Source organism: Bos grunniens, chromosome 24 (genome assembly GCF_055505025.1).
Source record: "Bos grunniens cultivar Pamir isolate PY7600 chromosome 24, Bosgru_T2T1.0, whole genome shotgun sequence".
Lineage (NCBI taxonomy): Eukaryota > Metazoa > Chordata > Mammalia > Artiodactyla > Bovidae > Bos > Bos grunniens.
In genome coordinates, this window is record NC_141188.1 from 32,212,329 (window position 1) to 32,356,507 (window position 144,179).

The following is a 144,179-nucleotide window of genomic DNA, read 5'->3' on the forward strand; positions in this document are numbered from 1 at the left end:
CTCTTTGTGACTCCATGGACTGTAGCCCACCAGGCTCCTCTGTCCATGGGATTCTCTAGGCAAGAATACTGGAGGGGGTTGCCATTTCCTTCTCCAGGGCATCTTCCTGACCCAGAGATTGAACCCACGTCTCTTCCGTCTCCTGAATTGGGAGGTGGGTTCTTTACCACTAGCACCACCTGGGAAGCCCATAATACATAATCAGAATCTCTATTTTTACATGAAAATTGCTCAGTCGTGTCCGACTCTTTGCGACCCCATGGACTATAACAGTCCATGGAATTCTCCAGGCCAAAATACTAGAGTGGGTTGCCGTTCTCTTCTCCAGGGGATCTTCCCAGCCCAAGGATCAAACCCAGGTCTGCCACATTGCAGGTGGATTCTTTACCAGCAGAGCCACACGGGAAGCCCTTATCAATTATATCTCAATAAAATTGGAAGAAATAATAAAGTATACTGGAGGATGTGTAGGCTCACGCAGATGCTCCACCATTTTGTTGTACAAGGTCTTGAGCACTGGCAGGTTTCGGTGTTCACAAAGGGCCGGCACCAATGGATGACTGTACTGCAACGTGTAAGATCAATATGACAACACGTGCAGTTTGCTACAGTTCCATCCAGCTTTGCAACCCCATGGACTGTGGCCCACCAGGCTCCTCTGTCCATGGGATTCTCCAGGCAAGAATACTGGAGTGGGTTGCCGTGCCCTCCTCCAGGGGATCTTCCCAACCCAGGGACTGAACCCAGGTCTCTTTCATCTCCTGAATTCGCAGGCACGTTCTTTACCACTGCCTGGGAAGCTCACTTAAAAATAAGGCATTGACAAAATTTTGGCACTTCACCAACACAAAGATGTTTTTACCTAGAAATGCAACTCAATATTATATTCAGTTTATTTTGGAATAGTTATCTCTACCTGACAGTCAATGCTCGAATAGCACCAAATTATTTAATTAAAAAATTTTTAATTGAATTTGCATATATGAAAAAAGTAACATACTGAGAAAGTTATAAAATATAGTCTCAGGCTTATGTAAAGTCATGACTGCTTTCAACAATTACTGAACTCTTAAAAAAAATCTTCATAATCATGTTTGTTTGTCATAGATGAATGCCACAAGTATGACATTCTCAACACATGTAACTACTAAATGTAATGTTGCATATTAACTTATTTCCTTTAAAATTTCACTAAGCAATTCTGAGTACAAGGACATATTAAAATATCCCAGTCCTAAGAATTAGGTGGTCTTCTTTGATTTTTTCTTCTCTGCTTCTTCTTTTTCCTTTTCTATTTCATTTACTTGTAATTCAATTTCTTTGGCACTAAACATCTGAAAAGAAAAAATTTTAAAAAGCAAATTTCAATTATAGCAACAATTTCTAACTATAATGCCGATGGACCCAATTATATTTTATAATTTTATTTTTTATAGCTTTATATCTTATAACTTCAAGTACGTGATGAAATATTTCAGAAGTAGCTTAATTATAACAATTATGGACAAAATCAGAACTCTACAACATTTCCACTATCATTATGCTAAAATAAAAAGCCAGGAAATGCAATATTGGGTTCCATATCTTATTTATGGATATAATTCTGAACACATTTGAATGCAAAGCTTATTCTATTCATGAAAAAATAACTGATTACTGAATTCCCACCCCATCCCAATGTGATTCTCATGAGGGTTTGTTTATTTTATCAGCTCCTGGACTAGCCAAAGAGGTAGGAAAATGATTTTCATAGTGCTTTGTTTATAACTCCCAAACTAAGTAGAGAACATAAGAGTTTTGATTTTACTTAAATCAGTTTTATTTTATTTAAAATCAAAGATGGGAGCACCTTGCTCAAGATCATACTGTTGAACAAATGCATCTGCTGGGAATTAAACCCAGATCTATGTAATTCTGAAGCACAGGCTCTACTCACTACCCAGCCTATTGGGAAGTGTCACGTGGAGGGACAGTGTAACTCTGCTGCCAGGATGCATACCATCCTACCACTCAAAAATAAAGACACGTGTATCTGTGTGTGTGCACTTATCCAGGAAATGCAATATCGGGTTCCATATCTTATATATGGATATAATTCTGAACACATCTGAATGCAAAGCTTATTCTATTCATGAAAAAATAACTGATTAGTGAACTCCCACCCCATCCACTGTGACTCTCATGAGGGTTTGTTTATTTTATCAGCTCCTGGACTAGCCAAAGAGGTAGGAAAATGATGATTTTCATAGTGCTTTGTTTATAACTCCCAAACTAAGTAGAGAACATAACAACGTACATACATATGTATGTCGTGGGGCTGGAGAGCTGACTCTGGACTCAGTGGTTCTGTGTCCCTGTGGTTTTGGCACAGCTGTCCCTGAGTCCTGGAAGCAGAGGTGAAAACCTGCCCCATACCATCTCCATACTCTGCTGGGCACCCTGGTTGTTTATGTGGAGCCCCACAGAGGCAGCCCCAGCCCTCGTGTCCCCACTTCTCTTATTCACTGAAACTTGCTCCTGCCTTGTCCTTGCATCCCTACCCACTGGTGTCAAAATAACAACAAAACTCCGAAAACCAAAACCCCTGCTCCACACAGCACTGATTTTAACACTATTCCCCCTTGAAATAGTTTCCTTAACACAAAAGAAAGGGTATACGTAAAATACTGCTGTAGGGCACATTCTTCATATAGTTTCCCATGCAAGTGCTTTTTTACGCTCTCAGCTAAAGACCTAGCTGGCACACAGTGTGAAGCTCTACCTAATGAACAGTCAGTCACATTTCAAATGCTCTTTACCAATGAGTTCTCCATCACAATGTTTGGAACAATTTATTGCAGTGCTCTGGACAATTTACTTTGTGGTCCAGCAGTTTTAACACACAATGGCTGACTAAAGGTGTACAACTAATAATGCTAGACTTGATATAAAGAAATATGGAAAGATGATCACAATTGGATATTAAAATGCAAGTCTTACAGAAGCTTAAGGCACTCAGAAGTGAAAAGTAGAGAAAACAGATAAAAACCAGTAGGCAATCAAGAAAAGGTGGTTTTTTAACATAATGAAGGATAACATTATGTTAGAAGCCTAGAGGGCCAACAAATTATATAAATGGCAGCTGAATGACACTGGAAGCTAATCTTGATTTCAGATCTAAAAAGACAGCAAGAGGGACTGTTGCTATATGGTGCCAGGAATGAATCTCCACAGGGAATACAGTACGCTGACCCTATATGGGACGGACTCAGTAGGGATTCCTAATTATAAGAACATGTACTGACTGGGGTTCAGTTCAGTTCAGTTCAGTCGCTCAGTCGTGTCTGACTCTTTGCGACCCCATGAATCACAGCACGCCAGGCCTCCCTGTCCATCACCAACTCCCGGAGTTCACTCAGACTCACGTCCATCAGGTCGGTGATGCCATCCAGCCATCTCATCCTCTGTCGTCCCCTTCTCCTCCTGCCCCCAATCCCTCCCAGCATCAGAGTCTTTTCCAATGAGTCAACTCTTCGCATGAGGTGGCCAAAGTATTGGAGTTTCAGCTTTAGCATCATTCCTTCCAAAGAAATCCCAGGGCTGATCTCCTTCAGAATGGACTGGTTGGATCTCCTTGCAGTCCAAGGGACTCTCAAGAGTGGGGTAGCCTATACATAGATCTCAGCACCCCTAGGACTTCACAGAGGGCTAGGCAGAGATAACTGCTTGTGTAGTAAGCATGTACAGATTAGTGACAGCCCACAGAAACAAAACAGAATTCATCATAGTGTCAATGGACGCTAAGGGAGGTTTCAGGCTTGTAATAGATTCACAGGTGTCAGCAACATACTAAATTTTTTTTGTCAAAATGCCTTATACTATAGGTCTTTTTCCTCTTTGGTTAATGACTTACCTTCAAAGGTTGGTTTCTTCTTATTATAGCAAGTTCAATGTTTTTTCCACCAGACTGGACAACCTAATGTAAAACAAGTGCAAGTTTAGAATTACTCCAGGAAAGTCTGTGTTTTAATAAGCAACTGAATGAGGGGGGGGGGGGCGAAATCCCATGATTTTCTGTATATGCTTTATTAGATCACTTACTTCCAGCAAAGCTCTTATTGCTAATTTGATAGCTTCATTGTCATTTGCTATGGCATCTTCTGTGTAATTCTTTTCCAGAAATTCTCGGACAGTTTTGGCACTTCGACCTATTGCATTTGCCTTGAAAGACAGAAGATAATTATTAATACCACTGCAATATGAATGAATTTATGGTTACTAAGTAAAGTTTAGGGGTTTAGAGTTTATTCCACTATTACTTAGCATAATTACTAAGTGAAAATTGTAGTTCGAAGATTTAGGGAACATTTCAACAGCTCATTTGATTTACTATATGAATAATCTGAGACGATGGCATGACTTATTTTCAAATACACCAATGCCTTGTCCTGGCCAGTGATTTCTATTCCGTTAACGGTTCCCAAGTCCTTAGTAGTCAAAAAAGACTGAAAGAGTTGAAACTCAAAAAGATGTAAAGAGGAAAGGATATATAACTGCAATATGATGCAAAAAGAAAAATAAAAGGGCATCAGTGTGAAGAAGAAAAGTGTTTCTTTGAACAGGACTGTGCATCATTTTATCTCCTCTGACTGTAAGCAAGAAGGGCTGCTTCTGTTCCATTCCCCAGTTTTCTTTGTTCTTCAGAAATTTTCAGCAGATGAAAGGAAGTGGCAAAAGCATCTCCCTGGCTGCATGACTACAGGTAATATATAGCCTGTTCTTTCCATTCAGTGTAAATATCCAGATGAGTACTAGTGATGATAATGATAACAACAGTAATTTTTATTAACAGAACACTTAATGTGCCAGGCACTATGTTAAGCATTTTAAACAGATTATCTCATCTTAACCATCACAAAAACAATTAAAAAGATACTATTACTAACTTTAATTCATGAAGGAAGAAATGAAGGGTTGAAAAGGTTAAAAGAGCCGACAATTTGGACTGGATGACTTTGCTGTGGTGGGGGGGCTATTCTGAGTCTCTGTCCACTAGTTCAGTTCAGTCGCTCAGTCATGTCCAACTCTTTGCAACCCCATGGACTGCAGCACACTGGGCTTCCCTGTCCATCACCAACACCTGGAGCTTGCTCAAACTCATGTCCGTTGAGTTGGTGATGCTATCCAACCATCTCATCCTCTGTTGTCCCCTTCTTCTCCTTCCTTCAGTCTTTCCCAGCATCAGGGTCTTTTCCAGTGAGTCAGTTATTAGCATCAGGTGGCGCAAGTACTAGAGCTTCAGCTCCAGCGTCAGTCCTTCCAATGAATATTCAGGACTGATTTCCTTGAGGATTGACTGGTTTGATCTCCTCGCAGTCCAAGGGACTCTCCAGAGTCTTCAACACCACAGTTCAGAAGAATCATTCTTCAGCGCTCAGCTTTCTATTCACTAGATGCCAGTTGTATCCCCTACCTCAGTGATGACAACCAAATGTGCCTTGAGATATTGCCATATGTCCCTATGCTGGGACAGAATCACCCCTATTTGTGAACCGCTGGCTTAGGTAATCTTGCCCAAGATCATATAGTGGGTAAGCAGAAGATATGAGCTTTGAAACCAAGTAGACCAAATCATCAATCTGAGCTTTGAGCTCTATACAACTGTGCTGCCACATGCCCTTCTGCTGTGATGGCTCCAGAGAGTGAAAAGAACCAGCAGAAAAGCCCATCCTTTCACTGAAGGGTTCTGGCTGCAAATAGGCAATGTCCCAGTTCTAACTGGTATGTACTATGGTTACTGAAAAGAGATTGCAAAGGAGATTTTTAGGAAGTGAGTATGAAAACATACCTTTTGTACTACATGAACATATAGTTCTGCAGGAAATCAGTCCTGAATATTCATTCAAAAGACTGATGCTAAAGCTGAAACTCTAATACTTTGGCCACAAAATGCGAAGAACTGACTCTGATGCTGGGAAAGATTGAAAGCGGGAGGAGTAGGGGACAAAAGAGGATGAGATGGTTGGATGGCATCACCGACTCAGTGGACATGAGTTTGATTAAACTCTGGGAGTTGGTGATGGACAGGGAGGCCTGGTGTGCTGCAGTCCATGCGGTCACAAAGAGTCGTACATGACTGAGCAACTGAACTGAACTTCGCAGAACTTTTACCATACCTTTATATTTCAGAAGATTAAAATAAATAGCTATGAAATTTTAAATCGGAGTTTGTGGCCTTGAAATTTCATTAAGATCAAAGAGAAACCCTTCGGCCTGGTGTGACTTCGGAGTTTATTAGCTTGAAGTTTGTTTTGGTCAGCTAACTGGCTGCTTCCTGGAGAGGAAGTACATAAAGTAGTGGTTTATCCAGAAATCTCACTGAGCCTTTAAAAGTCACCTTGTAAATGCCTGGTGACTTTCCTGTCCACTGCTTCCAATAGCTGATGTCAAAATTCTTTACCCCCTAACCTATTTGACTGGTTTCCTAAAATCTAGCTGCTTCTTACCACACTTATAACTCCACCCTCCCTCCAACCCCATTACCCACTTGAGCTCATTTCAACAGACTCTTGATGGTTTTGCAATGTTTTTCCTGCCTGCCTGTCCAGATTAATGATGATTTTCTGTGGCAAAGAATATTAGCTGCCAACCCCAGTATTCATTCTTCCTCTGTGACAGAACTCCAGGCAATGTGCCTGCTGAAAAATGTCATGTCCTACCCTCTGTTACCAAAAGGAATATACAAGTGGAAGTAACTGGATGAACCTTCTAGGAATCTCTGCTGCCTATAATGCAGACATGTTGGCTGGAGGTCTAGTAACTACCTCGGGAGCATGAGAAAAGACTAAGATAATAAAAGAGACAAACACCAGTAACTGCCTACTTCAACCTTCTCATTATGCAGGAAAGATAAATCCTTACATGTTAAGGATCATCACGTCCCTGTGGTTAGGAGCTGAGAACAGTAATTCACAAATAGACCTCTGAGTGGATCCTGGGATGTGCTGCCCTACTCCCCTTCAGAAATGAAAGCCTTATTCCTCCAGCTGCTGGCAGTGCTAACGGCACATGGCCTTCACCTCTTAACTTTCTTTGAGAGGTGCCTTTATTAGCAAGAGCTATCTCGCTTAAGGTCTTGTACTGTCCAGAGGTGGACAAATCCAACGACTGACTGATGAAGAGCTATTAATGCCCAGATCCCCCATCCCAACTTGAAACAACTCTGAAGAGCTATCCCTGCCCCAGGGCTTCCCACAGGGTGATGAGGCCTTTACGGAGATTCCACTGCAGCCCCACTTTTCCCTCAGCCTCATCTGTTCCCTTCAACAAATGCTGGTCCCCAAAGCACTTACTAAAAATGATGGTTAAATGGCCTTTAATGATGGTTAAATGGTATTTTCCAAAGAATACCAGTGTGGAGAGAGGATCTATGATAAAAGGGTTCCAAATTAAAGTAATCTTGGGGACTACTTAAACTGTTTCTAGAATATTTACAATGCCTTTTAGAACATGCAGAACTTAAGAAAATTTATTAAATTTCTTTAGAAAAACATCTCCCCACATTAATTAGCCTTAAACAGCTTAACTTACATATATTAACATCCAAAGAAATACACTTTGAGAAACACTGTTCTGAAGTATACAACATACTAACTTTGTTCCTGTTTAAAGTATTACCAACACAGCAAAAAACTTGGCCTTATAAGCTTATCACCATCACTCTATCCAGGCTGTTCTTGCCAAGGTCACCAATGACCTGCATGTTGCCAAATTCAATCATAGCACAGCGGTTTTCTTATTTGATTTATCAGTGGTGCTGACTTGGCTGATCAACTCTTCTTGGAATCCTGTTTTCACTCGGGATCCAGGATATTACTCTCTGGGTTCTCCTCCTTTACAGAGTAGGCTGGATCTATCCCTACCTTTCACTGGCCGACACCCCTGATCTAAATCTGATTTCACTTATTATTAAGAGTCCCCTAAATCATGGCTCAGTAGGTAAAGAATCCACCTGCAATGTAGGAGACGCAGGTAGACGCAAGTTTGATCCCTGGGTAGGAAAGATTTCCCTGGAGGAGGGCATGGCAACAACCCACTCCAGTATTCTTGCCTGGAGAATCCCATGGACAGAGGAGCCTGGTGGGCTACAGTCCATGGGGTCGCACAGAGCTGGACAGGACTGAAGTGACTGAGCATGCATGCAACTTGCTTGCCTGCTTCCGCCCTACAATCTATTCTCAATGAGAGATACTTTTGAAATATAAATCAGATCATGTTACTCTAATGTGCAAAAATCTCTACTATCTATTTCACATGTCCTCTAACCATACCTTGTAAGACTACAACCTAGCACTGCAAAGTGTTGTCATTACACAGTGATGACACAGCCGTTCTCAGCAGTCCACAGTACCATCTTACCAGGATGTGTGGTGTACTAGGTCAGAGTAAGAAACAACAAAACACAGAAACAAACAAAGAAAACAGAGAAACTTGACCTTATGTTTAACAAAGTGCCAGAGGGCACACCCCTAAATAAAAATAAAACCACAAGAATTTACTCCACATTGAAAGGCTGGATATCAGAATGTATATACTATAGAGAGAATCATCTGGCTTGAGGGAAGTAGCATGAAGTAGAGGACAGAACCCTGCACTAAGAAGCAGGAGACCCTGAGTTCTAATTCCAGTCTTGCTATTAACTAGTGGTGAACACTTAAAAAGTCACTTAACTCCTGAGTATTACTTCAAACGTATAGAATAAAAAAGTTTCCAAGATTTTTTGTTATAGATGATTTTTTTAAGTTGCATAATGCTTCCTTCAACCAAAATCTTATAAGAAAGTGCAATACATAGAATCAGTGAAATGAGGATGACACGGTGTACATGTGTGCGCGCATGCTTGCGCTATTTACACCCTCCCACCTCCACCACCTGGCCTTACAACACCACAGCAAAGCAGTTTCAGACCCAGATGATAAATAAACTTGCCAACAATTAAGCAATCTCCATTATTTTCCTAACTGACTTTGAAATAAAAATGCTTCTCAGCAGTTGTTGTTCAGTCGCTAAGTTGTGTCCAACTCTGCGACCTGGACTGCAGCATGCCAGGCCTCCCTGTTCTTCACTATCTCCCAGAGTTTGCTCAAACTCATGTCCACTGAGCCGGTGATGCTATCCAACAAGTATAACCCTCAAATTCTAAAAGACATGAACAAATTCCTGACTCACCTTCCAAGCATGATAAGTACCAGAGGGATCAGTCTGGTATAATCTTGGGATACCATCATCATCAAAACCTACAATCAAGGCAGATATACCAAAAGGCCTTCGTCCATTGCTCTGAGTATATTTCTGAAAAATAAAATGTTTTCTTGACTACTCTCTGTATGAGGCCAAAGAAAGGACAACACTATTACTTAACAAATAACAATTTCTAATATAAAGTATTCCTGATAAAATTATCTTTTATTAATTTCTATTTTGTATAACTTCAAGATCCTCTTGCTGAACTTTTCTGTAGTAACCTCAATCCATGATGAAAATTTTAAAAAGTAAATACTGACAGTCTTGTAAAATGAAATCGTAAGTTTCTTATGTATGGTCTCAAATTTGTTTTCCTGTTGCCTTATGTAAGTTTGGTAGCATAACTAGACTGTAACCATTTTCCTATTGCAGAGAACTGTGCTTGTCAGGTCATTTCGGTTCTCAACAAAGTTGATTTCAGTGAGCTGTGCGAAGCACGGCCTTGGTTTCATTGTGAGGGACACTGTTGTTATTATCAAGTATTCTTACTTGATACTATTATTATCAAGTATATTCTGTTCAGTATGCTCTTATCTCTACATAAAAATCCAACTAAGACATTTCTTTCAGTCTCAAAACAAGAAACTTCTGTTGAAGACAAAGCATGTTTTTTCCTGACAATGGGGCACTGGAAACCAGTTTTATCTTTTTACTTTGGTGCTAGGAACTTTCTAAATTTGTGTCCTAGGGAGTGATTCTGAGACTGGCATCCACAGAAGTTGTACAGAGAGGCAGCCATGGTAGAAAACTCAGGACCACATTTGTAGGCAACTGTATGAAGTCTGGCCTGTATTTAGACTAGCTTTCTTCTTGGACTTGTCTACATAATTTTTTAAAAAATTTTAATGTTATTATATATATATTTACAAGCCACTTTAAATTTGGGGTTTTTTTGTTTGATTTTTCTTCAGCCATGCCATACAACTTGTGGGATCTTAGCTCAAAATACCTGCACCCCCAAGCAGTGGAAGCCTGAGTTGTAATCACTGGATTGCCAGGGAATTTCCAAAGCCACTTTAGATTTAGTTGCAACATAAACTCTGAAAGAATAGGGTTTGTCTTTTTTCTCTGTTATTCCCTAAAGTTCCTAGTTCACACGTAGGTATGAAGTAGATGTTTTGTAAACATACCTTAAAGGAAAGAAACTTTTACTTTGTTTGCTTAAGCAACCACTTTGTTTTGTTTTGGCCGTGCTGAGAGGCATGTGAGATCTTAGTTCCCCCACCAGGGATCGAAGCTGCATCCCCAGTGTGAAGAAGAAACACGTGCACAAGGGTAAAATCATTTAAAACAACAAAAGTTGTACATGAGGATAACTTCTGTTCCAGAGCCTCAGGCTTCTCGGTAGCAACGCCACTGTTACAGATTCACAATGCGTGTCTCTATAAATGTTCCATGCATAATAGTTTTTATATTTCCAAAACAAAACCTAAAAACCTTAACTGGGAACCTTGTGTACACAATCTTCTCTACCTTGGCTTTTGGTGAGTACCTTTTAACTTGGGAAAATCAAAGCAATGAAGAAAGAAAAACAGAACAATATAAAAATGTTGAACTTTGTTGAAACGAATTAAATTCTAAAAAAAAAAAAATAGGGCCATTTCTTGTAAGTATGAAATTTTAAAATGTAGTATCTAGAATATATAGAACCTATAAAAAAATCTCTATGTAAAAACAAATAGTAAAATTCATCCCAGGAAATATTCTAAATTCTTTAAGTGTACTATATATATTGCAACTCAACAAACATTGTAATGTTAATTTTATAAATAAGGAAATTGAGGCAAAACAGGCTAAATGATTTGCCCAGGGCATTAACTAGGAAGTAGCAAAGCCAGGACTTAAACCCCACATTTCTCGCTCCTGGGAGCAAATTCTTAACTGCCAGAGTGCCTGTCAAAAGAAAAGACAGTTTACACTAGGAGAAATGAAAATAGCAAACAAACATGTGGGGAAAAAATTGACCTCACTACTAATTATAAAATACAAATTAAAACAACTATTACAATGCTATGCTATACTTATTTGCAAAATAAAAGAAAAATGAAAAACCCAATGCTGATGATTCTTTAGGGAAATATTTAGGTACTGCTAGTTGTACGATAAAAATTTGTTCAATCTTTTTAGAAAGCAATTTAGCTACATATAACAAGAGTCTTAAAACTAATTACAACCTTTAATCTAGGAATCCCAGACTGAAAATTAATTTAACAATATAACTCAAAAAAGAAAAAACTGTGACCAAGATAGAATAATGTTATTAAAGTAGCAGATTGAAAGAGAAAGGCAGAAAGAGGGAGTGAGGGAGGGAAGGAGAAAAGGAAAGAAGAACCTGGAGCAACCTAAATCATCAGGAGACGGCAATTAGAAACAGTACTATATAGTTAGGATGGTGAGTGTAAGAACTATGCTGCTGTGGATAAATAGCAAAGAAAATGATAATAAATGAAGCAATATTTGTATGCATCATGATTATACTAAAGGTCAAATCATGTATCTACACATGGATTCAGAAGACATAATTTCTAAACCTGATCAGTTGTGTTTAGCTTTGTAGATGAAAGAATCAGGTATTTCTGTGGAAAACTTTAAAAATGGTGTCTTACTGCTACATCTCTGAACTACAGAAATCTCCTTAAAAGGTCACTCTTTTTTTTTTTTAATATTTAATTCTCAGAATTGATACTGATTGAGATTTCTAGTGATCAATCCACTCCACTGGAATAAGAATCTGAATATGAAATGAGAAATAATAAGGAATTTAGTACATTTTAACAGACTGAATGGTTGGAGTGACTAGTATTCCCATGATAGGACCCTTCATGGTGGAAAAAAGAACACTTGAAATCTGTTGGAATACTGGCTTACCTGCTTTAAGGTTGCTATGAAGCGAGTTATATATTCTACAGTGACTGGGTCCTCAACTGTAAGCTTATGACTCTGGCATTCCACACGAGCTTTGTTTATTACTACTCTTGCATCAGCAGTCAGGCCTATAAAAACAGTCAAAGAATAATGAAGTCTTCCTCATTAAAAGTGTTTTGGCCACCATGCTATTTTTCCTGTAACATTCTTTGTTTTTTCCAATATATGTCCATAATAAAGAATTTATGAAGTAGAGTATCACTCATCCTAAGTTGCTTTGTTTCCTTCATTTGATCCATTGTTATTTACTTTTTAAAGAAAATTGTTTTAAATAATATTTAAACAAGAAGGTTAAGTAACCTATTTCCCAAAGATCAGGATGGTTTAATTTACAGTAGCTGGTTTGATTATTAGGTTTTATTAAATTAAAAAAAAAACTCTGTAGTCAAATTTTAAAAGCTTTTTTGAGACAGTATCAGTGGCAGATTTGTTCAAAAGCTGACCATCTATCCTGATTCCAGAACCAAGCTACTTATTACCTAAACATAAACTAAGTTGGATTTCTTCTTATGAAAACAACGAAACTTCATTATCAAACATGAACTCAATCTGCTTTCAACATGACCGTGACATGCCGCTTGTCAGCTTTTTGTCTAAGATTAGGGGTTTGAAAACGAAGAACATTAAAACAGAAAAAGAAGGGCATTTGCTGGCAGTCGAATGGCGAGGACTCTGGCATGTCCATTGCTGAGGGCCTGGGTTCGACTCCTGGTCAGGAACTAGGATACCACAAGGTTAGAGCCAAAAACCAAGAAAGAAGGAAAGAAAAAACTTCATCTTGCCTTTATCGCATCAAAACATCATGTGATGAATTCTTAACACTTCTAAGAGGAGAGAGAAGATGTTTCTATCAAAATGACCAAAAACTTAAATGGATTCAAATGATTACAAACATTTCTATTGAAGACTTTATGGCATTTGACCTTTTCATCACCATTTACTTTCTTTCTCCACTCTCTTAATATCATATTGCTCAAAAAACTCATTCACAAAATCTCTGAAACAGCCGTTTCTCACATAACCAATCAGTCTTTGGCAGTCACAAACTCTTGTTTCCCTTCCACACCATTTCAAAATGTGTTTCTATAAACCTGGAAGAATGGTTAGTTCCTGAAGATAGTTAACAGTAACCAACAAAGCAGCAGCTGTCAGAACATGCCACTGTTGAGAACCACTCTAACACTCAGGAGTAGGGTATGAATTATAATCAGACACTCAGTTAAAGAGAAAAATTGATTCTTTTCTCTTTGCAAAGGTTATCTGAGAGAAAGAAATGGTGATAGATTGACTTAGCTTACCCTATAGGCTAAAAGCTTCACTCCATTTAAAAATATGATAGGAGATGTTGAAGTACAGTATTTCTTTACATTGTAAATATTGATATGATCCAAAACTATAGAAAAATAAAAGTATCATATGTAGAAAACTCATTGTCAGAAATCTTGGTTTATAGAGTTGTGACTTTCCCCAAAAATATAAGACATACTATTTATGTTTAATGAGAAATGGAGTGTAGTATATTTATGAAGTATGTATATTATGTAACAGCTACCGTGGGGCCAGCTGTGTTACATCAACATACTCTGCATCATTACTGTAGGCCCACAAGTACCTGCAAAAGCCATGCAGACATGGTCATCAAGGGCACAAATCTTCCTCACAGTTCTTTCATCTTGAAGCTTGGCAACGGATTTTTTTTCGACCCCGAGCACAACTATATTGGTACCTCGAATTCCAACCTGTTGAGTCATTATAAAAAAGAATGAGCTGGCCATTTTAACGCCTATAATCAAATTATTCTAACAAATGACTTACAGGAAAAGGCTTTTCTTTAAACCTTCAGTATAAAAGAGAAAAACAGACGTCTAAGAAAAATAAAACACACAAGTATAGGCTTACAGAAAGTCTATTTCCTAAACTCAAAGCAAATAGCTATAAACTAGAAGAACACACCACCAGTGCTGAAACTACACGACTGTCCTAATCTCAGACACCTAAGGGAGTACTATCTAAAAACAGGACAATGTTCACCCAAATGAAAGAAGATGCTGGGAACACATGACCATTTCTTGTAAAATGGGCAGTACCAGTACTGGTGGTAGTAGAAGCAGTCTAGAAGGTCAAGTAGATAAAATCCTGAAAGCCCTTTCATACATCTCACAGGAGGGATAAGGATTAGGGCCCAGAGCAGACAATTTGGCAGCTTTTTATAAAACAGGCAATTAACATACAATCTAGTAATTGTACACCTGGGAGATTTTATCAGAGAAATAAAAGCATGTTGACACAAAAGCCTGCTATGAATGTACCTTTATTCATAAAAACTCCAAACTGGAAACAAATGTTCTCCAATACATGAAGAGTTAATTAAACACTATGGTACATGCATACCATGGAACACTACTTGAAATAAAACAGATACATGCAACAACGTGGATGAAACTCAAGGGAAGAAAGCAAATCCCCAAAGTTTCATACTGTATGATGTCATTTCAATAACGTTTTGAAGTTACAAAATTTTACACATGAAGGACAGATGAATGCTGCCAGGGATTAGGGCCATCGATAGGTCAGTTTGGCAGGGAAGGTAAATAAAGAGTTGGGTGTGGTTAAATAAGAGCAACATATGGAATTGTGGAGCTGGAAATGGTTAGTATCTTGACTGTGGATACAGACAGGAATGTACACAGGCAAATGAGTCCAAGGCAAATTGGAGAATTTGGAATAAAATATCAACATCGATATCCTGGTTGTGACACTGTACCAGTTTACAAAATGTTAGTATTGGCAGAAAATGCAGAAAGTATACTAGGAACCCCTATGTTTTATTTCTTCCAACTGCATGTGAATCTACAATGATCTCAGTAGAAATTACATTTAAAATTACTCCACTGGAGACAGGAAAAAGTCAGGAAAGATTAAACAGACTGGAAAAATGTTGATAATTACTGGTGCTGCGTAATGGGTATACAGAAGTTAATTATACTGTTCCCTCTATGTCTTTGTAAATGTAAAATATTCCATAATAAAAAGTTTAAAATAAATCAAATAAAGCCAAAAACAAATAAACTTCAGCTTTCTCTCCAAGGTTTTTCTCACCAACATCTGAAGTGAGTGAAGTCGCTCAGTTGTGTCCGACTCTTTGCAATTCCATGAACTGGGGCCTACCAGGCTCCTCCATCCATGGGATTTTCAGGCAAGAATACTGGAGTGGGTTGCCATTTCCTTCTCCAGGAGATCTTTCCAACCCAGGGATCGAACCCAGGTCTCCTGCGTTGTAGGCAGACACTTTACCGTCTCAGCCACCAGGGAAGTCCGTTGTGGCTTCCCTTATGGGCTTCCCTAGTGGCTTAGCTGGTAAAGAATCCGCCTGCAATGAGGGAGACCTGGGTTTGACCCCTGGTTTGGGAAGATCCCCTGGAGAAGGAAAAGGCTACCCACTCCAGTATTCTGGCCTGGAGAATTCCATGGATTGTATAGTTCATGGGATTGCAAAGTCAGACAAAACTGAGCAACTTTCACCAACATTTGAACACATGGCTAAATCTCTCTTATTTTAAACAAAATATTAAAGACCACTTTATTTCAATTCTGCCTCTCTCTCTTAACCCTTTCAAGGCCAAATACTGTCATCAACTCTTAGTTTGTACAGCAACCTGCTTTCCACCCCACTCCTCCCAGTGTTTAGCCAAGGTGGACTACCCATAGGTCATTAAGGTCCCTTATGGCTTTAGTCTATCCTCTACACAGTCTGTAGTCTATATTTTGTTTTCTTGAGTGAAGAAGGGTACTTAAGAAAACTCATTTGCTTGACCTTCAACATAGGTTTTAAGCTGAGGAGAGAAAGGATACACTTTAAAATTAGTATTTCCGAGCCTAGATCAGTCTCTTGATTTCCAAACATGTATATTCAGCTGTAGGTCAGAAATCTGGACAATTTAGCTAAGTTCAGTCTCTCACAAGGCTGCAACCAAGCTGTCACCCAAGGCTGCACTCATCTCCTGGCTCATGGGGGAGAATCTTTACAAGCTTACTCACAAGGTTGTTAACAAGATTCAGTTCCTTGTGGATTGCTGGACTAAGGACCTCAGTTCCACACTGGGTTTTGCTCCATACCGGGTTTTTAACAAAAACGTTTCCCTCAGTTCCTTGCTATACAGAACCCTCCATACGACAAATCACAACATGCCAACTGGGCTTCACCAGGGTAAGCAAGCAAGAGGCTGAAGTAAGTCACCATCTGAAACCCAACGTGTGAAGTGACGTTCCATCACCTTTCCCATCCCATTCCTTAGAAGCCACCCACTAGGTTCAGCTCACATACAGGGAGAAGGTTACTTGAATGAATGAACACCAGAAGCTGGGGATCATTAAAGGCCATTTTGGAGGCTGCTTACTACAGATCCTACAATCATGTCAATTACTGCTTCGGATTGCCTTACAAAAAAAAAAAAAAAAGCAGTGCCATATACCAAGAGACTAAATCCAGAAACAGAGGCACCTTCTCTGACTCCTCCCTCTTCAATACCTTTTCTCCTTCCTCAACCCCCAAAACCATCCAAATAATCATCCAACGTATCAACAATACCATGGAATTTTCTCCAGAATCTGCTGTGTGTCCCTTTTTGCCCCAACCCTAGTAACACCTCCTATCGTCTTTCATCTGGGCTACTCCCATAGACTCCTATGAGGTTTCCCCACTTCCTTGATTTCATCTAATCCACTGACCATGATGCAGTCTGAGAAATCTTTGAAAAATAAAAATATGAAGAAAAAAAGAAAAGAAAATCGGAATGTTGCACTCCCCTACTTAAAACTTGTATTAGTAGGGAACATTTCTCACTAGGCAAACCAAGATAACACAGAAGTAAACTTGGGACAAAAGGATCTAGGGACTGTAATATTTACTTCTGTATTATCAGCTTTCTGCTCTCTTAATGCAGACATGCTTTATCTGTTCAGGAAAAAAAAAAAAAATGGGAACCCTGGACTCATATCCCAATAGTTCTCCCAGAGGAAAAAAGCTACCAGTATCTCTAGCTAGAAAAGTACTGCTCTATGGACTTATACTGGCTAGATTTCTGTCCCTTGCTTATTGCAGGAGGACAGAAACTACGAATGACATTTCTTGGGTCATGTGAGTACCTCTTTGGTGGGACAAATGGAGTCTGTTATTAGAAAGGCAGAACAATAATAGCCACATCAAAACCCTTCAAGCCTTCTTATTCCCTTAAAAGCATTTCACAGTCTGGCTCCTGTTTCTGGCTTCACCTCTTCCCATTTTTCCATTGCTTCAGCAATCCTGAATGTCTTTCAGTTTGTGAACCACAGTTGTATTCTCCTACTTGGTCTTGTCACGTTAGTTCTTTTTGTCTATAATACTCTCTTTCCCCTTCCACTTTTTCATCTGGCTAACTTCATCTTTCAGGTGTCTACATAAATATTACATACTTCCTCATGGGGACCATGGACCTAGGACCTAATACCTAGAGTTCCCACAATGCCTCATAGTCTCCCATTATAATACTTAGACAGGCCTTGTTAGGACTATAGACTCACCGTTATCCAACATCCCTGCTAGACAGCAAGCTCTCTGAGGCCAAAGACTGAGTCTCTTTTGTCCACTGTGAAACCAGTGGCCCTCGAACCACATCTGGCAGGTTTAAGTGTTAAACAAAAATGTCTTTAAATAGTAAATGGAAGTGCTGGAAGAACTACAGACAAAATTGAAGGATAAAGAGAAAACAAAGAGATAGTAAAGAAGAATAACTACCATTTACTAAGTACTTGCTGTGAATCAGACACTGCAAGATGGTGAACACATATTATTGCCTCAATTCAATTCTCAAATCAACTCTATGAAGCAGGCACTATTTTGATGCCTATTTTACTATTTAAAAAACTGAAGCTTAGAGAAGTTAATTGCTTTATATGATACATATCTAGCTTCCACATTTAAGATGTTGACATAATTAATATACCAACATTTATGGAATAAATCACATGGTGCAACACAAAGTGCAAAGGCTTTGGAAGCAGAGAAACTAAAGTGAGGGTATGGACTCTGACTTTCTGGCTGGGTACCCTTACCAAGTTATGGAAGCTTCTGAATCACAGCTCCCACATACATTAAAAAGGGGATTAAACACTGTTTTTAATGGTAGCTCAGTGGTAAAGAATCCACCTGCCAACACAGAAGATGCAGGAGATGCAGGTTCCATCCCTGGGTTGGGAAGACCCCCTAGAGTAGGAAATGGCAACCCATTCCAGTATTCTTGCTTGAAAAATTCCATGGACAGAGGAGGCTGGCGGGTTACAGTCGATGGGGTAGCAAAGAGTTGGACATGACTGATCAATTGAGCATGCGGTATAAGACAATGTACACGACATATGTGGGGGAAAATGAGTATTACTTAAAATGGTAGTTTACTTCTTTCTCAGCTCCTCCACTGTATATCCTGCAGTAGAAACACAAAAGGCATTACACCATTTAAATTCTCGAAAGTGAAAGTTGCTCAGTTGTGTCCGACTCTTTGCGACTCCACGGACTATACAATCCATGGAATTCTCCAGGCCAGAATACTGTTGTGGGTAGCCTTTTCTTTCTCCAGGGGGTCTTCCCAACCCAGGGATCGAATCCAGGTCTCCCACATTGCAGGCGGATTCTTTACCAGCTGAGCCACAAGGGAAGCCCAAGCATACTGGAGTGGGTAGTCTATCTTTTCTCCAGCAGATCTTCCCAACCCAGGAATCAAACCAGAGTCTCCTGCATTGCAGGTGGATTCTTTACCAAGGTCTTACTGTCCAGTTGAAGTGAGAAGACTATTAAGAATATCTGACATTAAAGAGAATATGAGGCCAAATGTTCTGTGCTTAGGCGCTCAGTTGTGTCTGACTCTTTACGACCCCATGGACTATAGCCCACTAGGTTCATCTGTTCATGGGGATTCTCCAGGCAAGAAAACTGGAGTGGGTTGCCATGCCCTCCTCCAGGGAATCTTCCCATCCCAGGGGTTGAAACCAGGTCTCCCACACTGCAGGAAAATTCTTCACCAACTGAGCCACCAGGGAAGCCCATGAGACCAAATAATAAATACTATACACTGTTCTGTAGTACAGATGATAAATTCAGAGAACCAAGAGATCCATGATGACTGGAGTGGATCAGAGATGGCTCCACAAAGGAGAGAAATATGCAGAGATTCTTAGAGAATAAGATGGAGAGTGACAGAGGTGTTTTCTGCTCTCCCCACCTACAAGGGCAGAAGCATATATTGGTAAAACCACAAAGCTGCACCCTTAATTAAAGTGGATCATGGAAGACTTTGATGGCCAGACTGTGGATCTGGGGTTTGATAAAGTAGGAAATATGGAGCCAATAACAGTTTGGGGTCAGAGAAAGGACAGAATGAAGAACGATAATAAATCCTATCATTTCCATGGGAATACTGTGAGGAGTTCATTTTTTTTCTTTCCTAAAAAGAAAGGTATTACCTCTCTAAAATGTTATTCAAACGTATTTTTCATTTATATAAAAAGGGAACTAAGGAAAAAGAAAACAGGCCTCTTGCCTCACTTCATTCTGTAAGATAATCATCAAGAAGAAAGCAGAACCCAGGGTCTCTAGTTGCAGCCCATATAACTTTTGTATTACTAAATAATATCACATCTTCATATTGGTCAAAACTGGCCAACCTTGGCTTATTTAAAACTCATCATATCAACTGTCATTTACAGACAGAATCTTCTGTGACATATCTTAATAAAAAGTGCCATTATAAACTTTACCCCCACATGACACGTCATAGCACCCTAAAGGAAACACAACGAATAACTCCATACAAAGATGCAAATTATAATCCAGAATCCTGAGACAAAACTGTCTCCTCCTTGCAATGTATCTTTAAAAATGCCCACTATAGGTATTTTTATATCCTTACCCTTTTACAGCTCATTACAAAGGAACTATCAATCAGTTCTATAGCATTCTTAAAACATTTTAAATAGCCAATGCGGTTTCTTATTACACCTCAGTCTTCTCCCATTACTCCCTTTATTTTAGGCTCTAAAACTGGGGCATTATTTTCTAACCATATGCTTCACGCCATGCTGGGGATTATATAACTTCTTGTTTTTATCAAAATGGTACCCCTTTGGTTTAAGCTACATCAGACTTTTCTTAAATTTACAATTCTAAAAGAATTACTTACAAAACAGAAGTAAAACTAGAGGGCCCAATTAAATAGAAAAATACTTTAAAAATGATGATAAGATTCCTTCTAGTGTTATTTTTTTTACCACTTCACATTTGATAGATTTATAATAAAAGTGAATTATTTCCTTCCATAACTAGGTTGGTATGGAAAGCGAGAGAAAATATAGACATTGCTAGACTTAGAAATGCACTGTGTATTCTCATAGCTGGTGTCTCCTTTTCCAAGATACACAACAAACATGCTCATGAAATTCGAAAGATTTTAAAACATCAAATCCTCCTGAACCCAATGGCTAGGATTTGGAAGATTTGGGGTAACAGATTTTTGGTCACCAGGCCATTTTTGTCCTTTTTAGTTTTTATAAATCACTAAGATTATTAAACGTAATTAAACCTTGGCAGGAGTACTACTGCTACCCTGTGTATTTGAAAGTTTTTCAGAAATGTGGATATATCAATTTAAAGGAGGGTATACTCCAAAATCACTGCAGATGGTGACTGCAGCCATGAAATTAAAAGACACTTACTCCTTGGAAGGAAAGTTATGACCAACCTAGATAGCATATTCAAAAGCAGAGACATCACTTTGCCAACAAAGGTCCGTCTAGTCAAGGCTATGGTTTTTCCTGTGATCATGTATGGATGTGAGAGTTGGACTGTGAAGAAGGCTGAGCACCGAAGAATTGATGCTTTTGAACTGTGGTGTTGGAGAAGACTCTTGAGAGTCCCTTGAACTGCAGGGAGATTCAACCAGTCCATTCTGAAGGAGATCAGCCCTGGGATTTCTTTGGAAGGAATGATGCTAAAGCTGAAACTCCAGTACTTTGGCCACCTCATGCGAAGAGTTGACTCATTGGAAAAGACTCTGATGCTGGGAGGGATTGGGGGCAGGAGGAGAAGGGGACGACAGAGGATGAGATGGCTGGATGGCATCACTGACTCGATCGACATGAGTCTGAGTGAACTCCGGGAGTTGGTGATGGACAGGGAGGCCTGGTGTGCTGCGATTCATGGGGTCGCAAAGAGTCGGACATGACTGAGCAACTGATCTGATCTGATCTGATATTCTCCTTTGTAACAACCAAACCAAAAGTGGGAAACGGCCAAAGAGTGGAGATTCTTGGGGGCTTAAAAATCTCTAGATGGCCGCTAAATACTCAGGAGTAAATTTTTGAACAAACATTTTTAACAGGTGAAAATGTTTGAGTAGGTTAGCCATTTCAACGGTTTTTCTCCACAAGATTTAATTTCACATCGATTTAGGCCACATTTCATTGACAGACATGTTCAATTTTTGATTTTTACTGTAATTGTTACTTTTCCACGTGTCTGCCAAATCCTGAGGAAGTGGGTAGTGTGCGTTCAGGTAGGATGCTACAGGCTGAAAGAAGTCTTTTCTTTCCTAACTGTCAGACACTGCATTAATCTCTCTTCCACAAGACAGACAGGCACCGAAGGAGAAATATGGTATGACATCCCTTATATGTGGAATCTAAAAAGAAATGATACAAATGAACTTACAGAACAGAAAGATACAGACTTAAAGAACGAATTAATGTTTGGCGGGGAAAGGAAAGGATAGTTAGGGAGTTTGGGAAGGTCACTGTACACACTGCTATTTGCAAAACGGATAACCAACAAGGACCTGTTATACACCACATGGAACTCAATGTTATGTGTCAGCCTCCATGGATGGTGGGGGCGGGGGCGGTTTAGGTGAGAGAGGATGCATGTATACGCATGACTGAGTCCCTCTGCTGTCCACCTGAAGATACCACAACATTGTTAATCCGCTATACCTCAATACAAAATAAAAAGCTGGAAGTTTGGGGGGAAAAAAAGTCTCTTCTACAGTCAAGGCTACAAAACACTCCCCCCCACCCCCACCCCAGCCCCGCTTCGCCCCAGGTACATGTCTACGGCGACTGTTAATGGCAGTTGCAACAACGGAAACCTAAGAAATCTACCAACTTTTAACTCCGCTGTTTCCAACCCTAGTTTCAGAAACAACACCTCCCTTGATACAGAAAGGAGGCAATTTTCACACGTAGGGGACTCTTTTCCGGTCCCCCCATATCCAGCGATGGGCTGGGATGGTGGAGTAATCAAGGCCTGACACAAGGCAGGGGCCGATGGCTAAGAAAAGTTGCTCTCTCACCGCGGTGGAGCCTTTCTTTACTGCTTCCTGGGCATATTCCACTTGAAATAGGTGTCCATCCGGGGAGAAGACAGTGATCGCCCGGTCATACCGAGACGCCATCGCACACCACTACCCCTATTCCAGCTGAGCCCCCCCACACACTATCACAGCTGAGGAGCGGCAGGGCCTGCGGCCACGTGCTATCCGGAAGTGCTTACGTGCTCCTCAAGACGCCGCCGGAAGTGTTTGCAACCGCGGGTGAGACGTGCTAAGTGCGAATCGACTGTGATCCTGTTCCAGTGCTACCCTTAGTTCCTGGTTCCTGAGTCCCGGTTTTCCCACTCTGGTATTGCTCCAGGATGGGGTTGTGAAAACTATCTCAAAGAGTAGGGCTTAATAGTGAGAATAGGTCTTTCTCAAGTGGTGCATTGGTAAAGAATCCTCTTGCCAATGCAGAAGACACAGGTTACACGGGTTCAATTCCTGGGTTGGGAAGATTTCCCTGGAGAAGGAAATGGCAACCCACTCCAGTTTTCTTGCCTGGGAAATCCCATGGACAGAGGGGCATGGTGGACTATAGTCCATGGGGTTGCAAAGAGTCAGACGTGACTGACCACACACACACACACACACATACATACACATACACACAGACACACATCCAGAATTTAGAAGATTAGGTATTTTTATTTTCCACAAACCTGTTAGAGAACCAGTGGTAATTAATTTTCAATCTCTTCTGTTTGGTTTCATATTCTAGAATTTCCTTCTCTCTCTTCCCCTTATTCCCTTGTTATATTATACAGTATGTAACTTTTTTAAAGACAATTATAGATTCACAGGAAGTTACAATGATAAAAGAGAGTGGGCTTTTGTACTCTTCATCTAGTTTGCCCAATATGTTACATCATACTAACGATAGTACAATATCAGAACCAGGAAATTGACATTGGTATAAAATAATTACATAGCTCTGACTGAAAGACATTTGAAAGTGTTACAGTGTGTTATAGCATACATTTAATAAATATAGCATTCAAATGTTGACAAGGATTAATCGACACATTCAGGGATTCATATTGACATTGCAACCAACAGGGTGGCTTTGGGCAAGTATATTTCTCGTCATTAACATAGTCTTTTAGTGATGGTGAAAAATAGTTTTCTGATCTGTAAAACAAGGATAACAATAGTTATTTCATAAGGTTGTTGTGAAGAGAAAATGAAATAATGTGTTACTGCCTGTAGAGCAGTGCCTAACACAGATAGTTCAGTTCAGTCGCTCAGTTGTGTCCGACTCTTGGCCACCCCATGGAATGCAGCACGCTGGGCTTCCCTGTCCATCACCAACTCCCAGAGCTTGCTCAAACTCACGTCCATCAAGTCAGTGTTGCCATCCAACCATCTCATCCTCTGTCCTCACCTTCTCCTCCCACCTTCAGTCTTTCCCAGCATCAGGGGCTTTTCCAGTGAGACAGTTCTTCACATCACGTGGTCAGAGTATTGGAGTTTGAGCTTCAGCATCAGTCCTTCCAGTGAATATTCAGGACTGATTTCCTTTAGGATGGACTGGTTGGATCTTCTTGTAGTCCAAGGGACTTTCAAGTCTTCTTCAACACCACAGTTCAAAAGCAGCAGTTCTTTGGCACTCAGCTTTCTTTATAGTCCAACTCTCACGTCCATACATGACTACTGGAAAAACTATAGCTTTGACTAGACGGAATTTGTTGGCAAAGTAATCTATCTGCTTTTTAATATGCTATCTAGGTTGGTCATAACTTTCTTTCCAAGGAGTAAGAGTCTTTTAATTTCATGGCTGCAGTTACCATCTGCAGTGATTTTGGAGCCCAAGAAAATAAAGTCTGTCACTGTTTCCATTGTTTCCCCATCTATTTGCCATGAAGTTATAGAACCGGATGCCATGATCTTTGTTTTCTGAATGTTGAGTTTTAAGCCAATGTTTTCACTCTCCTCTTTCACTTTCATCAAGAAGCTCTTTAGGTCTTCTTCACTTTCTGCCATAAGGGTGGTGTCATGTGCATATCTGAGGTTATTGATATTTCTCCCTGCAGTCTTGATTCCAGCTTGTGCTTCATCCAGCCTGGCATTTCTCATGATGTACTCTGCATATCAGTTAAATAAGCAGCGTGATAATATACAGCCTTGACGTACTCCTTTCCTGATTTGGAACCAGTCTTTTGCTCCATATTCAGTTCTTGACCTGCATACAGATTTCTCAGGATGCAGGTAAGGTGGTCTGGTATTCCCATATCTTTAAGAATTTTCCACAGTTAGCAAAAACAAGACCAGGAGCTGACTGTGGCTCAAATCATGAACACCTTATTGGGGAATTCAGACTTAAATTGAAGAAAGTAGAGAAAACCACTAGACCATTCAGGTATGATCTAAATCAAATCCCTTACAGTGGAAGTGACAAATAGATTCAAGGGTTTAGATCTGATAGAGTGCCTGAAGAACTATGGATGGAGGTTTGTGACATTGTACAGGAGGCAGTGATCAAGACCATCCCCAAGAAAAAGAAATGCAAAAAGGCAAAATTGTCTGAGGAGGCTTTACAAATAGCTGAGAAAAGAAGAGAAACTAAAGGCAAAGGAGAAAAGGAAAGATATACCCATTTGAATGCAGAGTTCCAAAGAATAGCAAGGAGAGATAAGAAATCCTTCCTTGGTGATCAATGCAAAGAAATAGAGGAAAACAATAGAATGGGAAAGACTAGAGATCTTGTCAAGAAAATTAGAGATACCAAGGGAACATTTCATGCGAAGATAGGCTCAATAAAGGACAGAAATTGTATGGACCTAACAGAAGCAGCGGAAAAGGCAATGGCACCCCACTCCAGTACTCTTGCCTGGAAAATCCCATGGATGGAGGAGCCTGGTGGGCTGCAGTCCATGGGGTCGCTAAGAATCGGACATAACTGAGCGACGTCACGTTCACTTTTCACTTTTCATGCATTGGAGAAGGAAATGGTAACCTACTCCAGTGTTCTTGCCTGGAGAATCCCAGGGACTGGGGAGCCTGGTGGGCTGCAGTCTATTGGGTCGCACAGAGTCGGACACGACTGAAGCGACTTAGCAGCAGCAGCAACAGAAGCAGAAGATATTAAGAAGAAGTGGCAAGAATACACAGAAGAACTATACAAAAAAGATCTTCATGACCCAGATAACCATGATGGTGTGATCACTCACCTAGAGCCAGACATCCTGGAATGTGAAGTCAAGTGGGCCTTAGGAAGCATCACTATGAACAAAGCTAGTGAGGTGATGGAGTTCTAGTTGAGCTATTTCAGATCCTAAAAGATGATGAGGTGAACGTGCTGCACTCAATATGCCAGCAAATTTGGAAAACTCAGCAGTGGCCACAGAACTGGAAAAGGTCAGTTTTCATTCCAATCCCAAAGAAGGGTGATGCAAAGAATGTTTAAACTACCTCACAATTGCACTCACCTCACACGCTAGCAAAGTAATGCTCAAAATCTTCCAAGCTAGGCTTCAACAGTATGTGAACCATGAACTTCCAGATGTTCAAGCTGGATTTAGAAAAGGCAGAGGAACCAGAGATCCAATTGCCAACATCCATTGGATCATCCAAAAATCAAAACAGTTTCAGAAAAAAAAATCTACTTCTGCTTTATTGACTACACCCAAACCTTTGGCTGTGTGGATCACAACAAACTGGAAAATTCTTAAAGAGATGGGAATACCAGTCCACCTTACCTAACACAGATAAGCACTTGAAAAATGATAACAATTGTTATTAATCATTGAGTTAAGCAAAAAGTTAAGATTTTTCTGTCAGAGAAAAATTAGGAAGTGTAAAAATTTAGCATGAGCTCATTTATATATTTTTAAATGTACATGTGTATACATATGTATTTCTAAATCTACAGAAAAAAGAGTGAAAGAATATACACCTTGTCAACCAAATGGTTTTCTTTGCAAAAGGCCAAGGATTGGAAGGAGAATGGGGAGACATGGTAATAAAAGAGAAGATATTGTTCCAAACTGTATATATATGTATGTATTATTTTAAATTTTTTACAGCAAACATAAAGTGAAAGTGAAGTCGCTCAGTCGTGTCCAACTCTTTGCAACCCCATGGACTGTAGCCCACCACGCTTCTCTGTCCATGGGATTTTCCAGGCAAGAGTACTGGAGTGGGTTGCCATTTCCTTCTCCAGAGGATCTCCCTGACCTAGGGATCGAACCCAGGTCTCCCACATTGTAAGCAAGATGCTTTACCATCTGAGCCACCAGGGAGGTGGCTCAGCTACAGCAAACATAATTTATACTTAAACAATAAAAGCAACATTAAACTTTATAGTTTAATGCCTAGAGATTTCCAACAATGACATCTTGATGGTTTGAGCCAAATATCTTACTGAACAATCAGAAATATTGGACAAAATATTAAAAAATATATGCATGCTTGCTAACTCCACCTAGGGTTTGTGGTGCCAGGATTCAGAAGAGAAGGAAAACTCATAGAGAGTAAGCCTAGCATCTTCTTCTTAAGGTATCTACCTATTCCTAGATTAGAAGCAAAGGAGACCTTTGATAAACAAAAATTGGAGTTCAAAGCCTTTCAGAGTACAGAGGTAATGAAAAACATCTAGGCTTTTGTTGGGATTCAGAGGGCCACAACCCGAAGTAAGAGTGAAACAAAAATAGACATGTTCTCACAGGGACCAATACCAAGCTTTGAATCATCTTGGTCCTACTGGAATAAAGCAATGTTTCTCAAACTGGAGTTCAGAGATCTTGGAGGGACCCAAAAACCTTTCAAGGGATTCACAATGTCAAGTCTATAGTGATAACACTGAAACGGTGTTTGTCCCACAACATTGTAAATCAATTATACTCCAATAAAAATTTTTTTAAAAAAACTGTATTTGCCCTTTCACTGTATGGATATTTATGCTGACAATGCAAAGAAATGGGTAAAACTGCTAGAGTTGTAGAATAAATCAAGGCAGTAGTACAAAATTGTACTAGTAAACATTATACTCTTTACCACTGAGCACCTGTGGGAAGAAATGCCAAATTCATTTTAGAATGTTATTGAATAAGCACTTAATAATGAATTTTATTAAATCTCTCTTGAGTACCTGCCGTTTTAATATTCAGAATGAGATAAGGGGCAGTACACATAGAACACCTCTTCTGCCTTCAAATTAAGATGTTAGCTTGAGAAAAAGCATTTTTTAAAATATTTGAGTTGTTTGCTGAACCACCCCCTTTCTTATGGAACATCATTTATTCTTGAAAGAATGATTGACATACTGTGGTTTTTCAGAGTTAGATATTTGGGCAAACATTTCTTGAATGACATTAACCTGTCATTTCAAAAGAACAACATATAGGGAGTTAGCTGGTGGTCCTGTGGTTAGAGGGCTTCCCAGGTGGCTCAGTGATAAAGAATCCACCTGCCAGTGCAGGAGATGCAGGAGACAGGTTCATCCCTGTGTCGGGAAGGAAATGGCAACCCGCTCCAGTATTCTTGCTTGGAAAATCCCATGGACATTGGAGCCCGGTGGGCTACAGTCCATGGTGTGGCAAAGAATCAAACACAGCTGAGCAACTGAGCAGGTACTCATGCCAGTGGTTAGGACTCTGTGCTTTCCCTGCTTAGGGCAGGTTCAGTCCCCGGTTGGGGAACGAAGATCCTACAACCCCCACTGCAAGGCCAAAACAACCCCCGCAAAACCAGATAGTGTGTGTTTCAAAAGATAAAATTCAAGCATTTAAGCAAAAATTAGAATTTTTGGAAGACCTGCATATATCACCATAAACTGGACAACCTCCCCATAAATTAAAACTTTGCTCTGTATTCTATAATAACCCATTTAGGAAAAAAAAATTGAAGAAGAATAGAAAAATGTATATGTAAAATATTTTTAAATTAAAATCTTAAATGGCAAAAAAAAAAAAACTTTTACTGATGAGACTAGTGGCAATGAAAAAGTCTAATTTTTTATGTAGTACTGAATTTGGAATTTATACATAATTCAGTGAACAAGTATTTTCCAATGACCAAAGCAAGACACACAATTATGTATAAATAAAAGACTACATAGACCAATGGATTTTAATGTAATAGAGTTGGAATAATAACAAACTTGCCTTCAAAATTACTGCAGACGGTGACTGCAGCCATGAAACAAAAAATGCTTGCTTAGAGGAAACACTATGACCAACTTAGTGTATTAAAAAGCAGAGACATTACTTTGCCGACAAAGGTCTGTACAGTCAAAGCTACGGTTTTTCCAGTAGTCATGTATGGATGTGAGAGTTGGACCGTAAAGAAGGCTGACTGCAAAAGAACTGATGATTTCGAACGGTGGTGCTGGAGAACTCTCGAGAGTCTCTTGGTCTACAAGGAGATCAAACTAGTCAATCCTAAAGGAAATCAGCCCTGAATATTCACTGGAGGGACTGATGCTGAAGCTGCAATACTTTGGCCACCTGATGCGAAGAACTGACTCATAGGAAAAGACCCTGATGCTGAGAAAGATTGAAGGCAAGAGGAGAAGGGGACAACAGAGGACGAGATGGTTGGATGGAGAGCATCACCGACTCAATGGACATAAGTTTGAGCAAGCTCTGGGAGAAAGTGAAAGACAGGGAAGCCTGGTGTGCTGCAGTCTGTGGGGTCACTAAGAGTCAGACACGACTGAGTGACTAAACAACAACAACAACAAGAGTAATAAAAATACATTGGTAAGAATCTGTAAGTTTCAACCATCTTTAAGAAACTATCACAGTAAACCTGCATTATGTATTGGCCGCTCCCACATCATTGTTGTAAGTGTCTTTAAATCTTTTGTCCATTTTTGTTAAGAGTTGTTTGTGTTTTTACTGATGAGGTCGCACAGAGTTGGACACAACTGAAGTGACTTAGCAGCAGCAAGTGTTCTTTAAATATTCTACATACAAATTCTCTGTTTTCATACATTTTCACCTGGAGTATAGCTTGCATTTTTACTTTCTTATAATCCTTTGAAGAGGATTGAAGAGACTTTTAAATTTAATTGAAATCCACTTTAGCAATCGTTCTTGGATGCTTCTTGATATTTGTTATATCTAAGAAATATTAACTCAAGGTCATGAAGATTTTATCCAATTTTTTGTTTCAGAATTTTATAGTTTTACTTTCTACATTAGGTCTACAGTATATTTCAAGTTAATTTTTGTGCCTATGTGAGGAAAGGGTCAAAGTTCATTTTTTAAAACATGAATTGTTGCAAAATAGTCTTCCCTCCACTGAATTATCTTGGCATCTGTATTAGTTTTCCTATGGCTGCTGTAATAAATTACCACAAATCTGGTGGCTTAAAATAACAGAAATGTATTCTCTCACAATTCTGGAGTCCAGAAGGCTGAAACTACAGTGTCTATAGGACTGCACTATAATATTTTCTTCAAAAGAAAATATATAATAAGTGTGATTAGGTTAGCTTAGTATATAATTAGGACAGCAGTTTGTAACATATTGAATAACATCCATATTTTAGTGCACATTGCATAATTCAACCATGAATGTTAGAGAAATTTCCTATAGATGCGTGAACAAATTATCCCTAACTGAACAGCTTAAAACAACACAAATTTATGACTTTACAGTTTTAGAGGTCAGATACCCAAAATGGGCCTCTCTGGGCTATAATTAAGTGTTAGTATGGTTTTATGTCTTCTGGAAGCTCTTGGGGAGAATCTCCTTCCTTGCCTTTTCAGCATCTGGAGGCCACCCACATTCAAAAGATACCATAAAGAACATGGAAAACTAGGAATAAAATAAATATAAAAAATAAAATTATATAAAATAAGATAAAAACCTTAAAAAACTAGGAATAAAGCCACAATATGACCCAGCAATCTCACTCCTAGGCATATACCCTGAGGAAACCAAAATAGAAAAAGACACATGCTATCCCATTGTTCATTGCAGCACTATTTACAATAGCTAGAACATGGAAGCAACCTAGATGTCCATCGACAGATGAATGGATAAAGAAGTTATGGTACATATACACAATGGAATATTACTCACCCATAAAAAGGAACACATTTGAGTCAGTTCTAATGAGGTGGATGAACCTGCTGCTGCTAAGTCACTTCAGTAGTGTCTGACTCTGTGTGACCCCATAGACGGCAGCCCACCAGGCTCCCCCTGTCCCTGGGATTCTCCAGGCAAGAACACTGGAGTGGGTTGCCATTTCCTTCTCCAATGCATGAAAGTGAAAAGTGAAAGTGAAGTCACTCAGTCGTGTCCGACTCCTAGCGACCCCATGGACTGCAGCCTACCAGGCTCCTCTGTCCATGGGATTTGCCAGGCAAGAGTACTGGAGTAGGGTGCTATTGCTGCACTTAGGCTCACTCAAATAAGGGCGTCCCTGGTGGCTCAGCTGGTAAAGAATCTGCTTGCAGTGCGGGAGATCTGGGTTCGATCCCTGGGTTGGGAAGATCCCCTGGAGGATCTTCCCAGGGGATCTTCCCAGTGGGAAAGGCTACCCACTCCAGTATTCTGGCCTGGAGAATTCCATGGACTGTATAGTCCGTGGGGTTGCAAAGAGTTGGACAGATGGAGAGACTTTAACTTTCAACCAAATAATCCAGGTTCATCTTTGCATTTTAAGGTCAGCTGATTAACCACCTCAATTCCAACTGGAACCTTAATACCATGTTTTCAAGTAAGTTATCATATTCACAGGTTCTGAGGATTGGGAAGTAGTCATCTTTGTGAGGATGAAATTACAGTGCCTATTGCATCCATTCATAGGGAACTTAGTTAACAACTCATAGGGAAATTAGTATGTCATCATCCTCTCCATAAATTGTGAAGTAGTTCAAGGACAGTTATTATATTCTTTTACTAAAGGTAAAGTAACTGCACATCATTTTCAAGGTCAGGAAACATGTTCAAGAGGAAAAAATATGATCTCTAAGTTATAAAATATCTTAGGAGGCTGCACTGTCAAGTATTTTGGACCATTTCTGGTCTTGAGGTATGTATTTCTCTCCTTATTAGATTATTAAGTACAAATCTTATCCTTATTTAGTAATTACAATATCACATTTTTTTTTTCTTTTTTTTTTAAATTTTTTAATTTCAGATACACACATGCTCCCCATCCTGAACCCTCCTCCCTCCCCCCTCCCCATACCATCCCCCTGGGCCTTCCCAGCGCACCAGCCCCAAGCATCCAGCATCGTGCACTGAACCTGGACTGGCATCTCGTTTCATACATGACATTTCACATGTTTCAATGCCATTCTCCCAAATCTTCCCACCCTCTCCCTCTCCCACAGAGTCGATAAGACTGTTCTATACATCAGTGTCTCTTTTGCTGTCTCGTATACAGGGTTATCGTTACCATCTTTCTAAATTCCATATATATGCGTTAGTATACTGTATTTATGTTTTTCCTTCTGGCTTACTTCACTCTGTATAATAGGCTCCAATTTCATCCACCTCATTAGAACTGCTTCAAATGTATTCTTTTTAATGGCTGAGTAATACTCCATTGTGTATATGTACCACAGCTTTCTTATCCATTCATCTGCTGATGGACATCTAGGTTGCTTCCATGTCCTGGCTATTATAAACAGTGCTGCGATGAACATTGGGGTACATGTGTCTCTTTCCCTTCTGGTTTCCTCAGTGTGTGATAAACACAATATCACATTTGTTTTTGCATATTTTACCAGTTAAGATTGACGACATCTTAAAGAATCACTCAGCATGGTGGCTGTGCATAATAAATACTAACTAAATAATTAAATACCTTATTATTCCTCGTGGTCTTTTAGACAGGGTGGCAAAAGGTGAATGAGATAGAGAGTGTCCTGTGCAGTACCATGGCACAGGTGGAAGAGCCCGGAACTCCAAACTTGTGCCCTCGTCACCGTGAGCTAGTTACAGCTGCACAGAGCTTCACAAAGAAACTAGTTTTTTGAAGCAATGCTTTCTAATAACATTAAACCCCCAAACATAATTGATTCAGCTCCTCCTTAATTCATTCAGTATTTGATAGTATTAGAACAAATGGAAATGTGCCAGAGAGGTTAAGTTATAGTCTACTTTGAACGAAATCTTCTGGAGTATTGAAAATAAAGTCTTTTACGAAGGATTGGGAAAGGTGATTTGTTCTTGCCTAGAATAATGATTTTATATATAGATGTCTGCTGTTCTCCTTATAGTCTTGAAAGCTGTGGAAGCCACAACTCAAAATGACTCATCAAATGCCATGGTGACAGTGAGCAGAAATATTTTGAAAGATATTACCTGAGGGGTTTTGCTCTGAGCCCAATTATAAGCAGACAGGCTTGGTCTGTGCGTTCCCAATGTATTATATGAATTGATGGCAGCACAGGGGCGTAAAATACCAGCTAATTTGGTAGTACAGAGAGTCTACTAATTATGAAACAGTAAGTACTAAAGAAACACTTGAATGAAAGTAATCTCAATTATCTGAAAATTCATGATGTATTTTGTGTGGATTAAGATAATTTTAATGCCATGATTTTATAGTTTTATAAAATATTGAACATATTCCTATAGCACTTGATTCAGTCGGTTCAGTTAAATACATTTAGGAATACAAATTCATGTAAAACAAATAGAGAATTTAAGCATATTTGAAAATCAAGCACAGATAATTTCCTCATTACTATTTTTGAAAAGTGTATCTACATTCATTAGTGTGAATAATCAAGATCAATTAATTGTTCATGTGGATAATTTTACTTATTCTGAGCTATTGTATATTCGCAAAAACCTCTCACCTCTTTGTTATGGGACTGAATTCCTTTTTCAGATGTCTCAATCCAAGAGCAGTTTAAATAATGGGACGGAGTTTTTTAGTTGGGGAGACGGCTGCCTGCGTAGCTCATTTTTAAGTTCCGAGTCATTTCTCAAACTTGGGCCAACTACCCATATTCATTCTCTGTTTTCTCCTTATCTAAATGCTGGGGACTCTTTATTCTTTTCCCTTCCAGTCCTGCTATCACTTTGTAGTTACCTTGGGATTCCTCTCTCTAAACTAATGGTAAAATGGGACTAGATGCTTCTATCTTTTCCCTAACTCAGGGATCTTATAGGTACAAAGACTCCAAAATTCCCAGAGAGTTCCTCCAGGTTACAGTCTTCCTTACCACTTGCTGAATTTTTTACTTGTCCAGGTCAAGCTGATTGATTGGATTTATACTGAAAGCTTAAAAGTAAGATTGTTGTAAGTATCTGTTTGCTAAGTTGTGTCCCTCTCTTGCGACCCTGTGGACTGTAGACCGCCTTGCTCCTCTGTCCATGGGATTTCCCAGGCAAGAATACTGGAGTGGGTTGTCATTTCCTTCTCCAGGGGATCTTCCCAACCCAGGGATAGAACCGGTGTTTCTTACAATTTGCATTTACATTTACATTCTTACAACTTACAACTGGCAGATTCTTTACCACTAGCGCCACCTGGAAGCCCAGGAGTAAGATAGGGCCCCTTTAAAAAAGTGAATTCTTCAGGGAGATCATTTGTATCTTTGGATGAACCATTACACCGTGCTTGCCCTCTGATTTCATGGGATGGACACAGAAAAAACCGGTATCTTTTTGGCATATATGTGTGCACGCTCAGTGGCGTCCAAGTTTGCAACCCCTGGGACAACAGAGCACCAGGCTCCTCTGTCCTTGGAATTTTGCAGGTGAGAATACTGGAGTGGGTAGCCATTTCCTACTCCAGGAGATCTTCTTGACCCAGGGATTGAACTCATGCCTCTGGTGTCTCTTGCACTGGCAGGCAGATTCTTTTCCACTCGCCACCTGGGAAGCCCTTGGTATCAGAGAAAACTGTGCTTATCCATGTCTAGAGGTAGTGGGTGCCCTAGGCCCTGCCCTGCTACTTTGAAGGAATAAACAACTTAAGCAGAGCTGTTATCTCTTTCCTTATCTACTGCTGGGAAGCTGTAATTTAGACAAAAGAGTTACCTGTCTCTGGGTACTACCTTGGCACCGCCCCTCACCCCTCCCCCCCGCCCCGGGGTTTTGGAATTCAGACAGTGTTGCTACTGGTTCATGTCATTCTTTTACAATTTCCATGCTATCTCCCTAGCAGATGGAAGTGGAGCAGTAAGAGTTTCATTTCTCTTACTGAGATATTCTCAACTACTAAGGCACATTTGTGTAAACATCAACACACCACCATGGAAGCCAGGCTTTTGGATAAGACTTAGTTTCTGTTCTGAATTCAATAGGTTTTCCAAATTGATGTGTTTGCATTATGTCCAAGTTTACTTGTCAACGCTGAGGGTAGTGAAAGACAATTCCTGAAAGAAACTACTATTTGCATAAGTACAAATCATCTTACTTTTATTCTGAGGATGTCTTGAGTGTCTTCATCCTTTAGGTCTCAGGTTAAATATAACCAAGGGGACTTCCCATCACAACCACCTGAGTGCCTCTGTCAGTCTCTCTCAGTCCCCAGTTTGCTTGCCTTCCTAAGTACTTTACATATGTACCTATTTGTTTACTTGTTTCTGGTCTCTGAACCCTATCAGAGTTTAAGTTCCTTGAGAACAGGTACTCGGTCCATCTTGTTCACAGCTGTATCCCAGGTGCCTAGAATAAAGGCGAGCACATAAAAAGAACCCAAATTTGCTGAATGAATGAAACTCATGACCTTTTTGTGAAGAGCATTTATTTGAAACTTATATTTTCAAATAAGGAAATTTTCCCTTTTTTTTCCCCCCGGTTTATTTTATATATTAACCGAGGGATTGATTTTTGAGCCTCATTAATGTTGGGTGACATTTTTATATAAACTTTTCCTTCGTGTTACATGAAAGTCTAATTTTACTGTGTATTAATAAACCCTGCACCAACATATTACGGACTTTTGCCCATGTCCCTTCCACAATTTGAAAACTTTGGGCTTTTCCCCTCACACTGATTAGCTTGGGCCTAATGTACAAGCAAGCCAGTAAATACATAATTGCAAAAGAAAAGCGCGAGGGTGCCCTATTTCAAAACCTAATTCCAAAGATGCAAGTCAGATGAAACTGACCCACATTTCCGTCAAGGGTTTATCCTAAGAGGCGAACTCTGGGCGCTGCAGCCAAGTTGGCCGACTGCCCCCGAAGTACAGGACATAGCCTTCGTTTCCCGATTTTGGGTCGCGCTTACTTTCTAATTGTTCGGCAGGGCTATGTGTGCGCACGAGACCGTGGACTCGGAGGTGCGCACTTCGGGGGCGTAGCCGAGCCATTCAAACCAGCGAATCGGCGCTCCCCTAGTCCGGCCACCCCTGCCCCGTCTCAGTAGATGCTCCACGGGTGCGCACGAAACTCTCGGGTTCTGACCTTCCTCCTCCCCTCTCCGGGTACCCGCACAGCTCGGGGCGGCCACTTCTACCCAGGAGGGGGTGAGGATGAAGTTGGCAAAACAGCTCGAGCTATAGAGCGGAGCGCCGAAACGCCGCCGAGGGACACCCGGGCGCGCGGAGAGAGGGGCAAGTGGCCCCGCGCGAAGAGGGCGGGCCGGCTCGGGCGCTCGCATTTCCTGTGACAGGGGCTGCCCTAGCCGCTCCCTCTCCCGCGGGCGGCGGGACCATTTCCTGAATCGCTGAAGCGGAGGGAGGGCTGGGGCGCGGCCCTACCACGAGCGCAGAGGGCCGGGGGTGGCTGGGAAGGACAGGCGGAGGAACCGGAAGGCGACCGAGAACAGGGACGTTCTGCTGGGGCCGCGGCTCCCAGGTACCCTGCAGAAACCGGACTAGTTCGCGCCCGAGCTTCTCCCGCAGGCGGGGCCGGCCGGCTGCCCGTCGGGCGCCGGAGCATCCCCCCTCCCCGCGAGCCCGACGTGGTTCGGCCCGAGAGGCCGGCGTCTCTCCCCCAGTTTGCCGTTCACCCGGAGCGCTCGGGACTTGCCCGTAGTGGTGACGGCGGCAACATGTCCGTGGCGTTCGCGGCCCCGAGGCAGCGCGGCAAGGGGGAGATCACTCCCGCCGCGATTCAGAAGGTGAAGCCGCGCGGCGTCGGGGATGCCAGGCCTGGCCCGCGTTGAGGAGGAGCCCGGGGGTTGGGCTCGGGCCGGGCTTGTCGGCCGCGCCGGGGGCGGAGGCGGGCCTGCTGGGCGGGCGGGCGGGCGGGTGTGGGAACCTGAGCCGTGGGGCTGCGCCCGAGTGGGTGGCGGAAGGGGCGAACTGCTCCCCTCGCGGAGCCCTGCGCGCCCCTTCGGGCTTCTTCCTACCGGCACAAAAGCTCGAGTAACCGCCGCCCGATTTCTCTGGGGATGGGGCGGCGTTCGCGCGGCGGGGCGCGTGCGCCCGGCGGCGGTGGCCGCGCGGGGCAGGGCTGTTTTCCGAGGCCCGCGCCCCCTGCGGTCCGCGCGTCGCTCCGGAGTTACTTTGGCGTCGCCCCGCCCCGCGCGGTGCGGCGGCCGCCCCGGGTCGACCCCACCGCGGGTCCCGGGAGTGGGCCTAGGAAGAAGTAGGAGCGCTGCTCGCTCTCGGCGCTCGGCCGCAAACTCCGGCCGAGTTGGGGAGCTCACAGCAGAACTTGGGGGATGCTGCGGGAAACCTCGGCCGAGGCTCCGAGGCGGACGAGGGAGCACCCTCTAGACTTCGGGGTTCTCTCGGACCCGCTTCTCCCTCTGGGTCCACCCCCGTCCCATTTACAGCTGCAGCGCCAAGCGTAGGCGCCGAGGCTGCGGTGGTGAGCAGGATCCCTGCCTGCCTTCAGGGAGCTTAGGGTCGAATGGTGGAGACAGACTGAGCCTCGTGATCAGTTTCAGAAGACGTGATACACACGCGGGGAGCTGCGCTGTGGCCGCGGTTACTTGCCAGTTGGGGACACAAAGGTTTCTTTATTGTTTTCTGCCCCTTGTTGCCTTTGAGCACGGCAGCATTCTGAATTTTAGTGAACCAGAGTTTGAAAAGTTACTTGCTAAATTTTGCAGTTTACCCTAAATAGTTCGGTTTTGTTTTATGCACCGGAACAAAGATGAAAGTGTAAAAATACAGTCAACTTTTAAGACCACTCAAGACACCACCATCATATGCCTAGTAGTTTATGTTAATAGGCTTCTGTTGACTCTCAGGCTCTTTACAGTGTGGCGTTTGACATTTGCCCAACTGTTGCTTTATTTATGAAGAGACAGGCTTGGCATTGCCTGGAAATGCAGTGCTTTTTGTATAGCGCGCTGGGCGAAGTCTGCGGCCTGGCAGACAGCTCCGAGTACACGTACTCAAAACGTGTTTCTGGAAGGCTTCACTTTTTGGACTGTAGAAAAGTTCTGAGTTTGTATTTCCTATAAAGAGTTTTTCTTACTTACATCTTAAGATAATTTATCGTGGGTGAATAACTCAAGAGATGCTGATCAGTTAAAGTGTTCATCCTCAGCTCAGGAGAGAAAAAGGATCCCACATTAAGTGCCTGCTAGCCTGAGGGAATGACGTTAGATACGAGACAAACCCAGACGTTCTAATGGTGAAGATTGTTAAGCTGTGGAATCTACTGAGAAGATAGGTTGTGAAATCGTTAGATTGGAGGTTGTATTAAAACACATTCTAAAGACAAATTTTTTGGCATCTGATGAGTAGATATAAGAAGAAAACTGCATTTGTTTCTTTTGAAGGGCATGTTAATGTTTTTTTTTTTCTCCACCAAGTAAAGACTGATTCATATGCAAAAAAGAGGTCACACTTTTAAATGGATCTTCGTGTTTAATTAAAAGAATTACATTAACTAAATTGAGAAAGAGTGGTTATGATATTAAAGCTTTGAAATCCTGGAAGGGTGGGGGCGGTTGGAGGAGGAACATCTACTCCTGTCCCTTGATAAATCTGAGCTTTGACATCTTGAGTGGTTTGCTCAGGATAGCATCACAGTAAAACTGGCCTTTTAATTGCTACATCAGTGCTTTTTCCTCAGAACCACTCTGCTTAGATGCACTATTTAACCCTTAAAGCCAGTTTTGCTTTGAATTGTTTTCATAGTATGATAAATATATGCTTGTTTTTAAACTTTTAGGACAATTATAAGGTTGGCTCATAGGGTCTGTGGTTAATATTATAGTACTTACCTAGAAATTACTGGCATTAATTATTGCATATTTGGAAAGTCACAAAACCATGCTGCATAAAACTTGGATAAGATCCTGATGCTGGAAAAGATTGAGGGCAGGAGGAGAAGGAGGCGACAGAGGGAGAGATGGTTGGATGGTATCATGGACTTTTGAGCAAGCTCTGGGAGAGGGTGAAGGACAGGGAAGCTTGGTGTGCTGCAGTCCACGGGGTCTCAAAGAGTCAGACAACAACATAAAACTTGGAAGCTAACCAGCTATCTCCTTAAGCCTCCTGTGCTGAAGTTTTCATCAGTTTACTTCATTCAGGATTAGGACAGATTAGCTTCCACTGTAGGGGGCACAGGTTCAATCCCTGATTGGAAACTAAGATCCCACAAGCTGGGTGGCAGTGGTTAAAAAAAAAATTAAAAATTGTTGATTAAACATAACATCCCAAAGATATAAAATAAGATCTTTTGTGCAGAGCTATATTGTAGGTATAAAAAAGACCTGTGGATTCAGTTCCTGTATAAACTTTTCTAGAAATCTTAATTTTTTATTTTACTTGATGCATGAGATTTACAATAAACTTTTTTTACTTTTATTTCAGATGCTGGATGAAAATAACCATCTTATTCAGTGTATAATGGACTATCAGAATAAAGGAAAGACCTCAGAGTGTTCTCAGTAAGATTGATATGAAAGTTTTTTGGTATTTCTTTTTCTGTGTTGGTTAGTTTTTTAACTTTTCTTTCTTTTTAGGAATAGCTTTATTGAGATATAACTTACATACCATATAATTCACCTGTTTTAAAGTGTACAATTCAGTGATTTTTAGTATATTCATAGAGTTGTACTATTATCGCTTTGATCAGTTTTAAAACATTTTCAACAGTCCCGAAAGAAACCCTGTGATTAGCAGTCACTCCCCATTCTCACCTCCTAATGACACACCCGCTGATAACCACTAATTTGCTTTCTGTCTGTGTAGATTTGCTTATTGTGGACACTTCATACAAATGAATTCATTCAGTACGTGATCTTTTTTGACTGCTTTCTTTTAGCATCGTGTTTTCAGGATTCATCCATGTTGAAGCTTATATCAGTATTTCCTTCCTTTTTATTGCTAAATAATCTTCCATGGCTCTACCACATTTTATTTATCTATCAGTGATGAACATTTGGATTGTTTCCAGTTCTTAACTATGATGAGTGATGCTGTGCACATTTGTGTGAAATTTTTTTGTGTGACTTTTCTTGATTTTTGTAAAAGAAAAATTTGTTACTTGGGCTGGAGGATATATCATTTTTTTCCTTACACTTCTTATCCTGTGTTATAAATTCTATAACAATTCTGTGTTCAAATTTCTGTAGTCTGATTTTTGGAACAGTTAGATCTTCACATTCATAGTTAGGTGCGTATTCTGTTGACTCTTGAACAGCTTAGGTTTAAACTACACAAGTGTGCTTACATGGATTTTTTTTTCAGTGTAGATGTACTGCAGTGCTATATGATCTGTGGTTGGTTGAATACATGATGCAAAACCACTGAGGGCAAGCTGTACGGTTATACTTGGATTTTCAACTGCAGGTGGCTCAGTGTCTTCATCCCTTTTGTGTAAAGGTCAACTGTACGTGGTTGAGAATGTAAAGTTTACATCTAATAAATAGAGAATTGATTATCACTCGTAAGAACTGAACTTCTTATTTTAAAGTAATGATGTGTCTGAAATAAACAGTACCCTATATCTAGTAGGATCTGATAGAGTGGAACAAATTGAATATTTTATCAAAAATCTTTAGAACAGTACTGTCAGCAGAAATACATTGCAAGCCACATAAGTCATTCTACATTTGCTTTTGTGTGTGTGTTAGTCACTCAGTCGTGTCTGACTCTTTGCGACCCCATGGAATGTACCCCACAGGGTCCTCTGTCCAAGGGATTCTCCAGGCAAAAATATGGGAGTAACTAGCTATTCCCTTCTCCAGGGGATCTTCCTGACCCAGGGATTAACCTGGGTCTCTTGCATTGCAGGCAGATTCTTTACCATCTCAGCCACCAGTAGGCACATTATACAAGTAAAAAGAAACAGGTGAAATTATTTTTAATAATATCTTACTTAACTCATTGTTTCTAAAATATCACTTCAATATATAACCAGTATAAAAATATTAATCAGTTAATTTATGTTCTTTTGTTTCATACCAAGTCTTTGAAATCCACTGTGCATCTGATTCTACTAACATCATCTTGTACTAGCCTCAAGTTCAGTGTGTCTAGTGGCTACTGATGGAGAAGGCAATGGTACCCCACTCTTATCACGCTTGCCTGGAAAATCCCATGGATGGAGGAGCCTGGTGGGCTGCAGTCCATGGGGTCGCTAAGAGTCCGACTCCACCGAGCGACTTCACTTTCACTTTTCACTTTCATGCATTGGAGAAGGAAATGGCAACCCACTCCAGCGTTCTTGCCTGGAGAATCTCAGGGACGGGGGAGCCTGGTGGGCTGTTGTCTGTGGGGTCGCACAGAGTCGGACACGACTGAAGCAACTTAGCGGCAGTAGCAGCAGCAGTGGCTACCATATTGGACAGTTCAGTTGTAAATACTTTTCTCCCACTGTTGTTTTGGTATTCATCTATTTCCTGAAGATCTCACTGGTCTGCTCTCAGAAAGGTGTTTTTCAGCAACTCTGGCTCTGCACGGCTTTCATTCTGTGCCGGTCTCTTGGCCATTATCTGATTAACCCCTTTCCTAATTTTGAGTCCTTCATGACTTCTCCATGACTCTTTCCCCTTTGCTTAAAATTATTTTTGAATTAAAATCATAAAGCATAAAAGTTTGTAGAGATGAAACTTTGTAAAAATTTTTATTTATTTTAATTGGAAAGTAATTACAGTATTGTGATGTTTTTTGCCATATATCAATATGAATCGGCCATCGGCATACACTTCTTATTTCTCATTCTTATCTCTATTCTCCATAGAGGTAATTATTTCTCACTCTTATCTCTATTCTCCATAGAGGTAACTACTTAACGGTGGTTTAGTTCTGTCTTTGCAAACATTTTTCTGTGCATTTACAAATATGTGTTCATATTTATATAAACACATTCAGACATTTTGTTTTCAATAGGTTAAAGTTTTATAAAAGGAATGGCTGGGTCAAAAACTGTGCTGAATCTCCAGATTACTCGATTGTATTGTACTGGTTTGCCTTCCTCCAACTAGGTTTGAGAGACCTAGTTTCCAACCATGTCTGCCAGCAGTGGATAGTGGCCATCTTAAAACTTTTTTTACATAGATTGGTGAAGAGTGGTATTTCTTCCTAAAATTTTTTATTTTAAAATATTTTCACTCTTACAAAAAAACATTTCAAAGATAGTAGAAGAAATTCCTGTGTCCTTCCCTGAAATTCCTCAAATGTTAATGTATTAGCAACCTTGCTATGTCATTAATCTCTTCCCTACATGGTTTTTCTGAAACATTTGAGAAAAAGTTACAGACATGATTCTCTCTTACTTTTATAATATCTTTGTGTATTTCATAACATATTTCATAAAAACAGGCACAACTTCTTACGAGTCTAATTGTTCAAATCAAGATTCAATACTGTTGTCTAGTTTCAGACTTTTTAGAAATTTTACCAGTTTTCCCGTTAGTGTATTTGCTCAGGTCCACAGTCTGGTACAGGAGCAGATGCTATGTTTAGGTTGGTCTCAGAATCCTCTCATCTGGACCTGTCCTTCAGTTTATCTGTTCTCTTTCATGATGCTTACACTGTTGAAAAGTACAGGCCAGCTGTGTGGTGTGTCCCTCACTGTGGAGCTTGCCTGCCGTTCGTCCTCGGTGAGACCCATGCTCACATACTTCTGCCGTCTTCTCGGTGCGTCCGCGGCGGCTGTGTGACCGTGGTCTGTCCCAGCATTCATGATAACTTTGGCCAGTTTGTTATGGTGCTGTCACGTCTGCCAAGATTTCTACTATAAAGTTACTATTTTCCCCTTGATAATTCCTATGTTTTGGGGAGATACCTTGAGACACATGTAACACTGTTTCTTAGCCTGTTTCTACATGTTCATTGTAACATCCACCAGTGATTCTTGGGGCTTCCCTGGTGACTCTGGTAAAGAACCCACCTGCCAATACAGGAGATGCGGGTTCAGTCTCTGGCTTGGGAAGATCTCCTCGAGAAAGAAATGGCAACCCACTTCAGTATTCTTGTCTGGGAAATCCTTGCCAGCTCCTCAGTCCATGGGGTCGCAAAAGAGTCGAACACGACTTAGTGACTAAACAGCAGTAGACTTAGTGACTAAACACCAGTAACAACAACAGTTCTTAACTCAAACAGTTACTACTGTGTTGGTTGCCAAAAGGTGACAGAATCTGTCTTTCCTTTTACATTGTTTGGAATCCTACTGTAAGGAAGAAATTTCCAAAGCTCTGCTCCCGTTCATTCATTCATTGATTTATATCTGAATGGACTTAAGGATTTTTATTGTATCCTCTGGATTATAATTTGTTAGTCTGTATATTTCCTTTTTCAAATTGTCCCAAATGCTGGCCACTGGCAGCCCTTCGAGCTGGCTTCTTGATACAGCTCTTATTATTTTTTTGAGCATTTACAGAATTTTATTGCATGACAAAATGTTCCAGGCTTATCTTGTACTTTTTTTCTGGCCCAGTCTGGAATTGTCCATTTCTCCAGGCCCTCGTTCTTTTTTTGGAAAATAATATTCAGAAATTAAGATCTGAATGCTAGGATCTTATTTTCTAATCATTTGTGCATTTTGCATTTTATGTCACCTCTGCCATTTCTTTTACGTATATTTTCTTTGATGAATCTTGCCTGTTTATATGTGAAAAATGCTTCTAAGAAATTACCAGCGGAGCTACTTCCTTAGCTTAACTGTGGCTGATCATCAGTTGTCAGGAGATCACTACCTCAAGTCGGCTGTGGAATAGTAACAGCTGTGAGGCACTGATGAGACTAATCGTTTTCACTTGGGGCTTTTTTCTTTTTACTGCCTTCATCCAGCACCTCTGCCGGTCCACATTCCCCACCCTCCCCCAAGCCCCGGTAACCACGAATCTAACTTCTTTTTCTGTGCGTTTGTTTTCGAAGCACAACTGACCTATAACACTGTGTTAGTTCCTGGTGCACAGCATAGTGATTTGATCCTCCTGTACATTACAAAGTGATCACCACACCTGTGACTTTAAAATGCCAGGCAGAGCCGAGGGCGTAGGGTTGGTTCAGTTTCCTATAGGCCTTGGCAGTAAGTGACGGGGATAAGACGTATTCAGATCTAAAACCCTCTTTTCCAACTTGTTGGCAAAAGTTCATCCTGTCTTATTCTTTATATTGTCAGCATTTTCGTGCATACTGTCATTTTCCTCTTTCTCGGCCTATTGGCATAGACCTCATTTGCTCACATAGATGTATCTGGTATAAATGGGGCCTAAATTGATTTAGGTAGAATCTTAAATTCTGCTCTTTCTCTTGAATTTAATTTCATTCTTAGAGTTTTCCAGGTACTCTTTATTTCTCAAGTTGTCAGAATTGGTTTAGGAGTGAAGAGAAAAAAAATCTCTCCTCTCAATGTTAATAAATGTTCTTGTTTCTCACAGGAGGAGAAGCGAAAGGAAAATAAAGAGAAACGTCAATGACAACCATTTGGGAATTGACAGTTCAATTTTAATTAAACAGTTCCTTAAGATGTGATAACTGCCTCAAGCAGAGTTTTTTATAAATAAAAAAATAACTTTATTTTTATGAACACAGTATATATATTGTAGAAAATTAGGAAACACGGATATATAAAATTTAGAGAATGAACACCATATTCTCATCACCCAAAGATTTTTTGCTGATTACATCAACTCCATGGATGGTAGGCTGCTAGGCTCTTCTGCCCTTGGAATTTTCCAGGCTGGAATACTGGAGTGAGTTGCCATTTCCTACTTCAAGGGATCTTCCTGACCCAGGGATCAAACCTATGTCTATTGTGTCTCCTCTTTGGCAAGAGGATCCTTTACCACTAGAACCACCTGGGAAGCTCTGTTTGTGTGTATTACTCTTTCCTTAGCTACATACATACATTCATTCACACACAGTCATGTAAGTCAGTGCATCTCTGTGGAGCTTGTACACCCAGCTCCTCTTCGCTTGAAATTCTGACAACGTACATGTAAGAATATATTATTGCTCTCTTGTGGTGTTTGGTTTGAGCATTTTCTAAATGATTCCATATATTTGCTTAAATCAGCCCTTTTTTTTTTCAGGATGATTGCATCTATTTCAGAATGTGTTATAAACAATTCTCAAATGAAAAATTTGTGTTCATCATAATATAAATGAATTTTGTTTAAAATCTCTAGTTATGAAGATAACTTTTATTCTGTACATTGTATTCCTATTAACCTATAAATATATCTTCATAGCTTCTAGGTAAAGATGTCTTTTTCAAAATGAAATCTCATGATTTTTGATTCATTTTATAATTATATCAGTAAATTCAATAGTGGTTATTTAACTTTTTTCAGGGTAATTGATATAGTGGCTCTTAGTGGAATCTTTGGGAAGTGAACTGCCTCACAATTAATAGGTTAATAATTAAGGCTATTTGGAAGTACCTGTCGGTATTTATTAGGCAGTTACCATCATCAAATATAAGATGTTGAATATGTTTTATATCTGCCCTTTGTTTATTTAGTTTTTTTATATAAGATATACTGCTTTAGAAATTATAAGCATATACATTAAAAACTGCTTCAGTGATAAATTAGTAGTATTTATAGAATAAAAAAAGTTTCTCAGAAGAATATTTGTAGAAGAATTGAGAATAAGCTTATTTGGTGAGTGCTGTAAGAAGAATGCAGTTTTACCAGAGAGAAAACCTGATGAAGTTACTTACAAAAGACCCATTAAAATTTTTCATTTTTACCTCTCCCCTTATATTAGATAAAAAGATTTGGCTATTGGGACGGTTGTAGCAATTTGACTGTGTTCTGTGGATTTGATTAACATTGTATCAGCATTCATTTCCTCCTTAGGATGGTTGTACTGTAGTTATGTAAGGGAATATCCTTGTTTTTGGGAAACTGACAAATGTAGTATTAGGAGTGATAAGTATTATGTCAGTAACTGACTCTCAGATGGCTTTGGGAAAAAGTGTGTAGTTGCATGCACATGTATGTTGATTTGTGTGTTTAGAGATAGTCTGAGACAAATGTAAAATGCTGACAGGGAGTGTGGGAGAGAGATATTTGGGAGTTCTTCATACTATTCTTGAATTTGGGATTATTTCAAGATTAAAAATTAGGATTTGAAAGTTAGGGAAATGTTTTAAAATACTTGATAAAAGGTGCTGTATTTGAAGATACTTAGAACTACAAGCACTTTATGGATCCACTCTCACTGCCAGTATTTTTTAAATGGGGCCTCAAGAGTGTGGCAGATTAAATATTTTAGTACTGATTGACTGAGTACCAGTAACCATGACTACAAGTTTTCTTAAAGGGTCATAAGTAAGCCATAGTTCTTAGTAACGTTGGCATTTTTATTTTTGATAGGGCAGTCAGCAAATCTCATATCTGAGTACGTGTATTACAGCCTTACCAGTACTCAGAAAAAGAGGAAAACTTGAAGGAGTAGCCTTTGAAATGCATTATATGTTCTAATTAAAAATGGCTGGTTGGTTTTTTAAAAATGGCAAGATTGTGGAACCCTGCACCTTAAATTCCATTTAAGATCCCTACAGAATAATGAAGTAGTTCCAGCTGGTGGTGCCTGTCAGTGCTGTTTGATGAATTTCAGTGGCATAATTATGAATTATGAATAACTTCAAAATATTATTTCTTGGTCCTTGTTTGTATAAGGGTCATTGTAACAATATTACGTATGATTGAGCAGCATAGTATATAATATATGTGAGGAGGAACGTAAAGAACCTGTAGACTTGTTTTTAAACAACAATAAAAAAATAGTAACAAAAGGAAACAAACCTTGGGAAGTGTTAGGTATGTCTTACCTCCACGGTGGTGATATTTTCACAGGTGTTCATGTATGTCCAAACATCAAATGGTACATATTAAATATGTGAAGTTCTTTATAAATATCAGTTATAACTCAATAAATTTTAAAAAACCAAGCAAACTACAAAAGCATAATCTTGTTAGTTAAGAACCTTCAAGTTCAGTGAGAAATAAGTTTTGTTCCCCACTAAATAAGAAAAAAGTAATGAAACCAGTTTTTCTAACAGGAAAAAGAGTTTACTAGTTTTTCTAACAGGGAGAAGGCAATGGCACACCACTCCAGTACTCTTGCCTGGAAAATCCCATGGAAGGAGGAGCCTGGTGGGCTACAGTCCAGGGGTTTGCTAAGAGTTGGACACAACTGAGCGACATCACTTTCACTTTTCACTTCCATGCATTGGAGAAGGAAATGGCAACCCACTCCAGTGTTCTTGCCTGGAGAATCCCAGGGACAGGGGAGCCTGGTGGGCTGCCGTCTATGGGGTCGCAGAGTTGGACACGACTAAAGCGACTTAGCAGCAGCGGTAGTTTTTCTAACAGCAAAGAATTTGCTAGGATTTATGGTGTCTGTTGGGATCTGTATTAGAAGGCTTTATTTAGCAGAATAAAGGTGTTTTTTACTTATTTCATAATTTTAATTTATTTACTGTTTATTAGTAAATGAAATTCTAAAAGAATAATGATCTGATGCAGATTTTAAGTTTGTATTTTGTGTGTTTACCAACACAAGTAATTGAATCACTGCTAATTTCAGTCTGGTTTCATTGGAATTAATTTTTAAAATTATGAAGAGAGGCTTAGCAAAAATTATTCACAAGTAAATAGCAATAAACATGTTTAGCCACTTCACGCCAATAATGAGAGTTTGCTTTATTTTTTAAAGTTAATTCGTAATGGTGTTGGTGTCCTGTTCTTTACTCCATTTCAGTGCTTTAGCTTGTAACTTTTTTTTTGTAATTCAGTTCTGTAGCTCAGTCATGTCCGACTCTTTGTGACCCCATGAACCGCAGCACACCAGGCCTCCCTGTCCATCATCAACTCCCAGAGTTTACCCAAACTCATGTCCGTTGAATCGGTGATGCCATACAACCATCTCATCCTCTGTCATCCCCTTCTTCTGCCTTCAGTCTTTCCCAGAATCAAGGTCTTTTCAAATGAGTCAGTTCTTCGCATCAGGTGGCCAAAGTATTAGAGTTTCAGCTTCAACATCAGTCCTTCCAAATGAATATTCAGGACGGATTTCCTTTAGGATAGACTGGTTGGATCTCCTTTCAGTCCAAGGGACTCTGAAGAGTCTTCTCCAACACCACATTTCAAAAGCATCAATTCTTCGGCGCTCAGCTTTCTTTATAGTCTAACTCTACTACTGGAAAAACCATAGCCTTGATGACACGGACCTTTGTTAGCAAAGTAAAGTCTCTGCTTTTTAATTGGAGACACCTATTTATTGTCTTCTCGAAGAAGGCAGTGGCACCCCACTCCGGTACTCCTGCCTGGAGAATCCCATGGACGGAGGAGCCTGGTGGGCCGTAGTCCATGGGGTCACTAAGAGTCAGACAAGACTGAGTGACTTCACTTTCACTTCTCACTTTCATGCATTGGAGAAGGAAATGGCAATCCACTCCAGTGTTCTTGCCTGGAGAATCCCAGGGACGGCAGAGCCTGGTGGGCTGCCGTCTATGGGGTCGCACAGAGTCGGGCACGACTGAAGTGACTTAGCAGCAGTAGCATTTATTGTCCTCTATATGCTAGGTCCTGATAGTTGGGCAGCACAGCTACAGCAGGCATAAAGTATTGGTCACTGCTACGGGAATGAGGATAAAAAAACGCGTGGTTTCCACCTCCTTTCTGACATTTTAACAGAGTGTGTTGACTGTACTTGACTTTGAGGTTTTTGGCAACACGAAAATGGCAGAGGAAACGGAATGAGCATATTAGTTTTGTTGACTCCTTCATCCTAGATCTCTTTGTAAATGTATTGGGTTAGCCGAAAAGTTCATTTGGATTTCCCCTAAGGTGTAATATATAATATGAAAAACCAGAAGAACTTTTTGGCCAACTCAGTAGTTTGTGTGGAGCCCTTACCTGTCTTAGTATATTCCATTTTCTATGCTGTACAGTCTTGTACAAGGTATTAACCTTTCTAAACCTCAGTTTCTTCATCTGTAAAATGGAGAAGATAAGAACCTTTACCTCCTAGTGTTGGTTTGATGTTTAAGTATATAAAGCATGTTTAAGTATCTAGCATATGGCAAGAGCCCTGTGTTTATTTTTGTCTTTGAATGTACTTATTTGCAGTTATTTTGCAGAAGAACTAGGAAAAAATTGAAGTGCTGCTGATGTTCATGTAACAGAAATCTCTTACTAAAAACTTGAGAAGTAGAATGCTGTTTGTGTGTAAGCAGATAGGAAGAACATGATTTTTTAATATTGACATTTGTTTTGTTTTAATAGGTATCAACAGATGTTGCATACCAACTTGGTCTACCTTGCTACAATAGCAGATTCTAATCAGAACATGCAGTCTCTCTTACCAGCAGTAAGTACCTTTAAAATAGTGGGAAGTGTAGATAATATTTGTGGAATTCTGTACAGAAGGACCGATTTTTGTTGAGTGATTCTGAGATTTGCTTAGGAATCCTTCCCTCCTCTGAGAACATGAAGATATTCGTTTACATGATCTATTAGCTTTAATCTTTTGCCTTCATATTTAATTTGAATTAATTCATCTAGAATTGATTCGCTGCCCAAGGAAGTTGCATCTATCCATCTATTCATTCACCCATCCACCTACCTATTTATTTTGATGTGTAATCACACAAATTATTTAGGAACAGATCTGTAATATTTTAAAGCAGATCCCTGTCCATCATGTATGTAATTTAATATGCATCTCTAGCAGATAAGGACTGATATCCCATGTAACAAACTTAGCCAGAATCTCTTAATGTCTTATAATAATCAGGATGTTTTCAGTTTTCCCCAGTTATATAAAAATAATTTGAATGTTTTGCTGGTTGTTTGCCACAGAATTCAAACAAGGCCTACTCTTTGCTTTGGTTGATCTGTGTCTTAGGTCTTTCTTAACCTGTATCAGTTTCTTTCATTCTCCATTTACTTACTGAAGAAAGAGGGTCATTTTTTTGTAGAATTTCTCACATTCTGGATTTGGCTGTTTGTAGCCTCATGATCCTTTAACATGTTCCTCCATCTCATTTTTATTTCCTTTAAATTGGTATTTTCTAGATGGAGAGGCTCGACTATAATTAGATTTATTTTATGTTGAATATTTCATTGATTGCACCATGTAAGTGTTGCTGTTGTATCTCGTTGGGAGGAACATATTCTGTTGTCCCATTTTTAGTGATGTTAAGGTTGATCAGTGCTCACAGTTGATACCGGTTCCACCAGACCATTATAAAGTTCCTCATCTACCTTTCAGTTGATGGGTTTATCAGTCATTGGTGCTCGTTGGTTGGGTCCATTGTTTCTTAGGATCTAAGAATGATAAATTTCTCATTTTACAGTTCCTCCTGCATTGTACTTCTTCTAAAAAGGAAAATTTCAGCAAATATTTGGTTATCTTGAAATAGAGTTCCTGTAGGAAAGTCGTGATAAAGTCTTGATTCTATTCGTTATCAATTTTTTAATCAATTCATCAGTTTTCAGAATAACAAGTTGGTCTGCAGCACCTTGCAAAGGATGACCAAGGATTTTGTCTTTGTTTTTATTATTATCTGAACGTACACATTTCTATATTTTTAATGTGTTTAAATCCGTTGAGACACTGTGATGCTCAAGTTTTCTCACCTTTGGTCGGTGGGAATCCCTTCCTTTGGCGTCCTATGTCCTGCTGACATGATTCCAGTATTCTTGTAGAGCTTATTTGCTTTAGAATTTGTGAGAGAGATAAAACTGACTATATTTCTGCCCCAGAACTATTCTGCCCCAGCTGTTTTTTCAGCTAGCCTTTTTTTCTGTGGGAGTTGATATTTAGAGACCACAATTTGGACGTTTGGGGCATTTGTTATTAAGTTTGAGTTTGGTTGTTGTTCAGTCACTAAGTTGTGCCTGACTCTTTGCGACCCCCTGCAGCCCACCAGGCTTTCTTGTCCTTCACTATGTCGGAGTTTGCTCAAACTCATGTCCATTGAATTGGTGATGCCATCCAACCATCTCATCCTCTGTCGCCCCCTTCTCCTCCTGCCCTCAGTCTTTCCCAGCATCAGGGTCTTTTCCAATGAGTTGGCTCCTTGCATCAGGTGGCCAAAATATTGGAGCTTCAGCATCAGTCCTTCCATTGAATGTTTGGAGCATTTTCAGTGGACAGAGATAGTAAGCATGTTTTTTCTTTTTAAAAATAAAGAAAATATTAGTGATATTTTTCATCTCAGGAAAGGTTTTTTTTTAAACTTAGCTTTAATTTTGTATATTAATGTCTCTTCTTTTTCTAAAAATCTTGATGGCAACTTTATAGTCACTTGTTTACTTTGTACTACTATGTATGTAACATAATTTCAATATAGCAATATCAGGGTTGCCACTAACAATAATAGGCTTGTTCTTAAGATATATCTCACTAAGGGTATATAATGAATAAATTTTGTTTTGAATCTGAAATAATGTGATTTTTTTACCATAATCTTGATTACCAGCTAGTATGAGGAATAGGTTTGATTTTGTTTGTTTCCAGGTAGATAATTCTCTCGTAGCATTATCTATTGGGAAAACAAAGCAAAATATCTTTTCTCTACTTCTGTCATGACACCTGTATCATATATCAAATGCCCATATACCTGGGGGTCTGTGTCTTATTTCTTCTGTTCCATTGGCTGGTTTTGATGATTTCCTCTGTCCTGTCACACTTGTCATAGTCAAGACTTGTAATAAGTCTTGATGTATATTAGAAAGGTTCTTTACTTCTTCCTTATGTTCCTTTTTTTTTCCCCAAGACTATCCTGGGTACTGGTCCTTTGCATTTCCTTATATACTTAAACTTATCAGTGTGTTCACTATAACTGCATTATGATTTTCACTGAGATGACTTTGACTGTCAATCAGTTTGGGGAGAATTGATGTCTCTGCAATACTGAGTCTTTCAAATCATGATCATTTGCATATATTTTGATTTATTTAGCCCTTTACTCCCTGTCAATGAAGTTTTGTGATTTTCCTGGAGAGGATTTACACACTTCTCTTTGGATCTATTGCTAAGTACGTTGTCTTTTTAAGGCAATTTTAAAATGGAATCTTTGTGCTTTTTTGTTTTATTTTGTAACTGTGATTGCTGTTTACAAAGAAACGCAATTGGTTTTGAATCCCATAGTCTTGTTCAATTCTTATCTCTAACAGTTTTTCTGGGGATACTTTGTTTTCTCTATTCACCGATGTATCATTTGTGAATAATGAGTTTTGTTCTTTTCTTGCCAGTCCTTAGACCTTTATTTCTTTTGCCTTACTTCTCTGGCTAGGACCTCCAGTATGTTCCTGAGTAGAAGTGCGGACAGAGGACATCTTAATCTTGTTCCTGATCACAAAGGGAAAGCTTTCACTGTTTAACCATTCCCTGTGATGTTCCTTGTAGTTTTTTGGTAGATACCTTGAGTCAAATTAAGGAAGTTCCCTTCTGTTTCTTTTGTGCCAAGAGTTTATATATTGAATGGATGTTAAATTTTATTAAATACTTTTATTGCATCTAATGAGAAGATCATAGTTTTCTCTTTAATCTGTTTACTTTATTATTTATTTACAGATTAATAACTTAATCTATTATTTCTCTTTAATCTGATTTACTTCTTATTGTTCAGTCTTGAATTTTTTAGTAATTAACCTACTTTTTCATGACCTACTTGGTCACAGTCTTAAAAAAATTGCAGTTTGTTGAATTTTTGATCACGATTTTTATGTGTGTTGATGAGTGTAATTGCCTTTTAGCTTTCCTTTCTTATAATGCCTTTGTCTCTCTTTTGTTTTGAGGTTATGCTGGCTTTATAAAATGAGCTGCAGAATTTTCCCACTTTTTCTTATCTGGAAGAATTTGCATAATATAGCTATTTCCTAGATGATTGGTATAATTCTTTAGAAAAGCCATCTGGATCTGGAGTTTTCTTTGTGAGAAGACTTTTATTTACCTGCTCAATTTCTTTATGGTTATAGGACAGTTTATGCATTTCTATATTTTATGAGATACCTATTTCAGTAAATTGTGCTTTTTAGCATTTTATCTAAAATTTCAAATTTATTGATAATAAAGTTTGTAGAATAATCCTAACATCTGTTAGGGTTTTGTAGAATTTTCCTAACATCTATAGGATCTGTAGTGATAGTTTCTTTTTTTAAATCCTCATTGTAGTTTATTTGTGCCTTCTCGTTAAAAATCTTTTTTAATCACGGATGCCAAGTATTTATTGTATTTTTTCTCTTAATCTTTTTAAAGAATCAGTGTTTGTCTTTGATCTTTCCCTGTTGCATCATTTCTCAAACTCTGTTCTCAGAACTGCATTATATGTAAACATTACTGAACACTCTGAGGAGTTTCATATGTTATATATATGATGTATTTATTTTATTTTACTTATTATACTACTATTCATTTAAAATGAACGATACTAAACTCATTGCATGTTAATATAAATAAGATTCTTTAAAAAAGAAAAAACTATGTTTTTGAGAACTAATTTAGTGAGGTAAATGATACTGTTTAATAATCTTGCAAATTTCATTTGAATGTTTGGCTTAATAGAAAACATCTGTATTTTCATATTTACTTCTGAATTCGATCTAGCATAATATGTTTTGGTTGAAGTAGAAGAAAACCCAGTCCCACACAAATAGGAAGTTTATAAAGGGAAGAATATTTTTAGCCTTTTCAGATTGTTGTGAATAATCTGGTAGTATAGCACATCTCAGCAAGTGTTGTTTTTTTTTAAAGGTTGGTTGCAGTCTGGAATCTGAAATTTTATCAGTACATTTATCTTATTCCAGTACCTTAAAGTTCATTGGTCTCTCTTGCACTTTTGGAGGATCTTTTACTTACGCATGATTTCAGAACATCATGATTTGCTCATTTGGAAAATAATAAATTCACTTAGTTCTGCACAGTTTCTAAATACTGATATGTTTCAGTATGTGATACCAAAAACCACATTTGTTGAAATCACCACCAGTCTTATCAGAAAAGTCTCTTATATATTGGGATGCTGTCAAGCTCAAGATAGAAAATATGTTTGCCAAATTCCCATTTCTTCCTTGAAAAGTCAAGGCTCATTGGCAATGTGATCTTTGGCAACAAGTACTGCCAGTTGTTTTCCAGGCTCACTGTGTCCAGTGTTGAGGAAATGTCTGCCTGGATAAGTGTAATTTGTCTAGAAATTGTTCTTTGAAGTAAAGTTGGTGTTCCATGAAGGGAAGTGAAAGTGTTAGTCGCTCAGTCGTGTCTGACTCTTTGTGACCCCATGGAGTGTAACTGGCCAGCCTCCTCTGTCCGTGAATTCTCCAGTCAAGAATACTAGAGTGGGTTGCCATTCCCTTTCCCAGGGGATCTTCCCAACCCAGAAATTGAACCTGGATCTCCTGTGTTGCAGGCAGATTCTTTACCATGTGAGCCACAGATGTTCCATGAAAAAACGAACCCCAGTATTCCATGAAAACAGTGCCTAAATCAGCAAGCAGCTCAGTCACAAAGTGTTTTCATTTCACTTTGATTTGTGGCAGATATGTTTATTATTTTCTCATTTTGTCATCACATGGAGAATTTAATAAATGAATAATTTTTACTGCTTCATCAAGGACATTCTTAAGTGAAACAGACTTTCTCTTACTGCCAGTCTGTGATAGTCAATAATACAATGATTTAAGTAGAGTTTGATGCCTTGATATAAGGCTGCATCTGTTATGTCCACTTTTGCTGTTGCACCATGATGTTATAAATATCAACACAGCCTAAAAGGCAAACATCATCTTAGTACTATTATGGAAATAGTTTTCACCTTTCGGATTCCCTAAAAGAATTCTTGAGAACCAGACTTTGTGACATTACTCTTTTGTCTGTTTTTGGCTATGGCTCGTTTCTGATCTTACTTATTGTTTCATTTTATTGTCTTTCACTGTATCTTGCTGTTCTTTTTCTGAGTTTTAAGATGAATGCTCGCTTCCTCAGTTTTAATCCTTCCATACTCATTTATGCATTTGAGGGCATAAATTTCTGTCCAGTTCTTTGGTGTAGCATATTCATATTTATTCAGTTCCACATATTTTATAATTTCCATTGTTATTTCTTCTTTATACATGGGTTGGTAAATATATTTCTTAGTTTGCAAGCAGGGAGATTTTATTGTTTCTTTTTCTTAATGGTTTCTGACTTCATTGCATTGTGGGTAGTTAACACTTCATATGATTTCAGTTCTTGGGAATTCTTTGAGATTTGTTTTATGGTCCAACATACGGTCAGTTTTTATAAAAGTTCCATGTATTCGTTAGCCCCTCAGTGCAGAGTCCTATATATGTTGACTGTTTCAAGTATTAACTTGTTTCGAACAAGTTAATCTTGTTTGAATCTTCTATTAATGACTGATTTTTTTTTTCGTGATGTTTCATTTTTGTGTTTGTTCTATCAGCTACTGAGAGGTGTATGTTTAAAATGTCCAAGTATAGTTATAGATTGACTGTTTTCCCTCGTACAGTTTTAAGATTTTATCACACCGAGGCACTGTTAGTGGGTGCTTATATGTTTAGAAATGTTACAGCTTTCTGATTCTTTGTAACATGTGTTGTTATGAAGTATTCCTCCTTGTAGCTAATTATGCTTTTGGTCTTAATATCTACTTGTCTGGTTTTTGTGTAGCTCAGTCTGCTTTCTTTAGCATTTTCATGTTGTATCTGCCTTTCCATTTCTTTGTGCTAGAGATACCTGTTTTATGAATAATATGTAAACTTTAAAAAAAAATCCAATCTAACAATCTTTGTTATTTACTTGAAACATTAAATCCATTTATAGTGAACGTAATTGTTCATATATCTGAGTTTAAACCTGCTGCTGCTGCTAAGTCGCTTCAGTCGTGCGACCCCATAGACAGCAGCCAACCAGGCTCCCCTGTCCCTGGGATTCTCCAGGCAAGAACACTGGAGTGGGTTGCCATTTCCTTCTCCAATGCATGAAAGTGAAAAGTGAAAATCAAGTCGCTCTGTCGTGTCCGACTCTTTGCGACCCCATGGACTGCAGCCTACCAGGCTCCTCCACCCATGGGATTTTCCAGGCAAGAGTACTGGAGTGGGGTGCCATTGCCTTCTCTGGAGTTTAAACCTACCATCATATAAACCTACCATACAAACACTTTGTGTTTGTCTCATCTGTTTATATTCCTTTTTACTGTTCTTTCTGTCTGGATAATTTTTTTATTATTCCTTTTACTTTATGCTCGTTTTTATATACTTACATGCTTACTCTTCTTTTACTATATAGGTTACTATACAGTTAATTCAAGAACCCTCAGATACTGTATTTCTATTCATTTTCTCAATGACTTATCTATTGTTACACATTTTAAATCTGTGACTATTTACTCACAAGTGATAATTACTTTTTGTAAAGTTAGTATTCATTAGCATTATCATTGTTGCCAATTTTGATGCTTTTCATTCCTCCCTTCATTTTCAGCCTTTTCTCTCAGATCATTTCTTTTTTTCCTTCCAAAAGAACATATTTGAACATTTCCTTTTAGCACTGGTTTGGTGGTGGCACATACCTTCAGGTCTCTTTTTTTTGTATATGTGATCTGAAATTTTTTTTTTTTTTTTACTATCATTCTTATAAGATGCTTTAGCCAGGGACAGATTTTAGGTTGGCATATGAGTACATTAAATTAATAATGCTGTTGTTTTCTCATCTTTATCTATTGACAGCTGTGTTGATGTAAATGTTTTTATTCTGAAGGCAGTTTGACTGTGTTGAAGAGTTTTGCTTTGTCTAGAGGTTTTTGCAGTTTTAGTGTGATCTCTCTAGGTATTATATTTATCTATTTTCTTTTTATTTATCCTGCTTGGTGTTTTGTTGAGATTTCTGAAGTCTGTGGATTGAAATCTTTGATCAGTTTTGGGAAATTCTCAACCAGCTTTCTGTCCTGCCTGTTGTGCCCACAGCAAATGTAGCCCCAGATTTGGGCCCATGTCTCTGCATTTTTTTTCTTCTGGAGCTTGGCCTGTGCATTTTTAATTGCTTTGTCTGTTCTTGTATGTCATGAAAAATATTTTTCAAATATTTTCTCCAGCTTTTTTGTTGTCTACCGGGGAGGATTTGAGTGACCTCCTTTGCCATCACCCTATGTGATTCCTTTAAGTATTAGAATTCTGTTTTGCTATCCATAGTATATTAATTATTTTTATGGCTTCTCAGATATGCCTGTTTCACTGGAGAGAGAACACACTTGCAGAAGGACTGCTAAGTACTGGGTTCTTTGAGTACTGTATTTCATCCTCAGAATTCTTTAAAATATTGGTCCCATTTCATGGTTGAAGAAACTGAGTCTCAGGATGATTCGGGTGTCTTGGTAAGTGGTAGCATGACCCTTGAACCCACGCCTTACTGAAAGCGGTTCATGCATTAAATCAGTCAGTCATGTTACTACTAGGATGGAATGGAAATAAAAGTTTGATCCCTTTGCTCTTAAGTTTGTGTATCAGGGTAGGAGTTGGCTAGATTTTTCTAGAGCTTGAATCGAATCTAAATTTTACAACCTGCAGTGACTTGATTGTTCTGTTGTGTTGTTAGGTAAATGAATGCCTTAATCACTTTTATTTCTTTTTTGTCTAGCATTGTTCTTGTCCTTAGGTGTTAAGTTTGTAAAGAACATGTTAAATGAATGAGTCTGCTTATAGTTTGGGGACTATACTGTGGATTTAAGATGTAGGCCAAGAATTTCGCTTATTGTCACCATGGTGGCCTATGGTGATTTTTTTCTTTGCTCCTGTTCTAGTACACCTGAAAGATATAACACTTTTCTGATCATGTTCTTGTCAAAACAGTAACACATTACAGGATTCTCAAGTCAGGGCATTGAGTGTGGAGAGGGGACATTCTCCCCCAGGCTGTTACCAGAATCCTGTGGGTGGCTGGGGAGTGAGCAGTGTGCACAGTGTTCTCAGGTGATCCTGTTACTCCTTCCAAATCCCTTTGGCCCAACCAGGGGAGAGTCTCTGTAACTTATGATACTGTGCAATTCTGAATTTTGTCAGTTTGTCTTGATTTGAAATACTGTCTTCATAGAATATGGAAATATCTTAAAGTCTTCAATTCAGTCACTCGGTCGTGTCCGACTCTTTGCGACCCCGTGAATCGCAGCACGCCAGGCCTCCCTGTCCATCACCAACTCCCGGAGTTCACTCAAACTCATGTCCATCGAGTCGGTGATGCCATCCAGCCATCTCATCCTCTGTCATCCCCTTCTTCTCCTGCCCCCAATTCCTCCCAGCATCAGGTTCTTTTCCAATGAGTCAACTCTTCACATGAGGTGGCCAAAGTATTGGAGTTTCAGCTTTAGCATCAGTCCTTCCGATGAACACCCAGAACTGATCTCCTTTAGGATGGACTGGTTGGATCTCCTTGCAGTCCAAGGGACTCTCAAGAGTCTTCTCCAACACCACAGGTCAAAGCATCCATTCTTTGGCATTCAGCTTTCTTCACAGTCCAACTCTCACATCCATCCATGACCACAGGAAAAACCGTAGCCTTGACTAGACGGACCTTTGTTGGCAAACCTTTGTTGTCTCTGCTTTTGAATATGCTGTCTACGTTGGTCATAACTTTTCTTCCAAGGAGTAAGTGTCTTTTTATTTTATGGCTGCAATCACCATCTGCAGTGATTTTGGAGCCCAACAAAATAAAGTCTGACACCGTTTCCACTGTTTCCCCATCTATTTCCCATGAAGTGATGGGACCAGATGCCATGATCTTCGTTTTCTGAATGTTGAGCTTTAAGTCAACTTTTTCACTCTCCTCTTTCACTTTCATCAAGAGGCTTTTTAGTTCCTCTTCACTTTTTGCCATAAGGGTGGTGTCATCTGCATATCTGAGGTTATAGATATTTCTGCTGGCAATCTTGATTCCAGTTTGTGCTTCTTCCAGCCCAGCGTTTCTCATGATGTACTCTGCATAGAAGTTAAATAAGCAGGGTGACAATATACAGCCTTGACATACTCCTTTTCCTAATTGGAACCAGTCTGTTGTTCCATGTCCAGTTCTAACTGTTGCTTCCTGACCTGCATATAGGTTTCTCAAGAGGCAGGTCAGGTGGTCTGTATTCTCATCTCTTTCAGAATTTTCCACAGTTTATTGTGATCCACACAGTCAAGGACTTTGGCATAGTCAATAAAGCAGAAATAGATGTTTTTCTGGAACTCTCTTGCTTTTTCCATGATCCAGCGGATGTTGGCAATTTGATCTCTGGTTCCTCTGCCTTTTTAAAACCAGCTTGAACATCTGGAAGTTCATAGTTCACATATTGCTGAAGCCTGGCTTGGAGAATTTTGAGCATTACTTTACTAGCGTCTGAGATGAGTGCAGTTGTGCAGTAGTTTGAGCACTCTTTGGCATTGCCTTTCTTTGGGATCAGAATGAAAACTGACCTTTTCCAGTCCTGTGTCCACTGCTGAGTTTTCCAAATTTGCTGGCATATTGAGTGCAGTACTTTCACAGCATCATCTTTCAGGATTTGAAATAGCTCAACTGAAATTCCATCACCTCCACTAGCTTTGTTGGTAGTGATGCTTTCTAAGGCCCACTTGACTTCACATTCCAGGATGTCTGGCTCTAGGTGAGTGATCACACCATCGTGATTATCTGGGTTGTGAAGATCTTTTTTGTACAGTTCTTCTGTGTATTCTTGCCACCTCGTCTTAATATCTTCTGCTTCTGTTAGGTCCATACCATTTCTGTCCTTTATCGAGCCCATCTTTGCATGAAATGTTTCCTTGGTATCTCTGATTTTCTTGAAGAGATCTCTTCCCATTCTGTTGTTTTCCTCTATTTCTTTGCATGATCGCTGAGGAAGGCTTTCTTATCTCTCCTTGCTATTCTTTGGAATTCTGTATTTAGATGCTTATATCTTTCCTTTTCTCCTTTCCTTTTTGCTTCTCTTCTTTTCACAGCTATTTGTAAGGCCTCCCCAGACAGCCATTTTGCTTTTTTGCATTTCTTTTCCATCGGGATGGTCTTGATCCCTGTCTCCTGTACAATTTCACGAACCTCTGTCCATAGGCACTCTATCTATCAGATCTAGTCCCTTAAATCTATTTCTCACTTCCACTGTATAATCATAAGGGATTTGACATCCCTTATTCTCTCTAGCTTTTATGGAGAACGCAACAGTGTTGGTTCATAGCACGCATCTTGAGATTTAGTTACTCATTTCTCTTGTCCATCCTCAGGAAAGTAGTAATTATTGAGAAGCCAATGTGGTAAAATGTAGCTTACCATAGAAATTCAATATGCTACCGTAGAATTTTCTGGCTCAGAATTTACTAGTCCATTCTCACCTGTTGCTCAGTTATACACTTTACTGAATTTTTTGCAATTTTTAATAATAGCATTTATATTTTTCCCTATAGATCAAATAGGACAGTAAAAATTATTATTGTTTGTATTCAAGGCAGATATTATTTTACCATCACCTAGTTAAGAACTATCACATAGGAAAGACAGATTTCGTTACAAACCTACCGTTATTTCAGATTCATTTAACACAGAGGCACCATTTTACATATTTTGCTAAAGAATATAGATAGATATTGCCATTTATGTACTTTGAAATAAAAATTTTCCGTCTTAATACTGGTCAAAGTTTTATTTGAAGTCTGTTTGTGACCAATTTTCATTTTAAAAAATGAGTATTTTGAAGCTTGTTTGAAAAGCAACATTAGCAAAGGAGGAAGAGTTTTAGAGAAACTAGAAATAAATCGATCCTCATAGTAAGGGGAACAACAGAGAGTTGGACCAATAAAGAAAAGCTGGGCTAGAGAGGGGAAAAATCAGCTGCAAGGGAAGCAGTTGGATTAGAGATGAAATAGGAAGAACGGTGAATTTGGGAAAACTGAAATAGCAGAATACATATCACCAATTGGCAAAAAGGGATAGAATATACTAGTTACTAACTGTAGAGTGAGAAATTTTGACCCTGAAAAAAGACTGTATGTTTTGGGGTGATTTTACTCAAGTTTTCCAGATTGAAGTTTTTCACTTTTTTTAACTGGTTGTAGGAATTGGAAATGTGCCCATTCTTATATGTAAGCTCAACTCTCAGTTTTTAATCACTCCCCCAAAGAGGGATTATGTGTTTATAGTAATATTTCATGTATCTGAAACTAGGCCAGATCTAGCAAGCCTCTTCTGTTTGAATGAAAGTCAAGAATTAAAAGACCAGGAATAAATGGAAAAAGACCTAAAAGGAGAAAGACGACTTATAAAGCCAGTGTATTAACCATTAGGCATTGTACTCCTTAGTCTGGGTCCTGGGTATTCTTTTCTTGTTTCAAATGCATTGTAAGTTTCTAACAGAAACTATTCTTAATTTTATATATGTTTTACCAGTTTGATTTTTCAATTTTAAGCCCATAATCAGAAAGCAGCAAATCACAAATCAGAACTCAGAAGAATGTAGTCTGTGGTCAGGCTTATTTAAAAGCAGTATGCCTGACATCTGAGGTGACATTGAAAAAGCCCAAATATTTATACAAAGTTGGCATTGTTCAAAGTGCACACTATTCTGAATCCATTTAGTATGTGTATATAGGGTTCTGTCTACCTTATGATGTTGGAGGCATCACTGGAATATTGGTTTTCAGAGTTGGTATTTACTGTCTACAACAACAGTGGGCTTCCCTGGTGGCTCAGATGGTAAAGACTCTGACTGCAATGCAGGAGACCTGGGTTCAATACTTGGGTCAGGAAGATCCCCTGGAGAAGAGCATGGCAACACACTCCAGTATTCTTGCTTGGAGAATCCCATGGACAGAGGAGCCTAGTGGGCTATATAGTCCATGGGGTCGCAAAGAGCTGGACATGGCTGAGCAACTTTCACTTTCAAGTACCATTGATTTAGGAAAGAGTTATGAGAGAACAGTTTAAATTTTAAAAAGCTTTTATCTATTGATTTAATTTTTCTTTGGGAAGAACTTGGGGAGAAAATAGTCTTTTTTTATTGTGGCATTTCATTTTGAAGACATACAGTCTGGAAATATTTCTACAGAATTAAAGTTTTAGAGCTGGAAGGAACTTGGATAATCATATAGTCTAGTGTTTCTTTACCTTGGCTGCACATTTTAAAAGCTTTTCAGTTGATTCTATTGTATAACTAGGAATTGAGGATTTTATATTGCTATATATTTTGAATGGGATATCCAATGACGTTTGAGGATATGTAAAGCTTTGGAAAAATATGATTCCTTTTTCTGTAGTATCTACCTTCATTTGATGTATACCATGACCATTTTACAATATGAGAATTTACAGTTACTCTATGAGTCTATTACATGGAGGACTAAATAAAACACTTCAGGGTGTCCAGTATGTAGGAGGTACTCAGCAAATATTGATGGTGATGAAAATGAAGGTAGTATGCAATTGGAACGGACACATAGAAAGAGAATGCAGATTTGGGAGTGTTTGAAAGAAGATTGGCTAGATTCAGTTACTGAACACATATGCAGGATAAGGGAAGGAGTTTGGAGACTTAACTGATATTCACGCCCTTCACTGAGTTTGAGTGTGTGTGCATTTAATTTTAAAAGAAGGCTGAAAGTTGATTGGAATTGCTTGTCTTGGCTTTGCACTTAATTCACTATGAGCATTGAGTTTTAAAAAGAATCTCTAATTTAACCAGGTAATGTTAGGTATTAAAGATAATTTTTGTTTAATCTATTTTCTGTACAAAAAAAGAAAAGTCTTAAATTATTACTAAAAATCAGCTTAGAAAAAGTAGCCTTACACTTTATATGTTGTTTTTTTATTTCCTAAATTGCATTTTTGGAGGATGCACACTTGATAGTCTGAGTTAGCGTTGAGCACTCAATTAGCCTTTCCTTAGACAAGTGTCAATAAAAACGGTCATATATTTGTCTTCAGGTCAGTGACCGTGTTGGCAGAGCACTCATTGGTTAAGATGTTTCACTGACTAAAGTTTGATATTATAGGATTTGCTGTTTACAAAATTAGCTGTTTGCAGGTGTGATCCAAGTGAAGTGAAGGAACACATGGTTAGAGCTGTGGAACATTTTAAAGGTTAGCAAGGTCTGTTTCATTTATAAATTTTAGCTTAATTTTTAGCACAGGTAATAATACTTTGATGTTGTTAGAACATTAAGGATTGCAAAAAGCAATACAAAACCCATCTCCAACTTGTCTTCGTGCTGTGTTTTATGCAAATAAAAGCCAATGTAAATACATACTTTCCCCTTCTTTTCTGTGCAAGTAGAACCTTGCAGTACACACTGTCCTATTTTATATTAGTTTTTTTTTTTTTTAATGAAAGCGTTTAAAATTTTATTTAGATTTATGGTACGGACTTTTCTTCAATATTGGCATCTTTTCAGAGTGTTTCAGAATGTTTTAAGTGTTTGATGAACATGATCATGTTTATTTGGTCAGTGTGATGATGGTGAAGCTTGTGTTAACTTCTGTGAGTTTTCTTTGTTTACTTTTCTAGTTACTCAGCTCCCTATTTTTACCTGCCCATGAAATGCTGATGATCTATCCTTGAACATTTTTTTTTTTTTTTTTTACTATACACACCCATTCTGGGAGATTTCACTCACATTCCTGGTTTTTTATATTCTTGACTTGAAGATCCCCCTCTGTATTCTTGGGCTTCCCTTGTGGCTCAGCTGGTAAAGAATCCGCCTGCAATGCGGGAGACCTGGGTTCGATCCCTGGGTTAGGAAGATCCCCTGGAGAAGGGAAAGGCTACCCACTCCAGTATTCTGGCCTGGAGAATTCCTTGGACTGTACAGTCCATGGGGTCAAAAAGAGTCAGACACAGCTGAGCGACTTTCACTTTCACTTTCTCCATATTCTTGGTTCCCAAATAGTATCTTCTTGCCCGGGTGTGCACCGTGAATCTAGCTTCCATTTGGCATACCCAGTTTGAATATTCCTCACCACATGATGTGGGCAAAACTCATCTCTCTCAAGTTTCCTCTGTTCCCTGCTGTTAAAGGGGAAAAAAGTGCACAGCCTGCATTTTCGTATTTCCTGTCTCAAGTGAGTAGTATAAACACTGAGTTCTTTACTGAGAAACAGTGATCATCTCAGACTGCGCGCTTTTCTTTCACCAGCCACAGCTGTCTTCTTTCTCTTCTACCTTAATAAGTGCTGCAAAATAAAAGGTGTCTAATTAAGACATTTTGGTATTAAAAACAGAGCAAGACAGCAGGTGAAACGGTCTTCTGAAATGTCTATCTGTATTTTATATGCCAGAGCATTCTATAAATGAAATTAAAGACAACAGTAATTCTGCAGTATAATTATATGCTATTTTAGAAGTATGTATATTTCAAGTACATTTGAAACAGAAGTGATTAGTTCTTCTATTGAGGATTAGAGAAGGTTTCATAAAGGAGGTAACCATGCATTTCATAGAGAATTAATTTATGGGAACACATTTCTCTACGCTAATATAGGGAGCATTTTGTCAACACTGTTGCCTATCTTGTCTTTTCAGACTGCTAGGAAAAATCATGATAGGTATTTGCTGGATAGCATGAATGAGGAACCGAGGAGACCTTCCTAAACTGTTTCAGATTTGTGTAAAACTCATTTTGGGAGACTGGTTTTATGACTAGGAAGTAAGACAAATAATGATATGGATGGGGCTTTTGTATCCACTCTTGGTTGATTCATCAAGACTCTTGTGTGTGTCTAAGGATCATCTCTTTATCAGTTTTTGGAAGTATTTATATGTGTATATGTGTCTATATGTAAAATATATGTAGCCTGTTTTAAATAATTTCCTTTTAATCTGTTTCTTTATGTCACTTGATTGCCTCCTTTGGGGAATTATTTTAGTGACAGTTAAACTAATGATATTTATACAGGTCAAAGATTATTAAACTAAAGTTTGTATTTTTCAGTTTTTTAAAATATTCTAAAGAAATAGTGAAGATATTTTATAGTCAGAATTATTTTTAGTTTTATAGTAAATTGTTTAAATTTGATGGCTTCTTAATTTTTTCCCTAAGTATCAGATGCCTGCTGTGTGTTAGGCAATAGTTAATTACTTTACCAAAACACAAATACTCCTGCTCTTTTGGATTTTATGTTGTACCAAGCAAGGCAGGCGTGATAAATAATTAAATCATGTTGCCTGTTAGGAGATAGAAAGAGCTAAGGAAAGGCAAACAAATAGGAGAGGAAGAGGTGTATTAGAAATACTGGAAGCTGGGATGGAGTTTATAATATGAAATTAGAGTGGTCAGGGTAGACCTCTTGGAGAAGGTGAAGTCTGAGCTAAGACCTGAGAAAGTGTTTTAGGCAGAGGAAACAAGCAGTGGAAAGCTCCTGAAGTGAGACTGTGCCTGGCTTGTTCAAGGGACAATGGGAAGGTTGTTGTGGCTGGAACAGAATAAGGTAAGGAAGATGTGTGAACAGAGCCTAATAGCAGGCTGTTGTAAGGACTTTGTTTTTCTCTCTGAAACCAGAAGCTCATGGAGGATTTTGAGCCAGAGAGTGGATTGATGTTTAACAAGTTCATTCTGATTACTTTGTGGAGAATTTACTATATTGATGTTTAACAAGTTCATTCTGATTACTTTGTGGAGAATTTACCATGGAGGAGTGTGGGTCGAAGCAGGGAGTCCTCAAGGAGGCTTTTGCAGTAATCATGAGCATACGTGGTGATGGTGGCTTGTACTAGGGTGGTAGCAGAGGAGTTGGTAGTAGAAGTCAAATTGTGGGTTTGTTTTGAAGGTACAGCCCAAAGGATATGTTGAAAGTTGGATGTAGGAGGCAGTATGTAAGAAGAGGTGTAAAGGATGCCCCTGTTGGTTTTCAGCAGAGCAAATGGATGATGAAATTGCCATCAGCTGATAGATAGTGTTGGATAAAGGGATTTGAGGCTGAGGCTGAGATGTCAGGGACTCAGTGTTGTAGATTTTAAGTTTGAGTGTCTAATAGATTTCCAAATGGAGGTGTGGAGTTGAGTAGGCAATTTTGACAATCAAAAATCATGATCCCACCAGGCTCCTCTGTCCATGGGCATTCTCCAGGTAAGAATACTGGAGTGTATTGCCATTCTCTCTCCCCTGCGGGGATCTTCCCAACCCAGGGATCAAACTCAGGTCTCCTGCGTTGCAGGTGGATTCTTTACCTGAACCACCAGGGAAACCCCAGTTTTTCGTAACAATTATTTATTGAGTACCTCTATTTGATAGTTCAGATGGTAAAGAATATGCCCACATTGCCAGAGACCGAGGTTGGATCCGTGGGTCGGGAAGATAAGGAAATGGCAACCCGCTCCAGTATTCTTGCCTGGAGAATCCCGTGGAAAGAGGAGCCTGTCGGGCTACAGTCCATAGGGTTGCAAAGAGTCGGACACGACTGAGCAATTAACATTTCACTTCTATTTGATACTAGATGATTCGGGGCTACATTGATAAGCAAATATAATTATGGGCTCAGTCCTTACAGAAATTAACATATAGTGTGGTAGACAGATGTTAATTAAGTAACTATGCAAACATTTTTAGTAACAGTTGCAAATGCTTTGAAGGAAGGGCATCTAGGACTAAGGGGGCAGATAATGGGGCCTGATGACCCTGAGGGTAAGGGAAGGCTTTCTTGAGAAAATGATGTTTGAGCTATAATTTATATAGAATAAAATTCATTCATTTAAATTGTATAGGTGGATGAATTTTGACTAATCCTTGTGACCACCGCTACAGGCAGGATATAGAATAATGCTATCATTCCAAAAAGTTCTCTGATGCCTGTTTTTTGCCCACTTTCAACTGGGTTGTCTTTTAAATTGATTTGTAGGGGTTCTTCCTATATTCTAGATACAGATCTTTTACTGACTATGTATATTGCAAATACTTTCTTCCAGTTTGCACATTACCTTTTTATTCTCTTTATGGTGTCTTTGGATGAACAGTTTCTAATTTAAGTGAAATCCCAGTTTATCAGTCTTTTTCTTTTCTTTCCAGTGTCTTGTTTACAAAATACTTTCTTGTATAAGGGTCATGAAGATATCCTTGCTTCTGAAAGTTCGTTTATCCATGATTCATTGCAGATTAAATTTGTTTATGATCTGAGCTAGGAGTCAGGGTTCATTTTTGTTCATATGATGTTCAGTTTATCCAGTACCATTTATTGGAAAGATCAGTTTTCACCCACTGAATATAAATCATTTTGTTGTAAAGTGACTGTGTGTGGGGGGCTGTTCCTCAGTTCTTTGATTCTGTTGGTCTGTTTATCAGTCCTTGCATCAGCCACATACCTGAACACTGCACATCAGGTAATGTTGTTCTTCTAGAGTCCTGGCTGTTCTAAGTCTTTTGTATTTCCATGTAAATTTTAGAGTTAGTCTGTTAATTTCTGCAGAAAGCCTGCTGGGATTTTGATTGAGATTACATAAAATGTCTAAGCCAACATTGGAGAAACTGATACATCTCCACAATATTTAGTCTTCCAGTCAGTGAGGATGACATATCCCTCTGTTTAGTAAACCCCTTAATTTCTCTCAACAATGTCGCAGTGTAGAAGTATTGTACTTCTCTTGCTAGATTTATCTTCTAGCTATTCACCTTTTTGGGATGCTATTATACATGGTATCATTTTCAAAATTTTAGTTTTCTAGTTTATTGGAAATGATAGAAATTATATATATACACGCACAAATATAGGTGTGTATATATATATGTGTGTGTATATATGTGTGTGTATATATGTGTGTGTATATATATATATATACCTGTTTGTGTCTAGTTACTTGACACCTGTGTCTAGTTACTTTAGTGATTCTAACAGTTTGTTAAAGATTCTCTTGTTTTCTATGCACTCAATCATGTTATCTTTGAATAATAATTATATGTCATTACCAATCTTTTATTTTTCCCCCTGCTTTATTCTTTTTTTATACTGTTGATTTGTCTGTTGGTTTGTTTATTTTGTTGAATATACGGTGTTAATGAATATACTTGTCTTGTTCCTGAATTTTTATTTTCTTCCTGAAAGTCCACTATTTTCATCAATAAAAGATGATATTGAGTATACATTTTATTTTGTAAACTAGATCTATTAGGTTAAGGATGTTCCCATTCTTAATGTTTTAAAGTCTTCAGTGGATGTTGAATTTTAACAGATAATTTTCCTTTATTGAGATGATTATATGAATTTTATTGTGTAATTTGGTGAGTTACAATGATTAATTTCCAAAAGTTAAATTAGCCTGCTTTCCTGAAATAAATTCCATTGTTTATATAATGCATCATCTTTTTTATGCAGTCTGAATCTGATTTGCAAAATTTTGTTTAGGATTTTTGTGTCTGTTCATGAGAAGTATTGGCGGGTAAATTTCTTTCTTGTGATGTCATTGTCAGGTTTGGTATCAGAGTTTTGGTGACCTCATTAAGACTTGGAAATTGTTCCCCATTTTTGTGTTCTCTAAAAGATTGCATATGGTTCCTTGAGTTCTGTACTTGTCTTATTTTATTTCCTTCATTATACTATTTGGGGTTTGATTGCTGTATTTTCCTGACTACTGCAGATGGAAACTTATTAATTTTTCAACCTTTCTTAAAAATGCATTTTAAATATGCATTTTCAAGCTATAAATGTTCATGGTTTAGCTGTATCTCATTTTTTTTTTTTTCCTGGGCTGCTGCTGCTTTTTTTAAAAAAAAAATTTATTTATTTGGCTGTGCTGGGCCTTAGTCGCAGCATGGGGGATCTAGTTCTCTGACCAGGGATTGAACCTAGGCCCCCTGCTTTAGGAGCTCGGAGTCTTAGCCACTGGGCCACCAGGGAAGTCCCTGTCTCACAAATTTTGAGACCATTCATTCATTTAGCATATTTTCTAATTTCCATTGTGATTTCTTCACTAACAGGTTATTAGTTTTATGTTACTGATTTTGAGTTTAATTTCACTGTTCTCAAAACATGTAACATGTGATTTCAATCATTTGTTATTTGTTGACTTCCTCTGTGGCCCTGTATATAGCCTAGTTTGGTCTACATTCCTTGAGTGTTTGAGAAGAATGTGTATTATGCAACTGTTGTATATAGTAGTTTGCTGCTGCTGCTGCTGCTGCTGCTAAGTCGCTTCAGTCGTGTCCGACTCTGTGCGACCCCATAGACGGCAGCCCACCAGGCTCCCCCGTCCTTGGGATTCTCCAGGCAAGAACACTAGAGTGGGTATAGTAGTCTAAGCATGTTAATTAAATTGAGTTGTTAATAGTGTTGTCAAATCTTATATTCTAAGGCTTTTTATTGTTATTAGATGTTTTTTTGTCCTGTCAGTTACTAGAAGTATATTAAAATCTCCAACCATTATTATGGATTATTCAGTTTTTCCTTTTGATTCTGTCAACTCTTACGATATAGATTTTGAAGCTGTGTTATAAGATGTATGCAAATTTATGATTGTTATATTCCTGGTTAATTGGTCCTTTTATTATAATAAACTGTCCCTTTAGTTTTTCTAGTAGTAATAGTTTTTTGATTTGTCAACTGATACATAGTGACATCACCATACATTTAATTAATGTTTATATATTATTATTTTTCTTTTAATATCTATATGTCCCTAAGTTTAAAGCAAATCTCCTATAAACAGAATATAGTTGAGTGTTTTAAAAATTAAGTAATATTTGTTATTTTATTGAAATATTGAATATGAATATGAAATTGAATATGAATTTGAAATCTTAGAGGTCCATAAACATTTAATGTAGAACATGATATAATAGGTTCTGAGCTTGTCAGCCTGATCCTGGTTTTCTATTTGTCTTGTTTTGGTCCTTCTTTGAATTAATCAAGCATTATTTGTTCCTTTATATGTGTATAGGCATTTTGAAGTAGTTACCCAATAGATTACATTGTGCAAGTTTGGTTTATTAGATTCCAGTCTAAATTTGTACATCTAACACTTGCTGAAAAATACAAGAAATTTATAGCAATTTATTTATTCTGTTGTCCTTTATGTTAGTCTTGTCATATTTTATACTTCTACACATCTTTAAACTATACTAGTCATTGTTACTGTTATTTTAAATGTTAATGTTTTTATTTGTTTACATTTTTACCTTTCCATTCCTTTCTGTTAATTCCTCTAGTTCTGTGCTTCCGTCTGGGGCCATTTTCTTTTAGCTGGATGAATCCTTTTCAGTTGAACAAGTTATCTCAGTTTTCATTCATCTGAAACTATTATTATTTCATCTTTGTATTTGGAGTATATTTTCTCTTAGTATAGAATTCTAGGTTGGTTGATTTATTATTTTCTTTTTCTGTCTTAGCACCTTAAAGATCTTGGTTTTTTGTATTCTATTTCCATTATTTATGATACAGAATAGGTTTTTAGTCTGATTGCCATTCCCCTGAAGGAAATGTGACATATTTTCCCTGGCTGCTTTTAAGGTTTTCACTTTGACTTTGGCTTTTAGGACTTTGACTCTGATATGTCTAGCTATATTTGCTTCATATCCTACTGAGGTTTGTGGAGCTTCATACGTTTGCTAGAGACTCATGTCTTTTGTTAGCTTTGGAAAATTCTTGACCAGCATTCTTACTGCTTATGTGTCATTTTCTCCACTTTTTGTAACTCCAGTTAGATGTGTGTTAGGCCTTTTTAGCATGACATACATGTCTTTAACACTTGTGAGTTGTGTTTTCTCTCCATTTTTTCTATCTTGATGTGTGATTTTATTTTACACTTTTGTTGTTCCATTTTACTCTTTTAAGAATTCTAGGCTTTGCTGAAATTCTCCATTTATCCTGTTTGCTTTTTGCCTGGAACATATCAGTCATTATTAAGGTCTCTCATATAACTCTAAAATGTGAATGACCTATGTGTCTTTTTTCTGTTTTCTATTACTTCTGTTGGTCGTCCATCTCCTCTGTTCTTTTTTTAATGGAGATAAAATTCACATAGTGTGAAGTTCACCACTTTAACCTTTTAAAGTACAGTCACCCTCAGATATGGGTGGGTGACTGTACTTTAAAAGGTTAAAATGGGTTCCATTTAACCTTTGTGGGTTCCATTCTTGGAGACGGAAATGGCAACCCACTCCAGTATGCTTGCCTGGAAAATCCCAATGGACGGACGATCGTGGTAGGCTATGGTCCATGGGGTTGCAAAGAGTCGGACGCGGCATTCTAGGCCACCACAATAAAGTGAATACTGCAATAAAGCTAGTCACAGAAATTTTTCTGTTTCCCAGAGCATATAAAAGTTGTGTTACACTGTACTGTAGTCTGTGAAGTGTCTGAACATCAGTGTATACACCTTAATTAAAAAATACTCGATTGCTAAAAAAATGCTCACCAGCATCAGAACTGTCAGTGAGTTGTAATCTTTTTTGCAATAGTAACATTAAAGAGCACTGCTCACAGACCACCGTGACAAATATAATAGTCATGAAAAAGTTTGAAATACTGTGAAAATTACCAAAACGTGACACAGAAACTTGAAATGAGCAAATGCTGTTGGAAAAATGGCACCAATATACCTGCTTCACACAGGGTTGCCACACACCTCTGATTTATAAAACACACACACAGTGTCTTTGAAGCACAATAAAGTGAGGAATGCTTGTATACAACTCAGTGGTTTTCAGTGTATTCACAGGGTATACAGCCATTACATTATCTAATTTCAGGATACTTGCATCACCCCAAAAAGAGAACTCCTGACCATTGACCTCAGCTCCAGTTGTCCCCTCTGCCCATCCCCCTGGCAAAGACTGATCAGTCTGCTTTCTGCTCTCTGGCTTTGACTGTTCTGGACAGTTCATATAAATGAATCGTACCATATATGGACTTTGGAGTCTGACTTCTTCACTTAGCATAAGTGTTTGCAAGATGTGTCTGTGTTGTAGTGTGTATCAGACTTCACTCCATTTTGTGGCTAAAAAGCATTCCATTGTGTATATAATTTATCACATTTTGTTTATTCATTCATCAGTTAAAGAACTTTTAGTTTTTTCCCTACTGTTTGGCCATTTTATGACTAGTGCTGCTGTGGACATTCATGTTATAAATACGGTGTGAATGTATGTCTTCAGTTCTCTTGGATCTATACCTGGAGTGGAATTGCTAGGTCCTTTGATAGCTCTGGTGGCTCAGAGGTTAAAGCATCTGCCCGCAATGCGGGAGACCAGGGTTCAATCCCTGGGTTGGGAAGATCCCCTGGAGAAGGAAATGGCACCCCACTCCAGTACTCTTGCCTGGAAAATCCCATGGACGGAGGAGCCTGGTAGGCTACAGTCCATGGGGTCGCAAAGAGTTGGACACGACTGAGCGACTTCACTTTGATAGCTCTTGTGTTTACCTCTGAGAAACTGCTCAAATGTTCTGCATAACAGCTGCATCCTTTTACAGTCCCTTCAGCATGTATGAGAGTTATTTTCTCCGCTTTCTTACCAACACTTGTTATTTTCTATAGTTCAAAAAAAAAATTTTTATTGTAGCCATCCTGATGAGTGTTGGCCATTTCTTCTTACTTTTTGTAGAATGCCTTTTAAATTTAATTGAGGGTTTTTGGACTTGGTAGAGCTGATGTATTTAAATTTTGATCTTAAGCCAAGTAGAGGCTCTTTTGAAATCTTAACAGAGGGATTGGCTTGTATGAAGGCCCTTCTGATGTGCTGAGACCTCTACTCCAATCTTTGTCTCCCTTGAACAGGGTAGAGCTGAAATCTCTTCTCAGCTCTTTTTTGTCATAATGGCTGTTTTCTGCTAGTTTTCTTGAATCTTCCCCTTCTTTCTGGTTCTTCCTCTCTGGGACTTTGCACTTTAGTTTCCGGCTCTTTGGTGGCCGAAAATCTCCGTCTTCTCTCAACCTAGTGGGACTGCCACCTCCTGCGTGGGCTGCTTTCTGTTCCACAGGGAAGTCAGGAAAAGCCAGCGTGGCTGTGGGGTCGTGTTGTTTCCATTTTCCCGTCTTTTAACAGTTGTCGCCCCTCTTGTTCCTCTCTGTGTACATTACTCTTCAGTGCCTTCAAATGATTTTTCCTTTTATCCAGATTTTATTTTTTTTAGAGAAACAGTTTTAATTTTTTTTTTTTTTTTTTGCCATTTTCAAAAAGTACAACTAACCAGGTAAAGAGGCACAAATATAAAGTAATGAGTCTTGGAAAACATAGAATACTCCTTGACGTAAATCACAGCAAGATCTTTCTCGATCCACCTCCTGGTTTCAGAACTTGATGAAGCTCAGGTTCTTGATGTCTCATGGTAGAAAGAATTCTGTGAGAACCAAGTGATAGGTAAGAAATGGATTTAGAGAAAAAGACACTCCACAGACAGAGTTTGGGCCATCTTGGAAGGAGAGAGTGGCCTATCTGGATCTTGTAGCTTTTATTAGCAAGAGGGTTAGTTTGATACAAGCTACTTTATTATGATGGGAACTGAGAACACTGATTTATGAGTTGAACCACAAGAAGATGAGAAACTGATACTTACTGAGAGTGAGAGCATAAATTCCTGAACAGAAAATTTAGACAAGATAATAGGAGGAAGGAATTAGATTTTCAAACTAGGGGATCAAGTCAGCCATGTTGAAGGAAGATAAAGGGTGATTTAAAGGTGAGATATGTGACACCGAGTTGATGTTTGGTAATTTTCTTGAAAATGGAGCAAAGTATTTAAAGAATACAAATTGGGTAAAGAATTTAAGATAAGACTTGAAGAGGAAATATTTAATAAGCAGTTATTGGGTTCAGTAGTGAAAGAAACTAAGATTATGAATTTAAGATTTTGAATCTGTTTAATTTTATAAGTGTTAGTGGTTATGAGGTAGTTGGAGATTTGAGTGTTTACATGGGATGTCTAAAGAACAATGTATATCTATCTGCTCAGTGTGCTAGGGAGGACTGTGTTTGCAAAATCTGAGTAGTATAGACACAGTGAACACGTCAGAGGAAGACTGAAGTTGTAGAAATGGACATTCTTTTTAGAACACAGACAAGTAGAGAAAGAAAGCAAAATAGATCTGTAAAGGTAAGATTTCCGTATCCTCTTACAGCCTTAAAAAACTGGGTTTTGGAAAGAAACTATATGCTTTCTCTACCCAAAAATCCCCAAGAAGGGAGCCAGGTTTACAGACCACCTTATCTTATATCTGTGTTTTTCCTTTTGCCCTTTTGTGAACTCTCAAGGTTAGTCAGTGATTTTCTTCACACTTTCATTAGGAAATTTGCCAAAGGCATCCTTTTGAGGCAGCTGTCTGTGTACCCTTGGAGGCCGTCAGTAATGTTTCCAATCTATAGGAGTAGTGCACAAAAATGTTGGGCTGAGCTGCATCTTTGTGGTTTAAAACATTCCCCCTCCAAAGCCACCCCCTCCCCAACAATATAAAATGTATCACATTTTGAAGTTTTTGTACCTTAGTCTTTTGTTACTGTATCTTTTCAGGTGAAATACATCACTAAGAGTAAATATATCCAAATATATCAATAATGAAAGGAGACTTGATTTTTAAAGTGTAATTGAAGTAGCAGTAGTGGGCACCTTAGAGATCTTTATAGATAAACAAGAATTCTTTTTGTATCGAATGTTATGATTTTTAAATTTTAACTGTAAAGTAAAATAGACCTGAATTGTGGTTCTTCCTTTGGTCTAAGGTGGTCAGAGGATACATCCATGCTGATGATCCTATGAAGTTTTTGGAGCGTATTAAATACAATGTGAATAAGCCCATAATTAAAATGCAGTAGAATAAGTTGAAATGCATGTGTGTTTTTGTTCCTGTTCACTTGAATAATATAGGCAACCGTTACACCATATGCATCTTTAATATATTAGTCTGACTGTTTGTCTTGTTTTACTAAACTGTCTTCTTTCAGCCACCCACACAGAATATGCCTATGGGTCCCGGAGGGATGAGTCCGAGCGGCCCTCCCCCACCTCCGCGCGCTCACAACATGCCTTCAGATGGAATGGTAGGTGGGGGTCCTCCGGCACCACACATGCAGAACCAGATGAACGGCCAGATGCCTGGTAAGTTTCTCTCCTCTAAGACATTAACACCAGAGTTGCTTAGCAACTGAAACGACATGGGGGCTCAAGGGATACTTAGATTGTTGATGACAAAACTGCTTTGAATGCCCTCGAGTCCAAGCTCTCTTAGAGTTTGTTAGCTACAGAGCTACGTGACCTGTATTCAGTGTTTATCAGGCTGCCCTTGGGCTTTGATGTAGCTGACACACAGCATTCCTCTGATGAACAGAACTGGCTAAATTTAGTCTGTCTGAAACTATGCAATACAGCTGGCTTTAGAAGCTTTTGGAGGGGGAAAAAGGCATGGCATAAGAATTAAAATGTTTATAAAAATGTATTGTAGCATTTCTCTGAGTTTTGTGTTTACTTGAAATTTTATTGATTTCAGAAACGGTACTGCTGAAAAAATAACACATGGGGAGATAAAAACGAAACACCCTCTAAAGTGCGAATGTATTTAATATTTCCTCCTTGGTCTATTGAAACTGAGCTTGGATTTTTATGAATATATATGTTTATAGCATAATGGAAATATGGAAGTTGAGCAGAATTAAAAGCTGAAAAGTGTCAGCTTTCTTATATAATGCATTATTTGTTGTTTATCCATTTTAAGTTTAGAGCTACTTAAAATACCAGACCATCAGGTGCTGATTTACATACCTTTTGCTGGGTTGAATTTTTAATCTGAAAAGTATCTTTAAATTATCTTGTTTTTGTAACAATAGTCACACCCATACCCATAAGTTTTGGTGGAGTGTTTTCTACATTTAATGTGAGAATTTTTGCTTTCTAAAAACAAAGGTTATTTTCATTAACATAAAGAATGTATTATACAAATAGCAATAGTGAGAGTAAATTAAAATCACAGAGAAGTTTATTTTTAAAATTAGTATTATTAGCATCCTTAGGATAGTATGAACTGATTGTGTTGGTAGCATTGGTGTTCAGGGTCTTTGGATGTAGAAAGTACGGAGCAGAAGAGGCCAGGTCACCTGGCTTACAGGAGAGTGATGTGTGATTGATTGGTCATGTAGGAGGGTGAGGTGTTTTGGTGGCAGCTTTCTCTTTCTTGCCAGGGCTTCCACAGTCATGGCCCACATGGCCCTCACCCCACGTGGAGGCAGGATTAAAGACATAACAGCTTGTTGGTTGTAGTTAGAAGGAAGCTTCTTGCTTCCTTCTGGTTGTAGCCAGAAGGAACTGGTTGTAGTCGAAGGAAGCTTCTTGCTCTGTCCACACTTAGATCATCAGGACAAGTTGCTTTTAAAACTGTCAGGGTAGTGCCAATGCAGCTTCGTAAGTCAGGGGAATTTTGTGATTTTTTTTTTTTTTTATAGTGGTGCCTTTAATTAGGAATTCAATTCAACTTCTCCAGGTAACATTCACACCAAAGGCTGAGGAAGCAAGTGAGCAGCAGTGTAATTATTGTTAACATGACATTTGGTTTTTTGTGTAAGGCCATCTGGAATAAGATATCTCTTTATGAGCCAGGGATTTTCAACCAGTTATGACCTAGGTTGTGCAGAATACTGGAGAACTAGTAAAACAACTCATTGTTAGAAAGTTTACAGTTAGGTGTAGGAGAAATTGGAAGTCCAGTTAGTTATATTGTTTTTATTTAATAAGTTTCTACGGTATTTAGCCAACCTTTTTCTGTACACAAATTTGTATCTGGGCTTTTAATTTCTGATTTTAGTTGTGTTTTTAATATTTTGTCTTGTAAGTGGTAGTGCTCTTTATATGCTGTTTGATCTTGGTCACATATCTTCCTTTAAAATAAATTTAGCTGATTAAAAAAACAATTAGATAATATATACTGATGGTACCAAAATCAAAAGGTGCGAAAAGGCACACAGCCCCTATCTATCCAGACTCATTGTTCCAGATAGTCATTGGTGTCTAGTTACCCTTTAAAACATGTGCTGGTGTACATTCTTTTTTCTTCTCTTTTCTTTTAAACACAAATGGTAGCATATGTTAGATAGTATTATATTTCATATTTTTACCTCTTGAAGATTTCCCTTAGACACCATGAGTATATAAAGATATATTTTGGACCTGCTGCTGCTGCTAAGTCGCTTCAGTCATGTCCAACTCTGTGCGACCCCATAGACGGCAGCCCACCAGGCTCCCACGTCCCTGGGATTCTCCAGGCAAGAACACTGGAGTGGGTTGCCATTTCCTTCTCCAAAGCATGAAAGTGAAAAGTGAAAGTGAAGTCACTCAGTCCTGCCCGACTCTTAGCGACCCCATGGACTGCAGCCTACCAGGCTCCTCCATCCATGAGATTTTCCAGGCAAGAGTATATTTTGGAGACCACTCAGTATATAAAGAGCTTCCTCGTTGTTTTTGATGACTGTATTACATTCTTTTTATGGATGCCTCTCATTTATTTGGACAGTTTCCTTCTGATAGAAATATAGGTTATTTCTAGTCTTTTGGTATTAAAAATTATGCTGTTATGAATATGCCTGTGAAATATAAATAAGTAAACAAATTTAGAGTTTTGTATCCATATTCATATACACTCAAAAACTTGTATATTTATAGGATAAAGTCCTAGAACTAAAATTGTTAGGTTAAAGGTATATGCATTTTATAATATGGTAGTTATTGTCATATTGGTCTACATAAAAATAGTACTTACTTATACATTTATAGTCTTCCAATGAAGTATGAAAGTGCTTTTTTCTTCATAATAGGGTTGGAACAAAGCTTTTGATCTTTGCAAATCTAAAAGATTAAAAATGGATCTCATGGTTTTAATTTGCCTTTTTACTATATTAAGTGAAACAAGGAATTTTCTCATATTTATGGCCCTTTTGTAAAGCTTTTGTGTGAACTGATGTTTCATGTACTTTGCCTGTTTACTGCTGGTGGACTTTTACTTACTTAGTTTATATGTTAAGTAATTAGTTTGGTCTGTGCTATTTCTTGTATATATTTTTTCCCAGTTAATATTTTTATTATTTAATTTTGCTTTGTTGGTCATGTGCAAATGTTTTATTTTTATGTACGCTAGTTTATAAATCTTTTATAGTTGTGAAAAGCACTTCCACTCTTAAGTTTATTTTAGAAATTCTCCAGTTTGAAATACTCTTTTATGGTTTCCTTACTTTTTCTTTCTTCTTTTACATCTGGACTTAGTTTTGCTAGAAAAAACATGGTAGGGAATCCAGCCTGTGTTTTTCCAGATGTCTACTCAGTTGTCACAACATCACTTATTGAATTATCTTTCTTTTGCTCACAGATACCTAATCTCAGAACCATTGTCATTTACCAGATTGTGCTTTGGGGTCAGTTTTTAGATTGTGCTCTAGGTTCACTGATGTGTTAATTTGTTCATTTATGTGTTAGTACTACACATTTTAAATTCAGCTTCCTATGTTTTGGTCTCTTATAAAGCAAGTCCTCCTTCATACTGTTTTTTTTTTTTTAAATTTTTCTAGAATGTTTCTGGCTTTTCAAAAGCATCAGTTTCTTAGTCTGTAAAATGAGAATAGTAGTCCACCTCACAGTATTTGCTATCATTCAAGTGAAGCATTTACTTTTTTTGCTATTGATTAAATACTCAATACTTTGGAGAAGGCAGTGGCACCCCACACCAGTACTCTTGCCTGGAAAATCCCATGGATGGAGGAGCCTGGTGGGCTGTAGTCCATGGGGTTGCTAAGAGCTGGACACGACTGAGCTACTTCACTTTCACTTTTCACTTCCATGCATTGGAGAAGGAAATGGCAACCCACTCCAGTGTTCTTGCCTAGAGAATCCCAGGGACGGGGGAGCCTGGTGGGCTGCCGTCTCTGGGGTCACAAAGAGTCAGACACGACTGAAACGACTTAGCAGCAGCAGCAGCAGCAGTCCTCCTCACAGTATTTGCTATCATTCAAGTAAAGCATTTACTTTTTTTTGCTACTGATTAAATACCCAAGTTATTATTTGGTATTACTATTGCATTAATGCAAAAAAAAAAAAAGCTTTTTAAGGTACTTTTGTATAGATCATCTGTTTAACTTTCATATTTTGGTTTTGATCACTTTTCTTCAAGGGCCCAACCATATCCCTATGCAGGGACCTGGACCCAATCAACTTAATATGACAAACAGTTCCATGAACATGCCTTCAAGTAGCCACGGGTCCATGGGAGGTTACAACCATTCCGTGCCGTCATCCCAGAGCATGCCAGTACAGAACCAGATGACCATGAGTCAAGGACAGCCCATGGGAAACTACGGCCCCAGACCAAATATGAGTATGCAGCCAAACCAAGGTAAGTTAGCTTGCTTTGTACCCTTCTCGACTAGAATGCTCCATTAGCTGTTGAAAATCAGTTTTTTCAAAATGTTAGCTGATTTTCAAAAAATCAAGTTTGAATTAAGTCATACTCAGAAAAGGAACATCAGGTTTGAAACCAGCTGAAAATAATTTTTTTCTTTTACATTTAGGAATTAAATTGCTCAGTTTAGCTTTTTAAGTTTATTTATTTTTATATTTTTTGGACAGTTTGAGACCGTATTTTTGGATTTTGAAGCTAATTGGTGAATAACAGAACATTTGGTTAGACCTAGAGAATTGAGAAAATAGAATTTTATTTTATTAAGTACACTCCTTAAAAAGCATCTGCTCTGTGGTTCATTTTACTTGTGAAGAATATATTAATTTTCTTTGAATCTTCCTTGATTTAATGTTTTCTGATGCTGTGTTTCAGCATTAAAGGTAATTTTAAGGTAATTTGTTGTTAGAATGTTCAGTGGAGGTGCTGCTGTATTCTTGTATTATTAGAGTGGTGTGAAGTCTATTAAAGTTTATTACCAATCTCAGAGAATGAAATTGTTATCATGTTTCTCTTTTAAGTATTCTTGTGAATAATAACTAAAAACCAGTAAGTGGCGCTCTGTTCTGCTAATTGCCTGTTAAAACATTTGGCCTGTTGCCAGCTTAAAGCTATTTCAATTATGAAATGTGATGAGGTTAAGAGTCTCAGATAGAATTAAATGTATTTGCAATAAAATTGTCTAGATTTTGCTTATGAAAAACAAATCACCAAAATACACCCAGATAAAGGAAGTTAATGTTAATCTGTTGATCATTATTTTTGATGAAATAATATATTGTGATTTAAAAATCTACAGATATTTTCTATAATTTTGGTAAAATACACTAGAAACAAAGGTAGATAAATGGAACAAATTGTCAGTGAACATAGCTTCACAGAACTGGCACTTGTTCCATTCTTTTACCTTGAAAGTTGTTGAGTGCCCATTATGGAATATTTCCTTTTTTAAGTTATATCAAATAAAGGTTCAAAACCACAGCAAGATCCAGTCAGTGCTAGATTAGGAGGGGTTCAGATGTTTCCTATACAGTTTGATTACCAGGAAAGAGAGCAAAAAAATAAGCGATAGTGATTCTTTGCAGCAACCACCGTAATAATGGTGGCACACTTCTTAGAAAATACATGTGTGAAAATGGATGTTGCTGCAGCATGGATTGATACGGCATCTTAAGATTTGAAGGGGCGTCCCAGGTGTCTCAGTGGTAAAGAATCCGCCTACAGTACAGGAGACCTGGGTTTGAACCCTGGGTCAGGAAGATCCCCTGGAGAAGGAAATGGCAACCCACTCCAGTATTCTTGCCTGGGAAATCCCACGGACAGAGGAGCCTGGCAGGTTACAGCCCATAGGTTCGCGAAAGAGTCAGACGGAACTGAGCATGCACTTAAGGTTTGAAGAAGAAAAATAACATGTGCAGCAGGGTGTATGGAGAAAATAGTTTTACTGTTTTTGGAAAAGGAGTTAAAGTTTTATAGGAGTTTCTGTTCAAAACATAGCCACCAGCTATTACTGTTTTTGAAATTAAAATTATTTTTCTTTTATTGAGTTACAGTTAACATACTGTATTAGTTTCAGGTATATAGCATAATGATTTGATAGCTTCGTGCATTATGAAATGATCACCATAAGTCCAGTTATCATGTTATTGAACTAAATTGTTAAATATTACTGTATTCCCTATGTGTACAGTATACCACCATGACTTACTTATTTTATACCTGGAAGTTTGTGCTTCTTAACCTCTCTCACCCATTTTGTGCATCACCCCCAACACCCCACAGTGTTCTTCTGAAAAATGTCATATTTGTATCAATGTATAGTTTTTTCTTTTTTTAGAACTTATTTTTTTCTTTGTTCTCATAATTTTTGAATTTATGAATAGAAAATAGACTGTATAAAACATGACTTTGAGGATCTGATTTAGAAATAAAAGCTACATTTCAAGAGAAAAGAGGATGTTAGGGAGGAAATTACCATTGTTTTAAAAAATCTCTTCAGGACAAATATAACGTTTTTCAGTTAAATTTTGACATTTCAGAATCAAGAACCACCAAAGAAAATTACAATTACCATGGAAAAAGGAGGGAAAGTTATATGAGTTTTTAGCAATACTTGCTTTCTTAATCACAAATAAAAAACTTTTCAGTTAAATTTCTTATAAAAGTATTTTGGAATTCCTTATAAAAATATTTTAATGACGTGGTACCTGTTGGATTTTTAAAAACTTGTTCAGCATGATATGTTTTATTTGAAGTTTTAATGTTTATTTTATTATAAAACCTTTCCTTAGATAGTTTTATAAAAATAACCTATATGTTTTACATTAAATTTTTTCTGTTTTGATAAATAGGTGAAAGAAATTAGAGGAGACTACATTTTAAAATATTTTAAACAAAAGCTTAGAGGAATACCAATATTCTATAAAAGGAAATTTTTCTACTTTAAAAATTTTTTGTTAATATTTGTTGAGATATTATTTGCTGTTCTTTGAGTTAATTCAGATTTCAAAACGTTGAGATCTTTTAACTATCTGCTTATTTCTGTATACATATCTCTACATCAAGAGCTATTAGAAAAAAAAATGTTAAAACCACTTACTTTTTAATAATGAAATTTATTAAATATTTAATAATGAAATAGTGGGATTTCTTAGATTAAATCTCTGTCCAATGACAAACGAAGGGGAGAAAAGCCAGTCCAGATAATTATGTTTTAAAAACAAATAGCAATTATTTAACCTTTGTGACGTTAATAATTATTAATTATTTAGGTGACATATTTGGGTACTTTATTTGATGATGTCATAGTAGTTTTCTAAATAGAACGTTGCAGGTCAAGACCTAGATGTGTTTTATTCTGGTATTTTTGAAGTGGCTTTGTTTTTTACCCTCTCTCCTTTCCTTTCCTTTCCTTTGCTTTCCTTCTTTTTTTCCTCCTGTCTTTGAAAATGAAATTCAGGAGGAAAAAAGTACTCGTCTAAAAATTTGGCATGTATTTTGGAGTCTGATTGAAATTAATTCAAAGGATACATTTTCAGTTTATCATTTTGATTGTTTAAAAAAGGAAGGAGAAGCAGCATGATAATTTATACTCATAGTTCTAATATAAAAGGGGACATTGTGTACTAATGTTATAGTAAAAGTATCATTTCTGGCAATGAAATTATGGAATGTCTTTGGATGTCATTAATCTCTAAAAGCTGTTTTCAGCTTTTAAATTTTTACTGAAAAGTTGAAAAGTAATAGTAAACCAAATTAATGCAAGGTCTGATATAGTGAAAACATGTAGACCTACCACACCAAACATGTCATTTCAAAAAGCTGAATAAAAAATTGGCCCCATTTAATTTACTGATTACTATATTCATGGTCATTAAAAAATTATAAGTTAAATGAACTTATATGACAGTGGCATTGCAGTTGGTGCCTACCTTTTTTTAGTTGTAGCTTTATGCATATCTATGAATTGAGAAAGCAAATATTTTTAAATTTAGCCTTTAGTGTATATTCTCTTATGAGGACTACTGTTTTTAGATGAGTGGTTTAGCAAGTTTTTAATGTTAATTTCTTTCTTAAATTGCTGCACAGTGTTGTAAATAGTTAATCCGACCTACTTCCTGTATTATTTTAACTACTATCCAGGTTATGTTCAGTGATGTTCACTTTGAACTTTAGGAGTAAGGCTCATGTTCACAGTTGATCACCTTCTTACATGTTGGATCTACTCACTTACGTAGAGAGCATCAGCTCCACTGCAGTTCAGATACAGCTCCAAAGAGGCAGAGGTTTGCCTCTTTTGTTCTGGGCTCTAGAACAAAACCTGGGGGTAGGCCTGCAGATCTGTCTTTTTAGTGAATGGGAACTGAAACCAAATATTACATGATAACCCAGAAAGATGGAGAGTTAGTGCCTTAAAGATGTTTCTTTAAAAGTCTAATTAATTTGAGTAGAGTAGTAGGCTTTCTGGAACAAAAGTTAACATTTGATAGAACCAGCATATTTTTCATTCCCAGGCATTAGTGATTATAGCTTCCCAGATTTTAACACCATTTTACTTACTTATTACATATTCAAACATAAGGATTTTCGCAGATTGTTATGTTTGTGTTAAAGCATATATTTCACAAGTTCCAGGTATGCTATACGATTCTTCAGACTTGGATCCAGGTCTTGGCCCCATAGATGACTGTGTATGGGACCTCTATCTAATTTTCTTAATTTCTTTAAGTAAGATTAAGTGAGATGATGCATTTAAAAATCCTGATTCCATAATTATTTGTATAATTGACATAAAATGAGACCAAGGGTTTTTGTAATAATGAAAACTTGAGATCTGTTTATTGGTGATTGTCTTCTTTAGCCATAAGACCTAATTTATCTCTGGCTTTAGTTTTGTTTGAACAGTATTAAGAAAGTCTTGATTCATTTAGCTAATAAGTTGCAAGTGATAATGATGTGATCTAGAAGCTTGACATTAGAATAGTGGGAAATTTCAGTACTTTTATCATATAAATATGAAGGGCAAAAAAATATTGTCATAGCCAGGTTTGTTTACTCTTATTTTACAGTGGTTTATTATCAGTTATATATTCAGTTTTTTTAGAAACTGCCAAAGTGATTACCAAAGTAGGCTCTCCCATTTTACCATCCCAGCAGCACAGTGCATGTGGGATCCGCTTTCTTCAGATATTTGCCAGCATTTGGTATTGTCAGTTATTTTTTAATCTGAGCTGTTCTAAAAATGAGTAGTAGATCACATCTCATTGTGGCCTTAATTTGCATCTCCCCAATGGCTAGTGATGCTGAACATCTTTTCACGTGCTTATTTGCCATCTGTATATCCTCTTCAGTGAAATGTCTCTTAATGTCTTTTTCCTATTTTCTAGTTGAATTATTTTCTAACTGTTGAGTTATGAGAAATCTTCGTATATTCTTTTAGGATTAATTTAAAATTTTTCTCCCAGTTTTTTTTTTTAGTGTAAAATTTCGAACATATAGAAAACTTGAAGGAATTGTACCTGTATAGTTGTCTCCTGTATTCTACTCATCCATTAATGGCATCTTCTTTTTAAATGCATTTCCGAGTGTTTTGCAGATATTATTATACTTTTGCCCATTAATACTTTGGTCTGCATAGCATTTGAACACAACGTTTAAAAATTTTTCCTTTTTCTTTTAATAGTTTTTTTTTTGTAACATTTACATACAATGAAATACAAAAATCTTAAGTGTCTCATTCACTGGGTTTTGATGTATTTGTAACACATGTACTCCTTGGCCTTCGTTTTATAACTAACATTTTAGGTGCCTTTATGGGATGCCGTTTTACTCCAGTTTAAATATTTTGTGTTAACCATAATCTAGCTTCTTTTATGGTAAAAGGGGATGATTGATTTGCTTTTTCTGTTAGAAGTCTTTATCTCAAAGTGTAATCCTAAGACCACTGGCATCATCAGGGGTACCTGTTAAAACAAGATTTGTCTGCTCTACCCCGTGCCCGCTAAATGAGAATCTTTAAGGGTAAATTTTAGAAATTACATTTTACAAATCTTCCAAGTCATGCCTGTTTATATAGCCCATTCCATCTGAAGTTTTTCTGGGCAGGATAATCTCTCCTGAACCTGATGCTTCCTAAGTTTCAGCTTTCATGCTAAGTTGACACAAAGCTGTATGTTCTCAGATAGCCTGTGTCCGTGGCTTCCTGTTTGGGCAAGATGGGGACTTTACTTTCACAGCAGATTGTCACTTGTGTCCCATAAATCTAGAGCTTTTGGAATTCCTTTCAGTCTACAGTAGATGCAGTCTACAGGGTTTTTGTTTTTGAATTAATATTATTATATAGTATAGTTGAAACTATTTAGAGGAGTTGACTGAGAAATTGCATAGCTTTTTGCTTTGCTAGATTTATGAAGGCACAACACATCCCTTTTCTAATTTTCAATCATCAGAAAGCTAAATATATAATCTAATCCTCAGACTAGTTTGTAGAGATGCCTATGATGTAGAATTATGCCCTTGAGAATCCAGGACTTCTTAACTTATCACTAATGACATGTTGAGTTACCTAAATCTCTATTGTGGGGGGCCTACCCTGTGCACTGAGATATTTAGCCGTATTTCTGTCTTGTACCCACTAGGTGGCAGTAGCAACCCCAGCACCTGTGGAGACAACCACAAATGTCTCCGAACTTTACTGAATATCCTCTGGGGACAAAATCACTCAGGGTTGAAAATCACAGCCTTAAGAAATGGTTACTGTAAGAACTGCATGTAAGGGTGGTCTGTGTTACTGAAGAAGCTTAGCAACAATAACAAAAGTTTTTGATACTGTTATGTTTCAGTACTTTTTAAATACTTTGATGGGATTTCTCTAAAAATTGTTCTTTTTACTAGATAAAATCTGTCATGGTTCTATTTCTTCATTGGTTGCTAGGAAATTCAGCTCAGTTTGCACTAGTTAACAGTGACTTTACTAAACTCCTGAGATTTTCTTACTTAGCTCTTGTTCTTTTATCTTTGATGTTTTTTTCTAAATGTCTTATGAACCACTTAAAACTCTTGATGAAGGCAGGTTTAGATTTTAGGTAAGTAAAGAATCCTATTCACTTTAAATGGCATTTTAATAGGTAGTGGGTTAGCTAATTGAATTTACTGAAATACAGGGATTTTCTTCTTGCAAATAAAGCATTAGTAATGCTTTCAAATGAGAGCTATAAATGGTTTAGTTTGAGATTGAATGGTTAAGGAACAAGTAGTAAAATGTGGGCAATAGGTGATGAAAGATGAACAGGCAAATGGGCTTGTAGTGGATATTATCTACATGGGTTTGTATTCACTCTTACTATAACACAGAGATAATAGATGAAGAGAAGGAACGTACTGTATTCTAGGGTTTTATTATTACAGCGATCATGTTATGTAGGACTGTTTTTCTCGGAGATATTACATTGGAGAAGTCTGATTTGACTTTGGAGGAGAGGTACATATTATGGCTAAGAGCATGGTTTAGATTTCTCACCATTTCCTGGCTATGCAACTTTAGGTAAGAGTCTTAATGCTTGTATGCCTTGTTTTCTTACTTATAAAGTGAAGTTGACAACAATACTATCTGTTTCATAGGGTTTGAGGAGGATAAATAATAGACATAAAGCTCTAAGCTTAATGCCTGGGCCATAAGTGTTCATTAACTGTTAGCTGTCATTTTTAATCTTCATTTAAAATTATTCATAGATTAATGATATGACTTTAGAGTTTTATTATTTTGCATCTCAAGATATGATTAAAATATAGGACATTGTTTCTGTAGAGTATTTGATTGTAGGATCTTTGTATATATCATCCTTTATAGTACTTCTTAGTGTCAGAAAGGTTTATGTGAAAGATAAACATAGCCTTTAAGCATATAGTAATGTGAAATGTCACACTTTGTAGAAAATGGTTATAATAGACTCATTTTGTAATCTTTACTCTGTAGCACAAATTTTTAGAACTTCTTTTGGGGTAGCCTTTTGAGGTTTAGCGCTCTTATTTCCATTAGTATCTCAGTAGATAATACACATTTATTTGGCATAGTGTAACATATTTCATTATCATAAGAAAAACAATATGCTTTCTAAACAATCAGAATTTAAGTTGTAACTTTTTTTAATAGGTAAGGCTTCAAGGAAGAAGATGGGAAGTGCCATGTTTAGCCGTGCTCTCCTGCTCTGTTTTTTGCAGTTTTAGGCTTGATCTTGAGTGATGTCATGGATCCTTAGAGGGAGAGCAGTGACAGAAAATAAAAGAAGGGTGGTAATTGAGCTCTCTGGGATTGGAACTGCTGACAGTCCCAAAAGATAAAGCTCAAGTGGCATGGTCTTTTCTATCTAGGGCATAAGCTAGCATTACTTTTCTCCTTTATAGCAAACCTGAGAACTTTGTTATTACTGTGTCTTTCTGGATTTTTCCCCAACTGTTCTGTTTTTGCTTTCTTTCTCCTTTAATTTTGGTTCCACTGCATATTATATGCTTTAATTTTATAGTGATCTTCTGTTAAAACAAGAGATCTTTAATCACTGTTGAAGAAGAAAGACAAGGCAAAACCTTCATTTACTGGAAATGAATTCTGTAAATGGTCAGTTATGCTGCCTATTCTATTATGTATGCTAGTGTTCAATATACAAAATGTTTTGATAATTGTAACCTGAATTAAAGTAGTATTTTGAAACTTTTTCATTGCATAATTTGCTTCTGAACCACTCACTGGGCTATAGCTGGAGCAGAGGCAGTGACGAATAGTGGAATAAATGTGCTTTGAAATCTAACTGGAGTTTTGCCTGATTCCCAGTTGATGTCTATTAGCTAATATAATCTTGATCTTAGGATTTCTTGGCTGAACACTTGACAGTTAGGATCCTTACCTCTGGTGGTTGTTAGTGATTGACATGAAGTAAACGTGAACGTAAGTGCATTCTGTGTCAGATTGTCTGTCCCCTTCCAGTCTCTACTGAACTGTCTTATCCCTGCAATTGAGTTCACTTCCTTGTTGAAAACAAAGTCCCAGAGTAACCTTTGAAAGACTTATATTTATGACAAAATTAGAAGGAAAAAGAAATCTGAAAAGAAGCAGAATAGAAGAAGGCAGATAGGAGAAAAACGAATTTTTAGCTCTGATAGAATACTTCTTTAGATAGCCAGTTCTTCATATTGGAAAAGAGTGAATTCTCTGTGCTCACATTGTTCCTGGTGTTTTAAGTCAGAAATATATTTAAAGAGATGGGTGTGTTGCATTTTAAATTTTTATGTAAATTGTGATCTTTTGGCTCATCTGGACAATTTTATCTGTACAACTTTTCTAATTCTTTCCCCAAGTCAGTGAAGGTGGGATGGGGCATGTAGCTATTTAAGCAGGAAATTGGGAGACAACTCATACATGCTTCTCAGGCAGTAATGGTTATAGTGTCCGAATGATGAGCTCCACATATCGTAACTTAGCCCAGTGACCCTCTGAGCTACCTACTTTGTTGGACGGGCGACACAGAACTTCATGGCCATTGCTGATTATATCACGTGATGCATTTTTACTGTTGCCAATGTGATACTGTAGCGGTGGCTGTTCCACTATCTGCATATTGCTCACTCAAGAAACTACGCAGTTCTGATTTCTAAGTCTATGGCTTATTGTAATTCTCTGCCTAGGTATTTTTTGACTGTGTTAGAGGTTATTAAGCATTTTATAGCCTTTGATTTTAGGAAGACCGTTATAGTTTATAAATCTTAGAGTTGAAAAAACTTCCTAGTGGCTCAACTGGTAAAGAACCATCCTGCCAATGAAGGAGACACAAGAGAGAAAAGAGTTCGGTCCCTGGGTCCGGTAGATCCCCTGGAGAAGGAAATGGCAACCTGCTCTAGTGTTTTTGCCTGGAAAATCCCATAGACAGAGGAGCCCGGCGGACTGCAGTCCCATGGTGTCACAAAGAGTCAGACGTGACTGAACACACATACTCACAAAGTTGAAAAATAGAAGACCCTTAGGTTTTTGTGTATGAAGTTCCACTGATACAAGTAGTACATTTATACATGTGTTTGTAGATTCCCTATTGTTACATAATGATTGGGCATTGAAAAAGGAAAAAGACATACCCAGGAATTAGATTTCTTTCCCTCTGTTTAAGTACTCATTTGCTGTGTGATTTTTGTGGTTTTCTTTGTTTTGAGATATTTTCTTATGTAGCATAAGATTCTGTGTTTTCTGGAAAGGTTGTCTGGATAAATATTATATAGTACATAATGAAACATATATGCATTTGGGAAGGTCATATATTGTAACCACTCTGTTTTTTAAGAAATTGCTACAATATTCCTCCAGTGGAATTCAAATCAGCTACCGTGGATCACTTGTTTTCCCTAGTTTGCAGATTATTTTAGGCACGTGAACTGTAGTTCAAAGATTTGCTTGTATTACTTGAAGTCAGTTTATCTTCCAATAAATTACCTAGTTTAGGGACTATATGACAATAAAAGAAGTTTGTATTTCTTTTAAGATATTTAAGTTAAATGCCAGCAATTATGTGTGTAATGTTTTGTCTGTTTTCAGGTCCAGTGATGCACCAGCAGCCTCCTTCTCAACAGTACAACATGCCCCAGGGAGGTGGGCAGCATTACCAAGGCCAGCAGCCACCAATGGGAATGATGAGTCAAGTTAACCAAGGCAATCATATGCTGGGTCAGAGGCAGATCCCTCCCTATAGACCACCTCAACAGGGTACGGCTCCACGGGGAAAAATTCTCACAGTGCTCGAAAGGCTTTCCATTTTAACAAACTTTTCATATAGGCAAAGTTAGAGCCTTTTCTTTCTTGATTTTGAAAATTATATTTTATTATTTTTCTTAAAAGGTAATGGGTATACTATGTACAGAGGGTCACGAAAAGTGGATATGAACTCCCTGGTTTATGGTTTTATTTATTCTTTTCTGGGAAAAAGTTATGTCATCAAATTATTATCATAAGCTCACTAATTTACAGCAGAAAATATTTTATTTTTGAGAAATTACTAAATGTATGATCAGAAACAAACCCTAATTTGTTTCAAACTGCTCTAATACCAGAAAGGAAATTAATTTTCTGCCAGTTTGAATCTCTTTTTAGAAAGGTAGTGTTTGTGTTTTTTGAGTTGCTGTTGTTTGATATTGCATGTATGGTCTTAACATTGATTTCTGTGAAATGTGGTATGTGTTGTTGCTGTTTGTTTATATATGTGTGTGTATAAGAAAAGTCAGAAGTGTCTGAGATGCCAAAGCATGGGAGGGGAATCTACGGCTGAGAAATAATCTGTCCTAACATCAGATTAGACGGAATGCCTTTGATGACCCAGAGAACAAACTGTTTACATCTTGACTGGTTGTGGTTTTTCAGGCCCACCACAGCAGTACTCAGGCCAGGAAGACTATTATGGGGAACAATACAGTCATGGTGGACAAGGTCCTCCAGAAGGCATGAACCAGCAGTATTACCCTGATGGTAATCTCTCCTAATGTTAACTTTCCCATTTTCTATCCCTGCCCAGTGTTAATGTAGCTAGCTATTCAAAACGTTGTAATGAGAATGAAAAAACTAACACTGTGTTTCTTCCAAATTTAGAAACACATCGGTAATCTAAAGCATCAATCGTGGCGTTAATTTATAATCTATTTTAAAGTATATTTTGTTTGGTTATTCCATATTTGTATTGTCAGGCAACATGTTCTATCATTGAAATCCTATCTTATGTAAAAGAAGATCCTTTTATATTTGGAATTGTTCATTTGAACCAAAGCAAGTGTTACTGATTTGCTTTTTTAAAAAAACAGCTTTATTGAGGTAATTCATACACCATAAAGTTCAACTGTTGATTTACTTTTATTCATTGTATAAATACAAAGAATATAGTTCTTGAGTATTCTACCAAATTTTATACTGTTAGTTAATATTACATATGTCTCAAAGAACTATGGTTTATATATGTTAGTTATCATTTGCATTTGAGAAAAATTTTGGAGGCTAAATTATATCCATAATATAGCTGTTTATATAGAGTTAGTAGAATAGAAAGGCATTTGAAAATCAGATTTTAACTCTAGTTATTTAGTTTAATGGTAATTTTATTTTTTAACGAGAAGGTGGCTTGTGAAAAAATGGTCAGTAAAAGATGTACTGTGTTTAGTAGTTAGCCAAGCATACAAGTAGACTTTCATCATACAGTTCTTTGTTTACCTGTATGCTTGAAAATTTTATGATACAATATTGAAGAAAAAATAATCCAGACATATAAAATTGATCAGATAGGGGTAGCTGTTCACATTACAAAGTGATCTGTCTTGTTGGAAGGATTTGCCAAAATCTTCATTTATATTAAGCTCCCTTGATATAATTAGGTAAAACTACTTAACAGAGAAACTTGGAGAAACTAAGAACTTGAAGCTGAAATGTTGAGACCATTTGACTAGAAGCTAATGTACACTAGCAGGAGGATATGACTGGTGTATCTAAAAACCATATTGTCTGCCACTTTGTGTCAGAGTGTAAATCACAAGCGTTATATGGACATTGTTTTTTTCCTGCAGAGATTCTGCTTGTATAGGCAGAACAAACACTCCCTATAGAATTTTGCACACAAAATATGTTTCTTAGTGGTAGTGATACATAAGGATAATTTTGGTTAGAAAATATTTTTTAAAAAATGTTTTACTTGCCCTCAGTTATTTAGAATGTTGGAGGTTTTTTGTTTTCCTTTCACATGTAGACATTGTTTTAACTTTTTTTTCCTTGAAAAACTTTAGTTACATTTATATACTATAGATATATTTATATTGTTACAAATACAAACTTTCTATTCAAAATAGATATGTTTTCTTTGTAAATAGCAGAACTTTAAGGTTGCTATAAATAATTCTTTTATTGTACAATGGAATTAAAAAATTTAAGCCATATATCATTTTTACATAAATGTATATTAATATATTTGTCCAGTATTTACATAGAGTATTTCATTTTTAGCAACAGTTAATTTTCTTAAACAGCATTGAATGTTTTCTTACTACATTTAGATACTTATTCCAGTAAATATGTAGATTAAGGACCAGCAAACTTTTTTCTGTAAAGGGCCAGGGAGTAAATATTTTAGTCTTTGCAAGTCCTATGGTCTTGGTCTCAACTACTAAACTCTTGCGGTAGCATGAAAACAGCTATAGAAAATATGAATGGGTATGACTGTTCCAGTGAAACGTAATTTGCAAATTAAGCCACTGGCTGTATTTAGACTGCAGGCCATAGGTTGCCAATCTATAATGTAGATATTTAGGAGGTGGTTTGGAAACATTGGAATACTAGAGCTATGAGTATTATCTTTATTCATAACTATATTCCTCCTTCCTGAATTAGGTATTCTTCTAAAATTTAGTTCAGATTTTAGCTAACTGAAAGGTTTTTTCCTGCAGTTTCTTTGGGCAACTAAGTTAAAAGGACTAAGCCTAGTAAGAGTTTCTGTAAAAACTACGTGCACAAACAAATAAAAATGAAATTCTTACTTTGGAAAAAAAAAAAGGACTAAGCCTAGTCATCTTGCAGATGTAACTTACTGTGCCTTAAAATGAAAGACATGCTCTGGCAATTAACATGGTATTAATTTTTGAAGGTGTATGTTTATGATACTCTAGAAATATTTTCTAAAGACTCCCAGAATGGCAGCATTAAGCAATATATTTTTGCATCTGAAAATACTTTGAGATACAAATACTTCAAGAAAGTTAATACAGAATGTGAAATATTTAAGTTTCTTTTAGGGGGAAAAAAACTTACGGAGTTCTTTTATATTTTGCGTTGTTTTAGCATATGCTGTGGAATTGGCGACCAGCAGAACAGGTGTTTGACAAAATATGATAATTGCTTCCTTTGCTCATTCTAATTTAATTCAGGTTGTTTACATGTGAAAGGCCTAAATGCTTTCCTTTTCTTTTTTTAAAAAAATAAAAGATAAAGTTTTTTTTCCCCTCCTTGATGAGGATTATCAGAGTTAAGACTAAGTGTAATGTTTCTAAAACTGTTTTTTGCTTTAAAAAGAAAATTGCACGTTATCTCAATATGAAAGCAATCACATTTGGTAAATATTTGGCTAATGCAATGAAATTTTTTATGTATTTCCATTTCTTTTTCTTTTTTTTTCAGTTTTATCTGAAAGTATAAATATATTTAGGGTTTTCACTCAGTGGCCATTAACGTTTCTTCCTGTCTCTTGTCGAATTGATGTAGGTCATAATGATTACGGTTATCAGCAACCGTCGTATCCTGAACAAGGCTACGATAGGCCTTATGAGGATTCCTCACAACATTACTACGAAGGAGGTATCTATATACCTTCACACACATACACATATATATATCCCCTTCTACAGGAACAAAAATTCTTGCATAAGACAACTTCTACCCACGCAAAGCTCTCGTAGAATACTAGTTGCTGGCTGTCTTGAAAGTTCCAGGGAGCCTAGAACAATCAGAATAATTTTCTTACAAATATTTAAAATGTATAACCATGACTTGCCATTTCTAACAACCATAAAAAGACTAAAACATTTTAAAATAATTTTTTTCCTCAGTGGAAATTTTCTATTTGAACATAAATCCGTCAATCCAATTTTTTTTCTTGTTGTGTGTTCACATATGTATAATTTTACATATAAGTTTAGTGCCTCTAGGAAACAGCTTGCTGATCTTGTGTAGCTAGTGTGTGCTCTTGTAGCTGTCTTTAATTTTTGTCTTTTTTATTTTATTTAGCATAGTCATGATCTTATGACTGTGATGTTCCAGTAAATGTAATGCTCGTATGGCAGAGACGCTGAAAATGCTGCAGTTCAACCTTGCAAAATTGGCTTTAACTGCAGTTTGTTTGGCCGAAATCCTTCTGTTTGGTTTGAGTTTTTTCTTTGTTTTGTTAACTTTAAAAAATCAATATAGCATTTCATTTTGTTCTTGTGTTGTTGGCTATGCATCTTAGAGGAAAAAAGTTAATTAAGCAAACTCCTCAGTATTTTCTTTTTGTCCTCTTCTCCAATTATCATGTAGGAAATTCGCAGTATGGCCAACAGCAAGATGCCTACCAAGGACCACCTCCCCAGCAGGGCTACCCACCCCAGCAGCAGTACCCAGGGCAGCAAGGCTACCCAGGACAGCAGCAGGGCTACGGTAATCGCTTCCAGCAGCTTTAACTTTGTCCCCCCTGCAAAATGTGGAAGTGGATATTTAATGTTCATTTGAAAATTCACAGCTTTAGCTCAGTCTACTCATGGAGTGTCTCTTTAAAATGTTCTTAAAACTAGTAGTCTGTTTAAGAAAAAGCATAAACTGGAGATGGCTCATTGACCACAGGTAAGGTATAGAAAGTAATTTGAAATGAATTCATTAATTAATCAATTCCTAAACCTGTTTGACGTTCATGACCAGCCAGTAGCTTTGCGTGTGCTTAGAAAACTGATGAGTTGGGTGATTACTAACAGTATCTACATAATCTGCTTGGCAAATTCGTTTCCAAAACTAATGACTGTTACCATGAAAAGTAACATTGATGTTTTAGTGTTCAAAGAGGTCCATTTGGAATGCCTAGAGAAAATGTTTTTGTCATGCCCTATTAAAATAGCTGTGTACACTTCCATAGGGGTATGTTTATTGCAGGTATGTATCTTACAGAATTTGGAGGAAGTATAGCCATCTTTTCTTATTATATTCTCACTGTAGTATTTACTAGTTGGCTATCTATTAGATAGGGAGTGGGGAATGATACAGACCTGATATCTCAGTCTTAAATATCAGTCTTAATTATCTATGACTACTTGAGATATAGGAAAATATGGTTCCTATGATACGAGATACAGCTGCTTAATTAGATATCATCTTTTGCTAACAGGGTCTCTTTTTTTACATCAGTATGTCTAAATGACTGTGGCTCAGATCATGAGCTAGCTCCCTATTGCAAAATTCAGGCTTAAATTGAAGAAAGTAGGGGAAACCACCAGGCCATTCAGGTATGACCTCAATCAAATCCCTTATGATTATACCGTGGAGGTGACAAATCAATTCAAGGGATTAGCTCTGATAGAGTATCTGAAGAGCTATAGACAGAGGTTTATAATGTTGTACAAGAGGCAGTGACCAAAACCATCCCCAAGAAAAAGAAATGCAAGAAGGCAAAGTAGTTGTCTGAGGATGCTTTACAAATAGCTGAGGAAGGAAGAGAAGTGAAAGGCAAGGCAGAAAGGGAAACATATACTCAACTGAATGCAGAGTTCCAGAGAGTAGCAAAGAGAGATTAGAAGCCCTTCTTAAATGAACAATGCAGAGAAATAAAGGAAAATAATTGAAGGGGAAAGACTAGGGTTCTTTTCAAGAAAATTGGAGCTAACAGGACATTTATGCAGGGATGCACATGATAAAGGACAGAAGTGCTAAGGACCTAACAGAAGCAGAAGAGACTAAGAAGAGGTAGCAAGAACACAGAAGAATTATACAAAAAAGGTCTTAATTACCCAGGTAGCTACAATCGTGTGGTCACTCACCTAGAGCCATCCTGGAGTGTGAAGTCAAGCGAGCCTTATAAAGCATTACTATGAACAAAGCTAGTGGAGGTGATGAAATTCCAGCTGAGCTATTTAAAATCTTAAAAGATGATGCTGTTAAAATGCTGCACTCAATATGTCAGCAACTTTGAAAAACTCAGCAGTAGCCACAGATTAGAAAAGGTCAATTTTCATTCCATTGCCAAAGAATGTCCAAACTATCACACAGTTGTGCTCATTTCACATTCTAGCAAGGATATGTGCAAAATTCTTCAAGCTAAGCTTCAGCTGTATGTGAACTGAGAACTTCCAGATGCACAGGATGGTTTTCAAAGAGGCAGAGGAACCAGAGATCAAATTGTCAACATTTGTTCGATCATGGAGAAAGCAAGAGAATTCCAGAAAATCGTCTACTTCTGCTTCATTGACTATGCTGAAGCCTTTTGTGGATCGTAACAAACTGTGGAAAATTTTTAAAAGAAATGAGAATGCCAGATCACCTTAGTTGTCTCCTGAGAAACCTGTATGTGGGTCAAGAAGCAACAGTTAGAACTGGACATAGAATGACCTGTTCAAAATTGGGAAAGGAGTGTGTCAAGGCTGTATATTATCACTCTGCTTATTTAACTCATATGCAAAATGTAGGACTAGATGAATCAAGCTGGAATCAAGATTGCCAGGAGAAAGATCAACGACCTCAGATACGCTGATGATACCACTCTAATGGCAGAAAGTGAAGAAGAACTAAAAAGCTTCTTAATGAGGATGAAAGAGGAGAATGAAAAGTTGACTTGAAACTCAACATTTAAAAAAACCAAGATCATGGCATCTGGTCCCATCACTTCATGACAAATAGAAGGGGAAAAGTAGAAGCAGTGACGGATTTTATTTTCTTAGGCTCCAAAATCACTGCGAACAGTGACTGCAACCATGAAATTAAAATATACTTGCTCCTTAGAAGGAAAGCTATGACAAACCTAGACAGTGTATTAAAAAAGCAGAGATATCACTTTGCCGATAAAGGTCCGTATAGTTGAAAATAGCGTTTTTCCAGTAGTTGTGTACAGATGTGAGAGTTGGACCGTAAAGAAGGCTGAGCACCGAAAAATTGATCCTTTCGAACTGTGGTGCTGGAGATGACTCTTTTTTTTTTTTTTTTCATTTTCTTTTTTAAATTTTATTTTATTTTTAAACTTTACATAATTGTATTAGTTTTGCCAAACATCAAAATGAATCCATCACAGGTATACATGTGCTCCCCCTCCTGAACCCTCCTCCCTCCCCATACCATCCCTCCAGGTCCTCCCAGTGCACCAGCCCCAAGCATCCAGTATCGTGCATTGAACGTGGACTGGCATCTCGTTTCATACATGATATTTTACATGTTTCAATGCCATTCTCCCAAATCTTCCCACCCTCTCCCTCTCCCACAGAGTCCATAAGACTGTTCCATACATCAGCGTCACTTTTGCTGTCTTGTACACAGGGTTATTGTTATCATCTTTCTAAATTCCATATATATGCGTTAGTATACTGTATTGGTGTTTTTCCTTCTGGCTTACTTCACTCTGTATAATAGGCTCCAGTTTCATCCACCTCATTAGAACTGATTCAAATGTATTCTTTTTAATGGCTGAGTAATACTCCATTGTGTATATGTACCACAGCTTTCTTATCCATTCATCTGCTGATGGACATCTAGGTTGCTTCCATGTCCTGGCTATTATAAACAGTGCTGCGATGAACATTGGGGTACACGTGTCTCTTTCCCTTCTGGTTTCCTCAGTGTGTATGCCCAGCAGTGGGATTGCTGGATCATAAGGCAGTTCTATTTCCAGTTTTTTAAGGAATCTCCACACTGTTCTCCATAGTGGCTGTACTAGTTTGCGTTCCCACCAACAGTGTAAGAGGGTTCCCTTTCCTCCACACCCTCTCCAACATTTATTATTTGTAGACTTTTGGATCACAGCCATTCTGACTGGTGTGAAATGGTACCTCATAGTGGTCTTGATTTGCATTTCTCTGATAATGAGTGATGTTGAGCATCTTTTCATGTGTTTGTTAGCCATCTGTATGTCTTCTTTGGAGAAATGTCTATTTAGTTCTTTGGCCCATTTTTTGATTGGGTCATTTATTTTTCTGGAGTTGAGCTGGAGGAGTTGCTTGTATATTTTTGAGATTAGTTGTTTGTCAGTTGCTTCATTTGCTATTATTTTCTCCCATTCTGAAGGCTGTCTTTTCACCTTGCTGATAGTTTCCTTTGATGTGCAGAAGCTTTTAAGGTTAATTAGGTCCCATTTGTTTATTTTTGCTTTTATTTCTGATATTCTGGGAGGTGGGTCATAGAGGATCCTGCTGTTATGTATGTCAGAGAGTGTTTTGCCTATGTTCTCCTCTAGGAGTTTATAGTTTCTGGTCTTACGTTTAGATCTTTAATCCATTTTGAGTTTATTTTTGTGTATGGTGTTAGAAAGTGTTCTAGTTTCATTCTTTTACAAGTGGTTGACCAGTTTTCCCAGCACCACTTGTTAAAGAGATTGTCTTTAATTCATTGTATATTCTTGCCTCCTTTGTCAAAGATAAGGTATCCATATGTGCATGGATTTATCTCTGGGCTTTCTATTTTGTTCCATTGATCTATATTTCTGTCTTTGTGCCAGTACCAGACTGTCTTGATAACTGTGGCTTTGTAGTAGAGCCTGAAGTCAGGTAGGTTGATTCCTCCAGTTCCATTCTTTTTTCTCAAGATCGCTTTGGCTATTCGAGGTTTTTTGTATTTCCATACAAATTGTGAAATTATTTGTTCTAGCTCTGTGAAGAATACTGTTGGTAGCTTGATAGGGATTGCATTGAATCTATAGATTGCTTTGGGTAGTATACTCATAACAATTATATGCCAATAAAATGGACAACACGGAAGAAATGGACAAATTCTTAGAAAAATACAACTTTCCAAAACTCGACCAGGAAGAAATAGAAAATCTTAACAGACCCATCACAAGCACGGAAATTGAAACTGTAATCAAAAATCTTCCAGCAAACAAAAGCCCAGGTCCAGATGGCTTCACAGCTGAATTCTACCAAAAATTTAGAGAAGAGCTAACACCTATCCTGCTCAAACTCTTCCAGAAAATTGCAGAGGAAGGTAAACTTCCAAACTCATTCTATGAGGCCACCATCACCCTAATACCAAAACCTGACAAAGATCCCACAAAAAAAGAAAACTACAGGCCAATATCACTGATGAATATAGATGCAAAAATCCTTAACAAAATTCTAGCAACCAGAATCCAATAACACATTAAAAAGATCATACACCATGACCAAGTGGGCTTTATCCCAGGGATGCAAGGATTCTTCAATATCCGCAAATCAATCAATGTAATACACCACATTAACAAATTGAAAAACAAAAACCATATGATTATCTCAATAGATGCAGAGAAAGCCTTTGACAAAATTCAACACCCATTTATGATAAAAACTCTCCAGAAAGCAGGAATAGAAGGAACATACCTCAACATCATAAAAGCTATATATGACAAACCCACAGCAAACATTATCCTCAATGGTGAAAAATTGAAAGCATTTCCTCTAAAGTCAGGAACAAGACAAGGGTGCCCACTTTCACCATTACTATTCAACATAGTTTTGGAAGTTTTGGCCACAGCAATCAGAGCAGAAAAAGAAATAAAAGGAATCCAAATTGGAAAAGAAGAAGTAAAACTCTCACTATTTGCAGATGACATGATCCTCTACATAGAACACCCTAAAGACTCCACCAGAAAATTACTAGAACTAATCAATGACTATAGTAAAGTTGCAGGATATAAAATCAACACACAGAAATCCCTTGCATTCCTATACACTAATAATGAGAAAACAGAAAGAGAAATTAAGGAAACAATTCCATTCACCATTGCAACGGAAAGAATAAAATACTTAGGAATATATCTACCTAAAGAAACTAAAGACCTATATATAGAAAACTATAAAACACTGGTGAAAGAAATCAAAGAGGACACTAATAGATGGAGAAATATACCATGTTCATGGATTGGAAGAATCAATATAGTGGAGATGACTCTTGAGAGTCCCTTGGACTGCAAGATCAAACCAGTCAATCCTAAAAAATCAACCCTGAATATTCATTGGAAGGACTGATGCTGAAGCTCCAATACTTTGGCCACCTGATGCTAAGAGCTGACTCATGAGACAAGACTCTGATGCTGGGAAAGATTGAAGGCAAAAAGAGAAAGGGGCAACAGAAGATTAGATTGTTAGATACCATCACTGACTCAATGGACATGAATTTGAGCAAACTCTGGGAGATAGTAGAGGACAGAGGAACCTGGCATGCTGCAGTTGATGAGGCCACAAAGAATCAGACCTAACTTAGTGACTGAACAACAACAACGTCTTACTATTTTTATTCATTGATTTAAACTCTGCTGTTATGGGCACCTCTTTCCACCTGTGATAGCAAATCTGAAAACCAGAACCAGGCTAAAATTCTCTTGAACCTTCGCAAATAAGCACTGAAATTTCAGTCAAGTATTGGAAGTTAGGTATTGATCAGTTCTGGTTTCCTAATTCCAAATATGACTTTAGAAATATTCCATGTATTTCTTGTCTTTTTGAAGGGATATTCTTACTACTCTCAAATGGCATTTCCATTTCATGACCATTGGACATTTGTACATTGAATAAATAGAGTATTCTGGTTTTATTGTGTTCAGTGCCCACAAATGTTACATAAATCAGTCAGGTAAGTTTATTGAGTTAAGAGAAGTATTTTCAGTGGAAAGAGAGAGTAAAAGAAATCTAGTAATTTGGGTTTAAATGGTTAAATGCTTTTCTGTCTGACACTGGGTACCCTCATGGAAATGTTCCCACTTTGCTTATCTGTAGGTTTTAGTTGTCAAACTTCATTCTAATAGAAAATTTAGTTTTAATAATCGGGTGCATAATAAATAGTCAAAAGAGTGGAATGTTTTTTAAGACTGATGGAATTTATTTAAGCTTGAAAATTTATTCTCTTTGACATTCCTCTATAATCAGTGTTTTCTGTGACAGGTTTTGAATGGCTGTGATTGAAACATTTAAGCAGGAAAGCATTTCAGCGTATGCTTTATAAAGCATTCCTAACAATAGACAGTAGTAGGATTTACGAAATAGACATATTTGTTTGGCAAGCCAAATTAGTCCCTTGTCTCTCTCTGGATGTTGAAATCATTCACTTATATGTGTTAAGTATTAAAGGTGATGGGTACACAGAGGGTAACTTCTGAATCGTGTTTTTTCACATGCAGTCTGTGGCTTTTCAAGTCTTCTTTAGTTTCTGTTTGTCGGTGCTTGTCGGTGTAGAGCATAAAGCTTTCTTTTGGTGGTTGTGAATGTAAATCTGAAATTTACGTGTAAAATCGTTCTTTGTGATTCTTCTAGTGATTGCAAGTGTAAATATTGAGTGATACAGCTGTGACTATCACTGGTTTCCAAACTTTAATTAGAAATTTCTTCAGTATTTTAATCTGAATCTGCTTCTTGCTTTTTTCTTTCACCCCCTTGCTTATACTGGTTAACTTTCAAATAGAAATACAGATGAGTTTCCTTAACATCACGTGCTTTACAACTCCCGAGTCTCTTACTCATTTTGACATATGAAATTTTAATGGCTAACACATAGCTTAATAGTTATACTGAATCAAAGCATCTTGGTACATGGTAGTATCTTTACAGTATTTTTTTATAATTTATTTTTAATTGAAGGATAATTGCTCTATAATATTGTATTGGTTTCTGCCAAATGTCAGCATGAATCAGCCATAAGTATACCTATGTCCCCTTCCTCTTGAACCTAACAGTATTTTTACTTATAAATTTTGGAATTTATTTAAGCATTTGAGAAGAATCAAGATAGCAAACTATTCTTTTGAGTTTAAAAATGAGAACATAGTAACATCTAATTCTAAACCCTTTCTAGAATTCTAGGAACTTGCTATATTTTCTTCTGGAGTTTTATTTTTGTTAATTATTTTGCAGGTCCTTCACAGGGTGGCCCAGGTCCTCAGTATCCTAACTACCCACAGGGACAAGGTCAGCAGTACGGGGGTTACAGACCGGCACAGCCTGGACCCCCACAGCCACCACAGCAGAGGCCTTATGGGTACGACCAGGTAAGTTCCTTGGCCAGCTGTGTGGCTGCCCCATTGTGTGCTCACTCTTGATTAGCTTAAATATTTTTCAGTTGGTGACTCATTTTTCCCTCCTTTTGTTTATAACATGAGTTAACCAAAAAAAAGTATTTTCTCTTGAGTCTTTTTCATAGAATGCTAGCACAGTCAATGGCACCCCACTCCAGTACTCTTGCCTGGAAAATCCCATGGACCGAGGAGCCTGGTAGGCTGCAGTTCATGAGTTCGCTAAGAGTCAAACACGACTGAGTGACTTCACTTTCACTTTTCACTTTCATGCATTGGAGAAGGAAATGGCAACCCACTCTAGTGTTCTTGCCTGGAGAATCCCAGGGATGGGGGAGCCTGGTGGGCTGCCGTCTATGGGGTCGCACAGAGTTGGACACGACTGAAGCGACTTAGCAAAAGCAGCAGCAGCACAGTTAATCATGGTTACTGTAGCATATAAAACGTGGCATTCTCCAGGCACCAGCATTCATTCATTTTCATTTATTTATAGTCTCTCTCTAGTCTTTACCCTGCAGGCATGCTTCCCTTAGCCCTTCCAAACATTATTCTGTATTCTAAACCCCTTGATTTCTCTTATTTCCCTCCTGTTTATTGTTCAAGACTACTCAAGACTTGACCTGTTGAAATGTGGAGTCCATCTGAGTCAGTGCTCTCCCTGGCTCCCAGCTTCATGTCAGCATATTCACTCCACTTCCTTAGCAGCCACGATGTCCTTTCTCTTTCAGTTCATACTCATAACCTTTCTCTGCTGCCTCCTATACTCATATCCATTATGTCAGATATTAATAATCTTTCTATCTCCCCTGTTACCTTTCCTTCTACTTCCTTCAGATAAGTATAAGTGTATCTCATCCTATGATGTCTGTATTCTCTTAAACCTTCTTTTCATCAGTAAATTGCTCAGGCTTCATAATCCTGTGCCACGGTCATTGTTTTATGAATCTTCTCATACATGCTCTAAATTATTAAGATGATTTATTACATTGGCAGGGTTTTTTTTTTTCTTTTATTGATTTCAGGTTTGTTTAATGTCTTTACAGTGAGGAGAATCTGATCTGTTCACCACTTAAGCTGCCTAAAATACATTACTTTTTAATGTTAGAGTTACAGGACCAGTAGAGACAATCTGGTTTGAGGAACAAGTCATATACAATGCTGGTTAGATGCTGAGGCATGAGCAGCTCTTTCGTCAACACTCTCTCAAGTGGACAACCCTCTTGTACTGATAGTTCTTAGTTAGGTGGGAAAAATAAAAGGATGTGGACAGATAAGTAATATTAAAAAGAATGTACTAAGATTAAGTCACAGGATTAGGGGAAGTTTTATTTAATTGTAAAATAAGTGTTGACTAGTGAGTATTTAAGGACAAGATCCCTGAGCAGATATAATTTAGGCTCATTCTAATCCACAGGATTGCTGTTGAAAAGTGGTCATTTACTCCATAATTCAACAAATTTTTATTAATTTCCTGTGTGTGCTGGACACTATTGTGTCCTGGATGAGTGAAACAGACCTGGTCCTTACAGCCCATGGAGCAACTCTCTCGATCTTCCTTGACCTCGCTTTAGCATCTGACTCAGGTTCCTATCTTCATTCTTAACTGGTCTTTTTTAGCTTCTACATGACTACTGTTTTGTTCCTCTTAATTTCCAGTGATTCCTTTTCTACTTTCTACTTGTTTCTCATCTTTCTTTTACCTCATCAGTTTCTTTTATCAGTCCTTGGCTTGGTGTTTTTCTCAGTCTCTATTCCTCCTGTCTTGCATTTTCAGTATCCTTAGCCCACCCTTCTCAACCCAACTCCAGCTCCATTTTTTCAACTGTGTACAGAACATCTCTCTGGGTGTCTTGCCATTTTCTTCAACTTCATCATTTTCTTCCTGACTCATCATGTTTCTGAATCTCCTAAACTTGTATCATTCATTAAGCAAATGGTTCTTGAGGAACATTTGTGTGCCAAGATGGGAATATGTTAGGAAAATTAGATCGATATGGACTCTGCATTTGTGAACTTAAGTCTAGGTGGGATACAGACAAGTAATAGATGATATGATGTAGTGTGAGAAGGTACTTGTATGAGGGAAGGCAAGATTTTTGTGAAAGGAAGCTCTTAACTCAGATATATGTTTCTTGAGAAGTATAAGTGCAGGAGCCCAGGGCTGAGAAGATATTAGCCAGCTTGTTGTAGAGAACAGATGGGTATTCTCGTCAGAAAGAAGTGCACTCATGAATGACTAGTGTTAAGTTATGTGGCTCAGTAAAGCAGAAGTGTGGGGAGGAAGAGGCAAAAGGGTGGAGAGATAAATTAGGGCCAGGTTAGGAGGACTCTTGTAAGGCGTACAGGGGAGCTTGGTTTTTATCTTGGTAATGGTGTGGGTCAACCACAATGTGAGTATTGCATTCTCACCAGCAGTGAATGGGAGTTCTTGTCACTCTGCACCCTCATCAGCATTTGATGTTATCAGTGTTCAGAATTTTGGCAATTCTAATAGGTGTGTGGCATATCTCATTGTTGTTTTATTTTGCATTTCTCCAATGACATATTACATAGACATCCTTTCATGTGCTCATTTGCCATCCTTATATCTTCTTTGGTGAGGTGTCTTTTCAGGTCTTTGGCCCATTTTTTAGTAGAGTTGTTCATTTTCTTATTGTTGAGTTGTAAGAATTCTTTGTATGGTTTAGATAACAGTCGTTATCAGATGTGTCTTTTAACTGCTTTGTCTTCTTGACTTTTCTTATTTTTTTGACATTGTCTTTCTCAGGGTAGAAAGTTTTAATTTTAATGAAGTCCAGTTTATCAGTTATTTCTTTCATGGATCACACCTTTGATGTTGTATCTGTAAAGTCACCGCAGAACTCAAGGTCACCTGTGTTTTCTCTTATGTTGTCTTCTAGGAGATTTATTAGTTTTGTATTTTACATTGAGGTCAAGTTCTTACTTAAGTTAATTCTCTGAATTGGGAAAATCTTAGTTGTTAAGCTTTGTATCTGGACTCACTTTTTTGTATGCAGATGTCCAGTTAACTAGCACCATTTGTTGAATGGGACCACCCTTGCACTATTGTATTTCCTTTGCTCCTTTGCCAAAGATCAGTTGCCTGTATCCAAGTGGATCTGTTTCTGGGCTCTCTATTCACTTACATCTATCTATTTTTCTGTTCTTTTACCAATATCACATTATCTTAATTGCTGTAGCTTGATAGTAAGTCTTGAAGTTGAACATTGTCCGTCTTTGTTGTCTCCTCCAGTATTCTATGGTTATTCTGGGTCTTCTGCCGTTCCATATATATTTTATAATTACATTGTCAGTATCCAAAAGTAACTTGCTAAGATTTTGGTTGGAATTGGGTTGAATCTTTAGATCAAGTTAGGAAGAACTCCTATATCTCAACAATACTGGGTTTGCTATCCATGAACATGGAACATCTCTACATTTATTAAGTTCTTTGATTTCTTTTATTACTTTTTAAGTTTTCCTGATGCAATTCTATGTATATTTTATTAGATTTATACCTAAGAGTTTAACTTGTGGGGGAGAATTCTTATGTAGGTGGTATTGTTTTTAATTTCAAATTCCTCTTGCTCATTGTGGTAGCTTAGGGTGAATGGTGTGAGATTCATGATCTCCGAAGAAGATTTAGCTTTAGGACCAGAGACCAGGCTTGATGACTCAAGAGCTTTTGTGTAGCAGAGTTTTATTAAAGTATAAAAAGGGACAGAGAAAGCTTCTGACACAGACATCAGAAGGGGGGCAGAGAGTGCCCCCTCACTAGTGTTAGCAAGGGAGTTATATACTTTTTAAGTTGGTTATTACAGTAAATCAAAAGAATGTCTCAAGTTGTAAAAATTTTACCAGACCCACTCCCACAGTTTACATTTTAAGATAATAGGATTAGAAGTTAACAACAGAAAGATTTTACCAGGCCCACTCCCATAATATACATTCTAAGATACCAGGATTAGTCAGAAGATTTTCAGGAAGGAGAAACTGTCCTCAAGCAGGATAAGTTGTTATATAATCCTTAGTACAGAGTTTAAACCAAGCTGTTTGTTGTGTAATCATCAGTTCCAGGCTTAAAGAAAAAAATGTTTTATGACTCAGACTAAGGAACATAGACGGAAAAAAAAGACGTTTGTCCTTTCCTTCTTGAGAATTCCAGACCCCTCTCTCCTCCTTGGGGACCCTGGACTTCTTATCAACCTGCCTAGCAGTTGACTCTCTCAGCTGCTAGTGTGTAGGGGAATTTTCTGTCTTAACCTTGTATCCTGCAACCTTGCTTATTAGTTTCAGGAGGGTTTTTTTTATTGTTGCTTCTTTGGGATTTTCTCCCGAGTCAGTCATGTCATCTGCAAACAGACAGTTTTATTTCTTCTTTTCCAATTTGTGTATCTTTATTTCTTTTTCTAATTGCCTAAGCTAGGAATTTCAGTACCATGTTGAGGAAGAGTGGTGTGAGGGGACATCTCTGCTTGGTTTCTGATCTTAGCAGGAAAGTTTCATTAAATACTATGTTAGATGCTTTTATTTCTAGCATAGCACTTATCTCCATGTGACACATGTAGTTATTGTTGATTATCATACTCTCTTCCCTAGACTGTCAGTTCTTCAAAGACTTCACCATGTCTGTTTTTATCCCTGTTGAGTCTCCACCGCCTGTGGGACACGTTGCTGTTGTTAGTGTTGTTCAGTTGCTCAGGTGTGTCCAACTCTTTGTGACCACACGCACTGCAGCACACCAGGCTTCCCCGTCCTTCACTGTCTCCTGGAGCTTGCTCAGACTCATGTCCACTGAGTTTGTGATGCCATCCAGCCATCTTGTCCTCTTGTTGTCCCCTTCTCCTCCTGCCTTCAATCTTGCCCAGCATCGGGGTCTTTTTCAGTGAGTCAGCTCTTCTTATCAGGTGGCCAGAGTATTAGAGCTTCAGCTTCAGCATCAGTCCCTCCAATGAATATTCAGGATTGATTTCCTTTAGGATTGACTGGTTTGATCTCTTTGCAGTCCAAGGGACTCTCAAGAGTCTTCTCCAGTACCAGAATTCAGAAGCATTAGTTCTTTGGTGCTTAGCTTTCTTTATGGTCCAACTCTCACATCCCTACATGACTACTGGAAAAGCCATAGTTTTGACTGTATGGACCTTTGTTTGCAAAGTAGTGTCTCTGCTTTTTAATATGCTGTCTAGGTTTGTCATAGTTTTTCTTCCAGGAGGGAACACATTGAGTAGTCAGTAAATGTGGTAAGTGAACATATAAGGCCATTACTTCCTAAATCTGAATTGTGATCATAAGAATAAAGAAACCTCTAAAAAGTATTCTGACAGTAATTTTAAGACCTTTTTAGGATTAGGTGAATGAAAAAGAGAAATTTAAAGATAGTTTATATTACTCAGTTATTGTTCAATCTAGGGACTCTCACACCATACACTCTCTAGAAAACTCATTTACTCACAGGGTTTCAGTTTATCGTGCTGTTGACTGTCAAGTCTCTATTTCTAGTCTGACTTTCTCTTTTGAACATCAGGCGCTTAATAGTCATCTGCAGTTAGAAATAGCATATCAGTTTCATATAACCAAAACATTCATAATCTCTGTGCCACACATTCCTCCTTTCAGTGTTGTCTGTCAGAGATAGGTACTGTTGCCAAGTTAGAAAGCCGTGTGCCACATTTGTACTTATGTCTTTCTCCATCTCCCTCTCTCCATCTAGTAAATGACAGAATCTTGTTAGCCTGGTCTCCTCTAACATTCTTGTATCCATCCACTTCTAAAAGTGCCGTATCTTTGTTTAGACCATTAATATGTCCTAACTTCATCACCGGATGAAGGATTCTCCCATGCTATCTTCTTGCATCCTTTCCCATTCATTCTTTACTCTAGTCAGAGGAATTTTGTAATTTAAAAAAGGAAAAGAAAAATTGAAGAGGCAAAGAGAGAGATGCTATGCCGAGGCTTAGAGAGTAGAAATGATTGACCCAAGATGACAGAGGTGAGAAGTGGTCGAGCTGGGTGGTAAGTCCTGAGTAGTCAACTAGAGACCCAGTGATTGGACCCTTCCTTGTACCAGGCTGCCTCCAGCCACACCAGCTGTGTGCAGAACATCTTCATGCTCTTCTTCTTGAATAACTTTTTGAAGCAGGAATTATAATTATCCTCACTTGTCAGATGAGAAAATCAAGAAAGGGAAGGTAGGTAACTGGCCTCAAGACCAAGAAACTGTTAAGCAGGAGAGTTAAAACTAGAAATAGATTTCCGGCTGCAAAACCCTTATTTTTAACCCTAGAATTTGCTAATGGTTGTAAATATACAGTATTTGTGGGGGCTTGCTTGTGATTTGATTTTATCCTAGCAAAGTGATTAAGTCTAGATCAAGTTACTTAAATTTTCAGGGCTTCAGTTTCTTCATCTATAAAATGGAGATATGTATACTGCATAGGTAACAGATGAACACAAAGCACTTATTATGGTGTTTGACATATGGTAATTAAGATCTTATTGAGATATATTAACAGTTAGCTATTATTGATATTAGTCAGACTTCTTACATCTATTACTTCAAGCTGTGTGTTACCAAATAATCAATAGCTTCTACTCCTTATTATGGTACATTCTTTTTTATTCTCCAGTTCCCTAAGCATTTTTTAACCATTTTTTCTCCACTTTTGCTTTAGCTATGTCTGCTATTTGAATTGCCCCTTTTTTCTTTTCTCTGCTATTCAGATTTTACTATTAAGGCACACAGTCTCTGTGAAATATTTTTAAAATAATTTTAGTTGTGTTAACCTTTTCCTTTCTGAATGCTTATAGAACTTGTTCTGTAACTACACTTTATTTGTAAATCTGATTTTCCCCATTTTTAAAATTTCTTACAGTGCTGAGCATATAATATTTGCTCAGTAAACGTTTGTAATTGCTTGAATATCATATTTGCCATACAGTATTGAAGAAGTCTTATGTGTTAGGCACTCATCAATACTTGGGGACTAAGAATGGATAAGACCTAGTCCCTATCATTAATTCATATTACAGTAGATAGATTATAACTTCTGTTTATATAGCACATCAGTTTTTACCTCTCTTCTGCATTCACGTCATTCATAACATGTGCCACTTGCTTTCATCATTACTATCTCATTATACACATTCACTAGGAGAGCATTTCCTTCCAGCATTAAGACTTGCTTATTTCTAATTTTTTTGTAATTTTTGAAAGCGCTTTTTCATGTCCTCTCTTATTTGAGTGCCCTGGCAAACAAATGAGGTAGAACTTGTGTAATCTTAAACAGAAAAATGAGATCCAGAGATGAATAGGTTATGGTCCCCACCTTATGGGTGAAGAATCTGCATCTCAAAAAATTAACAATAGAGTTGGGACTTAAACTTAATATTCCTGTACACTACGCATTTCTTATTTTAAACTTTGTACTATAGGAGTTTTTGTGCTTCTCTGGTGGCTCAGACAGTAAAGAATCCACCTGCAGTGCAGAAGACCTGGGTTTGATCCCTGGGTTGGGAAGATGCCCTGGAGGAGGGCACGCCAACCCACTCCAATATTCTTGTCTGGAGAATCACCATGGACACATGGGGTTGCAAAGAGTTGAACACAACTGAATGATTAAGCACAGCATATAGGAATTTTTAAACAAAAACAGCAGGGAAGAACCTCATGAATCCCTGTATACCCACAAACCAACTGCAACAAATATCAACATTTTACCAATGTTGTTTTATATATGTCCCATCCTATTTTATAAAGCAAATCCTACCTATAAATATTTCTTTTTATAATGTTGTTTTTTTTCATGGCCTGTTTATTTTTTGGCTGTGTGAGGCTTCATTGCTGTGTGGGGTTTTCTCTAGTTGTGGCAAGTGGGGCTGCTCTTTGTGGTCTGTGGGCTTCTCTTGTTGCAGAGCATGGGCTCAGTAGTTGTGGCACATGGGCTTACTAGCTCCCTGGCATGTGGGATCTTCCCAGAGCAGGGATCAAACTCGTGTCCCTGAGTTGGCAGTTGGATTCTTAACCACTGGACCACCCTGGAAGCCCTACACATATTTTAAGATGAGCTCTGACTTTAAATTGTTCTGAATATAATTATGTAAAATACCTCAATATTTTTAAAACCTTAATTCTATTTATAGTGCATTATCTGCTCAGATATAGTGCTATTCAGCAGATTTTCAAGTATATCTGCTTCTATGGAAGTGTAAATTTTTAGGGTACTACTTAACGGTATAGGAGGATTTTAACTCTAGAATACTTTCTTGATATAATTAATAGGACTTAGAGGGGGATGTTTAGCCAGAGGAAACAGCTGATTATGAGCTCCCAGTGAATACTGTTTTTGGAAAATAAGTGCTTTTATGAGCATCTTTTTAAAACACATTTAAGACATTTTATTAAAGTAAATTTTTTCTGGTCTCTCTTTTCTTCTACCTTTCTTTTTTGGAGAAAAAGATTTTCCTTCTCTTTTCTAAAAACCTGCTTTAACAGTTGTATACTGGACATTGTTTACCTCCCTTGTAGAATGTTACTGTTTCATTCATTACCTGTTTTATATCTATACTTTATTTTCTTTCCCTTGCTGTCAGCCTATAGGCCCTTCAAACCTACCTTATTAAAAGCAACAAAAGATAAACAGTCTTTCTTTGATTTTATGTACCAGCTGCCTACCTGAATATGTCTGCTGATACCTCACTGGCCTCAGGGAAAGGCCCAAATTCTATAGACAGGCTATAAGGTTCTATGCCCCTTATCTCCCAGATATCTCTTCATCCTTGGTACTTATCTTAACTTGGTGTTAATACATAAGTTATTACAATAATCCAAACAGTTACAGACTTTGTATATTAGCATATAATTTATACACTGATATACACCATGGCAGAGTTTAGAGCCAGAACTTCTCACTCATTCCTGATCACTTCAGTTCATCAAAATTCACCAGAAACTTAAATTCTCATTATGTGCTGTTCTAGGCTCAAAGACTTGGAAATCCATTTGCAGTTGAATGTGATATCAGAAAAAAATTACAGAGATACTGTATACCTAAATACAGAACAATTTCTGTATGTTTTGAAAGTAGCTGGTTTTGCCATATGACACTATAAAGACTGACTTGTGATTTTCTGTGCAAACTATTATGGTCAAATGATCATCTCATTACGTTTTAAAATTTATCTTTCAGGGGCAGTATGGAAACTACCAGCAATGAAGATACTTCCATTCCAGTAGCCAGAATCTGCTAGCAGCCATATTGTCGCCTCAGCACTGTGGACTCCTTCCTGTGAAGAGACCCTTCCATTCCATCTAGTTTTTGGAAAAACCTTGTGGATAAGCGGCTGTTTCATCCGTAAGCAGCCTGTGTGGCTTAGTTATAAAAAGGCTTTAGTAGCTCAAAAATACTCTTGATTTCACATGTCTACTCTAGATGGCAACATTGGACAGAAAATACAATGACATACCCAATTTGCAATGATTTCGGAACTGCGTTTCAAACGGACTGTTACAGACTGAAAGGTGTGAACAGCTTTGTATGTTTATGAAGGTTAAGGGAATTTAATACTTTTCCATAGATTCTTTTGTAAGGGGAAGAGGGAAATGTACACTTTTTACAGCAGCAATATTTTGTATATTATGTTTATTTCATGTGGTGAATATGCAAGGCGGTACACTACGCGCTGGACAGAATCAGATCCTCTGTTGCTGGGGATGGGAGCACGTTGGATGCTTGATTGTGCTAGTCTGAACGTGGGGTTCTGTGAAGCTGAAGGCGAGGGGGAGACAAAGCTCCCACGTGTCTACCACTGGGTTCTTCAGAGGACGTTCAGACCCCTTTCCTCTCTTAGCTAATCAGGGGCACTGTGGTACAGTTTTGAGTAAAAAGGCGTTTTTTAAAAAAGCTTTCCAGTTTTGTGGACAAAAACCTTTTTTATAAAAGATCATTTATAATTCTGTTTTAAAATGTGAGGCAATAAGAATTACTTCATGTGGGATCTGAAGAATCTTGGTTAACAGTTTCATGTAAGTCTTCTCCTAAAACAGCAATAACTGAACCTGAAAGTTTTGATTTTACCTTGTTTGACTAATCACTAGTAAGTAATATCAGAACATTTTATAAGTGATATCAAAGAAGAGTCAACAATGATGCATTTTATTTTTTAACATGAGAAGGATAATTGGTTTCTATAATAAGAATAGTTCAGGAGACTTTATAAACCTTCCTTTCAACTTTTCTTGACTGGAAATAATGCCATTTATAAAGGAATACTTTTACGTTTTCCCCTTTTTTATGTTGGTTAATAGAACACAGAGATGTTTAGGAAAATGCTTGCTGATGAGGTTTATTCTGATCTATATTAAAAGCATAGAGGTTGCATTTCAGATCACTGTGTTTTATTAGCATGGTCTATTTAATCATACTTGAGACTGTCCTGTGCCTGATTGTTTGAGCTGAGTTCAGGGATTTTGCATTGGGCAGGAAATCATGCATTGAGAAGTTTATAACCACAATTATTTAAGCATAATCTGAAAACATCTAGCCCAAAGGTAAGTTGCTATTTTCATCACAGTTGCCTGTGCCCAGGGAATAAGGTATATTCTTTATAATTGGATTGTTTTTTCCCACTTACAACTGGAAACAAAACAGAAGGGGTGCCATAAATTTGAAAAAGCAAAATGTACTGTTCTCAACATACTGTAACCAAAAGGAAAAATTTTAATGTGTCTCTGTGTGTATGAAAGAGAGTGTGCGCGTGTTTTAAGGTCTGAATAAGGCTTTTTTCAACATGGTCAGTAGAAAATGGACATCAAGTTTGAACAGATAAAGCATGGACAGCCTTATTGTGACTGAAATGCTTTTAGGTTCTGTGCCAATTTTCCACCACTGTGTACTTTGTTGCTATTTAAAACTGTATCAACTCTAACAGAAGAATAAATTATTTGTGATTTTAATTTTCTCATTTGTTTTTTTAAATTAGATCTCTTTGACTCTCTTGTTCTGTCTGGAGACTGTGCTGTGGGTTTTTTATATAAGTTAGTCTAGTATAAGCAGACTATATTTGTATTCTAGGACTATCGAAATTCTCTTGTCATGCCCAAGTTAATTAGAATTAACTGTTCAGTAATCAGCATGTTGTGTGGGCTGTTTGTTATGGAATTCTTTCTCTGAAAATGAAGTCCATGAGGCTATAATCAAGATGACTGAATTAGATAAATGAGTTGAGGAGATGAAATTGTGCTGAACCCAACCTGGTGTAGATATGTTATCTCATTTGAAATAAGCTCAACTGACATTAAGAAATAATTTGTCTTGCCAACCCATCTTCTGTTGTCTTATTCTCCTTTTAATGGAAACTAAAATTGCAATTTTAATAAGCAGAATTTCCTCCAGGACTTTCTTCCTGGAGACTACCACATTTGCAAGGTTTAATTGTTTTATAACAGTCCTGTTTCGTAGAAGTTTTTAATTGGTGGTGACAAAAATTACCTTACTCCTTTGATACCTAGTAAGCTGAATAACTTTACCAGTAGCTTCCTACCAAGTTTGACATCACCGTATAGACCATATATTCTAAAAGTGGAAATTTCGTTTTAGCAAAATGGATTATTATGAAGAAATATCATACTGTCCCATGAAATTCAGAAGAAAAACATTACTAAGAAGAGCAGGGCAGTTACTGATCAACATTTAAAAATATTTAACTGTGCTAGTTTAGTCATTTGAAAATATGTTAGTATTCTGTACAGCTTTGATGGCAAATTGTTTTTGGTTTTGTTTTCAATGGCGTTTTCTGTGTGTGTGGAGAAAGGTATGAGGATCTTCGTGTACCAGAAATCTGACTGAGGCACTAATTCCTGGCCAGTCTTGTGTTGTCTTTACACCCACCCACAAATTGAAGCCAACACTATGTCCTTTCATTCTTTCAATAAATATCTCTAAAAGATAAATACTTTTTAAAGCAACACCTTGGTACCAGGATTCTTCCTGCTCTGGAAATTTTGTATTCTCAGTGTTAACAATGAATGAAAAATCATCTCAGAATATGTATGGCTAAATTGCTGCCTTTTCATTTTAAAAAGTCATTTGTATTAAATCATTCAGGTATTAGCAAAAGTATATTAAGTGTACAATTTTCCTAATATCATCTCTCACATGTAACACTTGTTAAGAAGGTTTGATACATTCCTTCCAGCTTGATTTTATACACGTAAGCTGAGATATTTTCTCTTTTTAAACAAAATTGTTTATAAATATATATGCACCCAACACGGGAGCACCGCAGTATGTAAGACAAATGCTAACAAGTATGAAAGGAGAAATTAACAATAACACAATAATAGTGGGAGACTTTAATACCCCACTCACACCTATGGATAGATCAACTAAACAGAAAATTAATAAGGAAACACAAACTTTAAACGATACAATAGACCAGTTAGACCTAATTGATATCTATAGGACATTTCATCCCAAAACAATGAATTTCACCTTTTTCTCAAGCGCACATGGAACCTTCTCCAGGATAGATCACATCCTGGGCCATAAAGCTAGCCTTGGTAAATTCAAAAAAATAGAAATCATTCCAAGCATCTTTTCTGACCACAATGCAGTAAGATTAGATCTCAATTACAGGAGAAAAACTATTAAAAATTCCAACATATGGAGGCTGAACAACACGCTGCTGAATAACAAACAAATCACAGAAGAAATCAAAAAAGAAATCAAAATTTGCATAGAAACGAATGAAAATGAAAACACAACAACCCAAAACCTGTGGGACACAGTAAAAGCAGTCCTAAGGGGAAAGTTCATAGCAATACAGGCACACCTCAAGAAACAAGAAAAAAGTCAAATAAATAACCTAACTCTACACCTCAAACAACTAGAAAAGGAAGAAATGAAGAACCCCAGGGTTAGTAGAAGGAAAGAAATCTTAAAAATTAGAGCAGAAATAAATGCAAAAGAAACAAAAGAGACCATAGCAAAAATCAACAAAGCCAAAAGCTGGTTCTTTGAAAGGATAAATAAAATTGACAAACCATTAGCCAGACTCATCAAGAAACAAAGGGAGAAAAATCAAATCAATAAAATTAGAAATGACAGTGGAGAGATCACAACAGACAACATAGAAATACAAAGGATCATAAGAGACTATTATCAACAATTATATGCCAATAAAATGGACAACGAGGAAGAAATGGACAAATTCTTAGAAAAGTACAACTTTCCAAAACTCGACCAGGAAGAAATAGAAAACCTTAACAGACCCATCACAAGCACGGAAATTGAAACTGTAATCAAAAATCTTCCAGCAAACAAAAGCCCAGGTCCAGACGGCTTCACAGCTGAATTCTACCAAAAATTTAGAGAAGAGCTAACACCTATCCTGCTCAAACTCTTCCAGAAAATTGCAGAGGGAGGTAAACTTCCAAACTCATTCTATGAGGCCACCATCACCCTAATACCAAAACCTGACAAAGATGCCACAAAAAAAGAAAACTATAGGCCAATATCACTGATGAACATAGATGCAAAAATCCTAAACAAAATTCTAGCAATCAGAATCCAACAACACATTAAAAAGATCATACACCATGACCAAGTGGGCTTTATCCCAGGGATGCAAGGATTCTTCAATATCCGCAAATCAATCAATGTAATACACCACATTAACAAATTGAAAAACAAAAACCATATGATTATCTCAATAGATGCAGAGAAAGCCTTTGACAAAATTCAACACCCATTTATGATAAAAACTCTCCAGAAAGCAGGAATAGAAGGAACATACCTCAACATAATAAAAGCTATATATGACAAACCCACAGCAAACATTATCCTCAATGGTGAAAAATTGAAAGCATTTCCTCTAAAGTCAGGAACAAAACAAGGGTGCCCACTTTCACCATTACTATTCAACATAGTTTTGGAAGTTTTGGCTACAGCAATCAGAGCAGAAAAAGAAATAAAAGGAATCCAAATTGGAAAAGAAGAAGTAAAACTCTCACTATTTGCAGATGACATGATCCTCTACATAGAAAACCCTAAAGACTCCACCAGAAAATTACTAGAACTAATCAATGATTATAGTAAAGTTGCAGGATATAAAATCAACACACAGAAATCCCTTGCATTCCTATACACTAATAATGAGAAAACAGAAAGAGAAATTAAGGAAACAATTCCACTCACCATTGCAACGAAGAGAATAAAATACTTAGGAATATATCTACCTAAAGAAACTAAAGACCTATATATATAGAAAACTATAAAACACTGGTGAAAGAAATCAAAGAGGACACTAATAGATGGAGAAATATACCATGTTCATGGATTGGAAGAATCAATATAGTGAAAATGAGTATACTACCCAAAGCAATTTATAGATTCAATGCAATCCCTATCAAGCTACCAACAGTATTCTTCACAGAGCTAGAACAAATAATTTCACAATTTGTATGGAAATACAAAAAACCTCGAATAGCCAAAGCGATCTTGAGAAAGAAAAATGGAACTGGAGGAATCAACCTACCTGACTTCAGGCTCTACTACAAAGCCACAGTTATCAAGACAGTATGGTACTGGCACAAAGACAGAAATATAGATCAATGGAACAAAATAGAAAGCCCAGAGATAAATCCACACACATATGGACACCTTATCTTTGACAAAGGAGGCAAGAATATACAGTGGATTAAAGACAATCTCTTTAACAAGTGGTGCTGGGAAATCTGGTCAACCACTTGTAAAAGAATGAAACTAGAACACTTTCTAACACCATATACAAAAATAAACTCAAAATGGATTAAAGATCTCAACATAAGACCAGAAACTATAAAACTCCTAGAGGAGAACATAGGCAAAACACTCTCTGACATACATCACAGCAGGATCCTCTATGACCCACCTCCCAGAATATTGGAAATAAAAGCAAAAATAAACAAATGGGACCTAATTAAACTTAAAAGCTTCTGCACATCAAAGGAAACTATTAGCAAGGTGAAAAGACAGCCTTCAGAATGGGAGAAAATAATAGCAAATGAAGCAACCGACAAACAACTAATCTCAAAAATATACAAGCAACTCCTACAGCTCAACTCCAGAAAAATAAATGACCCAATCAAAAAATGGGCCAAAGATCTAAATAGACATTTCTCCAAAGAAGACATACAGATGGCTAACAAACACTTGAAAAGATGTTCAACATCACTCTTTATCAGAGAAATGCAAATCAAAACCACTATGAGGTACCATTTCACACCAGTCAGAATGGCTGTGATCCAAAAGTCTACAAATAATAAATGCTGGAGAGGGTGTGGAGAAAAGGGAACCCTCTTACACTGTTGGTGGGAATGCAAATTAGTACAGCCACTATGGAGAACAGTGTGGAGATTCCTTAAAAAACTGGAAATAGAACTGCCTTATGATCCAGCAATCCCACTGCTGGGCATACACACTGAGGAAACCAGAAGGGAAAGAGACACGTGTACCCCAATGTTCATCGCAGCACTGTTTATAATAGCCAGGACATGGAAGCAACCTAGATGTCCATCAGCAGATGAATGGATAAGAAAGCTGTGGTACATATACACAATGGAGTATTACTCAGCCATTAAAAAGAATACATTTGAATCAGTTCTAATGAGGTGGATGAAACTGGAGACTATTATACAGAGTGAAGTAAGCCAGAAGGAAAAACATAAATACAGTATACTAACGCATGTATATGGAATTTAGAAAGATGGTAACGATAACCCTGTGTACGAGACAGCAAAAGAGACACTGATGTATAGAACAGTCTTATGGACTCTGTGGGAGAGGGTGGGAAGATTTGGGAGAATGTCATTGAAACATGTGAAATGTCATGTATGAAACGAGATGCCAGTCCAGGTTCAGTGCACGATGCTGGATGCTTGGGGCTGGTGCGCTGGGAAGGCCCAGGGGGATGGTATGGGGAGGTTGGGAGGGAGGAGGGTTCAGGATGGGGAGCATGTGATTTTTTTTTTAAAAAATAAAATTAAAAAAAAAATAAAATAAAATAAACAAAATTGTAATTGAACTAACCACACTGTTTTGCAGCCTTTTTTTTTTTATTTAGGTAAAATATATCTTGGATTTTTTGTTTGTTTTTTACAATTGCAAAAGCAAAGCTTTCATAAACTTATCTGGCAAGGTGTTTTTGCTTTTGTTTTTATATGATTGTTGGACTATTTCTAAACTATAAATTTTAGTATGTTAGGTTTAAGACCATGTACATTATTATCTTCCTAAAGGATATATCCTTGCTAACATGAGATTACTAGCCTTGTTAATTTTTGCAATTCTAATAGAGTTTTAAAAAATGCTATCTCAGAATTTAGAGTTACATTTGATTTATTTTCAAGTTTGAGCATCCGAAATACTTAAAGGGAGTTTATTATTTTTTGCTGTGAAATGGCTTTTAATGTTTTTTGTACATTTTCCTTTGGGCATATAAGAGAGACAGGAAATTGTATAAATACATATACACAAATTACAAAATTATTATGGTCCTCTAAATGCAAATATTAATTCTCTTTTTATATTGCCCATCTCTTTAGTCTCTATTATTTAACTGTAGATATACTGATATCTTTCACTGTATTAAAGTTTTAAAACTTCACATATTCAATTTCATAGCTTTTTAGAACCTCCCTAACTTCCAAATTTCTGAGAATATTCCCCATACTTTTTCTAAAACTTATTGTACATGAAATGATTTAGAGTATTAGTTTTTTTCCTATATGATAACCAGTTGTTTTCAATATCATTCACTGAATAAACCAACTTATTTAAGAAGTCACCTTATTTTATCTAAAAAATTAATTATAGCTAAGGCATGCTTGATTCATGCCATTTCAAAGACTACTTAGATTTATTTAAATATGACTTCATTTAGTTGGCATAAAGTTATTAACTTTTCCCCCTCACAAGGGTTTTACTATTGGCTAAGAGTTAACTGCAATGGTATAAATAATGAGTGGCTTCTTAATAGTAAGAGAATTATTGAAATATACATTATACATACACATTCATATATATGTGTATATTATATATTTGTATATATGTGAATAAATGTATGTATATATTACAATTTTTTTTCCTGACAGGGATCTATAGTTTAAGAACTTAAATGTGTGAGCAGTGTATTTATGTTTAGGCTATAATTTGTAACTATGGTAATATACTGAGAGGTTTTTTTGTGAGAGGTACATTATAAATAGCGTGTGTAGTGTACTTCATAGTTCATATTCTTAACTAGTGAAACAGGACAAAACCCCTTCTGTTTCCTTTAAGATCATATTCAGCTTTCCACCACTTGAATTAGCTAAATGCTGTATTTGGTAACAATAGATTTCGTTAAAGTACTGGTAAAAAATATACTTACTATTTATTATCATTTGGCATCTTTATAAATTTTATACATAGCATGTTTTCTAAATACTTACTTTGAGGATTATGTTTTAGATAGGACTTCATAAAATCTCTTATGTTTTTAATTTTATTATGGCTTCTTCTGCCTTACTAACTTGATCTTTGGACCCTTTTCTCTAATGTTTTCTTGCTATTTCCTTAGTTTTCTGACTTATACTATCTGAAGTGTATACATTGATTCTAGTTTACCTGCCAACTTTCCTTTGGAGGGGGGAGGGCATTAAGATGTACTAAAAGCATTCTAATTTTATACCTGTAGCAGCTTTTATCATTCAGCTTCAGGTCAAATATAAAGAATTTAATATCTATAGGAAGTGTAACTATATTAGCTATGGAAGGATATCTTAGAATATTGATAATTTTTCATACTTTTTCATACACATCAAGTTTTTTGAACTTTTAGGACTCCTGACATCATGGACCAAAATACTGTTTATATCTATCAAAGATTTTATCTTCTATCGATGCGAGTATACCAGGGGATTATTTCGGTTAATGCTTAGCTTAGTAAATTAATAACAAGAAAGTGTGGCAGTGGCTTTCTTTTCAGTACTAATATTAGTCTATCCATAGAAATCCTATTCCTATTCATTAATTTCAGTATTCCATTCTTTCCCAAGATCTTGCTTCACAGCAAGCTTTCATACTTCAAACTCAACATGTTAGTGCTCAGTCCTCATTCCCACATAAACACAACCATTTTGAAAACATGAACGGATATTAATTACCCCCTTGGCACCAGAATTCAGGATTTCCTGATGTGGCATGCTAATGTAAAATGCATTAGTGCAAATGCTGGCTCCAAGGGGTAATACTCTCTAAATAAACACAGCAATGTTTTTCTTTATTCACGATTCTCAGGCTATTCTAAAAGTCATTCATCCTCCTTCAGCCACCCCCCCCAACTTAAAACTTATTTTGAGTTTTAATAAGTTATAACTGGATTTTCATAAGAAGAAATAATTCCAAGTTGCAAATCAGTGGCACTTAACTCTGGTTCTTTGAAATAAAATATACCTCAATGTTCCCATGATTAAAGGACTTTGGACCATAATTTATGATAGTCTTCTGGGAGGTAACAGTTTATGTCATTAATATCACTAAATAGATCATTTGATTTTAAAATTTCTTTGGAAATGGAAAATGATTAAGATCAGTCACTCAAAGTCAGAAAGAATGTGTATGGATTTCTGGGGGTTTGTTTTGGGGTATGTATGTATTTGAACATTCCATGTAGACCTCCGATCAAGTAGGGATGTTCATGTTTTGATGTATTATCTCCAAAGGCATACTAATAACTAATACTGCTACTGTAAGATAAGACAAAACAATGAACCAAAGCAGATATCATCACGCTCCAAGAACCAAGTATCTCTGTGGAACAAAAACAATAAAAAATGTGAATTGGTGAGTGAGACTGAAACCACAGATCACCTGGGTTTTGAGTCTAGAAGCAGGTAGTGGTACTTAAGAAATTGGCTCCTGTGAAGTAATAAAAACTAAAAGTAATAAGATTGGACACTGGAGCCAAGTTTACTATTTAACATCAGAGAAGCTCGAATTTGACTCTTCCCAACTGTTCACACATCCAAAAGGAGGTTTTGTTTTTTAAAAAAAATCTGCTGATCACTATCTAGGGCCTTCTTTCCAGGCAGCTAAGTATAATGATGCTGGATAATACATATTTAGCATCTTAATATGGAGCAGAACCAAGGTATTCTGAAACTTGGTAATTAGCTCTAAAATATTCCTAAAATAATTATTGTAGGGAAAGAAGTTTTTAGAGATTTGGTTCTGAATTTTCTGCAAGGGTCCAGGAGTGCAAATGGAAATGCAGAAAGAAGGAAGAAGAGTAGGGAAAAGAGAAAAAAAGTACAAATAAAGCCTTTAAATAAACCCACGAACTAAAATTTCAAGATATGTCAGAATCACTTGGAAGAACATGTATCCCCACTATATAAAATTAAAGGTATAGAATGGTCTGACATTTTAAAATGTGAATGCTTAAGCAGCTCAAGGAAATTTATCCAGTCACATCCTTGAATGGATATGAAATTACAATACAAAAACATGAAGAAACATATAAAAACCACTGAGAAATCTTACAAGTAAATAATACCACGGAAACAAGCTCAATTGGCATAAACTGTAGGCTGGGCACAACTGAAGAGGAAGTTTGTGATTTAGATGACAGTGTGAGAAATTGTCTCATACAAGAACACGAAACGTTAAAATATATATATGAATGAAGGAACATTGAAGAGAGATGGAAGTGAAGGCAGAGTTTCAATAAGGTAGCTCCAGAAGAAAATAGAGGGATTAATAGGAAAGCTATGCATAGATACAGCACTCCTGCCTGGAAAATCCCGTGGACAGAGGAGCCTGGTGGGCTACAGTCCATGGGTTGCTACTAGTCGGATACGACTGAGCGACTTCACTTTCACTTTTCACTTTCATGCATTGGAGAAGGAAATGGCAACCCACTCTAGTGTTCTTGCCTGGAGAATCCCAGGGACTGGGGAGCCTGGTGGGCTGCCGTCTGTGGGTCATACAGAGTCGGACATGACTGAAGTGACTTAGCAGTAGCAGTAGCAGTATGCATAGATAAAAGCTGACAGTTTTCCACAATTCAGTCTATTAATACTTGAATTATCAATTTGCCATAGGTCCAGTGAGGGCAAAGGAAAATGGATCCATATTCAGATAACATTATGATGGTGTTCAAAACATCTAAAAATTACCTGAGAGAAAAGACATATTACCTATGAAGAAATAAAATTTTGGCAAGAGAATTAATCTGCAACAATCTAAAAGACACAGAGAAGCAGGTACTGAGGGAAAATAAGTCAGTCTAAATGTTATTCCTAGCTAAACTAGCCTTCTTCAGTGAAGGCAAAATAGAAATGTTCAGAATTACAAAGACCAAGAGAATTTATCATCCATGGAAGATGTACTTCAGGAAAGAAATAATAATAATGATCAGAAGAAGGTATAGGATGATGAAAAGAGATTACATAAAATTTGTCAAATGTAATTATTCATAGGAAACAGATCACTTCTTTAGGGGATGGAAAAGAAAAAGTGTTAGTTACTCAGTCATGTCTGACTGTTTGCAATTTGCAACCCCATGGAGTATAGCCCTCCGGGTTCCTCTGTCCATGGAATTTCTCAGGCCAGAATACTGGAATGGGTAGCCATTCCCTTCTTCAGGGGGTCTTCCCAACCCAGGGATCAAACCTGGCTCTCCTCTATTGCTGGCAGATTATTTACCATCTGAACCACTAGGGAAGCCCATGGAAAGGAAAGGTAAAGGTTAAAAAAAAAAAATCATAAATGTAAATGTGGTAGGTTGGTTGCATTCATGATCTCAGTTCTTCACCCCTCTCTGGGTTCATGCACTTTTGCCATGTGATTTTGCACTTCCTCTCACTGAAGAGGCTGAGTTCATTTTCTGGGTTCTGGATTCTGACTTTGGCTGTGTGACTTGCTTTTTACCCATGGGTTGTTACACCCACAGATGTAACTTGTATAGAGGGCTTGTAGAGCACTGGTGTAGTTCTGCTTGCACTCTGTGCCTCTGCCTTTGCCATGAAAATCTGCCTGGGCTAACCAGCCCAGGAATGGGAGAGTCATGAGAGGCAAAGCCGAATCAACAGAGTGAACACCAGGCAAGGCCAGCAAAGCCACCCAGCCAGTCAGCTGACCACAGGTTAAATTCAAGTCTGGTCCAGATCAACTACACCCTGCAGGCTCTTAAGCTCTTGTTTTGTTATATGTCACTGACCATGTGTATGTATTTCTTTGTTATGAGGCATTATTGCAGCCATAGATAGCTGATACAAAAACAAGATACAAGATAGGAGGCTTGTAGGTTTTCTTTCATGTTCAGGGGAATAGAAAGACTGAAAAGCTTTAGACTTCGTTGGAAATTTTTAGGGTATAATTGTAAGAGTAATGTTAAAAGTGTCAGCATAAAGAATGAGTCATGTTAAAAAACAAATATAATAAATTTAAGAGCCAGGAAAGAGGGAGGGAGGAAGAGGAAAAAAGAAGAAGAAATAGAGAAAATGTGTTAACCCAGTGGAAGGAAGAAAAAGAGATGGGGTGGTAAAAACTCATGAAGAATATCATAGAATTAGATCTAAATACATCAGTAGCAGTAAGTATAAACAGATTAAGCTTACTCATTATAGGATATTAAATTGGGAAACCCAACTATTCTTATTGAGATATTACTAAAACTATAACAAAAAGGTAGAAAAAGAAACAGGTATATTAATATCAAAGTAGAATTTGTAAGCAAAAGCAGTAACAGAATAAAGGATCTGAAGTAATTAAATAGAAAAACCACTTGAGGTATAATAACTTTGGAATATATAAAGCAAAAACTGAGAATTAGAAACAAAAATGTAAAACGGCAAGACCATAGTGAGTGAAAGTCACTAAGTCGTGTGTGACTCTTTGTGACCCCATGGACTATACAGTTCGTGAAATTCTCCAGGCCAGAATACTGGAGTGGGTAGCCTTTCCCTTCTCCAGGGAATCTTCCCAACCCAGGGATCAAACCCAGGTCTCCCGCATTGCAGGAGGATTCTTTACCAGCTGAGCCACAAGGAACGCCTGCACAGCCTTAGTGGAAGGATTTTAATCTATTTCTAGCAGAAACTTGGCTCTGCTATCCAGACAACAATAAAGATAGAGAAAGATTCTGTCTAATAGAAATGTAGTATCAGCTCCATATGTAATTAAAATGTGTTCTAGTCGTACATTTAAAAGTATGGAAACAGAGAAACTTAATAATATGTTTTGTGTAACCCATAGTACCCCAAATGCTATTTCAAGCGAGATAAAATTCATGAGATGTTTCACATTCTTTTCAAAGTAAGTCTTAGAAATCTAGTTTGTATTTCATACTTAACAGTGCATCACTTGTCACATCTCAAGTGCTCAGCAACCCTATCTTAGTGGCTACCATGCTGGATAGCCTTGATGCAGAAAATCTTAATAGGTAAATATAAAGTCCTATACCTGACAGTATAAATTTTTTTCAAGTATATGTAATATTTATAAAAATTGACCTTATGCTACTTTATAAAACCTGATCAAATTTTACAGAATCCATATTGGATGAGTCACTATCTGACAATGGTACATGTGCTGGGAACTTGAAAAATTTATTAGTAAACATCTGTGGTTAAAGAGAAAATTGCAGTGGATATTTAAAACATTTAGAACTGAGCTAAAATAAAAGTCAATATAAAAACTTGTGAGGTGTTGATGCAACAGTTCTTAGAAGTAAATTGATAGCCTTAAATGTCTTTATGTGAAAACAAAAAGGTGGAAAATAAATTCACCTCAGGAATATGGATGAGGAAGCCAAAACTAAACACAGACAAAACAATCTAAGGAAGATTTTTAAGGGGAATAATAAAGATCGTAAATTAATAAAATAAGACAAAGGATCATCAAATAAGAACCACATCTGTGTTTTGAAAATAACTAACAGAGCTATAATTTGACCACAAAAAATATTAAGGTACAAGTAAGTACCCCAGGGACAGAGGAGCCTGGTGGGGTGCTGTCAGACACAGAGTCGGACACAACTGAAGCGACTTAGCAGCAGCAGCAGCAAGTAGTTTGAGAAAGAGAAAGGAGTGTGATTACAAATGTATTGTGTATTCCAAATATTTGCTAGAACTATAAAAGATCTGTATTGCCAACCTGATCATAAACTTCTTACATTTGGTATTAATATCGCAAAACAGATGTAGGATGTTGTCTTTGGCTTCTTTGGGAGTCATGACTAGATTTAGAAAGGAAATCGAATTCTTTCATCACTTTATAGCTCATTTATGAATCTTCCTGTTGCTCAAAGGGAGTCATTGTCAACTCCCTGAAGCAGGGACTTTGTCTATTGCTGGTCTCTCAGTGTGTAGAATAATGCCTGATAGGTAAAGGAAATTCCATAAGTATTAGTTGAAAGTGTATCAGGAATGTTGGTTATGAATTAGGATGTAGAAATTTATGTAGGAATCATAAATGAAGTAATGAAACAAATGGGTTAAAATGGAAGGGTTTTATTATTATTAATAACACAGGTCCACAATTCCCTTTTCAAAACTCCCCAGTCCTGACCTATCCTGTGGTCATCTGCCTGCAAAGCCTGGCCTGTCTTTATCTGACTCAGGTTCCCCTTGAGGTGTGGCTGTAAGATACTGTATATGAAATATCTTGTCTTAGGAATTTCAGATAAGGGATTGTGAACCTGTGTCAATATCTGTGGTGGTTTAGTTGTTGAGTCATGGCCAACTCTTTTGTGACCCCATGGACAGCCCTCCAGGTTCCTTTGTCCATGGGATCTCCCAGGCAAGGATACTGGTATGGGTTGCCATTTTCTTCTCCAGGGGATCTTCCCAACCCAGGGGATTGAACCTGTGTCTCCTGCATTGCAGGTTTCTTTACCAACTGAGCCACCTAAGCTGTATAATAGAACAATACATTTCATTTTTAAGTAGGCAAGGAGTAGTTGCCTGTTTATATTGGTGACTTATTAATTATAGAATTGCAATAAGTTTATAGTTATAAAATGATAATCAAAGCTAGCTTGGTCTTATTTCCCCTTGTTAATAAAAAAAAGGGAAATCTCCTCAGGCATGTCTGTTTAGATGAGGAGAATGATGACATTGATGACAACATTCCTGTCTTTGTTTTGGTCTCTGTTATTCTCTACGCTGTGCCCAGAGCTAAATGATAAGGATCCTACAACTTACGAGGAAAAAATGCAGTGTTCCTCCTTCACCCTTGTAGCCCACTGTGTGATAGACAGAATGATCTTGCCATCAGGAACTTCTTCGTCCTCTCCACATCTCTCTCGTACCCTTGGCTGCCCGCCCATCCTGCCTTAACAATGCCCCTTCTGTTTCCTAGAGCTTCTCCCCCACCTTTCCATCACCCTCCACAAACATACCTTTACATTCCAAGTGGCTTTCCTTACCACATAATATTCACTCAACCATGTTCAATCAAGTTGCCTGTTAAACCTGTTTCCTTTATTAACATTTTATGGCTTCTAAGCATTTCCAAGTTCCTCTGGTAGACAGCTCCCTTACATGAGGGGCTTCTGACGTGGCATTACTGTTACTAATAATTTGTCTTTTTCTACGAGAAATAGATAGCAAGAGCTCCTTGGAATACCTTGGTAAGCACGTGTGGGATCTGTACATTCATATTTGGACTGATGCATAGAGAAGTTTGCCACGATAGACAAAGGAAAGGGTATGAAAATTCAGACTAACAAAGATAAGCCATATTCTATCATTTCAGTTTGGAAACTCAGATAAAACACGAGTCTTAGGTGAAATATAGTATATTCAGGTCAAACTAGGAAGTAGTATTTCTTTCTGAAGATAATTTTACAGAGGAGTCTCAGTGATATAAGGAGGACTGAATGGCTAACGACGTAGGCAGGTGTGGGAGTGGGTGGATAAGGAGGATTAGTGAAACAGTGTGAGAAATCAAGAGGAAAACTGGGAGATATTATGCCATAGAAACTTAAGGAAAGAAAATAAATATGGTAAAGTGGGCAGCTGTGATCTCTGCAGCCAAATGTACACCTCCAGCCATTTTCCAGAGACTGCTTGGCCCTCTGGCAGAATGCCCTTAGGATGCATTCAGAGAGGCTGAGGTCCTCCTTTGAGGTGGTACTTCTCAAACGTAGCTTCCTTCTCTGGCTGTAGAGGGCTTCCCAGGTGATGCTAGCGGTAAGAGGGAGGTTCCCTCTCTGGGTCGGGAAGATCTCCTGGAGGAGCAGGTGGCAACCCACTCTGGTATTCTTGCCTGGAAAATCCCATGGACAGAGAGGCCTGGGGAGCTACAGTCCACGGGGTCACAAAGAATTAGACACAACTGAGTGTCTGAGCACCCAGACTATAGACTACTCCAGCCTGCCCCTTAGGTGGACACTTCCCTGGAGTGAGGCACCCTCAGGCTGCTGTGCTGTGCGTAGTTGCTCAGTTGTGTCCGACTCTGTGTGACCCCAGGGACTGTAGCCCGCCAGGCTCCTCTGTCCATGGGGATTCTCCAGGTAAGAATACTGGAGTGGGTTGCTCTGCCCTCCTCTAGGGGATCTTCCCGACCCAAGGATCAAACCCGCATCTCTTACATCTCCTGCACGGTCAGGCATGTTCTTTACCACCTGGGCAGCCCAGGTACAAACAAATACTCTGATTCCACTTACACAGAGATGGGCTTCCCGGGTGGCACTAGTGGTAAAGAACCCACTGCCAATGCAGGAGACATAACAGATGCAGGTTCCACCTCTGGGTTGGGAATATCCCCTGGAGGAGGGCATGGCAACCCACTCCAGTATTCTTGCCTGGAGAATCCCATGGACAGAGGAGTCTGGTGGCTTACAGCCCACAGGGTCGCAATGGGTCAGACACAACTGAAGCAACTTAGCGCACACACATACAGAGAAACTAGAAAAGTCAAATCCAGGGTCAGAAAGTACATTGGTAGATGCCAAGGGCCAGGGGGTGGCGGCAGTGGGGGAGGGGGAATGGGAAGTTGGTGTTTAATGAGAACAGAGTTTCAGTTTAGGAAGGTAAAAAATCAAGGAGATGGATGGTGGTGAGAATTGCACAACCATGGGAATGGGCTTAGTGCCACTGAATTGTACAGTTAAATATGATTAAAGGTGTATGTTTTTTATATTATGTGACTTTTACCACGATAAAAAAATTTTTAATGAATTATTAGTGTTGAATGAGTAAACAAATGATCCCATGAATGAATGGATAACTTTCATTCCTTGTGATCACTTCCTGGCCTCATTTCACAGTGTTACCACACCCAGTTTCTTACACCACTTTTCACCCTTGCCCTCCCCCCTACCCTCTGCTGCCTCGTTTGTTCTCTTTCTTTGGCTCTGTCTCATCTCCTCCCCATACTCACTTTTCTGCTACCTGCCTTTAAATGTTGGTTTCCTCCTCACTACCTTGTCTTACCTTTTTATGAAAAATATCCGCCCTGGGGGAATTTCATCCATATCCCTGATTGGGCTATTACTTATATACTTAATGTCTCAGCCCAGACCACTCAACTTCACTTTACGCTGATGGTGTGCTGCAGCCAGCCAGTTATTACATTTTCAGGAACTTTGTGAGCCAGCTGCCAAATGCCAAACCCAGCCTTTATTATAAATTTACAACAAAATAAATTATAGTAAAAAAAAAAAAAACAAAGGTAATAAATACTTAAAACTCATTACTTCCTAACAGTTTTTCTACATTTTAAAACTATTAATGCACTTGAGATTTTGTGTGTCGGTTGTATTTATATATTGAAAGGACTTGATGGTGGCGTATTAGTGCACATCTCTCGCAGCTTGCATTCTGCGATGTCATCTTGGTAACTTGAAAACTGCCACAGTGGGAATATTTACGCCATGGAAATTGGGAAATGCTTCAAATCAGGGTTTAATTTATTGTTTAGTTGATTGTCTAGACTTAGGAAGGTGATAGAGAAAATGTTAATAATGTAGATTAAGCTTAGTAGTGTCATGTCTATAGCTGTAACATGCTGCTAAGTCGCTTCAGTCGTGTCCAACTCTGTGTGACCCCATAGACGGCAGCCCACCAGGCTCCCCCGTCCCTGGGATTCTCCAGGCAAGAATACTGGAGTGGGTTGCCATTTCCTTCTCCAATGCATGAAAGTGAAAAGTGAAAGTGAAGTCGCTCAGTCGTGTCCAACTCTTAGCGACCCCACGGACGGCAGCCCACCAGGCTCCTCCGTCCATGGGATTTTCCAGGCAAGAGTTACTGGAGTGGGGTGCCATTGCCTTCTCCTAGCTGTAACATAGTAATGCCAAAAATTGAGGAAATAGTCTTTTCGTATTCAAAAGGTATAATACACTTCAGCGAAGAAATTAGTCCTTTCATTGATGAACAAGAGCAATCCTGACCTATAGCTTTATTGTTTCACTTTCTCTTTTTAAAAATTTTCATTTATTTATTTATTGCTGTGCTGGGACTTTGCTGCGGTTCGAAGGCTTCTCAGTGAGGTGGCTTCTCTTGTTGCAAAGCATAGGCTCTAGGCACGTGAGCCTCAGGATTTGTGGCACATGGGCTTAGTTGCTTTGTGGCCTGGGGAATCTTCCTGGACCAGGGATCAAACCCGTGCCCCCTGCATTGGCCGGAGGATTCTTATCCACTGCACTACCAGGGAAGTACTTGTTTTGCTTTCTCTTAAACATAAATATTGACCATAACTGCACTCATTTGTCAGTTGCATTTATAGGTTTTCTGTGGATCCAAGCACAAAGTCAACAAAAACATTTTATGAGAATTGGTTGGTGAATCGGAGTTTACAATAGAGTGTTATATTTTATTAGTATGTGTAAGTTGGGCACCACACATCCTTCACATCAGGAAAATGTTTAAATGCTTATGTATGCATGCGTTCCCCTCCTCCACCAGGAGCCAGTTATGTATTTACCAACACAAAATTTCTTGAAACCATCAATATCAATTGCCTACTCAACATCTCAAGTTTAATATCACAGGCATTGAAGACTTAACATGTCAAAAGCAATTCATTTTTCTTGTAAAATCTCTTCTGATACTACTCTGTATCTTCTCTATGGAGTAGGGAAGAAAGCTAAGCAAGAGTGTGATCTTGACTGGAAACTAATGTCACTCTAATGGAAGGAGGGCTGCACCACAAAGTTAACCACCTTGAGCCAGAGGACTGGCCTTTCCTCCTGACAGTTACTCATTGGTTAAGCTCTGCCCACCAGGGGCATGGGTCATAGCCTTCCAGACTAGGTACATACAGTTGATCTGAGGGCAATTCTCTGCAGAAGGCAGTAGCTGTGAATTTTAAACAACCAGCTCTCAGAACAGCTGAGGGACAAAAGCATGTGTGCTCAGTCGTTCAGTTGTGTCTGACTCTTGAGATCCCATGGACTATAGCCTGCCAGTCTCCTCTGTCCATGTGATTTTCCAGGCAAGAATACTGGAATGGGTTGCCATTTCCTCCTCCAGGGGGTCTTCCCAACCCCAGGACTGAACCCACATCTCCTGCATTGACAAGCTGATTCTTTGAGCTGTGGTGTTGGAGAAGACTCTTGAGAGTCCCTTGGACTGCAAGGAGATCCAACCAGTCCATCCTAAAGGAAATCAGTCCTGAATATTCATTGGAAGCACTGATGCTGAAGCTGAAACTCCTATACTTTGGACACCTGATGTGAAGAGCTGACTCATTTGAAAAGACTTTGATGCTGGGAAAGATTGAAGGTGGGAGAAGGGGATGACAGAGGATGAGATGGTTGGATGGTGTCACCGACTCAATGGACATGAGTTTGAGTCAACTCTGGGAGTTGGTGATGGACAGGGAGGTCTGGCGTGCTGCAGTCCATGGGGTCACAAAGAGTCAGACTGAACTGAGTCACATGGAAAGCCTGAGGGACAAAATTACCTTTCAGTAAAGAAGATCTGGGCACCCACAGCATCCACTGTTGCATGGATACATGCAGAAGTGCAAGTTGGGAGAGGTAGAAGAGGAGAAGAGTTTGAGACAGGTCCTGGTGAGTGCATTTTTCTCTAAGAACAAGTTAGCTGCTGAGGGTAGGCAGGATCTTCATGGAGTATGGAGAACTTGACTAGCGTGGGAAGCTTTGGAGCAGCTGCTACATGTAGGCAGTGAAAGGGAGGCTGCCCTGGGCAGTGTCAGGCCTCAGTTACTGTTGGGAACCATGGTGGGTGATGACAGCACTTTGCTGTAGTCTCAAAATAAACATTCTTCAGCCATCTCAGTGTAGCTTCCAGGTGATGCTAGCAGGAGATGTAAGAGATGTGGGTTAGATCCCTGGGTTGAGAAGATCCCCTGGAGGAGGGCCTGGTAACCCACTCCAGTATTCTTGGCTGCAGAATCCCATGGACAGAGGAGCCTGACAGGCTACGGTCCAAGGGGTCGAAAAGAGTAGGACATGACTGAAGTGACTACACATGGCCTTTATTTCCTATGGGGCTCTCTTAGTCCAATCACAGTCCAAGAGAAAATCCACCCAGCTGTGTTCCTTCATATACTGGTAAATATAAAATATCAAGCTGAATTTTATCTTCCTTGAATCCCTATTTCAATATAAATAAACTTTGCCCGTCCTTTTTAAATCTTAGCCCAGGTCATGACAAGGAGAAGTGGATATAGAAGCTCTTAAAATGTCTCCTTTTTGCATTCAGTTTTCAGAATTCTCTTCATGTCATGCAGGTCTGAAAGGTTAAAAATAACTGCACCTCCAGAGACTTCTTCTTGGGCTGTGTTCTTCCTTGGGAATCTCCAAGCTTTTCCCACCCAGACCGGGTCATCATCTTTACCTAATTTAAAAATCTCCCAGATCCAGTGCTCTACAAAAATCAATGAGATCTTTCCCACCAGATGATCCCAGCAGCCACACGTGATAGTCTCTGGTCTGATTCTGCATGAGTTTGATTTTATATACTCTATTGTAATAATTTATTAACTTGATAAAATCTGCTGACTCCTCATGGAAAATATTCTGTTTATATTTTATATTTCCTGCAGCTTCCTTTCCATAGCCTTTATTATGGAGTATTTACATGAGAATAGGGCCTTTGTTTTTTTAAAAGTTCATCTGTGCCTGCTGCTGATTGCCTCCCCTGAAGTCAGAGCCCTCTGTTTGTGACATACATCGTGCTTTTCATATTGAAAGCACTTGGTGAACCCTGAATAATTCATCTTCTCTTCATGTTTGTGGGGCTTCCCTGATGGCTCAGATGGTAAAGAATCTGCCTGCAATGCGGGAGACCTGGGTTTGATCCCTGGATCAGGAAGAACCCCTGGAGAAGGAAATGGCAGCCCACTTCAGTATTCTTGCCTGGAGAATCTCGTGGACAGAGGAGCCTGGTGGGTTACAGTCCATGGGGTCACCAAGAGTCAGACACGACTGAGCAACTAACACGTTCACTTTTGTGTCTGTGGGTTATCTAGGAGAGCTGAATTGGCCCCGTTTTCCCGGCAGGGCAATGCAGAGAGAGGTAGAAGGCAGTCCCTTGAGGATGTTGGAATTCAAGTGAGCCCTCGTGTCTCTTGTACTAGATGGAGCCACTCCCTTGGTTACAGTTAGCTCTGCTGGGTTACAATCTTGTATCTTAAGTTATTCTTGCTTTTAGTCTGTGCATTTGAGATGGAAAGATGTATTAATGGGAAAGGATAGATGAACATCAGGCGATAAAACTTCACAAATAGTCCCAAGTATTTCTCAAGGGAGTTTTTGCTGTGTCATCTGTTGGTCAAGCTGAAGGTGTTAGTCACTCAGTCGTGTCTGACTCTTTGTGACCCCATGGATTGTAGCCCGCCAGGCTCCTCTGTCCAAGGGGTTTTTCAGGCAAGATACTAGAGTGGGTTGCCATGCGCTTCTCCAGGGGATCTTCCCGACCTAGGGATCGAACCTGAGTCTCCTGCATTGGCATGTGGATTCTTCACCCCTGAGCTACCAGAGAAGCCCACGTATATGTATATGTGTGTATATATATGTATGTATATATTTCTTGCCTGGAGAATCCTATGGACAGAGGAGCCTGGTGGCTACCGTCCACAGGGTGGCAAAGACTTGGTCACAACTGAAGCAACTTAGCATGCATGCTATATATATATAAATATATGTATAAAATCTAGTTTCAGAGTAAATTCCATGAGGAAGACCAAACTTTAACACATAGTTTGCTATAATAATTCTGTTATTAGGAGTTTATCTAAATCAAATCCAGGATCACAGTTTTGATGAATTTCACAATTTTTATAGCAATCGTATAATAGAAACTCCAAAATTTTTGAATTCAGATTTTCAAAAGGATCAGGTTTTCTTAGAAAGAATTCGAGTACTGTGAACAAGGCTCTGCTGTGTGTCATCTATAAGAAAAAACAATGGTATTTAAGTAGAGGGAGAGCGTGTTCTCATGTGTATGCAAGAATTAATTCCACTGCTATTCACCAACCTTTAGGAATCTGGAAATAATATGCCTGTTGGCTATTTGTGTTAGAACAGATGTAAAATTAATCAGTCTAGCTAACAGTACCAGGTCTGCCTTGGCCAGTGAAAGATTTTAAAACAGTTTCCCCAAAATAGGAATCATAAAAAAGTCTTCCAAGTCACATTATTAGTGGGCCCAAATATTGTCATTGTGTTGTATTTACTCATACTTCCCATCATTTTTGCCTTCATCCAGGAAACATGGGGTCATTTCTCCCCATAACTCACCTTTGGTTGAAGGCAGTCGTCTTGCCTCCTGCATCAGCGCCTTGTTGGGAAGCTTGATAAGAACGACACACCTGATGTTAGCAGCTAGCTCTTCAGCAGCTCTTTCAGAACTAGAGCAAGCAGCAAGTAATGGCCCTGTTGAATTCCAGAGAGTACAGTGTTCCCCCAATTAGCCATGGTATTTGAGGAAGCCATATACCCTCTAATTCTCTTCTTCCTTCTTTACTCTTTTGCAACTAACATGAACTGTGGAGATGAATTACTTCAGTAAATATTCTTGATTCCTAATCATCTTTCAAGAGTGAGCTATACAAGGAAGTTATTAATTAAGTTGTTAGATGAGAATGACATCTACAATCCATAAAATGGATTAAGGAAACCAAGAGCTTTATATCATTAAAAAAAAAAAAAAAGTTAATGGTATTTGAGGAAGAGGACCTCAACTTGAGTCCTAGCCCCAACATTTTCTGATCAATTCCACCAAACAGCCAGTAAATATAAATTTCAGAGATTATGTGAACATCTCCGTTGTTCTGTGGCAGTTATCCAGACTCCTCCTTGCTTGGTTTATGCAAATGTGCTCCCAGGCATCCTAATTTTTTCTATCTTTTTCTCCTCTTAACTCTGAGCATTCTTTAGAACCCAGATTCAGACTCATTCATCATTGCCTTTTTGCTACATTATCTAGTTCTGGGATTCCTGGGTGGCTCAGTGATAACCTGCCTGCTGATGAAGGAGACACAGGTTTAATCCCTGAGCTGAGAAGATCCTCTGGAGAAGGAAATGGCAACCTACTCCAGTATTCTTCCCTGGAGATCACCATAGACATAGGAGTCTGGCGGGCTACAGTTCATGGGGTCTCAGAGTCGGACACGACTAAGTGACCGAACAGCACCACCTAGCTCTAGCACCAACCCTTGGTGACTTGGTTCCCACCCTGGCTCACCCAAGACCCTGTGAGCATGGGAGTTACACATAACTTCACAGAGCCTCAAGTTTCCTCACGTAAAACGGAGCTCATCATCTATCTCATTTGTTCATGTGACTTTTAAAGTACCCTGATAGCTCAGTTTTATTAGCTTCTCCAGGCACTGGGTTCTGCAGATGAATACACTATAGATCTCTAGTGAAGACAAACAAGAAGTCAAGGCTCAAGGAGAAGAGAGAGGAAATTATGGGAGGAGGAGGGGGATTCTACAGAGATAAGAGCAGGTTAAAAGGCATATCAGGTGTAGGCTTGGTCCTAATGAGTCTAAGGGAAAAGTGAATATCCTAGTGTGAACTCTACAGAGAGAATATGGCCAAGAGTGTGTTTTTATACACACTGTTTATGGACTTGTATACCTTCATTTATTCGACAAGTATTTATAGAGTGTTTCTCCTGTGCAAGGCACGATTCTAGGAACTGGGAATACAGGAGTGACCAAGCACCCCCAAATCCACTTCCTCATGGCACCGGCATCCTAGTGGTGTCTGTGTGTCCGTGTTTGTATGTACAGTGGTTCTGGAGAAAAAGCAGAGAGAGAGGATCCAGGTTTGGGCATGGATGGGTTGCAATGTAAAATAGGTGGTCAGGGAAGTCCTTCTTGAGAAAGTGGCAACCAAGTGACCAGAAAAGAGGTGAGGGAGTGAGGCATGTCATGTCACCTGCTCAGAGTATTTCAGGCAGAAAGAATATAATCATATGAATCAGATCAGATCAGATCAGTCGCTCAGTCATGTCCGACTCTTAGCGACCCCATGAATCGCAGCACGCCAGGCCTCCCTGTCCATCACCAACTCCCGGAGTTCACTGAGACACGTCCATCGAGTCATAGCTCACACATTATTTTTACATGAGCCATTTCTTTTCTCCTTGGGTCACTCTGTAGAACCAGTGCACAGTGGTGACTCCAGAGCACTCAGAAAAGAAATGGTTCTACTAAGAGGAACTTGTCTCCGGAGCCACTGGGTCACTGCTTCCTGTAGTCAGTACACAGGCCCTGTGGGGTTCTGGGCATAAGACTGACGGAAAGAGAAAGGCCTCGTCACCCTGAAGAGGTTAGGAAAGCAACTGGAGACACTGGTGAAATTCAAAATATCAATTTTTCCATTCAACTTTTATATGTAAATTTACAATTATGTTCTTCTAAGTATAAATGAGTTCCTTTTGCCTTTGCTTAGAACCAGTTTATGAGAGGAATGTTACAAATCATCCTTTTGTATTTGCTAAATCTGGACCTAATTCCATTTTTCAAGAAATTGTGTTTGCAGAAATAAGGCCACATGGAAATGAACAAATAATGAAAAATGGAATATAACAAACCTCTAAAGTCCTAGAGAATTAAAGCTCTGCCAGAATTATTTATAAAATGTGCACCAGTATCCCAAAGTATTTACAGTTTTCCCTGTGGCTTATGAAGTCTGGTGCCATCTAAACATTCTTGGTGGTTCCATGAGACCCAAACCTTGTTTCTGAAACCCTGTGCCCAGGTCCAGTGCAAAGCCAAGAGCCCCATATGGTGGAATCATCATCTTGACATGCAAAGATCTTTGTAACTAGAGACCTTTAGGATCATTCTGAAAAGAAGTTGAATCCTGTATGCAACTCTGGGTTGCTCTCTAATATAAATGTAGATGATCATCCAATTTCCTATGAGTCAGTGAAGTTGGGGCAAAAGGCAGAGAGTCAGGAATCCTGAATCTGGGATTGGTAGGGGGTAGCAGGGGTGAAGAGGGTTGCATTGCACAAAAATCAACATGGAGGAGAAAAGTGAATACAGATCAGAAGGTCCTTTGAAATACAAATGGGTGTCTCAGCACTAAACAGTCCAGTGATTTATTAATGTTTGAGCGATGTAGAAGCAGATCAAGCTTTAAAAGTTTCCCAGTACATAGCAAAGTCGGGAGGGAACACAGAGGGATTTTGGTATATGTCCTCCACCACACATCCCTTACTCCCAGGACCCATTCAGATGGTGGAAACACAATGCCATCCATCTGTAACTCTTTGAAACAAGAATCTCACATTCGAGCATCCCTTTTAAATGGTGGCTACAAGAGCCAACTCTTGCTGCTAGCACAAGGTCTCACAAGGCTGTTAATCATCAAGTACTGATAGCTACTGTTCCACGTTGGATGAATACCAATTAGAGACATGGGGCGACCTGAGGACTGGAGAGGAGAGAGCAGTGGGGGACTGGCTTTGTTGTTTTGGGGAGGGGTTGCCAAAAAAATATTACCTGGGGCTCCAGTGCTCTTCTCGCCAACCCTGAGGGGCGACTGATAAGAATGGCAGACTAATTTACAAAGTATAAAGTAGGGGGTGTACCAGAAGCATCCTATTATTATTAATAGGGTTTATTTTCCTAGACAGTGATGGCTGAATCTTATTTGTTTTTAGTTTTAGAATCAGGTAGCATTGGTCTAAACTTTATAATCCTCTGTACCTTTTCTCTTATGGTATTTCCTGAAAGAGGCAGTATCAAGTTCTAGGAAGGCTTAGAAGGAAAAGCCTTGGAAACAAACAAACAAAAAAAAACTTACCACATGCAAAAGAGAAGAATTTACCAAGGAATGTTTAGGAAAATAGAACGAAGAGTTCTTCCAAGTTAAAGAACATCTCAATGGGAAAACAGTCCAAACTGGAGCAGGTAGCCAAAACCAGTAGGGTTTTCAACACAATGAGATTTTATTTGCTCGTGTACATCTCTCCACTCATACCCAGCCAATGATGTACAAACCCAGCATCCAGTGTGGACTGCCTCTCTTGAGTGCTGCTTCCTTGGTCTTGTGAAATCCCCCGCCTGGTATCAGCAGTCTCTCTGTCCCTTTGGACGCGTCTTGGGGGCAGTGATTCTCAATATGATCACAAGGTTTTATGCCTGGCTACTATATCAGAAGCAAACTTGGTGAGAACCAACTGCATACTTGGGAATCGGGAAAGAAAAACATGCTTCCCCCAGTTTATTTCAGCGCTGTCTTGCATTGTCCCAGAGTGCTGAGAGCACAGCATGGAGCTGCTTAGAAAATCTGATTAGGTCCCCCAGTGCTGAGCACATAGAGTTTCAAGAGGCTGGGAAATTGTTACCATTGGAAGAAGTACGAAAAATGGTGCATGTGTGGGGGGAGGACAAAAATTAAACTGAGATGACTAAGAAACATATTAACTCAAATTATGTTTGATTTGCCATCAAGAGCTGTCTCCTGGATGCTTGGGGGAGTGCCTCCATGGGGAGTTGAAAAGTGTTCAAGGCCTCTTCTGAATTGATAGTGCTCCCAGGGTTGATGTGAGCCGTTTAGAAGTAGGGGGAGCCACGGAGACCTTTCACTTAGTTAGGAGGCACTTTTGATGGATTTGAGAAGCACAGGCTTGAAGAAATAAGGGGAAAAAACTCTTTAGGCTGTAAGAGTTGTTCCTTTCTTCTTTTGTTCTTGCATCTAAGTAGGCACTGAATAGATATTGATTGCATAAAGGAATGTTTATTCTAACATATTAAAATAGTTTGCAATTTGAAACGAAGTTGTGGATCTGGCCAGATTTTGTTTCTCAGATTATTATCCCATGACAAGAAACACTTCACTCTGTGTGAAAAGAGTCAAAAGACAGCTTTGTAGAAATTTCCCTTGGATCTGTGCTTACTGGCTCATTATTTGCTCAAGTGATTCATGATGTTGAGTTTGTGGAAGTCATAGCAGAAATGAAATTGCCAAGTAGAAATAAAAGCAAACCCTATGTAGCAAAATCTTGGATTGAACATGATTGTGGAGGCAACTGGAGGAGGAGAAGAATCTTTAGAGGCTGCCTGGAGGACAAAGCAGCTCTTGGCCTTTTGGTTGATATACTAGTTACCATAGCGATTGATGGGACTTTGCCATAACATGGTTTTGTACCCGTATTAACATGGTGCCATGGACCTCATGCAGCTAGGTTTGTCTTTTTGTTTTTTCTTTTCCTTAAAGTTCATTAGAGGATACATGTCCTCAGGTATTGACGTCTTTTGCAGTCTTCCAACAAAATCACAAGGAATGTGAACACCGTTCCACCTCTGTTGATAGGGTAGAGTGAAAAAGTGGGAGCCTGAGAAGGCCATGAAAGGAAGTGTTTGGAATCACCCTAGGGAGGACACATTCCTGACTGGCCATATCTATAAAGGACAAATGTTACTTCTACAAATAGCTTCCTTTTGCATCAAGTCTATCAGATCAAAACTGGTTACTGTACTGGTCAGTGTGCTCAGTCATGTCAGACTCTTTGCAACACTATGGACTGTAGCCCACCAGGCTCCTCTGTCCATGGGATTCTCCAGGCAAGAACACTGGAGTCGGTTGCCATTCCATTCTCCAGGGGATCTTCCTGACCCAGGGATCAAACTGTCTCTCTTACATTGTGTCTCCTGTATTGTGGGCAGATTCTTTACTGCTGAGCCATGAGGGAAGCCTCAAAACTGATCAATCCCAGACAAATGAAGAAGAAAATCAGAGTACTATCTGTAGAAGAAAAACTGAAAGAATAGAAAACTTGATAAATTCAGGCTGCCAAGTTGCAGCAGATTGTTAGATCAGGGGAGGCATATGTCAAGTCTGGGGAGAAAAGCAAGCCATCCTAACAACAGTTCAGGTGCAGAAAGATCAGTCTGAGAACTACTCTGAAAATGTATAGCATCAATATCTTGTCAACGTGTCTGTGAGGAGCTCCGTAAAAGTGGCTCTACTGAAAAGAAGAGCTGGGATCCAATCCTCTTCACCAGTGGTATTTGTAAAGAATTCTTGGAAACTGTTGAAATGCAGTGTGACTTTAGGGAGATCAGCCACGTCATGAAAGTCAAGGAAATGACTGACAAGTGGGGAAGTAGAAAAAAGCTGCCCCTGTCCTGTGACTAAAGGCTTTGTGAATTTGGGCTGACCTGGGCCCTGAAAACAGGTAGAAAGCCAAGATCAGTGCTTCTCTCCTTAAAGATATGAATGAATCATCTGGGGATCTTGTGAAAATATAGATTCGGTCCTGGGTGGGGTCAAGATTCTGCATTTCCAACAAACTCCCAGCCTGTGCTTATAATAGTGCTTTCAAAGAGCATACCCAGAGTAGCAAGGGGCTGGTGTCAAAGACCATTAATTTGAGCAGCTAGTAGCGAGGGACTGGACCTTTATGTTTTAGTTTAACCAACTTAAATTGCTGTTAAAGAGTTTAGCCTGGTGCTGTGTTCAAGATTATCTAGTTTAATTTTATTAGGTAATTATTAACAAGTTTTTAGTTGTTAAGATTCTAAATGTATCATCTTATAGGTTGTTCAAACTGCCTTTTATGACAGCTATTGTATTGATGTTCTATTCTGATTACGGACAATTTGTATCTTGGGTTGCTGGGATTTGATTGTGTCTTTCTAGATGGTATTATGTAGGGAAAAGTCTGAGACATGACATTACCTTTATCTAATTCTAACTGCAACAGGATGTGCTAAGATTCCTTTTTCCCCCTTTCTTTCTCTTGATTTCTTTCTTTCCATTTTTTTGTTTTTAAACCACAACTGAGTTCATGGATCTTGGCCAAATCCCTGGAAATAATCCAGACCTACACATTTCTCTTGCCCATTACAACTGAAACAGTAGTAGCAAAACAGAAATAGCTCTATTTACGAAAACATTTCCCCCCTACAATTTAAGATTACAACCGGCATGCCAAATCAATATTAGGGACATGTTTTATACACTTATGTATTTTGGAGGTGGGGAATAGAAATAACACCTTTTATTTCAGAATCAATTTGAAGGGAGCTGACTTCAGATACTGTATAGAGATCTCAGCCCATAATCTTGGGTTCCTGAGCACACAGCACCAGTTTAGTTTCTAATTTACTCTCGGGTGACTTAATGGTATTGCTTAATTATAACAGTTGCAAATTCCATCCTCCAAAATATATCACAGGCAGCCAAACATCTGCAGGGTTTTGTAGTAGGGAGGATGCCAAAATGAAATGTTCATTTTTTGCCTTATTTTGCTTTTATTAGTTTTTAATACATATATGTAATAAACAAGATGAGCAAGACAATATTTAAATATGCACCAATGGTAATCAAATGTAAGATATTAAGTTGCAAAAATGCCCATTCTATGGAAAGGAATATGCTCCTCCGGAGAATCTAGGCTGTGACAGGGGACATTTTAAAATACCATTAAGTTTTCAGTGTTAGAAAAGAAGTAGGAAGACTCTTCAACATGGGAAGTGCAGATGAGAACTAGGAAAACGATCCTGCAGAATGTACTGACTGAATACCAACAAGAAAATTTTCCTTTTCTGGGAGAAGGAGGGCTATCTGAATGCAAAGTGGTGTCAACAAACTCAGAAAGTTAAAAATGAGATTAATTGCCTCAAATGTGCAGCTGACAAATGATACAAATGATTAAGATAATCTGTTTCTTTTTTTTCAGTTAGAGAAAAGATGTTTTCAAGATAAGCACAAAGTACATGGCTATTATTTCTAGACGTTAAAATTATACCTTATTTGGCAAAGGAGTGAATGATGTAATTTTCTGTATGCCACAGTTTGGGAAATTATTTTAGAGCTAGTTTTTCTTTATTATGTTATACAAAGATATTCCCCACCCTTAAAAGATAACATATATATTTTTAAATTGTATAGGTCTAAGAAAGAGAAGATATGCTTTACCATAATGCCTTAAAAAATTCTGACAAATAAAACTTCAAACTTCACCAATGACTCATCTCCCTTGTGCAATAGTATTTCTTCAATTTAAAAAAAAGAAGAAAGAAAAGTACAAAATATAAAAAAAAATAGCCAATAAAAAAAATTGCTTCTATGTATGCTCAGTAGGGATCTGGTAAAAATTAAGCTGGGGCTAATGAAACTCCAAGCCCCTGCATCACGCCACAGAGGGAGGAAGGCTGGATATTGCCTGCTACGCGGCAAACTGCTTAAGGAGCTTTGTGAAAGTCTCACTGAAACCAACTTAGCCAACACTCCTGTCCCCCAGCCTTTATGAAGATCATCTCCAATCAGATAATATTGCTGCCGCGGAGGAGCTAGGTGTGACTCCAGTGCGTGCTTACCGCTTAGTCACCTCAGTGAGGTGTTAGCTTGAAAGTCAAGGGAGCCTGGGAAGTGGGTCTTATTAAACAATCCAGGACGCCAGGCTCTCGTGGTTGCCCAGGTGGGTGCTAAGCATAGAGACGGCTCATTTTAACACTCACCCATTCCCTTGGCTGAACTCAGCTTTACTTTCTTTTTCAAACCAGGCAGCTTCCAGCCAAACGGTCTTCAGTGCCCTGCCTTTTCTGTGCTTCGTCACCACACTGAGGTCTTTCTTGGAAAATGTTTAGAATCTCCCCCGCTAGAAACCCCCAAGACCTGGCCTTTGTGAATCTAGAACTCACGAAGAAACTCTGCCTCTAGATTTATGCCTGTCTTCTATTCCCTCCAAGTCTTTTTCTGGAGACTGTTTAATTTCAAAGTGTGGTCCTAGGGTGGCGGCATCAAGGCACCTGAGAGCTTGTTTGAAATGCAGAAATTCAGCCCTCACTCCAGAAAGACCGAATCAGAAGTTACTTTGTAAGGAGAGCCCTAGATAAAAGCTGTGCACCATTTTTTGAATCACTGATCTAATTCATTTTGATAATGACAATTGGTCTACCCAGAAGCATTTGCATTAGAAAAAGGGACTTATGGTGATGTGAAATTTTGTACTGAAAGAGCAGAAGTCTGGTAAACAGAAATCTCTATCAAAAGGCTTGGAAATTGGGTTCTCTATGGTGTCGCCATAGCCACTCCTCTTCAAGTTGCACCACCAAGGGAACCCTTTGTCTTACCTTAACCCAAAGCTAAGTCTGGAGAAAAGCCATGACCAACCAAGACAATGGGGCTGAATATAAGTGTGACAATGGCAGTCATAACCCTGGGCTGCGAATCTGGGGACCTCGGTTCCAGTCTCTGCTTACCACTGATAAGCGGTGTTGTCTCGGGGTGGTGGTTGGTTTAGTCACTAAGTCGTGTCCGACTCTTGTGACCCCATGCCAGGCTCCTTTGTCCGTGGGATTCTCCAGGCAAGAATCCTGGAGTGGGTTGCCATTTCCTTCTCCAGTGTTGTCTTGGGCAAGTGCCATGTATGGAGTTGCTACTGCAGAACATGATGGTGACGGCAATAAGAAAGTGAAGGCCATGTGGTGGCTCTTGTAAATAAGCGCTCTGCTTTTTAGCAGGGGTTTGTTTCCCAGTTGTTCACTGTCGTGCTCAGTCATCTGACACTTTGCAATCCCATGGACTGTAGCCCTCCAGGCTCCTCTCCATGGAATTTTCCAGGCAGGAATACTGGAGTGGGTTGCCTGACCCTCCTCCAGGGGATCCTCCTGACCCAGGGATTGAACCCAGGTCTCCTGCATTGCAGGCAGATTCTTTACCATTTGAGCTACAGGGTAGTCCAGGCTCCTGCATGAGGACCCTTTAAAAAAAAAAAAAAGAAACAATTTGTGGAAGTCTCATATTTAAACATTACATTTAAGCTGTTCCATTTAAAGCTGCAGAGGAACGTTCCTAAGTCATGTGATCAGTTGTCCCTTTATTCCTGGTGGGGACCCTGAGGCATTCCTTTGGAATTCTGTGTTTCCAAAGTTCGAAAAGAATTGAACTCGATGATATTTATAGTCACCTTTGACACTACCAACTTTAACATTCCCCAGCTGTGTATGTGTCTTGCCACCAAAACCTAGTTCCCCTAAAACTGAGTTCCTCTGTGGAGCTGATAATTAACCTCTCCGCCCAAAACCTTCTTCCTTTTCTTGTCCCACCTCTGTTTTCCCCAGGACTGAGAAGTGTCAAAGCAAAGCGGGGGTGATTGAAACTGAGCAGGACCCTGGGGGAACCTTCCTAAATATAAAAGCCCACTTAGGCTCCCCACTTCTTGTTTGTAAGAAAACGATCTTAGTCCCTTAGGCCTTTCCTGAGTTCCAAAGAGCGGGCAGGAGCAATTGCAATTAGGAGAGCGAGGGAATGCAGAAACAGAGGAAAAGCAGTCGAGAACCTAGTTCGGTGGTAAAATGGATACCTAGTTCCTCCAGAAGGGAGGAACAACTTGACACACACCTTTGAGCTGTTCTGCAGGAAGGAAGACCCCCCCCCGCAGGTGGAGGATGCTGTTATGTGCTGAGCACAAGCCCAAAGACCCCAGATTGCTTTGAATCTGAGCACTGATGATTAATGTCACCTAACCTTTCGAGTTGCTCCCCAACGAGGGTCCTCCTGTCCCATGTTCTTTGAGACAGTGGAGCGAGACAGAGTTGGGTTCAGAAGCAAAGGGTAAAAATGCTTTATTCTTTCATCACAGATTGGAGACATGCAGGCTCCTGCTGGGAGCACACGCTCTTGCGGACAGGTGTGGGTCGTGGTGCGCGGACAGGCTGCTTTACAGGAATCTCGAGGGGGGACGGGGTTCTCGTGAGGCAGGCCCAGGTGTGCAGCCCCGGGCTCCAGACGGCAGTGCCGGGCACAGCGCTCCTGCACACGGCCCGCCGCCCCCACCCTGGATTGCGGGGTGGTGGGCACGGTCTCTGCACACGGCCCTCCCAGGTGAGGTGTCGGGGCAGCCGTTTTACAAGAGGAACTCTGATGTCAAGTGGCAGGTGTGAGGCCTCAGCACACAGCACCCGGTGAGCCAGTGAGAGAGACTACACACAAGGAAAAGAAGAAGGTTAGACTTTATCACTCCCACTCGAGTCCCTGGAAATTGTTAATGGGCTTTGCTGGTGACAAACCCCTCCTCTGCCTTTTGTCCTGCTCCTCATTCTCAGGGGGTGCTGAGGGACGCAGCTGCATTTTCTGTTGTTCGTTGTTTAGTCGTGTCCAACTCTTTGCGACCCCATGGACTGCAGCACGCCAGGCCTCTCTGTCCATCACTATCTCCCTGAGTTTGCTCAAACTCACGTCCATCCAGTCAGTGATGCCATCCAACCATTTCATGCTCTATTGCCCCCTTCTCCTCTTGCCCTCAATTTTTCCCAGCTTTA

At 38.3% G+C, this 144,179-nt stretch overlaps 2 protein-coding genes across 10 annotated transcripts; one reads left to right on the forward strand and one right to left on the reverse strand.

Moving 5' to 3' along the window:
* Nucleotides 1-948: 948 nt before the first annotated feature.
* On the reverse strand, nucleotides 949-22,849 carry PSMA8 (proteasome 20S subunit alpha 8). 2 transcript variants are annotated; one of them, XM_086372904.1, is made up of 7 exons: nucleotides 22,581-22,849; nucleotides 13,820-13,946; nucleotides 12,151-12,275; nucleotides 9,208-9,330; nucleotides 4,081-4,200; nucleotides 3,893-3,955; nucleotides 949-1,334 (listed from the first exon to the last, which is right to left on the reverse strand). In XM_086372904.1, exons 1-7 carry the CDS (start codon nucleotides 22,680-22,682, stop codon nucleotides 1,242-1,244), a joined length of 753 nt encoding a protein of 250 aa, XP_086229030.1. In that variant the 5' UTR covers nucleotides 22,683-22,849; the 3' UTR covers nucleotides 949-1,241. The 2 variants fall into 2 exon arrangements, with proteins under 2 accessions (XP_086229030.1, XP_086229031.1); XM_086372905.1 differs by lacking the exon at nucleotides 9,208-9,330 and having other exon boundaries at nucleotides 22,581-22,836.
* A 12,957-nt stretch (nucleotides 22,850-35,806) lies between these two features.
* SS18 (SS18 subunit of BAF chromatin remodeling complex) lies at nucleotides 35,807-112,405 on the forward strand. Of its 8 annotated transcripts, none has more exons than XM_086372911.1 (11): nucleotides 35,807-36,319; nucleotides 39,241-39,317; nucleotides 49,119-49,203; nucleotides 74,706-74,859; nucleotides 78,908-79,129; nucleotides 89,268-89,435; nucleotides 90,087-90,191; nucleotides 92,958-93,050; nucleotides 93,768-93,887; nucleotides 101,297-101,430; nucleotides 110,640-112,405. In XM_086372911.1, the coding sequence occupies exons 2-11, from the start codon at nucleotides 39,241-39,243 to the stop codon at nucleotides 110,664-110,666; spliced, it is 1,185 nt and encodes a 394-aa protein (XP_086229037.1). In that variant the 5' UTR covers nucleotides 35,807-36,319; the 3' UTR covers nucleotides 110,667-112,405. The 8 variants fall into 8 exon arrangements, with proteins under 8 accessions (XP_086229037.1, XP_086229038.1, XP_086229035.1 ...); XM_086372909.1 differs by having other exon boundaries at nucleotides 35,868-36,075; XM_086372906.1 differs by lacking the exon at nucleotides 35,807-36,319 and adding an exon at nucleotides 36,476-36,584.
* The last annotated feature ends 31,774 nt before the right edge of the window (nucleotides 112,406-144,179 follow it).

Excerpts from the sequence above, each read along its gene's own strand:
- PSMA8 (XM_086372904.1), bottom strand. The coding sequence starts at position 22,682 with ATGGCGTCTCGGTATGACCGGGCGATCACTGTCTTCTCCCCGGATGGA. Across the intron at positions 9,331-12,150 it reads TCATAGCAACCTTAAAGCAG|AAATATACTCAGAGCAATGG; the intron begins GTAAGCCAGTAT and ends TTTATTTTTCAG. Across the intron at positions 1,335-3,892 it reads GAAGAAACCAACCTTTGAAG|ATGTTTAGTGCCAAAGAAAT; the intron begins GTAAGTCATTAA and ends TTTTCTTTTCAG.
- SS18 (XM_086372906.1), top strand. The coding sequence starts at position 36,516 with ATGTCCGTGGCGTTCGCGGCCCCGAGGCAGCGCGGCAAGGGGGAGATC. Across the intron at positions 39,318-49,118 it reads AAGACCTCAGAGTGTTCTCA|GTATCAACAGATGTTGCATA; the intron begins GTAAGATTGATA and ends TTGTTTTAATAG. Across the intron at positions 93,051-93,767 it reads ACAACATTACTACGAAGGAG|GAAATTCGCAGTATGGCCAA; the intron begins GTATCTATATAC and ends ATTATCATGTAG.